General features: G+C 59.3%; 4 protein-coding genes across 19 annotated transcripts in view; 1 reads left to right on the top strand and 3 right to left on the bottom strand.

Annotated features, from left to right (window-relative positions):
* Positions 1-2,173, bottom strand: part of LRRC27 (leucine rich repeat containing 27) — an 18,090-nt gene extending 15,917 nt beyond the window's left edge. The window contains exons 1-2 of the mRNA XM_079793279.1: positions 2,101-2,173; positions 1,138-1,383 (exon numbers count right to left, since the gene is read on the bottom strand). Coding sequence (XP_079649405.1) covers positions 1,138-1,329 — 192 coding nt within the window. The 5' untranslated portion in view covers positions 1,330-1,383; positions 2,101-2,173. The remainder of the gene's footprint in view (positions 1-1,137; positions 1,384-2,100) is intronic.
* A 7,007-nt stretch (positions 2,174-9,180) lies between these two features.
* STK32C (serine/threonine kinase 32C) lies at positions 9,181-48,311 on the top strand (the record flags this gene model as incomplete). The annotated part of the gene is made up of 12 exons (XM_079793427.1): positions 9,181-9,442; positions 39,343-39,398; positions 40,609-40,760; positions 41,296-41,469; positions 42,330-42,367; positions 42,465-42,554; positions 42,905-43,008; positions 43,569-43,685; positions 44,956-45,081; positions 45,166-45,297; positions 47,104-47,171; positions 48,182-48,311. 12 exons carry the CDS (start codon positions 9,181-9,183, stop codon positions 48,309-48,311), a joined length of 1,449 nt encoding a protein of 482 aa, XP_079649553.1.
* A 2,942-nt stretch (positions 48,312-51,253) lies between these two features.
* On the bottom strand, positions 51,254-64,788 carry DPYSL4 (dihydropyrimidinase like 4; the record flags this gene model as incomplete). Its single annotated transcript, XM_079793913.1, has 14 exons — positions 51,254-51,392; positions 52,190-52,355; positions 53,065-53,244; positions 53,651-53,821; positions 54,504-54,645; positions 54,927-55,083; positions 55,875-55,995; positions 56,419-56,487; positions 57,328-57,408; positions 57,506-57,567; positions 58,650-58,814; positions 60,974-61,158; positions 61,744-61,832; positions 64,750-64,788. 14 exons carry the CDS (start codon positions 64,786-64,788, stop codon positions 51,301-51,303), a joined length of 1,719 nt encoding a protein of 572 aa, XP_079650039.1. The 3' UTR covers positions 51,254-51,300.
* Positions 64,789-75,620: 10,832 nt separating this feature from the next.
* JAKMIP3 (Janus kinase and microtubule interacting protein 3) lies at positions 75,621-105,776 on the bottom strand (the record flags this gene model as incomplete). Of its 16 annotated transcripts, XM_079794032.1 has the most annotated exons (22): positions 75,621-75,788; positions 76,416-76,457; positions 77,919-77,984; positions 79,325-79,528; positions 81,775-81,852; positions 81,941-82,009; positions 83,049-83,114; positions 85,692-85,751; positions 85,849-85,947; positions 86,873-86,971; positions 87,185-87,247; positions 87,509-87,592; positions 88,626-88,754; positions 89,506-89,634; positions 91,190-91,249; positions 92,046-92,081; positions 92,666-92,797; positions 93,570-93,716; positions 94,214-94,333; positions 95,807-96,022; positions 102,156-102,653; positions 105,642-105,776. In XM_079794032.1, the coding sequence occupies 22 exons, from the start codon at positions 105,774-105,776 to the stop codon at positions 75,621-75,623; spliced, it is 2,700 nt and encodes an 899-aa protein (XP_079650158.1). The 16 variants fall into 16 exon arrangements, with proteins under 16 accessions (XP_079650158.1, XP_079650169.1, XP_079650171.1 ...); XM_079794043.1 differs by lacking the exon at positions 75,621-75,788 and having other exon boundaries at positions 76,438-76,488; positions 85,698-85,751; positions 94,214-94,324; XM_079794045.1 differs by lacking the exon at positions 75,621-75,788 and having other exon boundaries at positions 76,438-76,488; positions 88,632-88,754; positions 94,214-94,327.
* Between the last annotated feature and the right edge of the window lie 24,265 nt (positions 105,777-130,041).

The raw sequence follows: 130,041 nt of genomic DNA on the forward strand, positions 1-130,041 counted from the left end.
CATCACTGCGGGATTCCCAGTGAAATCAAGTCACCATCACAAAGCGCAGAGCACAGGACCTATTAGCTGTGTGCCTTTGAACAAGTTCCCAAACCTCTCTGGGCTCCAGAGTGCTCACCTGTAAAACAGGTCACGTGGCCCACCTCCCAGGGCACACTAGGTGGGCAGTGCTTGGCACACAGCAGTGCCAGGTCAGCCTCGGCCATTGTGACTACGTTGCTGGGCTCCGACGGAACCTTATTCTGGAAGTCACAGGTGATGACACAAGCTAGATCCCAAGCAGGCAGGGACTCACCTGGCGAAGGCACTAGGCCAGTGGTCGGCAAACTCATTAGTCCACAGAGCCAAATATCAACAGGACAACGACTGACATTTCTTTTGAGAGCCAAATTTTTTAAACTTAAACTTCTTCTAACGCCACTTCTTCAAAGTAGACTCGCCCAGGCCGTGGTATTTTGTGGAAGAGCCACACTCAAGGGGCCAAAGAGCCGCGTGTGGCTCGCGGCGAGCCGCGGTTTGCCGGCCACTGCACTAGGCATACGGTAAAATCAGCAAAGCGTGGGTGAGAAAGGTTTTCCCTGTTTCAATGTTGATTGGGTTTTTAGGGCTTCTGTGCTTTAAATGAGAGACTGAGACCCAGCTGGCATGGCTCAGTGGTTGAGCATCGACCCATGAACCAGAAGGTCCCAGTTCGATTCCAGGTCAGGGCACATGCCCAGGTTACGGGCTCAATCCCCAGTGTGGGGCGTGCAGGAGGCAGCTGATCAATGGTTCTCTCTCATCGCTGATGTTTCTATCTCCCTCTCCCTCTCTCTTCCTCTCTCATTAATACAAATATATTAAATTAGGGACCGAAGGTGCTTTCAGTAGCGGTGTCTACCACGAGCTTTTTGGTGCCCAAGACTTTCTTGAGGAGAGAGGACATCAGAATTGGACCCTCTGCGGTATTCCCATTGGCTGGTCCCCATGCCTGAGCTTCTCATTTGTCTTGAACAGCACACGAAGCCCCGCGTTAACCCTCCTCTATCTCATTCTAGAATCTCTCTCCTTCAGGGAAGCCGACAAGTAAAAGCCTGAGGTGAGCTGTTTATGTCTACACCGGTCCGTGCACAATACCCCGAGACACGCCCCACTTACTTTAAGGGTGGGAATTTTAAGGACGTCTCCTAAATGTTGAAGACCACTTTGACTCAAGTCTAGAATTGGTGAGGAAGAAAACATGGCCCCCGGGACACTCTTAGGAATGTCTTTGGAGGGGGCGGCAGGCGGGCTCCCAGCCTGAGCAGCGTCGCTCTCCGGGTCAGCAGTCCCAGGGCCGGTTCCCTCCATCTGTCAGCTGGGAGGAAGCAGTGCTCGGGGCCACCGCTCATCCTCCTGGGTCACCTGGAGCGGGCGGGGACACAACCACGATGAGGAACGGGCCACGTTCCCAGGCGGGACGGGCTAGCGGCCTGGCAGACCCGCGATGATCTCACCTGCTTACAAACACTCGCTTTTAATAAGCAATAGCATCACCTTGACTTTTAAATTTAAAATAAATCCCCGGGGTGCAAGAAGGTTCAGATGAAAACGTTCTGCTCCTCACTCTGAACCACGGAGTTCTGAGATACAACTTTCAACTCCAAAACGCAGAACAGAAATGGCTATTTCAGGGAGGAACGTTCCAACGTCTGTCAACCAATGCATTCCTTCCATAAAACGGGGTGAAGGAACTGCCCACAGGTGCTACCCCCTCCTCCCAAAACCGCCCGCCATCCCTGCCCCTGGGCCTTTCTCTGGTTAGTCCTGTTCTGCGTAGGCCTTCAACCTCCTATAAACCTCCCAACAGGGAAAATGTCTGAAAACCAGAGCGAAACACCAGGACCTAACCATGAGCAGGTGGGCTCCAGGTGCCCAGCGCGCCTGCCTCGGTTTCCCTGTCGGGCCTGAGGGTCCTCGCTTGGGGGCGCAGCCTGTACTGGGCACCGCCTTCCATCAGCTGCCCGCCCACCCTGGGGCCCCAGGAGCTCAGAGCTCCCCTCACTCACACACACCCCTTCTTCCCCTACCTCACCTGGGCACCCCCTTCCCCCTCCCTGCGGCGCCCCCCTCCCGCCTCACCTGTGGCGGTCCCCCCACTAGCAGGCTGGCGCGCCTAGGGCGCAGGGGGGTGCAGCCCAACAATGGAGGCCGCCAGGCACACGCGGTCGCCATGGAGACACGGGCCGCTAGAGGAGGGGCGGGACCCCGCAGGCGCCCAGCCTCGGGGAGGGTGGGTGCGCGTGCGCGTGCGCGCGGGGCAGGGGCCGGCAGCAGCGCTCATTCGGGTCCCCCGCGCTGGCCCGCCGCCCGCGACCTCCTCTGCCAGGCGGTCCGTGACCCCGACACCCAGAGAGAGGTGGTTGGGCCTCCGGACACCGGGCGCCGCACCAAAGCCAGAGGCATGGTGCGCGCAGAGCACCACCGCGAGGTGGCAGCAGCGAGCTGGGCTTGAGGACGTGGCCCCTGAGGACAGCCGCCTAAACGCGCGGGAAAGGCCGCTTTTCAGGCCAACCGCCCTGCGTCCGGAGACCCGGGTCCTCTAGGGTCACAGGGGTCCATCACAGAGGCAGCGGGCACACGACACCTGGCCTGCAGCTCCATCCATGGGTGCAGGGCGTGGTAGGCAGGGGAAGTTGGAGGTAAACTGAGGACGGGTGGCTTGCTGCAAGCTGGACGTCCTGAGCTCTAGCCAGAACCCCACGGTGGATGGGCCACGGGTGTCCTGCAGACGTGGCACCGTTCCCCCTGAACAAGGGGCACCATTCCTCGCCCAGGAGCTGGAGAAGCTGAAAGCTGCTCTCCCGCCCCCACCAATGAGGACAGGGAGCTGCAGCCACAGGTGGGCCCTGGCCCTGACCTTCCTGGTACAAAGACATTGGGGCTGCGACCTCACGGCTGCCCTCCACCCCCCAATCTCACACAAAATGCCTCCTGTGGCGCCATGAGGAGAGCTGGGAAAGGTGTGTCCCCCAATCACAGGCCACCTCACCTTTCAGTAATTTCTGAAAAGCAGAGCGCATTCTCTCATTGAAGAGGAAAGAGATGAAGCAGCCTCTTAAAAAACCTCACCTGCAAAGATGGCAAATATCTGCCACACAAAGGAAAGTCAGATATAGTAAATGCTTAATCTTCAGTGTCAAATGAAAGGCTTTCAGACGCAAACTCTTGCTCAAACAGATCATTATTTTCAGGACAATGTCCGATGGATTTTCATCATCTTGAAATTCACATGTAACAGGGTAAAAAAACCACATATCTTAACACTAGTGTACCTGTTTCCAATTGCTGTTGCAACAAGTCACCAAAAACTTCTCACATGCACCTAACTGGTTTGGTTCCGTGGGCTGAGCACCAGCCCTCGGACTGAAGGGTCCTGGGTTTGATTCCGGTCAAGGGCACATACCTTGGTTGTAGGCTCCATCCCAGCCCTGGTTGGTGTGTGTGCTGAAGGCAACCAACTGATGTGTCTCTCGCACATCGATGTTTTTCTCCCTTTCACTCTCTCTAAGAATCAAAGGGGAACATATCCTCGGGTGAGAATGAACAACAACAACAACAAACTTCCCGCTGGCAACGAACACATTTCTCATCTCGCCATTGGGGAGGCCAGACGGCATCCTGACCTGGTCTCCCTGAGCCAGGTGAAGGTGTGGAGATGCGCCAGGGCACACGGTCACAGACGTCCACAGCAGCCTCTCTCTCTTCAGCAAGAACTGGGCCGCATGTCAGAGGCCAGGACAAGAGAAAGCCCTGAGATGGACAGACAGTAGCTGCTCACAACCACAAGGATGAGTCTTAGAAAGCGGAAGTCTCGGGACACCTCACACAGCACGAACGTTTCTCATAGGAACAAAATTGAGCGCTAAGTTGTAAGTGTGAATGAGAAAAATCAAGGGATGGCTTGGCCCATAACCCAGGCTGCGGGCAGGTAGGAGACAAGGGAGCATGTGGTAAGTGTTGTGGGCTAAACGTGTCCCCCCAGATTCATACGTTGAAGTCTTAACCCCCTCAGAATGTGACCCTATCTGGAGATAGGGTCTTTACATGAGGTCACACGGGTGGCCCTGATTCAATAGGACTGGTATTCGATCAGAAGAGGACGCTAGGACACAGACACACACAGAGGGACACACACCATGTGAGGACACGGAGAGGGACAGTCATCGGCACGTCAAGGAGAGAGGCCGCAGGAGAAACCACCTGGCCAGCACCTTGACCTCAACCGTCTGGCCTCCCGAACTGAGAGAAATAAACGCCTGTTGTTCAAGCACCCCGTGGGTGGTATTTGTTACAGCAGCCTCAGGGAACTAACAGTGGGTCGGAGGACAGGTGGTCCCTCAGTCCAGCCTGGGGGAGGCAGGTGCAGGTGCACAGGTAGGGTCAGAGGGTGGGTGCTGGTGAGGTGGGCGGCTGCTTAGCGGTGTTACATTTGCCCACTCAGAACATTTACATTTTACATCTGTCACTTGGTGTGCGTCAATGGTTACAAGGCAAAGGAGGAGTGGGTCTAGTGAGGGGCTGCACCAGGCATGAGTTGCCCATCTACTGGGGGTAGGAGGCTCCTAACACGTGCTCCGGTCCATCCTGGGTCTGGCTGAGTTGTTTATGGGCGTCCACAGTGTCATTCCCAAGCTTATGGCAGTGCGCTCAGCGGTGACCTGCCTCACCGGCCGGCTTCACGCCTCTGTGACACGGGGTGCCGTGAGGAGGATGTTGTCACACGGCTGCGAGCTCTGAGTAATGCCGGGAGACGCAGAGCACCGCGCCAGGCAGACCAGCAACGTCCATGGCTCATCTCTATAAAGCCAGGGGGTGGGGTCATCACCCCGATTTCACAGGGGAGCTAGAGGAGCAGGGAGGTCACAGCGGCCTCAGACAGCCTCTGGATCTATGGAGGGTCCCCAGGGTGGCTCCGAGTCTCCGGCCACCTGCCTCCTTCCATGCACATCTGACGGGAGCACAAGAACCTGGGGATCCTCCCCCCCCCCCCCCGAAAACAAGACTCTAAAGTAGAGAAACCAGTTCGTCCACGGGGATCTTTGTGGAGAACCAGCAGGTTCACAATCTGATGAGAACGGACCCCTGGCCTGGGCCCCACCTGCATGGAGAGGAGGCCTCCCCTCTGCCAGAGAGGCTGCACGAGGTCACCTCGTCCCCATCCCTGCCAGGCCCACGGAGCCAGCCTATGGACTCCAGGCCCAGCACCGTTCCCCTGGTGTCAGCTGCCTGTGGAGTGCGGGGCAAGTCCATCTGAGGCCCAGGGCTGGCTGGTTCCTGCGGAGACCCACACCCCTGACCTTGCAAGCGTGGCCGTGCCACCTCTCCTGGGGAGGGGATGGCGGCAAGGGTGTGGCAGAGTTGCCTTAGCTTCATAGCGTCACAGAGAAATCAGGGAGATAGGAAGAGGATAAGCCTATTTTTAAAAGAGGATTGAGGACAGCTACAGAAAGCAAGAAGAGGCAGGAAATTGGCTTGGCCCTGCTTCTGGAGAATTTGTATAGAAATGCTTCAGAAGTCAGGGCCGGGGAAAGGACCCCTCCCTCCCCCAATCTCTCCTGCCCACATGGCCCTTGTCCTTGACCAGCCCCTGGGCAGATTTCAAGGTTGAAGTTTAACGAGAGGCAGCACTGGGTGCTTCTGAGAAGGTAGAGACCGGGGAGGATGGGCTTCTCTGTGTCCCAGAAACTGGGTGGGGGCAGAGATGGGCCTGGCCCTCTGAGGTCTGGCTGGCAGAGGTGGCTGGCCCCAGACTTGGAGGGAAGTGTGGGCTGGTGATGGCCACCTCGCCTGCCTGCTCCAGAGCGACATTCTCCCTGGTAAAATTACCCTATATAATAAAAGGCTAATATGCAAATTGACTGAACAGTGGGATGACTGGTCGCTATGATGTGCACTGACCACCAGGGGGCCGATGCTCAACGCAGGAGCTGCCCCCTGGTGGTCAGTGCACTCCCACAGGGGGAGCGCTGCTCAGCCAGAAGCTGGGCTCACGGCTGGTGAGCGCAGTGGCGGTGGCGGGAGCCTCTCCCACTTCTGTGGCAACGCTAAGGATGTACGACTGATAGCTTAGGCCCGCTCCCCATGGGTCGGAGGACGGGAGGAGCAGACCTAAGCCATCAGTCGGACATCCCCCAAGGGCTTCCAGACTGCAAGAGGGCACAGGCCAGGCTGAGGGACCCCCCAAGTGCACAAATTTCGTGCACTGGGCCTCTAGTGAAATATAAAGATCTACAAGTCCCATGATCCTGCCTGTGTGGGTACTGACTCATTGCTGGTCTCCTGTCATTGAAACAAGACAGATAAGGTTCCTGATCAGTGTGGGCACCCAGGGGCACTCAGGGACACTGTTGGCCTCAAAGGCCCCTCTCCATTCACAGTTGGCCCCCATCCACCCCTAGAACGTCACAGTTGCTTCCAGGGGTGCAGACTTGGTCTGCTCTCAGCTGGGCCGCTCCTAACCTTTTCTCTGTCCCCTGCCCACATGTTGCACCCTGTTTCACACTGTCCTGGCTCCCACCATCCAATCCTTAAGCAACCCTGGACCTGCCCTGGGCCAGCTATAGTCAGAGTTGTGCCCTTTGCCCGCAGGCCGGCTCTCAGGCCCATCGGCTCTGCTGGTTCCTCTTCTTTCCTACTGGAGCCTGCGAAGGGACCCCAGATCTTAGGGCCCAGGGTTTGGGGAGCTGCTCGGTTTCTTTAGAGGAGATTCTATTTCCTGACTGGGGGCAGGTGCCTGGTTTGGCTTTTGGGGCTCTCAGTCAGGGTGCAGATGTCCCCATCAGTCCCTGCAGGTCCCTTCGCTCGGTCTTGTGTTGGGCCTGGTGTCCCTGAGTCAGAAGCCCATGGTCCTTCTATCCAGAGAAGAACTGTCCAGCCCCAACTGCCCTGGGTGTGTGTGGGGGGGAGGGGGGGCACCCTGGGGTTCTACTGCTCTGTTCAGCTTTCCCAGCACCCCCTCCCTGTGTTTAGGCCCTGTTTCCCTTGTAGACCTGCTACGTCCAAGGCCCTGGTCTCTCCAATAGTCACAGTAACTTTTCCGCCCAAACTCTTAATGCAGTAACATATTTTCCCACCAATGTCCCTTCTCTTGTTCCCTAAGGGGCAAGGTTATACTTTTTTATACCTTTTCTGCCCCGTTAGGGGGTCTTGGAGGGAGAGGAGACAGATGGGTGTGGCAGTCTGCCCTGGGGAATCCGAGGCTGCTGTGGGTTCGTGGGATTCTGATGCCCACCTCCCTGCCTGTGTTCCTCCTTCAGAGCATCCCTGCCCGGACCGAGTGGGCGGGGTGAAGTCCTGCAATGGCTCCTCTGTGCAGGCGGGGCTGAGTGCCCCCCGGAAGTGGCAGTTACAGGAGGGAGCCAAGGACAGAGGCGGTGGGAGCTCAGAAGGCTGCGTCCAATCTGGGGGGCTGGGAACTTGTCTCCATGCTCCTGAAATTTAACCAGGGACCCAGGCCAGCACCTCGGCCAGGCCAGGGGACCCGCAGTAGGGGGGGGGGGGGGGGGCTTCCCTAGGTGGCTCACACGCGATTTCTCCCTGTCTTTCATGTCCTCACTGGTGGGCAGGTGGTCCCTCAGTCATGTATGGCCGGTCAGCACTGGCCCCAAAGTGTGGCCCAGAAATGACATGGGTCGCGTCGCCTCTGCTCACATTTCTCTGGTCAAGCAGCGAAACTTCAAAGGCGGGGCGGGGACGAATGTAACGTTCCATACATGCACAAGGAACCCAAGGAACCCTAGTGCCGCAACCAGGGCTGAGGGCCGAGCCAGGTGAGGGGCAGCTAGGGCCGGGCAGCGCCCAGAGTGGCTGAAGGATGTGCCTGGAGGGAGAGACCTGCAGGGCCTGGTGACCATGCATCCGCGAGTGGGGCGTAGGCTCTCACGGGGGGGGGGGGGGGGGGGGGCGTGGCAGAGGGCCCTCCGTCACGGGTAGGAAGGAATGGCCGCTCTATGGCCTGGCTGGAAGGCAGAACTTTAGGAGACAAAGGCTTCCTAAAGTCAAAGTCAAGCAGCCCACAACAAAACCCGGATCTTCGGGGACAAAGTATTAGGCCAGGGCGACAGGGGATCTCACCTTGCTGTGTGATGAGCGCGGAGGCACACAGCGTCAAACCGCGCCCCTTGCCCCTCGCCTTCCCCCCCTCCCCCAATACGCGGCAAAGGCTGTGCAAAGACCGGCGCTCAGGCCCCTGTCCCACATGGGTAGGGCCAGGGGATCCTGGCGACTCAGGCGCACGATCCCCCGGGGGGTCCTGGGGCGCGAACCTGCGCCAAGAGCTCTGGTGCAGCACTGAGGCCCTGGCACCTGCGTTGGGAAGCGGACCGGAGACCCAGCCAAGGGGACCCCGAGAGCGCGGGTGCACGTGCTTCGTGCCGAAGCCACCCCCGGGCACGCACGAATGCGTGTTCGAGCCTGTCGCCTGGGGAGGGGCTCCTGCACCAGCCCGGCCGCCGCCCCTCCCCCGTCCAGCTCCCCATCCCTCCCGGGGCGCAGTCTCGCGAGCCACCTGCAACCCCGGGGTGGGATCCGCATCCGGTGCAGCACCGCCGGGCTGCCAATCCCGAACGCGACCCGGCCTCGGTTCCAACGTAGCCGTTTCCCAGCGCCCCATCCCGGGCCCGGCGCGTCCTTGAGAAGCGCAGAGCCGCAGGCTGGCGCGTGAGGTCCCCCAGTTGGAGTGGCGGCAATCCTGAGCCGGCTTTGTTCACGGAGGCAGCGGGGGTGGGGAGGCCCCGCGGGACCTCAGCGGGCGGAGCTGTCCCCGCCCACGACTCCCTCCTTTGGAGGCCTCCAGGCTCCTCCGAGGGGGACGCGGCCTTTCCTCCCTCGCCATTGTCCCGGCCGTCCAGTCGGGGCCGCGGCACGCACTCCCGGCCCCCCGAAGTGATGGGCGGGTGCAAGGCTCCGTGAGCCGTTCCGGCCCCAGTCCCGCCCCGGCCCCGCCCCTGCGCTCGGCTTCACCCGGGCTCCTTCCCGCCGGCCCCGCCCCGGCCCCGCCCCCGCGCGCTCTCAGTCCGCGGAGCCGCACGGCCTCCGGGACCCGCCAGTGCCCAGGCTGGGGCGCGCTGTGGCTGCTGCCGGCCGCTCCCGCTCCCGCTCCCAGCCCGGCGGGCGGGCCATGCCCCGGGCTCCAGCCGCGTCGCGCACCCAGGTCCGGCGATGAGGAGCGGCGCCGAGCGCAGGGGCAGCTCCGCCTCAGCGCCCCCCGGCTCGCCACCCCCGGGCCGCGCGCGCCCCGCCGGCCCCGACGCGCCCCTGGCCCTGCAGCCGCCCGCCGCTGGCCAGCCTCGAGCGCGGGACGCGGGCGATGCCCGCGCTCAGCCGCGCCCCCTGTTTGCGTGGAGCAAGTGGAAGAAGAGGATGAGCTCGTCCATGTCGGGGGCCCCGGCGCGGAGGCCCGTGTTTGACGACAAGGAGGACGGTGAGTTCGGCCTCACAGCGGAGCCTCAGGCAGCTCTGGGGGCAGCGTGGGGACCCCACACGCCCTCGCAGGAGGGCCGTGGCAGTAGGGTTTCCTCCCGTCCAGACACTGCGGCCACGGGATGGGAAGGCGTCCCAGGGCTGCTTGGTTTCCGAGGACACTGGCGGGCTGTGCCTGCGGTGCCCACGCGTGTCCAGGGCCCCGCCTGCGTCCTCCATGTCCAGTGGCGATCGGGCGGCTCCGGGCTTAGGTACGACACCGCCCGTTGTACCAAGAGCTGGACGTTTCGTTTTCCCGTTAGGGGCTGTGTGCGGCTTGGTTCATTACTCTCACCTGTGCGGTGCCCAGGGTGCAAGGGAGATGCGTCCCCCACAGGTGGCTGGGGTCCCCTGGCCCTCACTCTCCCTCTCCAGGGTACATGCCTCCCGCCCCCCCCCCCCCCGCCCCAGGGTACATGCCTCCCGCCCCCCCCCCCCCCCCCCCCCGCGCCTGCATGCCCAGCCTTTGCACACAGATGTGCGGTGGAGAGGCCTAGCCTTCCTGCACAGACCTCCTTTGGGAAACTGGTTTTCTCTCCGGTCCTCCTGCAGGTAAAGCTGCCCACCCAGAATGCAGGTGTCTCTTGAGTGGCCATAGGGAGATTGGTGCTGGTGGAAGGCAGGTGACAGGCATCAGGCCATCCAGGCACACTTCCTGGGGTCCTGCTGGGCACCTGCAGGGCAGGTGGCTGTGTGGTGTCCGCCTTTGGGCCACTGTGGCAATGCACATGCAATCACACAGCCCTTTTCTACAGATGTCACACGTTTAAATGCTACAGTGATGACACATATGATGTTTTCTGACATTTTCCTAAAATAGTTGAAATCTGCATTTTTTTTTTCATTTGTAGGCAGCCTGCAGAGTATGATGGGTCTTTTATAATTTTAGAGCACAGCTCAGCGTGACAGCCCAAGCTATTTATTTCTGATAAATAATTTAAGTATGATAGGAAATTACAAGAGTCCGACCGCAGGCCAGCGTTGGCGAGTGTGCAGGCCTGTGCTGACCGTGGTCAGCGGAGCGATGGGAAGCCTGCTCTTGCGCAGGGGTGGGGGCCGGGGCTGGTCAGGCCAGCAGGCGAGGGTCATGGTTGCCTACATGCCCAGGACGGGCATCCAGGACCAGCCACACCGGCACAGAGTGTGATCTGGGACTGGCTTTCCTGTGTGCTGAACTTGGGGACAGCAGAACACACTGCTGTGGATGTTTCACGTTCTATGTTTTTGTTTTTAGCATAAATATTCAAAATAAAGAAAGCCCCGGTGAACTAGGAACTAATCGGGAAGCAGATTTACGCCTGGCTTCCTCCTGCAGGCAGAGAACACGTCTGAGAAATGCATCTGTTTTCAGCATTTGCTGGTGCCAGCCAAGCGCTGGCCACTCTCGTGCCTTCCTTCGCACCCGTGCTCTCTGAGGCACAGGTAGAGAGGTTGATGCGGCAGAAAGCACGGCGCTGCCTTCCGCTTGTGAAGGTAGAATTTTTTTCCACGTGCTGAGTGTGTTAAGTTTCAGAATTCACGGATCATTAAAAAGCAAAAAAGAGCACAGCATCTCCTCAGGATGCGCGCCATCTGATTGGGGAACTATTTAACACGTCCCCCCACCTCCGTATTTTGCCCGTGAAAGGATGGCATAGGCGCCAGCCCTCTGGGCTTGTGGGAGGTAACTGATGTTGGCTACAGATGCTTGCTTTTTCGGACACGTGACCATCGATCACCTGCTCATCACTGGGCATGGTGGCCACATCCCCAAACCGAACACACGAGATCGGGAGGCCAAACCTGTCCCTGGGCAGACATCTGGGTGGGCGGCCACTCTGTTCCACTTGTATTCCACGATCGCGTGTCACTCTCAGGGCTTCTGCGGCTCAGGAGTCACAGCTGTGTCTGCAGGGAGAACACGCAGATCTTAGCATGAAGGCTGTGCCGTGGGTTTATTAGGATGGAAAGACTAGGGTTTGGAAAGGAGAAAGGACTGTCTTTCAGGAGGGGAGTTGTGCCCCCTGAATCCACCTCTTCTCCAGGTGAGGGTGTGAAGTTACCCATCCCCTCCAGGTAGCTCCCCTGGGGAGCGGACTTAAAGAGGCGACAGGGTGGTGCTGGTGACTCGCATTTACTGGGACTGCATGGTTGCTACGGCAACGTGAAACCTTCTGGTGACTTTTTTTGATTAAAACACCCAATTAGTATATCAAATTTAGTATGCAGAGAAAAAGAAAAAGGAAAATAAGAGGGCAATTTAACAAAGTGCCAGGTAAATTCCAACTAATAGACGTAGTTGTGATGTGAAAAATCTTCCATGTCCTCCACCCCCGCCAGTCCCGTGGCGTCTAGCGCCACTGTCCTTACCTGGCAGGGGTTGGGGCATGTCCAGGATTCTCTGAGCCCCTCTTCCTCACCCCGGAACCAAGGGCCAACTTTTTCTCTCCCCTCAGCCCCCCTCCTCCCATTCTGCCCCTCCCTGACTTCCGGGCATCCCCTGGGCTAGAGGGGGTCACAGCACCTCCTGCTGAGCAGCTGGGGAGCCTGGGGGGCACCCGCCCTTCTCAGCCATTGTGGCTTGTCTCACACCTAAGTGGCATGATTGCTGGGAGGGAGTGACTGACCACTGAGAAGGTTTTCCTTCACCCAGAGAGACGGGAGTGAGAGAACCCTCGCAGGCGTGCGGGCAGGCGGGAGGGCTATCTGGTTCTCAAGCCACCTTCCGAAAAATTAAAAACAGGACTTTGTGGGTTGTTGTTTTTCTAATTAGAGAAGTATTACAATGTGTAAATGTGTAAGGATTTCACACTTTTCTGTTTTCCCCAAAATGGTCCTAAGTAGGAAAACCAAGACATCTGTAAGCCAGCTCCGAGAGAAGGTGTCAGCGTACATCTCCCAGCCTTTTTCCAGGAATGTCCTCACACACCCAGCTGTCCAGAAACACACAGTTTTTCCTTGGTACAGAAATGGGAGCGTGCTCCATATACGGCTTTGTCATCACCTGCTTTGTACTTAGCAATACGTTGCGAACGTCGTATAGATCTGCAGCATCACTTGTTGGCTACATTTACAACAGCAGTTCTCAGTCCTGGCTGTGACCTGGACTCCATGGGCCCCGCTCCCCAAAACTTGGGCTGAATTTGTTGGGTTGGGTGAGGGGGGAGTTCAGACATCAGCACATCTTTGAGCCGCTCCCCCTGGTGATTTTGATGGGCAGTCAGGGCTGGTAATCACTGCTTTGTAGCTTTCCTCTCTGTAGACATAATGCTGTTTACTTAATTCCCTATTGTAGGGCATTTCCATCTTACAAATACCATAAACAATTTAACAGTGAACATGTTTGTATATTTGTCTTTGCACATTTGGCCTTATTTCCTTAGCATAAATGCCTAGGAATGACATTGCCACGTCAGAGGACCGTCCATGTCAAATAGTTTGATACACCTGTCCAGCTCCCTCCATGAGCCAGTCGCTGTCCTGGGTGCTAGTTATACAGCAGTGACCAAATAGGTGTGGCTGCTGCAAGTGCGGGGTACCTGGACAGAGGGGAAGCCAGGAGAGCGACAGTAGACAGAAAACATGAATAAATTACTGCCTGGAAGGAGGGCCTGGAGCAGAGAGAAGGGTGAGGGGGTGGAGGGCAGGAAGGGAGACCAGTGTTTGCTCCTCGCTGCTCCCACGAAAACACTTTCCCCAAGTCCTCACCAACTGTGGATGCTGGTGGTGTTTTCATTTTTCGACAATCTAAAAGGTAGATGTTGCATTAATTCTTTGAGTTTCTTTGATTACCAATGAGATTGATCACCTTTGCCTTTTGTGTTTGGGGGTGTTCGTATTCTTTTCTGAGTTGCTGGCACCCACCCTGACCAGCACTTCCCGGTCACACTGGGATGTTTGCTGCCCTGCTTCTTCTCACTGTTGCAAATACACAGGTGCTTCCCCGAACATTTTATCATTTACTCGGTAAGATTGCTAGTTCTTGTTTTTGTGGTTTTTTTTTTTTTTTTTTTTTGGTATGGATGTGTTTAATGTTCGTGTGGTCAGATCCATCAGCATCTTCGGTTCCGGCAGTTTCCTGCCCTGGTGTCGTGTTTCTGAAGCCGGTTCCCAGGCACAGGTGGACATCATTCCATTTGGAGATCTCCACCTGCATTTTCTTCGCGTACATCTGTGGTTTTACTTTTTCCATCGCAGATTTCAGTTCAGACAAACATTCAACATAGAAGGAGGATGTTTTTGTCCTGCGAGTCCTGCACGTTCCTAAGTTGAGCGCCTTTGGGCTGTTTCTAGATTTAAAATGAATTCCTCTTGTGTGTTGGTTGCTTGTTTTTGTTGACCTGTGAGTGGGATCCTTCCACCCATCACGTTGCACGCTGGGTAGTGCTGGATGGAGCAACCCGTTCCTTGAACAATACTCGCCCTGGGTATGGCCACTGTAACATAGTTCCTGAGTGGTTTTCTTGGGCTTTGTGGGTGGTCAGTCATGTCACCTGCAGAGAATGACTCGCTGGCTACTTCCTGGTGCTTCCTTGTTCCTTGTTGTGCTGCCCAGAGCCCACGTGTGGCTGACCCCAGGGTGCTCATGGGGCCGTAGTTCCCAGTGTCGGGCTAGCCCCAGTTCACTAAGTCTTTTTCCAGTGGGGGGTGAGTTTTAACAGGTGCCTTTTCCTTCCCTCCTGACCCTGAAGAGAGGGGCGGGAGGGAGGTGGCTCTCCTTGTGTGCCAGGCTGTGGGTCTGTGGCAGTTCACCCTCCCCCACAACACAAGGGCCCCGGTGGCCAGAAGCCTGGTGGCTGCAGAGCCTGGGCTCCTATCAATGGGAGAAACAGTGCAGGGCCCCTGGTGTGGGGGTGGGGTTCGGGTTCCAGTTGGGTAGGAGGGCACGTAGTTCAGCCCACCTTGCAGATTCACTCCTGGCTCCCCGTGAAGTGCAGGGTGAGCGGGGGAACCTTTGGGGAGCCGTAGAGTCTGGTGCATTTCTCTCCCCGTGGCTGACGAGGCTGGTCGAGAGTGGACTTGGGACCTACCGTCATACTTCTTTATGTAACAAATGTCAGCTCTGCATGTCCGTCCATCTGCTTCTACATTTTAAAATGCTAAAAATATGCCAGTTTTCTTTAAAAACTGTAACCACCCAGCCTCCAGTGGAGAAGAGCTGCAAGAATGCCCTGGAGGTCATTTCTGTTCAGGCTTCTCTCTGAGGATGGAGCTCTGAGGTGGTCCGGGGAGGCAGAGCCACGGAGCAGCCTTGCTCCTACGGAGCCAGGCCGGCTAGGAGCAGCTCCCCCAACCGCAGTGGGTCCCAGGGGTCGGGTCCGGACACTGCCTTCCCCAGCAGTCCCCAGTGTCTCTGGCCCGTGGGCACACTCCCGGAGGGAGGGCTGAGCAGGTATGCAGCAGGTGGAGTTGCTGAGTGAGGGCTGAAGCCCACCGGGCCAGGTCCCCCTGTCACCGGCCCTGATGCATGACGGGCGCTGGTAGATTTTAAACTGTCTGCCAGTTGTCAGGTTGGACCACAACATGGTGGCAGCGTGGTGTAACTCTTTCCGTTTAGTTTTTATTTCGTTTTGCTCCTGGCTGTCTTTTCTCGGGCACAGCCTGTTACCTGTGTAACCAACATGTAACTAGCATGTTGTCTCCTGCATCTTCACCGAAGGCTGCACCCCGAACCTCTTCCTTTATTGTAAGCTGAGACTGGGCATCTTTCCTGGTCCCCCCCCCCCCCCCCAGGCAGGTTGCGGAAGGCTGTGTGGGCCATCCCCCTTGTGGCTCCCTATGGCTTTGTCCCAGAGCTGGTCTTCCCACCGCCTGCACAGAGACATGGAAGCTCCTGGGCTTGCTGTGGGGTCCTGATGGGGTGCTCTCTGCTGCACCAGGCGGGGCCCTCCTGGGGAGGCCCCAGGCCAGCTCTTTGGACCTCTCTTGAGCCCGTTGGTGTTGATATTACAGGCCTGCGCCCTGTGGCTGTGGTCCCGGTTCCCTCGTTGGTAGGAAGCTCAGAGCCAGGTGCCCCCTTCCCGCCCAGGGAGTGGGTACACGCAGGCCAGGTGCCCTGAAGGACATGCTGGGCTCCTCTCTGCTCCCCAAAAACACCCGTTGGTCCAGCGCGCTGAATGACTTTAATGATCGAAATTAGAGACAATTCGGGAGAAGCTGTAATTAATGAAATGATTGTTATTTTTAAAAACTGGGATGCCTGCTTCCTCAAAAATGTTTTTCTCATTGTCCTAAAATTTATTTTAAAAATGAAGGCATCTGACTGAAGTCAGCGTGGCTGAGGACAGAGAGCAGACCAGGGGCTCGCCGTGGCCTGGTTCCGTCCAGCCGTGAGACGGGTCACTGCTCGTCCTCCATTCCCCTGAACGTGACACGGGCGCCCATAGCTGGTCTCCGTGTGCTGCCAGCCCGCGTTGATCGTGTGAAAACCCTGCTTGATGTTATTTAAGTTCCGAAGGCGAGGAGATGGTGTGGGTGGGATTCAGTGTTGCCTCCAATTTATTAAAAATAGGAGCTGAGCACACAGTTTCTCACAGAAACTTAAAAGCTGGCTTGAGAAAGGTCTCTTTGCCTTCAGGATTCACATCACGACTCTTCATGCTGTGTGCACAAGGCGGGACTTGTTACAAAAGCAAGAAATGGCCGGCATGGCGGGCGCTGGGGCCGGTGAAGCAGGACTTGAGCTCTTTGTTGCTCATCCCCGGGTGGGTGGGGAGGTCTGCTGTGGCATTCGGTGCCTGTTCTCTGGGCTCTCTGCCTCTCCGCGTGTCCCGCTGCCTGTATCTTCCCGTCAGCTTTCCACGTGTGACTCCAAGCCCATTCCCTCAGCACTGGGATCCTGGTGGCACTGGGATCCTGGTGGCACGGGGCAGGGGCGTGGCACCACCTTTTCAAACCTAGGGCTCGGTGGTAGTTACTTATTGCTGGTAATAAACTACCCCACAAGTTAGTGGCTTCACAGTCATTTTCATTATTCTCATGATTCTCTGGGCCGGGAACTGGGACAGGGCCCAATGGGAACAGGTCTCTCTGCTCCAGGTGACATCTGCAGAGCCAGAACATCCGTGGCGGCTTCCTCAGTCACCCACCTGGTGCCTTACTCAAAGCTGGAGTGGCCCTGAGGCCTGGAGGGTGGGAAGGACCCACCAGGGAGCACATGGGTGTTCCCGAAGAGGCAGTTCCCGCTGTTGGCTGGTCCCTTAGCTACCTACCCTGCTTCACAAATTACCTCAGAACGTAGCGGCTTAAAACAGCCAACATCACCCCTTGGTTTCTGTGTGTCGGTCACTGGGCGGGTCTGGCACAGGTCCCCCATGAGGTTGCCAGTCTGGATGTTGGCCGGGCTGCCGTCATCCGAAGGTCCGACTGGGGCTGGACGACCCGCTCCCAAGCCAGGTCCCTCACTTGGCTCGCTGCTAGGCCTCAGTTCCTCACCATGGAGCTTCTCTGAGGGCTGCTTGTGTGACCTCCCAATGTGGCAGTGGCCTCCCCATGATCCCATGAGTGTCCAGACCCAGCCTCTCAGTCACACACTGTAACTGCCAGCTTATTCTGGGTCAGAAACAAGTCACTATGTCCAGCCCACACGCAAAGGTAGGGAATTAGGCTCCACCCTTGGGTGGGGATGTCGAAGAACCTGTGGACATCGTTTAAGTGACCACGATGGTCCTCCATAGTCACAGGGCTGCTGCCTGTCCACAGGTCTCTGCTGCGGGAGAGCAGGACTCCTGCGGTGGCATCCATCTGCCTGGGGCTGCCCTGGGGTCATGTCTGCATGGGTTCTCCCTAAGTCTTTTCTTTTTGTTCTTTGTCTTCTAAGTATCAAAGTCAACATGAGTTTCTGAAACCAAATTTTAGTTCCTCAGGCAGAAAGGATAATTTGCACAGTTGCCACATGACAGGGGGGCGGATGCGGGGGGGGGGGGCGGTGGCAGATCAAACAGAAGGAAGGGAGATGCAAGGAAAGGGGGAGGGAAACCCCATGCTGAAGAAAGGGCCTGCCCAGGCCCCTCTGGTGACCAGCTCCTGTCCGACTGCTGTGGCTGGTAAGCTGCCGTTGGCAGTTGGAACCAGGGTGGGCCCCCCTGTCAGGTCTACAAGGTGCTGGGGCAGCAGGAGCCAAGACAGGAAGTGGGTGGGGCAGCGGTGGGCTGGCACCTGCAGGGCCACAGGTGCTGAGAAGGGACACCCCGGGGCACGCTTCTCCGCGGTGGCTCTTGCAGAGGGTGCATGTGACACTCAGAATTGGTCAGTGAATACATACAAAACGTATGTTACTTTACCGCCATCATTTGGATCCCTCTGCCCTTTCCCCCGGAGCCTCGGCAATTAGAATGCGCATAAGCACAGGCTTGATGATGAAGAGCATCCCCCTCCCCCTGAAGCTGGGCACGTGCAGACCCTGTGCTGGGCACCTGGGGTAGAAGGAGAGAGAGAATTTGGGAGGGACACTATCTCCGACCATTTTCTCTACGACAGGGTGACACCCACTCTCCTGTCCCAGGCTCCTCCTGGCCCCCACCTCCCTACCTTAGCCTTCTGGGTGGCCCTGCGGCTCCTTCCTAGGGTCACCGATGCTTATGGGAACCAGAGCGGGAGACAGCTAGCAAGTCCTGCATCTGTGTGGCCGCTGGCCATCGCGCCCAGGCCCAGGAAGAGGTCCCTTCAGCAGCCCGAGGACTGGGACAGCTGTCTGAGGTACCGGCTCCGCGTGGGAGCACAGCCGGCCAGCAGGCCCAGGTTCTGGCCTCCGGGGCTCAGTTGTCCACCAGCTCCCGATGGTGGGCGGGAGGGAGCCGGGCATTTGTGTCCCGTGGGGTTTGGGGGGACATCGTGCAGGCATTCGGAAGCTTTTGACGGAGGGCACGCAGTGAATAAACAACACGTTTTATTTACCTGAGAAAGTCCTGCTTGACGCATGGCCCTGTTCCTCTCTCCCCGTGTGCAGCCAAACGCCTCGAAAGCACTTTCTCCTGCTGTTTCCGGTCCTTCCTTACGGGGGTCAGGATTTGTTCCCGTGGACCCAAAGCTCTTGGGAGGTTGCTAAGTCTAATGCCCGGTTCTCAGCCCTCCTCCTCCTTGACCCGTGCAGACTGGCCACTCCGGGCCCCCTCCTCGGTCCCCTATCTCCCGTGGCCTCCAGGGCGTCCACTGCCCCCTGGCCTCCTCTCCCAACTGACGCTGGAGCCCCTCGGGCCCCTTCCCGCCGCTTTCTCTCCTCACCACTCACGCACGGGCGAGCTCAGGCTTCAAATATCATCCATATGCCAGCGGCTCCCTAATTTGAATCTCCAGCCAGAGCCTGCCTCCCACATTCCAGACTTTTCTGTCCAGTCTCAGATTTGACACCGCCCCTCGTGTGTCTCAGAGATGTTTCAGATCCAGCACATTCAACAGCAAGTTCTGATTCCAACCCCCACCCCGGCTGCTCTGGCTGAGAGAGACCCAGGCCATCTGCCCCACAGCTGTTGGCCCGAACAGTCACACACACACCCCCTCCTCTGTCCCAGAGGCCAGAGGGGCCACCTGCCAAGCAATGGGCAACCTGGTGGTGCAGTGGTTAGGTGAAAGCACTGAGGACCACGTGTCCTTCAAGCCTACTTTAACATTGTGCCTCCCGCCCGGCCAGAGCGGCTCAGGTAATTGAGCATCATCCTGTGCAATGAAAGGTCGCAGGTTCAATTCCGACTCAGGGGACATACTGGGTGTGGGTTTGATCCCCAGTTAGGGTGCATATGGGAGGCAACCGATCAAGGTTTCTCACATCCATGTTTCTCTCTCTTAGCATATCCTCCGGAGAACATTAATAATAATAATAATAATAATAATAATAATAAATAAATAAATAAAATTGCACCCCCCCACCCTGGCCCCCACTCCCCAGCCCAGCCTGCTATGCTTTTCCCAGTGAGGGCTCTGTTTTCAGGCAGTGGGACCTTGTCAGTGTGAGGTGGGAAGAGGTGCGGTTTGGGGGGCTCTCTCACAGAAGGGCCAGCTTGGGGGAGACCAGTCAGCCAGACCTCAGAAAGAGGGACCTCCCGGAGTCCTAACTCCCTTTCAAAAGAATCGGGGCCTTCAGGGCACAGTGCGCGTCTCGCCCCTTCAGCAGTGCTTTCTGTGGGGAGGCAAAGGCCTTGGCACTGGGGGACCAGGAACAGGGCCACCCCACCCCTATGGGCAGCAGGAGCCTGTGGCCATTTGGACGGTCAGACCCTGGCTTCCGTCTGTCCTTGCCGATTGTCCCACCTTCTCTGGTGGGCGAGCTGTCTGTTCTGGGCTGTGAGAGCGGGGAGCACGGACTGGATACTCGGAGGGATAGGCCCAGAGAGCTGGGCTTGAGGACAGTCAGGAGCAGCAGGGGGGTGGGAGGTGAGGGGAGCAGCAGGTGGGGGGATGGGGGGTAGTTGGGGAGGGGGCACTGCCCAGGCAGTGGGAAGGAGACTCAGAGGCTGACTGTGTCTTCCTTTAGGCCAAATGTGATGGATGAGTCTCGGCAGCAGCAGGCGCCACCGTCCGGAAAGCCTTTCCCTGAATTAGGTTGGAAACTTGGTATGTGGGCTGGTTATGAAACACATGTCTGCCGGAGCCCAGGAGCTGGCTGATGAGCAGAGGGGTGCCTCGTGTCCAGGGCGGGTGCTGCCTAGGGCAGCCACTGTGCGTGAGGCGGCTCTGGGGCCTCAGCTGGGTGTGGCTCTGTCTGCAGGACCCCCTGCCCCTCCACAGACTGAGCTGGGAGCGGGGCTGGAGAATGGGGCGGGGCCACCTCGGACCCAGGCTGGCTCAGCATGCTGACAGCTGGCCGGCCGTTCGGTGCGGTGGGCTGGCTGTGCCCTGTCGAGTGTTAGCAGCATCCCTGGCCTCTACCCACAGATGCCAGGGCACACTTCTGTCTGTGACAGTCATGCCTCGGACATTGCCACACGGCCCCCACTGCTCTAACCGGCGAGAACAGCCACAGCAGGGAAGTGCCATCGGGGTGTGGCCGACGGACCGGGGGATTCGGTGTTGATTCTGATCGTCTTCAGGAGTCGCCACCTCTGGGGACGTCCCAGAGACAGATGGTCCAGTCGTGGCCTCAGCTTGCAGACAAGACCCAAGAGGCTCAGAGAGGCAATGCCTCAGAGCCAGGCCAGGACCGGGGCTCCCCGGGGCGGGCGGAGGCCTGTGACCTGCACAGCCTGGCCCCACTTGCCCGCTTTACCAGACCAGGGCACTTGGGGGGCTCCACGGCTGACACCCTAAGGCTACTGAGCTGTCCTGGGGATGTGTGGGTCAACCTGAGTGTGCGTGTGAGCACAAGCTTGCGTGCAAATGTGTGTGCGAGTACAAGTATGTGCAAACGTGTGTGAGTGTGGGCACAAGTGTGTGTGAAGATGTGTGCATGTGAGCACAGCATGTGCATGAATGTGTGCATATATGAGTGAATGCTTATGTGCATAGGTTGTAGGTGTACTTATGCACATGTATGAATGTGCGAGGGTGAGATTGTGCATGGATGTGTTTATGAGTGCATGTGTGAGTGTGAGTATGGGCGTGTATGTATTTGTGAGGGTACAAGATTGTGTTTGTGTGTAGTTGTGTGTGCACTCACTCACACACAAGTACAAACAAACAGCAGCCGAGACCTGGTCCTCAGTCCAGTGAGGGCCCCTGCTTGCGCAGGAGTGCGTGCCCTGGGGCGTGCACACCACACCAGACTCCCACGGTGCTGCCGGGCCGTCCGCTCCGCATGGACTGCTTTGCCCGTGGACGTGCAAAGAGCCGGGTGGCGCCGACTGCTGCCCCTGATGTCGCTGCTCGCGTCTTTAAGGAGGAGCTGGAATCGTTGGGGCCCCTGCAAGGGAAGCCTTGGGTCTTGAGAGAGGCCTGGTGTTTGAGGGGAGGCCAAGCCAAGCATGGACCCCGTATGTGAGCTCTGCCTCCGGCCCCCTTCTCTGTTGGGAGGACAGGGGGGTGGACTGCCCACTTCCTATTGCCAGCACCCGGCTCATTGGGGCGGGGGGTTGGGAACTGCCACCCTGTGCTCACGGGCGGACACGGAGCCAGGCGGCCCTGTCCACCTGTCTGCAGGCAGAGTCTCCAGTGCCTGGTGGCAGGCGTGGTCAGAGCTGCGTGTCGGGGCTGGGGGTGAGATTTGTGCAGCTTGCCTTGTCACGCTCGTCACTTCCACTCCCAAGGGCAAGGGCCAGGGTGAGGGCGATGGGGGAGGCATCCTGTTCCCAGGGTTCCTGGCCTTGGAGAGCTGAGCCCTGCCCTCTCGCTGGGTGACAGATCTTCAGGGCACGAGTGCGGTCCTGGAGTGAGAGCATCACGGGCTGAGAAAGTGGGGGGACAGTTGTCACCCAGACCCAGGCAGTCCTGGCTTTGGACCCAGTGGCCTCTCAAGAAACTTTTACACGAACTCCAGTTCCTTTTAATTAACGAAAACTGCAATGCCCCAGAGAAGACACGTTCGCTCATCTTCCGACTGAGTTAATTGAAAGGTTCAGAAAGTCTCTGTTAATTACCACTTACTCTCTGGCGATTTCCCCGGCTCCAAGTGCAGGACTCTCTTGATTTCAGACCTTCGTGTTCCCGCGGCGGAGGGAATCCTCCTCAGAAGGACGCAGAGACACGAGGGCAAGGCCATGTTCTGTTCACCTTTGACTCCACACGGCCTTGCCCACACTGCGCACTCGATAAATGTTTGCTGAATCCAACGGAAGTGAATAGAAAGAGAGAGTGGACGAGCTGCTGTGTGAGAGAGTGGGGCTAAAGGCCAGGAATAGAAATGGTCAATTTTGAAAATCCGTTTTATTGAAGCTTAATTTAGATAAAAATAAAACCCTTTCAATTTAAGGACGTGATTCAGTGAGTTTTGATAGTCTGTGGACTATCGCTATCCCCCTAGGAAGTCCCCTGCGCCCATTGTGGTCAGTCCAGCTGTGCGCTGGAGCCGGCCGTGGCCGGGGGAGCCAGGTCTGCATGGCCCTCATTCCCTCTCAGTTCTTACTGCTGATTTTGGAAAAGGAGTTTTAAATGTTGATGAAGTCCAGTTTTCACTGGTTTCTTCCTTACGGTTCATTCTTTTGGGGTCCTCTCTAGGAAATGTTTGCCCAGGTCATGGTCACAAAGATTTTCTCCTCGGTTTTCTTCTAGAATTTTTGTGGTCTTAGCTGTTACTTTTTGTTTATGTTCCATTTCAAGTTGATTTTTGTGTTGATATGAAGTAAGGGTCCAGGTTCTCCTTTCTCTCATTCTCTCTCTTTCTCTCTGTCTTTCTCCCTGTCCCCTTCCTCCTTCCTACCTCCTCCTCCTCCTCCTCCTCCTCCTCCTCCTCCTCCTGTGCGTGGGCATCAGTGTGACCCAGCCCCGCATCCTGAAATAACTGTCCTTCCCCATTGAAGTTCCTCGGCACCTTTCTTGAAAGGCCATAACCATGGGCCTTTTTCTGGCCTCCATCCTGTTTCATTGATCTGTATGTCTGTCTTTACACCAACCGCGCACTGTATTGAAGACCACAGCTCTATAGAAAGTCTTGAAAGCAGATGTGTTGGCCTCCACCGTGGTTTTCCTTTCCAGGCTGTCTTGACTGTTCCAGGTGTGTTGCCTTTCCTGGTGTCCGTTAGCATCCGTCCGTCAGCTCCTAAGAGAAGCTGGCTGATCCTGATTGGGGCGGCCCTGAGACTCCTGATCAATTCAGAGAGAACCGACCTCTGACGGTTGGAGTTCCCAGCCCACGAACATTCCGTGTCACGACATGTATTCTGTCGTGGCATGAAGTCTGCCCTCGTTTCTGTCGGCACGCGGTACGGTTGCCACTGTATAGGCGTTGCACATTTTCATCTCTCCCTACATATTTCATGTTTCTTAAATTAATTGTTACATATTGACTCTATCCTAAAACCTTGCTGAACTCGCCTATTCCAGTATCTTATTTGTAGACTTCCCAGGGTTTTCTGTGTCACAGTCATGTCAGTGCTGAGGGAAGACATTTTTAGTTCTTACTTTTTGCACATTCACTGCGCTGTCTAGCGTCTCCCGCACACTGGTGAACAGAGGCGGGGAAAGCAGACATCCTCGCCTTTCTCCTGGGCTCAGAGAGAGCGTTCAGGATTTCACCGGGAAGTGTAATGCCTCCTCTTCCTCGTGTGCCGAGTTCCTTGTTTGTAAATCACTAATGGTTGTTGAAGTTTGTCGAATGCGTTTCCTGCGTCTGTGGGGGTGGTCACATGCTTTTCCTCCTTTTCTCAGCCGATGTGGTCAATCGCATCGATTGACTTCTGAACAGTGTGCCAGCCTCGCATTGCTGAGTTCGGCTTCCTCCTACCTCACCCACGGTCACACCTGCACTCGTTAGGGACACGGCTGTAGGTTTTCTGGTCTCGTAACCTCCGGGTCTGGTGTCGGTGTGGGGTCTATGCTGGCCGCACAGCAGGGCCGGAGGGGGCTGCTCCCCCTCTGTTTTCTGAGAAAGCCGGGGTGAGGCGGGGGTTCTTTCTCCGTGACGTGCTTGCTGGGGTTCCCGAGTGAGGGCATGGGAGCCTGGAGTTTTTGTGGAAGGTTTGAACACACATTCGGTTTCCTTCATAGATCTGGGGGCTTCGGGGTTTCCAGTATTCTCGTGTTACTGTTGGTTATTTGTCTTTACGGAATGGAATCTGTCCATTTCATGGAAGTTGATGAGTTGGTTGATATAACTGGGTATTTTCCTGGTAACATTTGTAGGGATGCCTCCCTTGTAGAGCAATATTTTGTGTTTTCTCTCTTTTTCTTGTCTATGATGACAAGGAGAGGATGGTGCAGCGCTCTGGGTTAGTCTGTCTCTTCCTTTCCTTCTGTCTCGCTGCGCCTCCCACACCTCGCCTGCTCCCGGCTGCGCTCACGTTGAGTAGTGAGGTCTTTTCATCCTTTTATCACAATGAAACGTCCCTCTTTATTGCGGGGAATACTCCTTGCCTTAAACTCCACTTGATATTCATTTGGCCACTTACCTTTCTTTCAGTTCGTATCTGCGGGATATATTTGTTTTCACCCCATCTATATCTTTAAATGGGAAGGAGGTCTTTCGTAAGTAGCATATAGTTGAGTGTTGCTTTTTAAAGTCCAGTCTGAAAATGTCTGCTTTTTAATTGGATGGTTAACCCGTGTACTTGAATGTACATATTGATGTGTTTGAGTCCGCAATCTTGCTATTTTTTTTTATTTCCCATCTGTTGTTTGTTTGTTTTTAGTTATTTTATTTATTGATTTGGGAGAGAGTAAAGAGAGACAGATACGGAGATATTTGTTGTTCCACTTATTTATGCATTCATTGGGTTGATTCTTATATGCGTCCTGTCCGGGGATGGAACCCGCAACCTTGGCATATCAGGATGATGCTCTAACCCAGTGGTCGGCAAACTGCGGCTCTTTGGCTCCTTGAGTGTGGCTCTTCCACAAAATACCACACGCGGGCGCGCACGTACGGTGCAATTGAAACTGCGCGGCCCATGCGCAGACGTCGGTTTTCGGCTCTCCAAAGAAATGTCAATCGTTGTACTGTTGATATTTGGCTCTGTGGACTAATGAGTTTGCCGACCACTGCTCTAACCAACTGAGCTACCCGGCCAGGGCGCCGTCTGTTAATTGTTTATCGTTAATCTCCCCATGTTCGAATGCGAGGGCTTGAGGGGCTAACTGTTCACCCAGCGCTGCAGGCCTGTGCTGCACACTGGACGCACCCCGCCTCTGGGACAGGTGGCCCGGCTGCAGCCCTCCCGCTGCTCCCCTGCATGGGGATGGCTCTGCAGCCCCGGGCTGCCCTTCCCGTGTTCTCAGGTGAGCTGCTGCCTCCTGACCCGCTCCAGCCTGTTTTCTGGCAGCACCTGCCGGGGCGCTGCAGATCCTGCGGGATAGCAGGTGTGTGTGTGTGAGGGGGGGAGTGTCCTCAAGCCTGTCTGGTGGAAGTCTCTTTACCGCCGTGTCCCAGTGTCGGCGAGATGCCTCCCTTCGGCTGGCCCTTGGAGGCTGAGCTGTGGACACCCTCAGGGCCTCAGCAGCAAGTCCCGGATTTCGGAGAATCTGTGACAGGGAGACCACATTCTGCAGCCACATGGGCAGGGGTGCTGCTCTATCTCGGCTCCTCTGTCACCTCTGAGCCCCCTTGTCCTCCGGCTGTGGTGGGGAAGGTGTGGGGCGGGGCGGGGCCTGGCAGACACAGGAGCAGTCTGGGAGTGGGCTCCCGCAGAGCGTGGGGAGAGTGGGAGCCATCTGGGGCCGTGGGGAGGGGAGGTGGGCGGCGACAGCTGATGGTTTCACAGTCACCCCGCAGCAGAGCCAGGCAGCCCCCTCAGCCTCATCCGTTCACTTCCTCACGCAGCGCCTCCACGAGAGCCCCACGGCTCCCCCTCTGCCCTCCAGTGGCCTCGGCTCTGCCGCAGGCACCGGCCCGCCCGGCTCCTCCAGCGCCTGGGAACAACTGCCTGCTCCCATTCCCGCCCACCCTGCCCCCGATCTGGGAACGCTGCGCCCTTGCCTGCCTCCTCTGCACCCACGGAGCACGGCGGCCCTTCTGGAGGCCAGGTCCTTCCCCACGGCCCGGAGCCAGCCCGCCGGCCCGCCCAGCAGAGCCCGTGCCCTGGGTGAATTCGTGTCCAGGACGCTGCCTGCAGTTGGTCACAGAGGGAGCCCTCCCCCCACCCCCACCCCAGACGCCAGCGCCTGCTCAGTCTCTGCTGTGGAGTCTCAGTGACAGCCTGTTTTCTGGCAGCACCTGCCGTCCGGTCTGCTCTGTCCCTTCGAGTGTCCCCTCTGGCTTACCTTTGTCCCTGAGGCCGCTGGCGCGCGGGTCACCCCGCCTGGGGGAAGGGAAGGCCTTCCCGGGGCTGCCTCCGCGGCTAGGCAATGAACACGGAGCCCTCGGCGGAGAGGACCAGGTGCCGCCTATCCCAGAGGCCTGTCCCGCCCCGCCCCGCCCTGTGGCGCCCACCTGTGCTGCCCAGGCCTCATCCTTCCTCTCTGGTGGGGTGTCCGTGTTGGCAGTGGTCCCCTGTGGGGGAGCAGAGGATGTGGGGTCCCTGGGCCCAGCGAACCCAGTGCAGGGCCGGCCTCTTCAGACCTCAGCCCCAAGAGGAGGCACAGGGGCTGGAGACGACTCGCCCTCCACTGACGGGACCAGTGGTGGTCACGTTGCCCATCCTGGGCCTTGTCCCAGGAGCACCACTCCTTCCCTGCCCTCTGGTGACAAATAGGACCCTGGGGAAGCACTCCGCGGGCTCCGTGCCCAGAAGAGTGGCGGCTGGGGGCGGGACATGAACGGATGGCCCCTGGTCCCCTCGGGGGAGCGGTGATCAGGATGCTCTGTGCTGCCTTTGCCTGACAGTCGCTGACTTTGCTTCCTTTCGTGGGGACTTGACGGCGAAGCCTGTGGCCCTCAGTTCAGTGAGCAGCACAGGCCGGCCGGCAGGTGCAGGCTGGGTAGCTGCCCCTCCTGGGAGGAAACTTCCAGGAAGCTGCTCAGAGAGGGGGGGACCGTGGGCTCTGTTTGGAGGCTGCGGGTCCTGGCGCCTGGGGAAGGTGACACGGGAGCCTTTCTGTCCGGGCTGGTGGCCTGGCTCTGCCTGGGGACACGTGGCCAGGGAGGGGACGGCGTGCGTCTGCCTTTTTCTGGGGCTCCCGGGTGGGTGGTTCTACGAAACCCAGAGGGAGCAGTGAACGTGGCGCCTCCAAGTGGTGCTCCGGGTATTCTGAGCGCAGCCCCAGCTCCTCCTGAGCCCTGCGGGCGCAGAGCTGCATGGTTAGCGCCTCCCCACCGCCCACGTTGGCGGCCCTGTGGGTGTGTGGACGGTGGCTGAGCCTCAGCCGGGCAGGGAAGGAGAGCATGGGCCCAGAGCACGGATCTCCCGTTCAGGGTTGGGGGAGGGGGTGCGGGTGGAGGCGGGAACAACCTTCTCCTGGAAACTGGATTCCTCTAGGGCGGGGAGGAGGCTCCATCCTCCAGCCCCTGCTCAGAGCTCAGAGCTCAGAGCTCAGACCATCTCCTGCCTCCCGGGGGCTGAAATACTCGTGTGGGAGGAGCCCCGACATCTCAGTGTCTCCCTCGAGGTCTGGGGGTGTCTCTGCTCCCTGAGCCAGTTCCGAAGGGCTTCCAACAGCCGACAAAAACCATCTCACCGGCTGCAAAGTGGGAACTTCCCGTCTGCAGCCGTCATCTTCCTGGAGCCACGTTCTCAAAGTGACACTTCTGTTTCCTAGACAGTGTTTTCAGGCCTTTCCAGGCCGAGCTCCAGCACCACGTCCTTGGGGGCGACATGAGGATATACATAGTTTTAAAGCCATTCACGCCCGGCCGGTGTGGCTCAGTGGTTGAGCGCCGACCTATGAACCAGGAGGTCACGGTTTGATTCCCAGTCAGGGCACATGCCTGGGTTGCGGTATCGATCCGCAACAGCTGATCAATGATTCTCTCTTGTCATTGATGTTTCTGTCTTTCTCTCCCTCTTCCTTCCTCTCTGAAATCAATAAAAATATATTTAAAAAAAATAAAAAAGCCATTCATGTTAAGCTGGAGAAACATTGGTCCAGGCCCATTAAGACAAGAGTTGGAAATGGGTTTCTTTTACCCAGAGGAGGAGGTCTGGCAACGTAAGTGAGGAGCCACGGGCTGTCTGTGTGTATACCTCATTGAACAGGCTTTTTTAAACAGAGAAGAATAGAAAGTAGACAGAAGCTGGCCCTTCATCTCACGCCCGGGTAATCCCTGTTGGCATAAAAAAGGAACCGTGACAAGATTCCAACGTTAGAACAGTCGGAGCAGCGGGCAGTGGAACATGAGGGCCCATCACACGTGTGTGTGCCGTGTCTACACATGTGTTTCCCATGTAGTCTCCCGTCTACACAGCAGGGATCTCCATACACAAGTTATTCCTACTCTTACAAGAGCCTCTTTGGGGCATTTTCCTGTTGGCACACAAATCTCTCTGGCATTTAATGTCCACACAATATTCCATCTTACAGCAGGAAAGGGGCGATGCGACCAGCCCCTCGTCCCGCTCACCTGGGGTGTCTTGGGGCTGTTTTGATTTTGAATTATAGGTCGTGAGCGTCGCCTCACGTTGATCTTGATGAATTGTGTGTGTGTGTCGATGGTGGAGCTTCCCAGCAGCGGCACCGGCGCCCTCCAGAGCAGTGCACCTGACCGCCGACAGCTGGCGCTGGCCCTCGCAGCAGGCCCGGCCCCCACCTGCCCAGCGCCTCCAGCACGGCGTGGAACAAGCCTTTTTCTTTGCAGAGTCACGCTGGTGTCTCCTTGTCACGGTGACTGACAGCTGCACGTTGGGAGGGAGGTGGCACGGTGTCACGTCTGATTTACTGACTCGTGGGATCCGCCCCTGCCTTTTCTGTGGGATTGGCTTGCTCGCTAACTTGTGTAGGTTTCTTGTAATTAAAGGAAGTGCACCCTCACTTGTTATGTTTATTGCAAATACCTCTTCCCAGTTTGTAGTATTTTGATTTTTTTAAATTATTTTTTCTCTGTGCGAACGTTTCATGCTTTTTATAGGGTGACATCCACCCTCTGACAGGCCTTCCTTGGGGGCTTCTGGGGTTTGTTTCCTACTTGGAAAGGCCCCCCCTTGTTCCAGAATTACAAATAAATTCACCGTCATCCGTTTTTTAAGAACTCGCGTGGATTCATTGTATGTGTGAGAGGCCCAGGAGTCCCCAGGCCAGCAGGCCACCCAGTTCTCGGTGACCCCACTTTGCCGCCCGGCGGAGGCCGCGGGCTGGAAGCTGGGCTGGGTCTTCAGGCTCCGAGGCCTCCTCCTCCGAAGAAACCTGCCCAGGTCGCAGGAGAGGTCAGACCCCAACGTCCCCCAAGGCCCAGAGCCTGCCGGTGGCCCCAGCGAGCCCCCAGCCTGGCCTCCTCCCTGCACGGGGCCTGGCGGGGCTGGCCTTGAGGTTTGTGACTGCTGCTGTCTGTGCTCAATTCTCTGGACGCGGGGTCAGCCCGGCTCCCTCCCCGGCGGCTTCGGGGAGAGCGGGCAGGCCTGGCCACCCTGTCCCATCATCCCGTGGTTTTGTAGCCTGGCCAAGGCGCTCCTCCTGGAAACCACAAACCTGTGCTCCCGCGGGAATGCGGACTTCTGGGCTGCTCAGGCCGCCTGACTTCTATTTTTAGGAACACGAAAGAGAACAGAAGTCTTAGGCTCCGCCTCCAGAGAAGGCCTTTCCTCACTTCTATTCATTTTGGCCTCAAAGAGACCCACCGTTTTCCAGGAGGAGAGGTCAGCCCGCAGAGCTGCAGGAGGGAGCCGGCACCTCCGCTGTTACCCTGGAGACGGGCACGTTGGCTCTGCACTGTGGGGATGGGGCCCTGTCTGGGTCGCCCAGGAAACCAAGCCAAGAGTAGGAACACGGCACGCTTTGTGTGCGGCATTCTCAGAGAGCACGCAGGGCCCCGTCGAACCAGCTCAGGCTGGAGGTCCCCGTCCCGTGCTGGGCGACACCCAGAGGGCTGAGTGCAGGCTGGTGGGTGCCAACACAGGCCAAGCCCAAAAGCCTCAGCTTCTTGGCACCTCCTGGCTCTCCTTAAAACTCTCCTTTTTAATCCTTCCCTGAACACTTTCCCTGCTGTCTCTGTGCTGCTTCCCAGCGGTGCATCTGCCGCCCAGTCTTCTGTGAACTGGAAAAATCAGTGACCAGAACATGATCCATCAGAGAAACTGTTCAGCCCCGAGCGAAGGTCTGAGCGAGGCCTCGGGAGCCGGCCCGAGCTGCAGGGCGGTGTCCTGGCTCCGGCCTGCTCCCAGGTCCCTCCCGGCCTGCTTCCCACCCGAGAGGGAGGCTGCAGCCCCAGGGAGGCTGGGGGGCGAGTGTTCCAGAGGCTGGGCATCCCTGCAAATGCTCTTTCCCCGCAGAAGGTAGAACGGCGTTGGCTTCTTCCTCACTCGGTGCTGGCGAGGAGGGGAGACTGTGGTTGGGAGCTGGCGTGTCTCTCATGGACGGGCTCGTTGGAGGGACTTCGGGGGGAAGGGACTGGACTGATGGAGCCCGAGAGGAGAGGCTGCAGGGAGGAGGTGACCCAGAGCCCAGCCATCCAGGGGGAGGGCCGGAGCTCGCAACTGCGGGGCGCTGGCCGCTGGCCTCACCGTCGGTCGGTCGTTGGGTGATGCCATGGTATCTGACTGTGGAAGGAGATGTGTCTGAGGAATGGGGGGTGGAAACAGAGGAGGGACGTGAGCATCTGCTGTGATGTTGGGGGGAAATCATGGCTGTCATGAGCTCTCATGGCTGTCATGGGCTCTCATCCACGGTCCCATCCTTATCATTTGTTCATGGCACCAAGTCCAGACTCTGCGAAGCCAGGACAGGCCACGGCTCCCTCAGAGGGCAGGGAGCGAACCCCCCGTGTCCCTGGCCCCTTTCACACGAGCCCAGTTCACCTCCTCCTTCCGCTGGGCACCCGGTTTTTCCTGTGGGCGCAGCATCCCACCCCCACCCCCAGGACTGTGTGAACGGATGCGGGCGCCCCATGGAGGCCGGCATCGCCCAGCAGGCCTGCGGGTGGTGGACCTGCCCTGATGGCTGTCAGGCTGTTTGGTGACAACAGCTCTTAGGAGGGGAGGGGGCGGCTGTGAGGTGTCGGACTGGGCCCTGTTGTGTTAGGGGCTGGGCCCTCTGGGGTTGGGGGTCGTGGGCTGGTTTCCTAGGGTCCCCGTCATGGCTGCCGCCTCTGATTTCCTTCCTCTGAGGTGCAGCTGCCCCCTCCCCAAAGCTCGTGTCCGCAGAGACTCAGGGCTGGCCAGCGCTCCTGGAGGGGGTGGCAGCTGGGGGCAGGTCCCGGCCTGCGGTGGCCCGGAGGGGACTGGGATGTCTCAGGGCCCTCCCTGCCCCAGTTGGCTTTTCCCCAAGTTTACTGGGCAGACAGGACAGTGCCTGAGCGATGAGGACTGGGCGAGGCTCCGTGCAGCTGCGGGCAGGGACAGGCCGCTCTGTCGCCAGGCGCCATCCGGTTCCCAGGCCTCGGGCAGATGTCAGCGGAGGTGCGGCCTCCACAGCCGGGGAAGGGCTTGTCAGCATGCACTTCCTGCAAAGCCAGCAGCTGGGCGCGATGTATTGATCTTTAAATATCGACTTTCCATTAAAAAATATATGCAGATCTTTTCCAAGAAAAGGTCTGAAATGAAACCACGCGCTCGCGGTGAGGTAGCATTTAAAGGAGTGAGTTTTCCTAACCGCCCCGCCTGGCTTCTCTTTACCCAAATGCAGGACGGGACCCGGGCAGCTGCCGTGTGTGACACAGACTGCATCGGCTGTCAGCCGGTCCCCAGGCAGGCAGAGCCCCCACCACGGGCCGTCCCTCTGCCTGGGGCGCTGGGACCACAGGAGTCGTCCCCTCCCCCGAGTCCCAGCCTGGCAGCATCAGAGAACCCAGGGGTGGGCAGGCTCCGTGCGGCTGGGCAGGCTCCTCTGGGCTGGGGTCGGAGGATGGTGGAGAGGTGGGCAGTGCCGTGTTATGGGGTCTCAGCCCACCATGTTTCCCACCTCTGCTGTCCTCTGGCCTGTCGTGCCTGATGACCCCTCGGGCTTGGAGATCGATGCCACTCTCTGCATGGACCCTGGTTCCAGCCTGAACATGCTCCTCATCTTGCAAACGTTCGGACTCATTCCACGTTCTCAGCATCTCATAGTCTCTGCAGCTCAGTAACTGAGGCCCCGCGCCCGGTCAGGAATCTGCTGGGGGGGGGGGGGAAGCCCAGTCGGCCAGGGGCTGGGTGGCGCAGGGGTGGGGCGGTGCGGCTTTCGATCTGCCCTTTACTCTTCACTCATTCGCTCCTCACTCGCTCGCAAGCCTGCACTGGGTGTGGGGAGGGGGAGAGAGCTCGGGCTGCAGGGGCACTTTGCTGCCCCCCCAGACATCACCGCAGTCACCCCAACATGGATCTGCCAGGGACTCTCTCCGAGCCTGACCCTCAGAGCACCTTTCAGGACAAGCAGCGACTCTCCGGGTGGAGGCTGCGCTGCGGGGGAGGCCGTGGTGGGCACAGGAAGCGTCCCGTTGATTTGTCTGGAAGCCTTGGGGGGCGGAGCAGGCAGGAGCTGATCTTGGTGAGGCTTCTGTGGGTACATAGGACGTCCGTGATGGTGAACGCTCAGTGTGTGGGCCGGCAGCCCCACCTCCGCATGGGGAGACGAGGGGCGCTCCCAGGTAGAGGGGTGCTCCCTGGTAGAGGGGCGCGGTGCCAGCTGGGGTCTGGTGCTCTTGATTGGTGAGCTGACACATGGGAGAGACACTGCACTCTCCTTAGCTCAGGAGCGGCCTTCATGCCTTTGGGGATAAATCAGTCCGTCAGCCAGAGGCCCAGCAGCCAGCATATGCATGGAGGAGGTGGCGCTTAGCAGGGCAGTGGGGGTGATAAATGGTTGTGAGGCCCCATGCTCGCAGCCTCCACACATTTTTCCCAAACACCCTCCCTGCCCCCGCAGCAGCTTGCAGGACTGCCTGAGTCTCTCTCTCTCTCTCTCTCTCTCTCTCTCACACACACACACACACACACACACACACACACACACACACACGGCTCAGTCAGCAGCATCCAAAGGCCACATTTCTTCCCACAACTCAGAAATTGCCGGGATCTCAGCGAAGTGTAAAGGCTCCAGGTGGGATGCGTCTGCCAGACCTGTGGCTGGGCAGTCAGTGCACCCACTCAGACAGACCCTGTGCAGGACCTCCGTGCCCCACCACTGTGCATGCACCATGCACACAGATACAAGGACACATGCACACAGGCAGAGAGCTGCATCCACGGGTACACACAGGTGCAGGCACATGCATGCACAGAGAGCCGCACCCTCACGCACACACAGGCGCAGGCACACATGCACACACATAGGCAGAGAGCTTCACCCACCTGTACACACAGGCACGGGCACACACAGTGTGATCTGAGGTGTACCATTGGGCTCCAGAATAAAAGTGAGTTCTGTGCTGTGTAAATTCTCCCATCCTGGTCAGGTTTTAAGGGACCTAAAAGGAGACCAGGGCCTGCACTCGGCACCCTGCTTCTGAAGGGGGTGCACGGCCCCCTTGCGTGGCTGATATGCTCTGCACACTGAGCCCGCGGTGCATTCATATATACCAGAGAAGCCACGCGGGGGAGAGGGGCCAGGGAAGGCTGGGGTGGGCTGGACGGCCCGGACATGTGACGTTCGGTGGGCACCGCTGCTGGCACAGTGAGCCGAGATCAGCGATTCTGCATTGGCCCGGGCTGGGCCCCAGGCTGCGCACGGGCCGTGCAGGGTGGCTCCGGTCACTGTTGACGGAGCAGTCTCCGAATCAGCCCGCTCCCACGTGTGCTCCGCCGCTGGCTGGCCTCCCTGTGGCTGCTCCGAGCGGCAGGAAGGGGGAGGGCCTTGGCGCTGCTGCCTTCACCTCACCCGGCCTCGCTGCCCACTCGCTGCACAGTGACGAGTGGCAGAGACTCGGCTGTGGCTCCTCTCGCCTGTCCCCACAGCTCCCCGCCCCCCCGGCCTCACCCCAGGCCCAGGCTGGCTGAAAGGCCTTGTTCCGAGTCTGGGGCTCCCCTCCCCCCCACCCTGCTCATAGGGTGTGATGCTCACGTGACACTCACTTGGAGCCTTTCCAACCGGCTGAGCCCACTCGAACCCCTGTGCCCAGAAGCATGGCTGACCAATGTGCGGGAGCCCACAGGGCTGTGCCCAGGAGCCTGAATTCAGGGGCCGGGGGCGCTCTGCTCCCACCGGCAGCCCAGCTCTCTGGAGGCGCTGGGGTTGCTGACGCAGCCACCCCCCACCCCCCACCCCCCACCCCCCACCCCCGGGAGCTGCCAGTTCTCCGGAGCCCACTCCCTCTCTCGCTTCCTGGCAGTCCATACCCTCGGGTGAATCTTGCCCTGTTGGATCCATGGCTGGGCTCCCCACATCGACCATGAGCGCCCGGGAGGCACACGCACCCCAAAAGTGGGGCTCACAGGAGCAGGGCTCCAGGCAGCGCTAAGGAGGGAAGGAGGGGCTCAGAAGGCAGAGTGAGGTTGGGTCAGGGCGGCTGAGAACAGCCTGGCGGGGGGGTGGGGAGGGAGGTGTGAGCAGGAACAAGGTGGGTGGCACCCAGCAGTGGGGTCTGCAGAGGGAGGGCTGCCCACCTGCATGAAGACACAGAGACCTCCCAGAGACACAGCCTGCCCGTCGTCCAGGGTGTTCTTCCCTGACCAGTCCCCTCGCTGCAACCCCACTTCGGAGTTTAGGGCTCAGCTGCTCCACAGGCCTGTTTCTCCCCCTCTTTCTCCCTGGCCCCCTGCCCGTCAAGGCGGCCCCCTCCACCCAGCTCCCGATCCTCGCTGCTCTCCAGTCCATCTGTGCGCCGGGGGCTGGGTCCAGGGCTGAGGCAGGGGCGAAGCGGCTCTGTGGTCCTTGAGGTCTGTCCCTGTGGGAGGTGCTGGGGGGAGGCAGCCAGCGGGGGGCCTTGGACAGCAGGACCCCTCTGCCATCCTGCGCCGGTGACACCCCGCCAGACCAGGAGGAGCTGGGCCTCAGGCGGCTGGAGATGCTGCGCTGACCTGGGCTGGTGCCTTCATCACTAATTTATGAACGTTCCTGGTGCCGCCTGTGGCGGTCATTGTGAAACACCGGGACACAATTCCAGGCTGTTTTAGACCAGGCAGGATCCGGGATGAACAGTGGTCGTCTGGGAAGTTGCTGCTAAATGTGTTTTACGGGCCGAAGCTTTACTGTAAGCAGACATGGGGGGAGGGGTGTCTCCCCGAGTCCCACGGAGTCCAGCCTGGGACAGGAGGCACCCACGCCTGCTGGCCCGGTGCATTCCTGGCGCCAGAAGACAGGATTGCTCTGGAACCCAAACCCCAGAGGCCTCGGCTCTGCCTCTTGCCCGGTACAGGTCTGGGCTGTGTCTGTTTCTCAGAAATGACAGGTGCTGGCCTTGCTCCTGCCCTCGGCCGGGCTGTGCTGGAAGGGGCCGTGGTGCTGAGGGCCGGCCTCAGGGCTGCCTGGGGCCCATGGTTGGGGACACAGGTGAGCAAGCAGACACGGGTGGGGTGGTGAGCGCTCTGCGGTGGGGTGGTGAGCGCTCTGCGGTGGGGTGGTGAGCGCTCTGCGGGCACAGGGTGCCAGGAGGGGAGTGGGTGCAGAAGCGTCCCGGATGGAGGGAACAGCGGGGTCCTGCAGGGCAGGGTGCTGGCCGGGCTGCGATGCCAGCTGAGGACAGAGCCCCCTCCCGGCTCCTTCCAGCTCAGGTGGCTGCTTGGACCGCCAAGAGGCGGTCCTTGACCTCACGAGGCTGAGCCAGGGCCCCGGGGCCCCGGGAGGATGCGGGCACAGATGCCTGTCCATGCGGGCTGCTGCCCGCCCTGACTGGGTGGCGGGTACCTGGCTGGGTCCTCCCGGACCAGTGGGCAGCACACGTCATGCTCAGCCAGGCTCCCTTGGAGGCTGAGGAGTCTAAGGTCAGAGGCCAGAGCCAACACCCTCTTCCCCACTTTGACATTTGACCTTCCTGCCTCAGGGGGGAGGAGAGGAGTCTCAAGCCATCCTCAGGGGCCAAGGAACCCCTGGGTCAAGGTCCCTGTGAGGGGGTTGAAGTTCAGGAGAACTCCACCCTCTCTTCTGCCTCGAGGGTCCCGAAGTCCTTTACCGAGCCTGTGCCGGACTCTCAGCTCAGTTTTCTCATCTGTAAAGTGGGCGCGTTCACCCCTCACTGCACTGCTCTGAGAAGGAAACGCGATAAGGACATGAGAACTCCTCCGAGGACAGGTGGTGAGCAGGTCAGGGCCCTGGCGTGTCTTTGAGGTGACCATCTGGTGACCTCCCCTCTGCGCACAGGTGTCCTGTGGACACAGGTGGGCTGGCCTGTGCGCCCCGAGGAGGTGGAGTGGGCCCCGTGCTGCCTGTGAGGAGCCCGGGCAGGACTGACCACAAGCTCTGCAGAGGGCAGGCCAGGGCCAGGCGCTGACTCTCTTCCAGAGTTTTCTGGGTCATCAGATGTGACTTGCCACATGTGATTTATTACAGCTTTCTCCCGGGGGACAGAGGGGCTGGGTCTCCGGGGATGCTCTGGGGGCTGGGCCTCTCCTAGGTGATGGGGTGGGGGTGGGGGAGAGGCAGGCTGGGAGGGAAAGGTCTGGCGGGTTCGGTCCGGCCGTGCCCAGGACTTGCCCCGTGGCGGTGGGCAGCTCACCTTCCACAGGCTCCTGCAGACTGTCTGGGGCCCCCACGTCCCCGGCTCTGAAGGCATTAAGACCTGGGGAGGGGGGTCAGCAGCAGGTGGCCCTCTAGGCCTGGCGGGGGGGGGAGCCCTCATTGTGTCACGGGTAACAGCAGCAGTGACTCACCACTCCGCAGCGGCTCTATTTTTACCCTCCCCGGCCCGTCTTCCCTCTTGCTTTCCTCGTTGGGGGCAGCTTTTTGTCTGTTTTGAGAAAGGCCTGGCTTGTGAGGGGACCGCTCTCCGCCGCACCTCCCAGGCCTCCAGCTGCCCCGAGTGCTGGGCGCTGAACTTCAAGTGGGACGCAGGGCCGAGGCGGGCACCGAGGAAGGGCAAGGCGTCGCTCTGTATTTCGGGAAAAAGTGCTCAGACATTACCCACATTTCCCCCTGGGTTTTGTGGTACCTGCAACAGCAGCGTTAAGTTCCTGGGCCGACCTTGACCCAGGGGGCCCGTAACACCCTGCTTCGACCCCTCCCTTCGCCCTCCAGCCACCTTTACCCTGAGCCTGAGATTGTGTGACCACGTAGAGCGCCCTGTGGCAGGGCCAGGGCTCTGGGATCACAACAGGGCCGTCCGCGGCACGGCCTCCAGGAACGGTCTGTGTGTCTCCCCGGGCCCGCGTCCGTGGGAGCCTTGGCCCCACTCTGGAAAGAGCTCCCCGGCTTCTCCTGGGGGCTGGCTCTTGAGCTGGGGTGACACACTCCAGAACACCGTTAGATGTCCCCTGGAGGGCTGTGTCTGGGCTTTGGACTGAGCGCTCAGACAAGTGGTGAGGAGGTGGCTCCAGGATCAGGGGGCTCAGTTCAGGGACCCAGAACTGGACAGCAGCCCGCAGAAGGACGTGGCCGGGGTCTGCAGGGCCGGGCAGTGTGTCAGCCCCGGGGAGAGAGAAGTAAAACACACCACTCGGCCGCCTCCACACGACCTACTTTCATGGCAATGCTGTGCTCCCAGCGCTGCGAGATGAAAGCCTTCCCGGAAGAGGAAACGTCCCTGAACGGCTGGGTTTACGTGTTCGTCTGGCCCCGGAGGAGCTGCGCCGTGCCCACGAGGCCGTGCAGCAGAGGGTCCGTGGAGGCCGAGCGCCGGCTGTGCCATTTCCCTGCAGGCAGGACACCCGGACACACAGGCAGGCTTCCTGCTGCTCCGGCTCCTGGCAGAGACCCAGGAGTGTGTGTGTCGGGGGGAGACTGTTGGGTTGAATCGCCGCTTCCTTTCACCCACCCTGCAATTTTGGAGGCGCACCTCCAGCATCACACAGCAGCAGGCGTCGCACGTAAGAATTCGGCAACCGATCATGTCAACCGCAGTGCAGGGACTCTGTCTCACAGCCTCATCTCTTTGCCCGAATGTCAGCTTCCCAAATGACTCCCTGAGACCCTGTAAAAAGTAGCAACCCCCTCCCGGCCCCGGAGGCGGGAGCCGTGTGCTGGCTTAGCGTCTGTGCCCACACTCGCGTGTCCCCTCCAGGAGTCCCCACCCAGGGTCGGTGACAGGCCTCGCCTGTGGTTCCTGCAGCCTCCGACCTTGGCTCGCTCGCGCGCTGGGGCCCAGCCTCCCAAACAGACCTGTGGCCAGAGCCCTCTGTCAAACAGCCAAGGTCAGCCCCCAACGGCCCAGAGGAGCGGCCCCTTCCCTGACAGGTTTGGGTGCTGGAGGACCTCAGGGCTCAGGGGGCTCCTGGTGCCCCCTGCAGGACAGCAGGGCCCAGTGAGGCCGTGGGCCTGTCCCGGATGGTGGAGGGTCAGAGGGCGAGAGGACAGAGGCCCCCAGGACACGGGGCGTGGGGACTAAAGGGTTTGCTTGTGGGGCTTGGGGCTTGGACCCGAGGCTTTGCATCCACGGGAATGCTCACAGTCTGAGGGTGTGGGGGGTAGAGACCTGGGTGGGAAGAGACCCGCAGGGTGGAGACCTGGGGGCACAGCCAGGCTGGCCTGGGCCCTGGGAGGAGCCGGCTCCCTGTCTGGGGGGCTGCCAGGTACCGAAGGGCAGAAGCCTGTGCCGTTGAGGAACCCCGTCTCCTGTGTAAGGAGCAGGTGTCTGGTTCTGAACAGAACTGGGAGCGCTGAGAGCACGTTTCAACCCCTGTCCACGCCGCGGGGAAACCTCGTGGGCGTCTTGCTGTGATTTCCACGGACCCCCTTCTCCAGGAGGGCCCACTGCCCAGGAAGTCGGCAGAAATAAGAACTCCGGTGGGTTCTCATGGGCCTTGTGGGCCGCCCCTCCGACAGGCCGTGTCCCAGTGATTAATCCTGGGGCGGGGCAGGCTCCCCTCCAGCGCACCCAGCGACCCCTCGGGGCAGACGCCCCCAGGAGACTCAGCAGGAGGGTTAGGCGTCCTGCCTCGGAGGCTCCGGGCTGCCCTGAGAGTCCCAGGACCTCCTATTTGTGGGTCTTTTTTGGTTGGGAGCAGCCTTCATGGGGGGCCACTGGGCACAGAGGTTCCTGCCATTCTGTCTGTAGGTGGGGCAGCCCAGCCTCGCCCCACCACGAGCTCTGGAAGAGGGGGCTCTACGCTCCCCCTGGGGCCCACCCCTCTGCCTTGGTTTGAGCCCTCCCCACTTTGCACAGGAGCCACGATGACGCCCACGACTGAGCGGCGGGGGCCGTCCGGCGGCTTGTGGTAGCACAGGGCCTTCTTGCCATGCCCCTCACCTGGCACCCCTCTGTTTTCCCCACAGTGACCTTCGACCACTTCCAGATCCTGCGGGCCATTGGGAAGGGCAGCTTCGGCAAGGTAAGGCGGGGCCTGCGGGGCCAGGGTGTTGGATGCGGAGGTTGTTGGAAAGTCTTGCTATAAATAACACGGTGATGAACATCTTCGGAAGAAAGCCTCTTCGTTTCCCAGGGTGCTCTCCTGGGCCAGGGAGGGGGGCTTCACCAAAGGGCTGGATCCAGCAGGTTTGGCAGGAGACACTGGTGCCCGTTGAGACATCCGGTCAGTTCCAGACCACCTGCCTTTGCGTGAGGCACCTGGGACCTCCAGTTCCAGAATCTTCCACTTCCCTTGGCTCCTGCTCCTTGAAGATCCGGAGACCGAAGGCTGTGGGGACCCTTAGAAATGGCTCTGGGCTATCTCTCCTTGCGAGGTCTCCCAATGACTCGAATGGGGGGCACAGCGCTGGCTGTGCAGCCCGTGACTTTGTGCATCAATCCTACTTCCGTTGGAGGCCTTTGTCTGATCTGATTGAATTTCCTCGGCCACAAGGGAGCCCAGCCCAGTGGTCGGCAAACGGCGGCTCGCGAGCCACATGCGGCTCTTTGGCCGCTTGAGTGTGGCTCTTCCACAAAATACCACGGCCTGGGCAAGTCTATTTTGAAGAAGTGGTGTTTGAAGAAGTTTAAGTTTAAAATATTTGGCTCTCAAAAGAAATTTCAATCGTTGTACTGCTGATATTTGGCTCTGTTGACTAATGAGTTTGCCGACGACTGGCCCAGCCCATTTCTCACAGTCCTCACCTCACCCTGATCCTCTCTACCAACCAATCGTGTGAGCAGTGCCAGGGTTGCTGATTGGCATTGCAGGCCAGTGCTCCAGGGGACCCAAGAGCTGGGTGGGGACTTGCCACCCTGGAAGGGTGAGGATTTGAGAACAGCTCCTCGTGCACTGGGGCTTCCTTGGTGCAGGGCTCTGGCTAAGGGGTCCCCCTTCGTTCCCCAACAACTTTCCAAGCCTTCTGCTGCTCTGAGCCCTGGGAAGGTGGCGCTGGGGTTGAGGACAGTGAGACCCCCTGCCCGGGTCATGGCTGGTGTGGGATGCAGGCATCCGCACAGGCCTGTAGGCCCCCTCCCTGCCGTGCTCTGGGCTGGGTCCCGCCTGCTCTCAGAAGGCGTCTGTGCCCAGCACACGTGTCCCTCCAGAGACTTACATCCAGTCACTTCAAAGTGGAGCCTGCAGGGGCCGGGATGGGAATCGGGCAGCGTGCTGACGCGCCCTGTGCCTCCAGGTGTGCATCGTGCAGAAGCGGGACACGGAGAAGATGTACGCCATGAAGTACATGAGCAAGCAGCAGTGCATCGAGCGGGACGAGGTCCGTAATGTGTTCCGGGAGCTGGAGATCCTGCAGGAGATCGAGCACGTCTTCCTGGTGAACCTCTGGTGAGCCCGCCCCGCACCTCGGAGGAGACACCGCTGCTCCCCGCTCTCCTGACCCTGGGACCCCTGGCACCCCAGCCCCTCCTTCCTCTCCCCAGCCACTCACGGTCCCCGGCCCCAGGTGCCCACCGCACCTGCGTTCCTGAGGGTCTCCCCCGCCTGCAGAAGCCTGGGCTTTCCCACAGAGGAGGCCTGTGGCCCACAGAGTTTCTGGAAAAATGCCAGTGGGGGAGATTTGGGGGCCTGAGTTTCCTTCACAAAATGCGCCCCAAGACCAGCCCTAGGAGGTGGGGACCTGCAGTCCACAGCAGGTCACCCTCCTTCCTCCCTGGGAGTGCTCCTGAATCCTCCAATCACCTTCTTCTGGGGGGGGGGGGTGCCCTCTAATTCGTTCATAGGTGGGGTGTGGTTCCCCAGGGCCCTGGGCATCTGGGTGCTCACAGGGCTGAAGAGGCGGGACGCTGCTCCTGTGGAATGTGGGGGTTGGAGGGGTGACCCCCAGCCATGCATGTGCCAGGGCCTCCCCTGTTGCCCACAGGTACTCCTTCCAGGACGAGGAGGACATGTTCATGGTGGTGGACCTGCTGCTGGGCGGGGACCTGCGCTACCACCTGCAGCAGAACGTCCAGTTCTCCGAGGACACCGTGAGGCTGTACATCTGCGAGATGGCGCTGGCCCTCGACTACCTGCGCAGTCAGCACATCATCCACAGGTGCGCGCACACCTGCCGGGGCTGGGCAGGCTTGGCCGCAGGGACACGCCGCCGGCAGGGTGCCACCTCCCGGCAGAACCCGACAGCTCCTTCGTGCTCTGCCCCAAACTTGCCCGCAGACCTGCCCCCCAGGTGTGGCTCCGAGCCAGCCTCACAGCTGCATCTCTGATGTCCACCTGGGGGCAGATCCTACCCCAGCAGCCCCAGCTGGGCCAGGCACACAGAGCCCTTGGATCCCGGGGACCCCGGGGTCTGGCCACGTTGGGGCAGCCTTCACCTGGTGAGTTTAACTGCAGGATCCCATTTGGCCATCTGCCATGTCCCTGGGGAATTCAAACGAATGTTAACAGTCGCTTAAAGCAGATGCAGTTAGGGAGATAAAGCTGCCGTCACAGGACAAGAAAGGAAAAACTCACTGTGTGGTTTATTACAGAGTCAAATGGCTGTGATTTTAGCATGTCTGCCCGGGGATCTCTGTTATCTGGTCACCTTTGGGCCTGCAAAGGCCCCAGTCCACAGTCTGTGCAGCTCGGGGCTCTGGGAGAGGGTGAGCCTGGGCAGTCGGGGCCCCCGGGGCCTGCCTCTGTCCTCTAGGGACTTCGGCTCCCTCTGTGTCCACTGCTGTCTGGTCCAGAAGGTGGGGCTGGAGGCAGCCCCCCGGAACCAGAGGGCTGGTCTGCCCAGCTCCATCCGAGTGTCACCAGGTGGGGAGGGGGCCTTAGGCCCTCAGTCTTCCAGGGCCCATCTCAGGCCTCTTGGGCCTCTGCTGGCTGGACGCCCCTCGGGGGAGCCCCAAGCCCTGCCAGGGTTACCGGGCAGGAGCAGGAAGGATGTCGCCCCGCTTTCTGCTCTTTCTGCAGAGACGTCAAGCCCGACAACATTCTGCTGGACGAGCAAGGTGAGCGGGGGCGCGAGGCCAGCGAGGGGTGAGTGCCCCTGCCCCCAGGGCGCATCTCCGGTCCTTTGGACCGCGGTGCTGTCCTCTCTCCTCGCAGGACACGCGCACCTGACCGACTTCAACATCGCCACCATCATCAAGGACGGGGAGAGGGCGACCGCACTTGCTGGGACCAAGCCGTACATGGGTGAGCGAGGCCCCCGCACCCACCTGCCAGCCGCCGACTCCCATGTAGCTTGTGGCTGGTGGGCAGCTCACTTCCCTACAGGCACAGAGCAGCCATGTACAGCACAGCGTGTCTGATCCGTGCAGAAGACTGAGTGACGCACGAGAGGGTCATGGGTGTGACAGTGAGCTAACCTGGCGCGCACGCAGGCTGTGGGACCTGGACTTGAACCAGGTGGTCTGTGGGGAAGGATGACAGCAGAGGGCGCTTCCCGGTCAGCTCCGGCGGCAGCCTGGTTTCAGGCCCCATCTTGGGGGGCCAGCCCTGGTGCCGGGTCAGGGTGCTCAGCCTCTTGTTCCCTTTCTGGAAAGCTCCGGAGATCTTCCAGTCTTTCGTCAACGGTGGGACCGGCTACTCCTTCGAGGTGGACTGGTGGTCGGTGGGGGTGATGGCCTACGAGCTGCTGCGTGGATGGGTATGGAGCTCCTCGGCCCCGGGCTCAGCCCCAGACCCCAAGCCGGCTGTGACCCCCAGGGGTGGCCCCGGTGCCCTGGGGAGGGAAGCATCTGCCCCACCCCAGGTGTTCAGGACATCTGTGCTCCCTTTCCGTCAGCGTCCGTGAGGCCACGCACGCTGGGTGGGCGCACAATGCCTGAGGGAGTGCTGGACGGGGGTGGCTGGGGTTTCCCGGGCAGATGGTAGGGCCTGTGCACTGGCCGCTGGGCATTGGGCCTGGAACTGTCCTTCCCCATCCCCTGGTGGGGGTTCCGAGGGACCCCACCCCGAGGAAGGCAGCTCCGCCTGGCCCTCCGGGACCCACCCATCTGGCCCTGGGAAGGACATGCTTCCATCAGGCCTGGTCAGCGCCTCTCTGGCCAGTCCCTCGGTGGAGGTGCGGCCCGGCCCAGGCACCTGCTTCTCCTCCTGGCTGTTCCCTGGAGCGGCCATGCTCAGGCTATGCCTGCACGGGGGTGGGTACTGCCGGGCGCTCTGGGTCACGGTGAGGCACCGGCACAGCGCTGCCTCCTCCCCCAGAGGCCCTACGACATCCACTCCAGCGATGCCATGGAGTCCCTGGTGCAGCTGTTCAGCACCGTGAGTGTCCAGTACGTCCCCTCCTGGTCCAAGGAGATGGTGGCCCTGCTGCGGAAGGTGAGCCGCTCCCGGAGCACAGGCCCGCCAGGCGCACAGGGGTGTGTGGCATGGAGCTCTGGTTCGACGGGCATCTGGTTCCGGCATGTCTGTCCGGCGGGCTCTCTGGCCGTCAGACTCTGTCCTGTAGTAGCCTGGCTGTGACTAATGTAATCCTCCCCAGCTGGTCCCAGGACACTGGTCGTCAGCCTGTCTCACAGATGCCCAAACTGAGACGCAGGTGGAGAAGTTAGCCAGTGCAGGTCACGTGTTGTGCATGCTGGAGGGAGAGGGTGTGGGACTGGGTGCCTGCCCAGCTGCACTCTGGCCTCCTCTGCCCCTGCGCCTCCTCTTGGAGGCACAGCCAGTGCCTGCTGCCAGTGGCCTGGCCACCCCAGGAGCAAGCACAGAAGACCCCGGGAGCCCCTGCACCTCCAAGGCCTGAGCGTGTCTGTAGCAGCCCAGGGCCCTCAGCCTGCAGGGACGTGGGGGGCCATGGTGTTGCCACCAGTGTGCATCCCTCGGGGCAGGGGCTGGGCTGTGGGGCCCCACCGTGCCTCCTCGGAGAGCCTCACTTTAAAGACCCTGGTGCATTGGGGCTCGGGGTGGGAGCACGTGCGGGACTTGTGAGGCCCCGAGTCCTGGCCTACAGGGTCGTCCTGGGCAGGCCCTGGCTCCTGCCCAGAGAGAGACCTTTGACCCTGGAGTGGTAGCCAGGCAGCTAGAGGCCTCTCTGAGTCCCTAATGGAGCCTCTTAACCTAGATTTCGCCCCGCAGAACTCTGCCCATACCTGCCCAGGTGGTTCACAGTGGGACCTTGGCCCCAGAAGCTCTAGTAGGGAGTGGCGATGGTCCTTGCACCAAGCCCCAGGGCTGGTGAAGCCGCCATGGCCACACACACACACACACACACACACACACACACACACACCTACCTTAGGGCCGCATGGGGCTGTGATGGCGGTAGTTACTGTCCTCTGCAGTTAGCCAGGCCGAGGCTGCCACCTGCTGGTGAATCTCAGCAGAACCTCCTGCAGACCCCACGTGCCTTCTGCCCCCTTGGGCTCTAGGCGCTGAGCCAGACCCGCAGACTGAATTGTCCCCTTGGCCGCATTACTGTGCTGACCAGGATGCTTGCCTGACCCTTGAGACCCCGAGTTTCCCAACCTCAGGCCTTCTGGCGAGACCTGCACGGGTGCCCTGGCCTGGGCAGGCCGCTCCCCCAGGGAGTGCTGGGCCTGGTCCCGCCGGGCTTCGGGCCGGGCACCATCTGATGTGGGCCTTGTTCCAGCTCCTCACTGTGAACCCCAGGCACCGTGTCTCCAGCCTCCAGGACATGAAGGAGGCCCCATCGCTGGCCAACGTGCTGTGGGACGACCTGAGCAAGAAGAAGGTGGAGCCGGGCTTTGTGCCCAACGTAAGCCTGCATGACAGTCCAGACAGAGGTTCCAGGGTGGCTGGCGGCACCCGTGGGTGAGCTCGGCGCCCTGTCCCTCCACAGAAAGGCCGCCTGCACTGCGACCCCACCTTCGAGCTGGAGGAGATGATCCTGGAGTCCAGGCCCCTGCACAAGAAGAAGAAGCGGCTGGCCAAGAACAGGTCCCGGGACAGCAGCAGGGACAGCCCCCAGTCCGTGAGTGCGGGGCCAGGGATGGGGTCCTCTCCATCATGTTACAGCATCCCCACAGACCCTGCAAGGATGCACCCCCTGCAAAGTCCCGAGACCTTCCTCCCGCCTTTTCCAGCCCAGCCCCATCTTCTGCGCCCGAGTCTGCAGCTTCTCTGAGCCCCTGGCTTCCCTCTGAGCCTCTGGCTTCCCCTCTGAGCCCCTCACTTCCTCTCTGAGCCCCTCACTTCTCTCCCTGAGCCCCTCACTTCCCTCCCTGAGCCCCTCACTTCCCTCCCTGAGCCCCTCACTTCCCTCTCTGAGCCCCTCTCTTCCCCTCTGAGCCTCTGGCTTCCCCTCTGAGCCCCTCTCTTCCTCCCTGAGCCTCTGGCTTCCCCTCTGAGCCCCTCACTTTCCTCCCTGAGCCCCTCACTTCCCTCCCTGAGCCCCTCACTTCCCTCCCTGAGCCCCTCACTTCCCTCCCTGAGCCCCTCACTTCCCCTCTGAGCCCCTCACTTCCCTCCCTGAGCTCCTCACTTCCCTCCCTGAGCCCCTCACTTCTCTCCCTGAGCCCCTCACTTCCCTCTCTGAGCCCCTCTCTTCCCCTCTGAGCCTCTGGCTTCCCCTCTGAGCCCCTCTCTTCCTCCCTGAGCCTCTGGCTTCCCCTCTGAGCCCCTCACTTCCCTCCCTGAGCCCCTCACTTTCCTCCCCGAGCCCCTCACTTCCTTCCTTGAGTGGAATGAGAACCCACTCCAGGGGCTCTTGCCAGGGAACTAGCTCCAAAGTCTTGGGGGGATGCCCTCACGGCAAGACGCCCCTGTACCAGCATATGGCCCGTGCCTCACCCCGTCCACAGCCTCCCACCCACGCCCAGCACCTCTCAGCGCGGCAGGCCCAGCACCTGCCCCCTCGGGCCATGCTGCCGGAGACTGGTAGTTCTGAGGCTCAGAGGGGAGGCAGAGGCACAGGCACATCCTGAGGGGCGAACACTGTCTTTCAAGGCCTCTGTGTGTCTGCAGGCACGTTGGGGGGGGGGGATCTTCTCCAGCAGGGGAGGGCCCCTTGGGCAGGTGCAGCAGGGCGCCCACGTGCACCCACTGAGCCGGCCCCGCCCAGGTGTATCCACTGAGCGCAGAGCCTTCCCTATCAGGGCCTCGGCTTTGGTGCAGGAACTTCCGAAGCCTGGTGGTCCAGCCTTCTCTGAAATCCCGCTGCTCTCACAGTGACCCGAGCCTGTCGCTTGCACGTGCATCCCCAGTGCCCAGCAATGGCCAAGCAGGCCCATGTCCATGCGACTACTCCCTCCCCACCTGTCCCCAACGCCAGAGCTGCTCGCACCCTCCCAACTCACACTCCACGCGGCACCAGCCATGGCTCCTCATTGATCGGGCCAGTGCGGGACCCAACTCAAGGCCTGTCCCCAGACTGCTTCTCAGGGTGCCCTGTGGTGACCGCCTCAGGGCAGGTCCTCTCACAGCGGACCCTGAGGTGGGATTTTGTGCACCAGTGAGAAGTGGCCTGGAGGAAGTGGGGGAGGGGAGGGAGCCAAGCCAGGTGTAGTTTCCCACCCAGTCGGGTCACACGGACACTGCCTTCCCTGTCAGCGTCCACCTGAGGCAGGAGCTGGGATTCTGCACAGGAAATCCTTCGGTTACTGGCTAAGAGTCGCCTGCGAGGTGGGGATAGAGGTGCTCTGCTGCTGGGGGGGATCGGTCAGGCTTTGGACGAAAGCCAGAGGGGCAGCCACGGGAGGACAGGCGGGCCGGGTGGAAGAGTTCCCACCTGAGGGGCTGTGAGAGCCTGATGACATCCCGCACTCGTTCTGACTAACAGGAGAACGACTACCTTCAGGACTGCCTTGATGCGATCCAGCAAGACTTTGTGATTTTTAATAGAGAAAAGTGAGTGTGTGTGGAGGGGAGGGAGGGGGTGATGGGGCAAAGAGGAGTTTGGGGAAATGGGACAAGGCTTTCTTGGACACCCAGGTCTTGAACCCAGGAAACCTGGCCCCATCGTCCTGGGGGGTCTGAGCATTGGCCCTGGGAGGAAGGGGTGGGGGGGGGACCACGTTCAGGCTCATACGGAAGGGGCTCCTCCAGAACTTTTAGTCCTAAACTGGAGCCAATGGCAGAATCTCCTGGGGAGACAGACACTCAGTGGACTTCCCAGACAAGGGCTGGTGGCTCCTGCCTGTATGGCTCCTGCACATCCACTGCCTCCCCTCAGTCAGTCACACACTCACTGAGCTAACACTGTGTGTCAGGGACTGTGGGACAGAGAGGTCATGGCTGGCTGGTAGGGAGATACAACAGGCCACGAATAGCTGTGACACCTCCACCGTCGGGGGATAAAGCCCAGTGCTCTGGGCCCAGGGGAAGGAGTGGCAGGGCGAGGCACGGAGGGCTTCCTGGAGGAGGTGGCCCTGAGCTCCGGCCAGGAAGGGGAGCAGGATGGGTCGGTGCTCTGTCCTGCTTCAGTGACCAGGATGACAGCTGGGCACTGGTTTAGGACACTGACCACCATTCTGGAGGCCAGAGCCAGGGTAAGATGGGGACTTGTCCAAGCTCTTTGAAAAGCCTGCTCCAAAATTCCTGACCCCAGAACTTGCACTTAAACGGGGCCTCCTTTCAGCTTCTGGCTGGACGTGAACCGAGACTCCCCACCCCCGCTGCTCCCAGCCCCAGGGCCCATAGTCAGAGGTGCTGCTGGGCCGAGTGCCCGCAACCCACCAGGCCTCTGACCCGCACACAGTGCCATCAGCTCCCTGCTGGGCCAGCCTGTCCAGGACATGCCGGACACCTGGTGCTCGCCGGGGCCCCTGAGCCAGGGACACGTTCTGGAGGGCTCAGGCCAGCTGTCCCTGGGCTGCTGGCGAGGCTGCACAAAGCCCCTCCCTGTGCTCCCCCACCAGGCTGAGGAGGAGCCAGGACCCCACGAGGGAGGCTGGGGATGTGGACGGCGAGGCCTTGGCGGATGGTGAGGACGCGAGCCCTGCCCTGCCCACGTGCGGCTCCGTCTGCCCCTCGGCGGGGAGCAGCTAGGAGCCCGCGGGCCCTGGGAGGTCACTCAGGCCGCCCTGGGGACTCGGTGCACCGGAGGGACCGGCCAAGCTCAACGTTCCCACTGAGCAGCCCGCTGGTCCGAGCACAGACCCAGGCTGGTGGCTCTGCCGTGTCCTGGTCGGTTTGTTTCCACGGGAACAGCCTGACCGCTGAGCTGCCACCGGCTCTCGGAGGGACCTGGTGACTAGTGGCTGTCGGTGCGGTCGAATGGTGGACAAGGAGTGCGCTGCCACCCGGAGGCTGATCACGTGATGGTGGTCCTGGTGGCCTCCGACCCCTCGCTGGCAGGTCACGGGCTGGGCCGCGTGGTGGACAGGCGCTCTGGTCTCTCACCACCTCTCGACTGTACATAGGCCTGGAGGCCTGGCCTGCCATCGGCTGCCCCACCTGAGCTTGCTTCCCAGAGCGTGGGAGGGGCCCAGGGCCCAGGGTTCTTGTACATCAAGGGGAAGAGGGGGCTGTGGGTGGGAAGGTGAGGATGTTTTATAAATACAAACGGTTCCAGCACGTTCTGCGTGTTTCTGCATATTTTCACCTCTGGGAATTACAGACCTATTCGGTGTTTCCCACGTCCTGTGCCTGCCGAGTGGTCGTGCTGTTCAGGGACATTTGTCCAGGAGTTGGGCGGCTCCTGCTGGGCAGAGCCCTCGGCACCCCAGTCCCACTGCTCTGGGGTGGGCGCCCTCCACCCGGGAGCCGTAGAGCTGTGGCAGGGGTGGCGCCTGCGGGGCAGTGGGCCGGGCTGTGGAAGGACAAGGACCACGACCATCCAAAGGCCAGAATTGCAGAGCGCCCCCCACCACCACCACCGAGGGTCCCTGACGCTCCCCAGATGGCAGGTGCTCCTGTCACTGAGGCCTCGGATGCACAGGACAGCCAGGCCAGCGTTTACAGCAGGCAGGGGCCTGGAGGTCAAGGCCCACCCTCTGGGAAGGCTGAGGAGCCGGCTGAGCCAGGTGGAGGTGGGCAGGGCAGAGTGGTCCTGCCACCCCACTCGCTGGGGTATGGGGGTTGCTGTCAGCACAGCTGATGCGCCCAGGCGAGGCTCGGGCCCAGTCAGCCCTGGGGAAGCCAGGGTCCAGAGGTGGGCGGCACTGCAGGCTGCCCTGTGGGTGGGACAGACCCCAGAGAAAGTTCTGGGTGGAGGCCTATGATGTCAGAGGCAAGAAGGCGGGGGAGGTCTGGGGTTTTGTATAAACATGGAAGTCTATGTGAGCTTCTGAGATTCCAGGGGACAGCAAGCCTGTCCCCCTTGTAGACGGCAGGGAGGCGTGTGTCTGGCTCCATGTCACCCAGCCTCTCCCGGGGGAGGGGGTGTGGTGCAGTGGACGGCCTCTCCCGGGGGAGGGGGTGTGGTGCAGTGGACGGCCTCTCCCGGGGGAGGGGGCGCAGTGCAGTGGACGCCAGCCTCGGTGGAGCCCCAGGGAGCAGCTGGGAGCTGCCTGGCCAAACTCTGCCAGAGAAAGCCCCGGAACTCGGTGGGACCAGGACAGACAGGGGCTGCCCCAGGCCAGCCTGACCTCCCGACTTGTCTTCCCCATGACCATGACCATGACCATGAGCATCCTGCTGGGGGGCGGGGGCAATGAGGGGGGAGGAAGACACCCCTTCTGGGAGCATTCCTCACCTGGGGCACAGAGCGAGAACCGTTTTTATGAGAAAGGCTGAGGTGAGGAGACCGGCCCAACCTTCTGGAAGGTTCTGGGCAGCCTAGCCTCAGGTTTGGATTGGAACCCTGGGCTGCTTTGCCTTGAGGGGGGTGGGGCCCAGGCTGAGTGTCTGTGGGTAGGGGCATCACACTTAGGCCTGGCGGCTTGCTGGAGGCATCAGCTCACAGCCATGCAGCCCCCAACCTTCTGCTTGTGGCGTGGGCCCATCTGGTCAGAATGGGGGTGGAGGTCCTCCCAGTCTGCCCCTGACCCTCTGGCTGTCCCTGACCCACAGGCCAGGGCTCAGGAGCAGGATCCCAGGCCCCCTTTCCTGAGGGAATCCATCCCCACCCACCACTCAGACCCAGCCCTGCCCCTTCCCAGCGTAGGCTGAGCAGAGTGTCCCTGTGGGTGGTGCTGAGGCCCAGCCTCACAGCTGGCACAATGCCAGGCTAGGGGCCAGCAGGAGGGTCCGGGATGGGGGGGACAAGGGGGGCGGCGCATAACCCACTCACGCGGGGATGGTGCAGGGGCCAGAGAAGTCAGGGCAGCTTCCAACCCAGACGCCTTTAATGGAGCCAGTGCCCATCAGACTGGTGGCAGTGCTGCGGCCGGGCGGGGCGGCATGCAGAGTCCTGGCTACAGTGTCCTCACCGCACTAAGCTGCTGCTCTACCGCGCTACCGGACGCACCGTCAGCAACAAGACGGGGCATCCTAGCTAAAGTCCTAACTTCCCCTGGAGATGGGCGACTACGAAGGCGGAGGTTTGGTCCTTGGAAGAGTGTACAACGCGGCTGGGAAGCCACTCGGCTGGGAAACCACGCCGCGCTCAGCTCCCAGCGGGTCCCTGAAGTCACAGCAGCCCCGGTGGGGCTCAGCTCACGGGCGCTGCTCCTGTGCTGTGACAGGCTAGGCCGGGGACCCGGGACCGGGGACCGGAGGCTGGGGCACAGGCAGCAGCTCCGCAGGGAGGCCGACGGCAGAGCCGCAGTGATGCACACGGGGAGCAGGGGGCAAACCCCAAACCCTTGGCCTGTGTGTGTTGTGAGGCCCCGGGGGTTCCCACAGCCCTGCCTTCATGAGGCACCTAGCACCCAGCCCAGGCAACCTGAACTGTCCCTGGCAGTGGCACCTCCCCAGATTCGGCCCTCATAACAGGGCCTGGGACCCCCAAAAGGAGAGTTTCTGGGGAGGGGAAGGGAAGACCAAGCACCTTTCAAAGTCAGTTCAACAAAGGGAAAGCTAACAGGGAGAGGGAGCCCCACGCCGCCTGTCTGGGACAGCACCCGCTGCTCACACCCTGAGCACTGAGTGCGGTCTAGGACAGCGAGGTGATGTTGGAACGTCCACCAGGGGGCGCCATGATCTTCTGGGCTGTGCGTCTGGCAATGTGGTCATCTGCCTGAGATCCTGCAGAAAGGGCGGGGCGCGGGCGTGGGGAGAGGTCGCAGACACGGCCACATGCAAAGGCCAGGATTGCAGGACCCCTCCCCCCCCCCCCCCCCCCCGCCCAGGGTCCCTGACGCTCCCCAGATGGCAGGTGCTCCTGTCACTGAGGCCTCGGATGCACAGGACAGCCAGGACAGCGTTTACAGCAGGCAGGGGCCTGGAGGTCAAGGCCCACCCTCTGGGAAGGCTGCCTGGAGCAGAAGCCAATCCTACCTCATCCCTCCAGCGGGCCTCAGGCTGCCCTGCACACAGTCCCTGAGATGGGAGAGGCCTGTCCCCAGCTTTTAAGATGATACAGACTTCAAGGGGGACATTCCCCTGCCCTATGCCCCCAGGAGGTGAGCAGGGATTGCCATCACCTTCCCAAGAGGGAGCACGAGACCAGTCATCAAGGGGCAGGTGAGCCCCACCCAAGGGTGGAAAGGGAGGGGTCTGGCTCTGGCTTGCAGGGAGAACCTGGGCCCAATGCTTCTGGAAGGCTCTGTCACACAGCATGCTGGGAGGTCCCTGACCAGAGCCATGTCCCTGAAGACCCCTCCTCGTGTGCCTCACACACCACGGCAGGTGGCGGGGCTGCTTGGGCTGGACTCCACATGGCACTTGGGTCCCGCAGAGGCTGGGCATCCCACGCTCGCCCTGGGCTCAGAGTGACAGCCCCAGGGCAGGTCCTGGAGCCGGAAGGGGCTTCCAGGTGGGCCTCACACCCCCAGCCCCTCGCAAGGCCATGGTCTTCACCCACAGACTCAGGCTCAACTCACCAGACAAGCTGAACCCCGACTGGTGCAAGTTCCGCACGGGGGGCACCGAGATCTTCCCCGGGCAGGACGCGCGGGCCTGGGAGCCACCCCCGGGCTTGGCGGGCACCATCACCTCGTGGACCGGCCCATCGTAGAGGCCTCGGGGCACGCCGTGAATCTCTGCCAGCTGCGGGTCAAGGGAGCCAGGCGTGAGGGGGCTGAGGCACCCCACAGCTGGAGGGCAGGGGCTCTTGCTGAGAGCCTGGCCACGCTACTCTGTTCCGACGTCAGGGTCAGGCTCAGGGAGCAGCTTCCGGGCCCCGAAAGCCTGAGTCAGAGCAGACACCACACCCCTCCCCAGGGGACGGCCCCCAGGCAGCTCACTCTCAGCTCAGACATCCTTTGAGTGTGCCTGTGTGTTCATGTGTGAGCACGTGTGTGCATGCAGCAATCACCTAGGCATGCAGCGTGGAACCCAGGCCGATACCTGGTGCAACCATCAGACGCGCAGGGTTACGGGAAGAGAAGGTAAAGACAAGGAAAAGTGCTCATGACGTCCAAGTTCACAAGAGCCGCTGTGGAAAGCTCACGCCCTACTTTGGTCAGCGTGCACCTCTGCTCACGGAGAAGCCCTGGAGGCCCTGCTTCTGTGTCCACAGCAGTTTACTTGGGGAGGTGCCCCGCATGACTATTTCCCTCTCTCTGCGCTTTGCACAGATGTGCGTCACTTGGGAAATAAACGCTCACAGGGCCACCACTGGAAACCCCCCCCCCCCCCCCCCGGAGCAGGCCTGCTCTGCTGGGCAGAGCGGGGTCAGGGCTGACCCGGAGCAGAAACCGCCCGGGTGCGTGGAAGGTCCGAGAACTCTCGCCTGGCACGCTGGCCCAGGCCTTACCCGGTTGCGCGCCTTGATCCTCTTGTAGACGAAGTCGGGGAACGTCTTCCGAGGAATGAAGCGGCCGGCCCCCGGAGTGACAAACAGGTGCCCGTCCTCCAGGACCACCCTGCCCTGACTGATGACCACCGAGGGGGCTCCTCGGCACTCCACGCCTTCAAAAATGTTGTACTCCACGTTCTGGGGAGACAGGGCGAGAGTCCAGCTCCACCCTCAGGACACCCCTCGGGCTGCCAGCCTCGGGGAGGGCGAGGGGGGAGGGGCGGGGGTGGGTGGGTCCGTGTGCCCGTGCTTGACCTCTGATGGGAGGCAGCCAACTCGGCGGGGCCAGAACCAGCAGGAACTGGCCGCACCTCCTGGGCTCGTCTCCGAGTCCCATTTCTTAGAAGGACAAAGAGCACATGGGTGAGCTCGCCCTAGGGAACGCGCCCTCAAGGTGGGCAGGCACGTGACGCTCTGCAGCCATCTCGAGACAGGCGTCCCAGCTGTGGTGGCAGAGCTGCCCCCGATGGCCATCTGGAGCCCCCGGGAAGGCTGCCAGGCCCCGACCCCACCCTGACCCTGACTTGGGGACCCGGCTTCTCACCAGGTTGTGGCTCTTGGCAGAGATGATTTTCGTGGCCTTGGGGTTCCATATCACCAGGTCAGCGTCGGAGCCCACAGCCACTCGCCCCTTCCTTGGGTAAAAATTGAAGATTTTGGCTGCATTTGTACTGGTCACAGCAACGAACTCGTTCTCGTCCATTTTCCCTGAGGCCTGGGAAGCAAGAAGAGGAGCTGGGAGGCCTGGGGCTTCATGGGCCCGAGGCCCCGCCCCCCAGGGCAGCGAGCACCACCCGGCTCACACTCCCAGGGCGCGTGAATCGGACCATCTCAGCCAGCCAGGGCTCTCCCCCTTCCTGTGCCCAAAGCCTGGTCCCTGGGCTCACTTTGTGGTGGGTAAGTGGAGAAGGCTCCATGTCTGTGTGCCCTGAGGGACACGACTATTTCCCCGTGTGGCCAGGAGGCCTGGGGAAGCAGGGCGGTGAGAGGAGCCGGGGTCTGGGCCTCAGTCCAGGGAAGGGCCGGGGTCGGGGGGCGAAGGGGACAGAGGATGCCTGGCAGAGCTTTCCGAGTGAGGCGGGCGTCTGGGATCGCAGGGATGCTGGGGAGACCACCAGCACCACAGAGAATAGCACCACTGGGAAGGGGTCCCACCCGCTCTCAGCTGCCTGCAGATGTGACATGAGAATCGGAGGGGAGGGCCCTCCGGGGGACCAGAACCGATGTCTGAGGAGCCCTGGGTGAGGGCGGGAGCAAGGACACGCTGGGGCCCACACACTCGGCGCTCATTCCTCGCAGTGTGTTTCCTGGTTAAGTGCTTCCCACTCTGATGAGCCAGCAGATCCCAAGGCAGCCGGCTCCGGTCGGGTGCATGGCGCCCAGGCCCCGGGACTCACCACGCACTTCTCCCAGACCACCGACATGCGCTCCTCCACACCGTTGGTGCCCTCGGGGATGAGGGTGAAGTTGTCTTTGCCGACGGCCTTCTGGGCAGTGGTGAAGGTGCAGTGGGCACTGCCCGTCACCTGGAGGTCCCCGCTGAGAACAAGCGAGTCAGGGAGCCCAGAGGGGCCTGGCCCTCCTGAGCCAGCGCAGGCCGCTCGGCTTCACCCCCACGTGGCCCAGCACACCCACAGGGCCAGAGGTTGTCTGTGAGGCGGCGCTGGGCGGAGCTGCGCCTCAGTGTGGGGGTGGGTCCGGGGCAGAGCAGGGTGGGTGCTCTGGTGCGGCCCAGGGTTTGTGTGGGAGAAGCCTGGAGCCGCCAGCAGGCCGAGTCGTGCACACAGGCCCCCCTGGGGCCACCCCGAGCATCTCCTTACCTGGCCAGCAGGGAGGTGAGGTGGTCTGCGGTGGTGGGGTCCGGGTTGATGGGGGGGGAGGTGACGAAGGCCGCAGCCTTTGCCCAGTTCTTGCTCCAGTAATGCGAGCCGTCAGTGCCCAGGCTGGCGGTGAGGGGCTCCCCAAACACGACCACCCCTGCAGTGAGGCCCGTGAGAGGCACCCCTGGCCTGCATGCCCCCAGGACCCAAGCAGGGTGGAGGCCTGGGCACTGCACTGCCCCTCAGTTTCCTGACCCTGCACAGCTTGTCCCTCTCCTCTGGGGCACCTGGCACCCGGCAGGCAGGGGGTCAGGCCTGCCAGGCACTCCACTGGGCCACAGGCTGGAGTAGGACCCCATCAGCTCGCTGCTCGCCCCCTACTGGTCTGCACGGACAGATACACGTTTTTCTTATTTACCCCCTGCCTCCAGCTGTGTGGGTGCTCTGTGGGCAGAGAGCACCCCAGCTTTCAGGATGTGCACCCCAGCTCCTGGATGCACGGAGGTGCCAGCGAACAGTAATGTGGGGCTCCGGGTGGGGTCAGCTGGACAAGGTGCCATTGCCCTAAAACCAGGCTCCCTCTCACCCTCACGGCACGTTTCCCTGGGGAACCCTGACCATCCTGGAGCCCCTGGGAAGGGACCAGCCCAAGGTCACAGGGCATGTCCACCATCACACACAGATCCTGTGACTCCACAGGCCCCTCTGTTGGCTTTAAGGCCCCTGGTGAGCAGCTGCTGCTCCGCCCCAGGCCACACGGCCCACCCCTGCAGTCCCTGGCATGAGGCCCCTTGATGGGGAGGCCAGGCTGGGCGGCAGGCTGCTTCTCAGTCGTACCTGCCCTACTCTGAGCCTCTGTGAAGCCAGCTAAGTTCCCGGGAGGTGGAGAAGATGACCCCTGACCCCCCCAGACCCTCACCGGCCTGGGGGTCCAGGCCCAGGACTCACCCCTGCGCTTGGCTCGGGCCACCACGTCAGCCGCAGCCTTGCTCATCACCTTGGTGACGTACAGGGGGCAGTTGGCCTGCTTGGCGATGGTGACGGCACGGTACACGGCCTCGGCCTCCACCTGGGGACAGGGATGCTCAGGCCACTCGAGGGCCTGGGGAATCCTGACCACGCTGACCCCCAGGGCCATCCTGGAGCACCTGGGAAGGGACTCGCTCAAGGTCACAGGGCATGTCCACTGTCACACACAGATCCTGGGCCCAGAGAGGGCACCCTTGGGTGGGTGAGGACCCCAGCTTGGGGCTCGGAGCCCAGGATCGGGGTGACCCACATAGTCCCCAGGCCCTGGCCATGCCGCCTCTCAGCCTCGAGTACCGGGCTTGGGGTGACCAGTGGTCATAGGGGACGTGTGCCTGGTCGGGGAACAGGTGAGGACAGCGTGGCCACGGCCCTGCCCGGGCCATGGACCCAGACCCACCCCCAGGGGAAGGCGGCATCTGGGCGCAGTCAGTGCCAAGGTGCACGGGGCGGGCACAGTGCCTACCTCATCGGGGTGGCTGAGCACGTGGCCCTCGGGGCCGGTGATGCCGAGCTCCAGCAGCCGCTTCTGCTCCTACAGAAACCAACCGGGTGCCACGTTCCCGCCCAGGCGCGCCAGGGCCCTGCGCTGCAGCCAGGGCGTGCGGGCCACCTCCCAGGGGCAACCACTGGCTAAGGCTGAGTCTGGGCCCCCAGCATCACCAGCCAGGGAGAACTCAGAGCAGGCGAGGAGTGGCTGCCACTCCCTGCACTACAGACGGGGGAACAGGGCTTGGAGAGGGCAAGGGACTCGCCCAAGGTCACAGGGCTCCTGGCGTCGGGGCCGAGACGATCCCACAGGCTTGCCTGCCAAGCTGGGTGTGCACTGGGAGCTCTGTACAGGTGGGGTGGGCAGACCACCCCCCAGACCCCAGAGGAGCCCCCTGAACCTCCCAGGTGCCCCAATACACCTGCACCTGCACTGGAGGGGCCACCAAAGGCGTGAGGAGAAAAACATCAAGTGCAGGGCACAGAGGTCATGGGCGCCCACCTCACAGCCCCTGGGCCGAGGGGAAGGCGGATGGGCTGGACCCCACCTGGGCGCCCACTGGTCAGAAGGAAAACTAAGCCAGCTCCCTGAGGGACCTCCATCCCTGGGGCTGGGAGGCATGAGCCCCCAGTCTCAGCACCCCCGACAAAGCAACATTTTGGTTTGGAAGAACTTTTGATAAGTGTGATGACCATGGAAAAACCTATTGCAGCAAAAAGTTCCCCTAACTCCCTGCTTGCTTGACCTCTGACCTGGGCAAACTACTTACTGAATATGTTCAATATTCCCTCCCTTGGGGTTGGTGGGATTAAGTGCTCACATCCTGGTATCCAGGAGTCACCCTCGCCCTCACCCCTCGCCTCGCCCAGGCAGCCCAGCCCGCACCTCCTCCACGATGTCTCCGTTCTCCGCGTGCACTTGGGCCAGGGCTCCCAGGTCCCGGATGATGCTGAAGATCTCGTACATCTGGGAGCAGAGGTGCACGAGCCATAAGGGGCCGCGTCTCTCCCAGCAGCAGCCCGAGAGACACCCGCTTGCCCCTCCTCTGGGCACCGGCCCCTACCTGGCCGTCGGTGCACTGGCATCTGTCCTTGTATGCCATGAAGACCAGGAAGGAGTTCACACCTGGAGGAGAGGCAGGAAGGGGTGAGACGCTCAGCTGTCGGGGTAATGCCTGGGAGCCTCCCCGCCTCCCCCATCCCCAGAGGCGCCAGGTGGGATGGTCCCTCTCCATGGCCGTCTCCCCAGCTGGCATGGCAGCCCTTGGGCACCAGGCCCACACACACTTACCAACAAGTGGTGATGAAGGACAGAGCTGCCAGCACCCCTTACCTGCCTCTCCGGCCCTGGGATCAGGGACCAATGGCTCCCCGGTAGCAAACACAGATGAAATCCCTCACAAATGCCCCTCTGGGCCCCATCACCCCTCTCTAACTCCGTCTAATTTTTGTCAAATCCACTATGAAACCTTGATATGCTTTTAGCTTCAAGACTTTCAATAAAAAAGCTTAACCCTTGCTCTGGCTGGTATGGCTCAGTTGGTTGGACATCATCCTTTGCACCAAAAGGTGGAAGGTTCGATTCCCTGTCAGGGCACACGCCCAGGTTGCGGGTTCATCCCTGGTTGGGGGATCTGCAGGAGGCAGCTGATCGATGTTCTGCTTTCACATCGATGCGTATCTCTCTCTCTCCCTTTCCCTTCCCCTCTCTCTAAAAAAAAATAAATAAATCAGTAAACCAAAAAATGTAATAAAAAAATTAAAAAAACAAACACACTTAACCCTTGATGATGGACTGGCCCATCAGCAGCAGGGCAGCACAGAGCACTGAGGGTTAACACCTCCTCCTTCTAACCGGGTCTTAACTTGCCAGGAAAATGAATAGCACGTTTCCTCCACCCATGGCCACGAGACCAGGGAGCTGCGGTGACAGCTGGGACCGCCGTAACGAGGACAGTTACAAGGTATGTCCCTCAGACCCGGGAGGCGGAGGACCCCTAGCTGGATCCTCTGGGAGTAGAACAGACCCTCGAGTGACTCTTGTCCAACTTCCTCCAACTCCTGGCCACCTGCCCTGGGGTCAGACAGATGTAGAGCCCAGCACGGAGGGGCCGGCCCGGGGAGGGGGCCTCCCACCGCGACCAGGGAAGCCCAGGCACCTGTCTGCCCGCCTGCCAGCCAGCCACCCTCAGCCCTGCGGGCACTCACCCTTGTCCTTGACCAGGGCCTCCAGCTCCTCCCTGATGCTCTCGTGCCAGCGGGGGATGTCCACGTGCAGGGAGTAGTCGCAGCAGGCCCCAGCGTCCGCCCGCTCCCGCCACTGCTCGTAGGCCGCCAGCAGGCTCACACCCGCGTCGGGGAACACGTGGTCCACTGTGGGGGCAGTGCAGTCAGCCGAGCCCCCAGCACGGGAACGGGCATGACCTCGACCTCCAAGGAGGTCATGTTAACAAGAGATCAGGAACAACACAGAAGATGCCACGGGTACTTTAACAGGGGCTGTCCCTGCTGTAAACCTGCCCATCAGGTCTGTCCAGAGGGGCATCGACCCATCGCCTCAGCCTCCCTCTGAGCTGAGAGACAACCCACCTCCCCCCCCCCCCCCCCCGCCCCCGACGCACACCTCACAGCTCAAGAGCCTGAGTGGCAGCTAAGGAAGGGCCTTACCCTCCAGCACAGGCGCACCTAGAGGTGGGGAAGGGAGGGTGCCGCTGTCCTCGGTGCTGGACCTGGACGCCTGCCCAGAACAGCGGCGTAGGGCTGGCTTGCATGAGCCTTCCGGACGGCACACATCGTCATCAGTGCCACCCATCCCCCCCCATACCCTGGGGAGGCTGGGAGTGCACACACTGTACTGTCACCTGCCAACCTCACATCCAAGGTCCAAACCCTGCTCACAGCCTCCCCTGGGTGAGGGAAGAGCTGGGAGTGCGGTGGCCAACAGGAAGGCACCGCCCCAGGGGTCCTGGCAGGTGCTGTGCCTCCCTCCAGCACAGCCCTTATGGGGGCTCTATGCTCCCACAGCTCAGATGGAGAAGCCAGGACCTGCGGGAGTGGCTGCCCGTCCCACCCGGAGGGCCGTGCACAGCTCCAGGCTGGGGCTGGCAGGTGGAGGAGGCAGATGGCTCAACAGCGCCAGCCCCGCGCCTGCAGCATCTCTCCATCCTCTCAGCCACGCCTCACAGCCTTGGCATTGGCGTGGGCAGGTGATGTCAACCACGGAGGTGTCCTGGCCAGCCGGGCCCACCAGTGACCGGCATGAGCAATGGCCTGAAACGACCCGTCTTCTGAGTCCACCTAAAAGATGGATGGACCATCGCGGGGTTTTCCACTTCTTGGTGGAGTAAACCAAACCGAGCCACGATGCTGACAGTGGCTGTCAGTTGTGAAGCAGCCCACAGTCCTCAGCGCGGCCTTCCCTGGCAGCAGTCACAGAGCGTTCCCCGTGCACCAGGCGCCACAAAGCACCTATGTGCGCGAGCTCGCTTCCTCCTCCTCCTGCCTGACAGATTGGGCAAGTGTGACCTGTAAAAGCCGCTGTTATCTGAGGCCACACAGCTAGAACATGGTGGAGCCAGGGGCCAACCTGGTCGTGAGACCGGGCATGGCAGGCACAGCTGCACTCGGCATTCAAGGCTGCGAGAGGAGGGGCTGGGCCTGCTGTCTCGTCCAGGCTCCTGAGCTTGCCGAGAGCGGGAACACCACACCAGCTGGCACATGGGCTCCGGGGGTTTTGTGAGGACAGCATATGAGCTGCAGCCCGCCAGGACAGTGCTCGTGCCTGGCACAGAGCCAGCTTAGAGAAACGGTACTTCTGGTGGTCGCTAAGAGAGTAACAGTGCCCTAGCTGGTTTGGCTCAGTGGATAGAGCATCGGCCTGAGGACTGAAGGGTCCCAGGTTCGATTCCAGCCAAGGGCACATGCCTGGTTGCAGGCTCCATCCCCAGTAGGGGGCATGCAGGAGGCAGCCGATCAATGATTCTCTCTCATCATTGATGTTTCTATCTACCTCTCCCTCTCCCTTCCTCTCTAAAATCAATAAAAATGTTTTTTTTTTAAAAGAGAGAATAAGTTTTTGTCGTCCTTTTTTCTAAAGTCACAGCACCTGTTTTTAATTCTTCTTGACACAAGCAGGAGCTTGCTGCAACTCAGGCCTCAGCAGGGTGAGGTTGATGCACAAACCCATCTGACATTTCAGGTGACACAACCCCTCGCTTGTCCAAAGCATCTGAGTTTTCCAAACCTGGTCCTCGGCCAGCCGCTGGCTTCCCAGGAAATAATGAATAACTGGGCACTCATCCATGTGCTCCCACGGACTCCCAGGAGCACCCAGAGCTGGCCAGGCAGGATGACCAGCATGAGAAACAGACATGACGAGGGAAGGCGCTCCAGGGCTTTGCAGATCAGGATACGACAGAGGACAAATGGGACTGAGAAAAAAGCCAGCACGCAAAACGCTTCCTGCAACACACGCACACCCGGCCAGAGCACCGAGGTGGGGCCCGGGCGCTGCCCGACCTGGGGACACTCACATATCATGGTGGTCCCTCCCGCGAGGGCTGCCTTGGTGCCCTGGCAGAAGTCGTCAGCCGGGGTCATGCCCAGGGCAGGCATCTGCAGCCTCGTGTGGATGTCGACACCTCCCGGAAGGACCATCAGGCCGTGGGCATCGATGGTGCGGATGCCCCCAGGGACGATGAGGTTTTCTCCAATTTGTCTGAAAGCAGCAAAGAGAGATGCCGCTGGTTAGAAAGAGCCCAGGTCAGAACATGCTTGGGCTCCCTGGCAAGGCGGTGGAGCTGGGACACGTGAGCTTGGGCTCCTGTCCTGAGGAAGCGGGCCACATGGCCGAGGCTCCACTGGACTCCGGAGACTGTCAGCACAGGGAAGTGGCTCAACACAGCTGGCGTGGAGATCTAGCCCCGTGGGCACATCACGGCCCTTGTGGTGTCCACTGAGGCGTCCACTTGCCCTTCGCTGACTAGTGGCTGGAGATGCTTGACACAGAAGCAGAGAAGCCAATAGGCGTGGTCAGTACGTATTTATTAAGCACCCACTGCGAGCCCCGAATCGTACCGAGGCTGTGATGGTGCAAGAAACGTGGATGCCATAGTCCTGTTTTCCGAGACCTTACGACTAGACCTGACGGTGAGATTAGTCACTCAAGGCCTGGGCGAGGGCTGCTTGCAGGGGAAGAGGTTTCGGAAAAGAAAACACACAGACGTGGATTTCACAAGACTGCGCGTCCTGGATCATGCGCAATCAGTGCACTCTATGGCCTGTAATTTTGGCAGAAACTTACTTTATCAAACCATCTTCCACATACAAATCAGCGTAAAAGGACTGGTCATCGTTCACCACCTTCCCACCTTTGATCAGAAGGCGATCACTCTATTGCAAACAAACAAACAAACAAACAAACAAACAAAATGGATACATTTTCTCCAAACCGAGTTACCCACCATGGTTAGTACAACCTCCCCCTCTGGATTTACGACTGAAACATTCGCGCACAATCTGTACGCGTAAAACCCAACAGAAAAGCCAGCAGCATCTACCATCCGAAAGAACATGGCAGAGGCAGCTGCAGTCGGAGGCACCGCCACCCATTCCTTAGGGCCCTGCACCCACCTAACCCCCTCCTACTCTGCAGAGCCCCCCCCCACACACACACACACACACAGGCCCTCACTTAGCCTCCCCCTCTGCACCCCACTGGTCGACAGTCTGCTCTCCTCCCAAAGGCAACAGGATGAACAGGGGAACTGGCTGCTCACTTTGTCAACAAAAAGCCCACATTAGTGAGAGAGAGTGTCGCGATGAAATGGGTTATATTTACATCTTCAAGTTTACCATCTAACTCAATACCCAGCTGGGGACAGAGGTGAGCAAAGTCCCACTATGTCCGCGCCGGCCCGGAAGGTCTGCCCCCCTCTTTCCGTCCCTTCCCCTCCCCCCATGGCCTCGGTGAAATCACATGCAAGGCCATCAGACTGTGACAAACACAAGGAGACAAAGAGGAGGACATGATGGATGATGGGGGAGGAGACGGGCTGCTTCGGGAGGAGAGGGCCTGTCTGAGGGGCTGAAGCGGGAGGCCAGCCCATGCAAAGGCCCTGCAGCTGGAAAGAGCTTGAGTTAATATAAAACCCAAGAGGAAGCTGGGGGCTGGAGACTTCTGAGGGAGGGAGAGGCGGGGTGGCGCTGGGATCCACGGAGGGCCCTCAGCAGGATTTAAGCATGGGAAGGGATGTTTGCAAGAGGTCACGTTGGCTCTGCACATAACGTAGAACCTGGCGTTTAATGATGGAAATAGGACCGTCGCTTGGGTGGTTTTGAGGTTGTCCAGGTGAGAGGAGGGGCCTTGGACCAGGATGAGAAATGGACCCCGGAAGGGCTGCTGATGGAGAAGCCACGGGGGTGAAGGGCCAGGAAGGCATCGGGGTGACCAGAGGTGCTGGTGCTGCCTGGAGGCATCCCGCGTGGGTGAACAGAGCGTCAGGGAGCAAGGCCGGCTCTCCGTGGGCCCGCCCCACAGCACAGAGCTGGCACACGGGCAGGGGCTGATCCAATGCTCCGCAGCCACAAGCCCTTCTAAGCATCCCCCCGAATGTCGGGAGAAAGTGTGGTGTGGTGGCCGCCTGGGGTGATGGTCTGACCTCAGGGAGAATAATGGAGAGCGGGGTGTAGACCAATGCAGATGAGGGTCCAAGTCTGCAGCACTTTCCTCAAGGCGCCCTATGCCTCGGCCCCATGGGAAAGCCTGCACTTCACGGGAGGCCTGACCGGGTGCCCACCTGGAGGCCTGGCCAGGGCTCCAGCCAGGGCCTCTGCCCCTTACACACCATCAGCCTGATGCCAAGAGGACCAGCCATGGGTGTGGTCGGTGGGAACGCCGGGAGCCTACCACTAAATAACGCGTTACTTAAGAGCCGTATTACTTACTCTCTCTTTTACTGACACCTACGCGCTTGTACCTAACGGATTAAGGTAAAACCAGCAGCCTAGTCTACAAAAGGGCTGACAAAGTGCCCCGGCCAGAAGCAGAGCCCTCCTTATACAGCCCAGAGCTAGGAGTGATCTTACATTTTAACGGGCTGAAACATACTTTTTAAAAGTCCATGCTTTGGGAAAGTGGTATGAAATCCACACGTCACCCTCCCCCAGTGAGGAAGAGACTTGTGCTCTGGGTCCCCACACCCCACACACGGTTTTCAGGTATTTGGACCTGGACTCTGGGAAATGACGGGGTTTGGAACCAAGCAGATGAGATGGGCGGCAGTGCTCAGGATGGGGGCGGAAGGGAGGGGTCCTCCTGCCCCTCCCCCTCCATCCCTCCCCACTCCCCTCCTCCTTCTCCCCAGCTAACCAGCCACAGGCAGGAACCTTCCCGCTGGTGCTGGTTCGGGAGGCGAGGGCTCCTTCCCCCTAGAGTATCTCAGGAAATGAGACCCCGCCACCCTCCCACTGAGGCCAAGTCCAGAGTTGGGTCAGAAACTCTGAAACTCCTCGAGCCCTAGGGCCCTCGGACTGCCACCGTCCAGCTGGGGCCCAGGCGCCTGCCACCCTCCCTCCCTCCCCTCTCTCCCCTCCCTCCCCTCTTCCTCCCTCCCTCCCCTCCCTCCCTCCTCGGGCTCCTGGCGCCTGGAGCCGTGGCTTTGTCTCCGGGCAGCCAGGGGTGGAGGTCTGACCTCCCGCACGGTAGCGTGTGGTGTCTGGGGGTCTCTTCTCCCCGAGGGCTGGGGTGCCGCTCGGCAGCTAATGAGCTCGCCTTCCCCGGTGTCTCCGAACCCCGGAACCTTGAGGGGCTCGGGCCGCCAGGGGCTCTGGGCCGAGCGGGGCTGAGTTGCTTTGTCTCGGAACCAGAGCTCGGGAGCAGCGAGGGTCTGGAGGCGGCTGGCCTAGGTGCGCAGGGCGCATCCCCGCGCCCCAGGCCGGGCCGGCGGCGCCAACAAAGGGCCGCGTCCACCCGCCAACTCCGAAGCCGAATCCGCCGCCCGGCCGCCGGGCCGGGCCTTCACGGGGACAGAGGCGCGTCTGCGCTTCGGAAAGCGGCCCGGCCCCTCGTCCCCGGGCGCAGAGGAGGTCCCGGGAAGCGGCAGGGCCTGGGCCTGGGCGCCCGGCTCTTGGAGTCCTCGGCCCCCGGCGGCGGCGCGTAAAGGGTCACAGCCCGGACAGGGGGTCGGCCCGGTGCGGGGGCTGGGCCCTGAGGGCAAGGGGCCTGGCCCGGGCGGGAAGGTCCACCCCGGGCCAGGAGGCCAAGCCCTGCCAGGCGGTGGGCAGAGGGCGCGGGGCGGAGCGGGCTCACCGTGATCCGGGGGATGCTCTTCTTGCCTTGGAAGGACATTCTCCTCCTAGAGCGGGTCCGGCTGGGGGTCCCAGGCAGGGGCCGCTCGCGCCGGGCGGGGGAGGTGCGGAGCCCGGAGTGGGGTGGGGGCGCCGGGTGTCGGAGTCGGAGCCAGCCTGGCCGCGCAGCTCCTGTTCCCGGCCCCGCCCACGACCAGGCCCCGCCCCGCGGCTCATCAAGCCCCGCCCCTGCCGGGCTCAGGTCCCTCCCTCGTGCCCCCCAACTGCCCGGCCCCGGGCCCCAGCACTGACCACAGGACCAGCCCGCGCAGGCGCGGACCCGCGGGCGCGCTGGGTGCAGAGGGGACAGGATTGCAACAGATGCGGGTCCGTGTACGTTTGAAGTCTGCCTCACCCCCCCCCACCCCCCCACCCCTCGCCCAAGGAGGTGGCAGAGATCAGTCAATGTCTTGCCAGGACAGCCCAGGGCCGGCCGCCAGCTCCCTGGTGACCTGAGGCACCCAAGGCCGCAGGGATGGAACCCAATCTCCAGTGCAGGCCCAGGCGCTCCGGGAGCGCTCCGTCCAGGAAGTGTCTCTGGCCAAAGCCAAGCTCCTTCGAGGATAACCCGGCCCCGGTCGGAGCGCTGGGCTGTACACGGGCCCAGGACCGGGCGGGCGGTGGAGACACCTCCCAGCGAGGCTGCTGCAGGGCCAGCGCACGAAGTTTGGGGGCAGGGGGGAGGGGCCATGTTGGAGAGACACACGGACACAGAAAGACGGAAAGAGACAGCGAGACTGAGAGACACGCAGAGAAAGAGACAGCTACCCAGAGCCCAGGACCCACCAGAGTGCGAGAGGCCGAGACCCGGAGGGGCTGGGGTGGAGAGGGAGGGAGGGAAACGCAAACCAGAGAAGGCCATTCAGGTAGAGAGAGGCCCCGCCTCCAGCCCGCAAGTCCCCTCGGAGGAGCTGAAGGTGATGGGAAGAGGATGCGCTCTGGGCCCACGCCCGGCGGCCTCCCAACGTGGGTGTGCGGCCCTGGGAGTCCGGGCCCACATCCCCTCGCTCTGGCCCCGCCGCCCGCGGCCTCTGCCTGCCTCTGGACCATCTCCTCCCGGCTCTCCGGGTCCCTCCTAGGCGTCACCGTCACCGTGTGGCCTCTGTAGGGCTCTCTGGCCCCAGGGCTCGGCGGCCGCCACCCAGCGCTTCCAGCTGCAGCGTCTCGTTCTCAAAGGCGTCCTCCACGCAGCGGAAGACCCGGCCGAATTTGGGGACCGAGGGCTGCCTGCGCCCAGGCTCCGGAGCAGAGGCTCCGTGAGTTCCCGTAGCCGGATTGTGGCCCCGGCGGGAGCGGGGAAGGGACGGTGGTCCCAGAGCCTCCTGATGAGGGTGGGCGCTGCGTGTGGACTGGGTGGACCTGGGCCTAGTGCTCACCCCGCCTCCCACCCCATCCCACCCCCATCCCACCCCACCCCCTAACCCACCCCACCCCCTAACCCGCCCCACCCGCGGAGCTGGCGCTGTCCATACTTGAAGTGCTGAACGCGGCCCGGGGCCCAGTGGAGCTTGACTGTTTGCCCAGGGCGCACGTGGGTTCCCACCTCCTGCTCCACCCACTGACCACAGTCTATCAGAACCCCAGCTGTGTTTCCGGCCCCCATGGCGGGGGGGATCCTATGCCAGGCAGGGAGGCTCTGATTCCAAACGTTTCCAAGGGGAGGGCGGGGGGATGGGCCCATGGGCTCTGCTCCTGGCCGCTCTCAAAGCCAAGTTCAAGGTGTTGAGGAGCAGGTACTCTCAGCTCGCCCAGGGTCACAGGGCGATGCTGCCACTCTGTGGAGCCCTGCAGATTGACTTTTAAGTGCAGCCAGCATTTGAAAGCATATGCTCGCACATGAGAGTCACTGCAGGACGCCGGAGGGCTTGACTGAGTACCTGCAGGGAACAACGTGGGCAGAGCTAAGTCAGCTCTCTCCCATCCTCTCACCCCTCCTGGTTCCCACTCCCCAAAGTGACCAATAAAGGGCCCTCTCCTCACCTGTGTGTTCTTATTCATTCACAGAAATTCTTCCACTTCTCCACATCGTCTGAGCTTTCTCTCCTGGTTCTCATTTGGTAAATGGCCTCCCGAGTGTGTGGCTGACCTCAGCAGGTGCTCCCAGGTGCCTCTGGCTCCAGAGCCTGTCTTCCAGGGGATGTTCCATGGCTTCAGATGAGCCTGCAGACGAGATGCCTGCGGCCCCTCCCCAGTGGGCAGGAGGCCCCAGTTCCCTTCTTGGTGTGGAAAGAGATACTGTCACTCAGAATGGACACAGAACACAGGAGTGGCTAACATAGCCAGACTTTAATACCTTCTGAGGAGGAGAACATTGCTATTCTAAGATTTATAACAATTTTTATTAAAACTGTACAATAAATTACAAATGAGTAAAAATTTCTCTGATATACATCGTAGGAATCACCATACAAAAATATGTGCAAAAGGTTGTGGTTGATCGCCGTACAAACCTACGTCAGGCCTGGGAATACCGGTTAGCACTGAACAGATCACATGTGTAGAATGTGTTATTGAGGAGTTTTTCAGGGGACGTAAATACTGGCTGGCATATTGCCGGGAGGAAACAGGTGCTAAATTCGTTTTTTTGCATAAATGTACAGTCAAGCTTTTAAAAAATATACAGTAAACAAATATATGATTTGATACATATATTTACAACTTGATTTCCTGAGCCTAAACGTTAAGTCCATTACTGTGTTAAAACACACAGCCCACCTTAAGGTTTTGACGATGGCAAAAGCAGGTGAAAGTGACAGTGCCTCAAACCCACTCCCACACACCCTCCTTCCTGACCTCCAGGGCCGTGTAAGGCACGCAGGGTGTCCTGAAGCTTGGGGTTCCACGTGGGCAGAGCACCACGGTCCTTCAGCAGCCGGCACCCCAGACCGAGGTGCACACACATCCGTGTCAGCAAGGAAGCTGCGGTTCACGTGGGTCTCTGGTCTAGACCGGCGAAGCAGTGCACTGTTCTGGGAGGTGCACACAGTGCTACGTGAGACCTGTTACGCTGCATACATGTGTTGACGTCTTGGTTACACAGTCAGCATTTCTGGCAACGTTTCAGGGTCCCCCCTCTTGGTCCACTGCGGAGTGATGCATTTCCACACAGACTTCCCCTTTGGAAGAGCCCACTGGTCTTGAATAAAAGGTATACTCTAGGATTTAGAAAATGCACCTTCTTTAAAATACTTGAATTCTTCAGATGCTTGCTGGACCAGCAGGAATCAGTGGCAAATGCTCGTATTTTGCCGTGTGGGCAAAAGCCCAGTCCTGAAATGCTGGCTTTTGTAATGAGATGAAAGCGGGTGCCTCTGACACAGACCTGAAAGCAGTGCTATCGAAAGAGAAAAACGGACGTCGCGTGTGCTTTCAGAAGACGGCAGGGAAGCTAATGTGCTCTGGTGCTTGGAATGTTATTTGAAACATTCATTGAGCCGTTTCCCCTCTCCTATGTACACACATTTTACACGTAACAACTTCGTATGCATCAGTGCATACGTACATGCTTCTCTCTCCTGAATAGTGTGCCCTTTTTAAAAGTATAAGCTGTGATTGTGGGTGGGTTGGCGCATGAAGAACTCCAGACGTATGGACAACATGCAAAGCCATAACAGTCCAAGGAGACAGGGATGTGACTTTGGGTTTCAAATACGTATCTTTAGATCCTGAATGGCCGCCCACATGACTGCTGCTCCTGTGCAGGTATGCACTGGGGGGACCCCACAAGAGGAGTGTGTGGACTTCTGGGGTGTCCCTGGATGCCTGGGTCACTAACTCCCTCACCCTTCGATCTGTTCATCCATAAATCCTTGGGCCTTTTACTAATGCCAGGCTATTGTTGCCATTCGGTTCTGAGCACAACAAATGTGCAAGGCTGGTACAGTCATTATGAACTGGCCCAGGTCTTGTCCCAGTGAATACTAAGTAAGCATGGCCTTAATGACAGCAAAGGATGCGTCCTTCTCACAGAAGTGCTGAATGGTGCGCTGCCCAGCGGAACCCTGCCCTCCCCCGGGAAGCACATCTGTCTGACCCTGTCAGCGTCTCCCCATTTCAGCCTAGGGAATGGCTGCCGCTGTCGTCCCCACCAGAGCTGAGCATTTGTTCCGACACAAATGCAAACTGAACCTAACACTTCCAGACAACGCCGTCACCCTCCCTCCTGCCTCTCAGAGATGCGGTTTGTGTTCCTTTATGCAACATTGTGAGCTCTGTTCTCACCTGGCTGCACGGCTAACTGCCCGGTGTGTCCACTTCTAAGTGCCCCGAGAGCTAAATTCCTGTGCATGGTGTTCTGGTGGAGCAAGTGTGTGCACGCGCACACAAACACACATGCACACATACGCAAACACACACACACAAACACACACGCGCGCATGCACACACACACACCCCTTGCAACTTCTTCAGCACGGAAAGCGACAACCTTAGTCCATCCAGGGGCGAGGCCCACAGAAGAAGAGCTGGATGTCGGGCTGCATCCCAGTGCTGGGCGGCGTCCCTGGGCTGCGGACCGAGCCCTCGGCGGGAAGGGAAATCACACTAACCCTGGCTTCCACGTGTGCCGTTTCCTCTGAAAAAGAGCGAAGACAAAAGCTTTATTTTAGCGTGAGCCATCCGAGGCACTCGTGGGGCCACACCACGGTGGGGAAGGCCTGGGAAAGCGCCAGGGGCCACGGTGCCACATTTAAGCCTCTGCCCAGGAGATGCAAACCAGCGTTCCTGAGGTCATGGGGCCACAAAGGTGGGTCCGTGTGTCCCACGCACGAAGCCATGTGCAGAAGTGGCCTCAACCTTCCCGCGATGCCTGGGGCAGCTGCCCATGTTCCTACCCCATCTTCATTTCTTCTCATTACTACTTAGAAAGGGGCTATATGCCGAGACCGGTTTGGCTCAGTGGATAGAGTGTTGGCCTGCGGGCTGAAAGGTCCCAGGTTCGATTCCGGTCAAGGGCATGTACCTTGGTTGCGGGCACATCCCCAGTAGGAGGTGTGCAGGAGGCAGCTGATCAATGTTTTTCTCTCATCGATGTTTCTAACTCTCTATCCCTCTCCCTTCCTCTCTGTAAAAAATCAATAAAATACATTTTTTTAAAAAAGAAAGATTAAAAAAAAGGAAAGAAAGAAAGGGGCTGTGTTAAGTAGCAATCCCTCCTTCTCGCCTTTTACATTTGTGATGTCTGGAACAAGCTAGGAAAGGCCTTCTAACAAGGAGGCTGGGCCAGGATCGGCCCCTGGGGCGGCAGGAGTAAGAGCAGGATGAGGGGTCAGAGGCAAAACCCCAGGATCTCAGATTTTAGAAACTCTACAGGTTTCAAATCCAGGAGAGAACGAGAGGGTTTGTGGGGTTTTTGTTTGGGTTTCTTAGCCTAACTTCTAAGTCAGCCGACAGTCCCCCAAGTAGAGCGCCCTGGACAGGCAACTGCCCGGTGATGGGGGCGTGTCCTGGTAGGGACGGCCGCCACAACCGAAGCCGCGCTACGTTTAGGAGAGCGCGGTTATGGCGTCCTGTCTACATTGGCCTGCACCGAGGACAGGTGACGAAGCACAGGAATAGGCAGATAACCAAAGCCAGGAACCGGCTCCCTGCCACGGCACCAGAATGAGCAGAGGAGGGACCAGGGGGTGCTGGCAGCCTGGTGTTTTGAAGTGGGCCCCCGGCCCAGCCGGCACGAACACGCCAGAACCTCATGAAGAGCTGCGGAAGCAGAACGGCCGTCGGTACCACGTGCAAACGGACCCATGCATACGGATCAGGAAACAACATTCTGATTTCGGTCAAAACAGAGCCCGAGGAGCAGGCCTGCGCCTGTGTTTGTGCTGGGAGTTCCCACTGAGATCAACGGGGGGGAACAGCACCTTCAGGGTCGGAGGAGGCGCCCGGAGCAGAGGCCCGTGCGGACGGCGAGCACCACGGGAGGCCCGGCCCTCAGCCTCTCCGGGGTTCCAGACACCCACAGAGGACAAGTAAGCCCGGGTCCCCACAGGGTGGGCCGGCCGACGACCAAGTGGGCCAGGCACTTACTTGGCCGGGTGAGACCCTTTAGCCTGGACCTTTGCTCTCGGCCCCCAAGCACCACCCCTACTTCCTGTGTCCCAGACGCCCCAAAATAACCCACACAGATAGGTGTCATCGGCTCCTGGCACAATGCAGAATGGGCTGCAGCAGGCTGCCCACATTAGCTGAGAAACTGAAGCCAAACCTTTCCGAACCAAATGGAAACAAATGAGAACCCAAGCCCTGTGGGGCCAGGGTCTCTTATCCCCAAAGCTCTGATTGGGGGGTGGGGGGGAATGTCAAAAATGAACACCCGCTCCCAGACCCAGCTTAGCTTCCTCCCTCACAGCATTCCATGGGGCCTTTCATCCATCGGCAGGTAACCCCTCCCGCCCTGCACCGTGTGTGATGTCCCCTCCCCCCAGCGCCCACGGAGGAGAGCCCGGTGGGGCTCATGCACACACTGGGTTGGGCCCCCCCATTCCAGGGGGAGCCATGCTCACGCTGTGCCCCGCCCAGGGCTCCTCCTCCTGTTCTGGCAGCAGCTGCCTCGTCAACACGTAATAAAAGCAGCAGCTGCCTTTATGGAGCAGGCCGCAGGTGAGGGCCTGCCCAGGCTCTTGAATGCAGAGTTAGTGGGTTTTATGTGACAACCTGACGGGGCAGGGGCTGCCCAGACATTTGCCAAACAGGATTCTGGGTGTCGGTGAGGTGTGTCTGGACTAGACTGACATCTGAGTCAGCCGACTACGTAAGCAGATTGTCCTCCCGACGGGGCGGCCCTCACCCAATCAGCTGAGCCTCCGGGTGACTCAGGTTCACTCCCGTGTGGGAGCCATTTCTCTGAAATTGTGTTCCTGGGGCTGCAAAAACTTCTTCCATTGACAGTCACTTTACAGATAGTGACTACATGGGCATCATGGCCTTCTTCCTGGCTTTTTCTCCCAGTTTCCTGGGAATCAGAGACCCACGGCTTAACCTCAGTCATGGCTGGTGATTCCAGGGCCACAGTGTGCCCCCTCGGTGCTGCCCACCTCTCCCGTGGGGCCTGGGGACACCGGATAGTGGTGTCCTCCAGCCTTGACCGCTCCTCCGCCCAGCACCCCCACCTCCCCGGGCATCAGGGTGCCTGTCCTCCATTCCCATGGCCCCGCACAAGCCCCCAGCCCTGGTTTTCAGGAGGACCATTGCCGTGAGGGGCCGCCAGGGGGTCAGGGTGGGCGCGGTCATCTACAGGGTGGGTATGGGGTGGGTGCTCATGATGCAGGGGCTGAGGCTGGTGCTGAATGTGTTCCCCGCCTTCCAACCATCTGAGCACATAGGATCCCACCGAGTCCACATCAGCCCAGGGCTTACCAGGTCAGGGCCACGCCCTCCAGGTAATGGCCAGAAGGGTGCGTAGAAGCCAGGTCAGCCGTGTCCCTCCTGCAGAGAAGGCGGCTGATCTCACCTGTGTACCGTGCATATACGTGGACTGCACAGTCCCCCGCTGGTGTGGGCGCAGAATCCAGCTGCCCAGGCTGCCAGGCCTCTGCCTGACCACACACACACACACACACACACACACACACACACTCGTCACACAGGCGCACTTTGCCTGCTCCCCACCAGTGCCTGTCCCGTTTCCTGTCTGGGTTGCAGGCAGCAGCTCTCACAGCCCCACAAGGGGGTGTCCAGCTGTCTTTTCTGACACTGACCTCTCTGATAATGGCCCCATGGTGGTGCCACTAAAAAGACCCATTATTGCTCCAATCAAGATGGCTGCATTTCCCATCACCAGGCAGCTGAGCTGCGGCCGAGAGACTGGGCTAGACAACAGAGCAGTGAGGGGGAGGGGAAGCCTCCATTTCCGCCTGCGACTCTGCACATCTCCCAGGGACATTAGAAGAAAGCCTTTGCCGTTCCTAAAGCCGAAGGATTCTAAACAAAGAGCGACAGTAAACCGCCTCCAGCGCAACATGAACAGGGAGAGCCTTCGTTCTCAGTATCTGGGAGGCTGAGCATCGAGTCCGGTTTTGACTCCCAGGTGGACACAGGCCCAGAAGAAGCCCCTGCCCCTCACACTCACAGACTTTACAAGAATGTTCTAGAAGCACTGTTCACAAGAGCAAACCCGAGTGTCCGTCAGAGGGAGGAAAGCCCACGACACGCAGACACAATACGGTGAGTCTGGGCGCAGTGACATCAAGCGCAGGAAGCACGGCCGGAAGACACGCACCGCGCCTTTCCTCTCTTCGTCAAGACTGGAAAGAACACAGCTACACCTTTAGGAACACTCGTGTCTGCAACAAAGCTCGACGGGGCGCTGCCCCGGGCCGGGGACGGCAGTGACCTCTCAGGGGAGGGCAGCGATGGCCCAGGGTCCTGTGGTTGGACGTCACTGCGTCCACAGATGTTAGAAAGAACAAACCGCCGAGGGGCCACTCCCAACCCGTGGCGGCCTGAGCCAGGGTCAGGACTAGGGCAGTTCTGTGCACCCACATGGCAAAGGTGGAGGAAACGCGGTGACAAGGACTGGCGAGGGGGAGGCACAGGAGCTGGAGCGGCCTCTCAGGCCAGCAGGGACCCCTCAAGCCAGCTAATTCTGAAAAGCAAGCGCATGTCTCCCCCGTGGCCCCTCACGCAGTGGGACGTCACACAGCCCGCCACCTGCCATCAGACAAGCACGCGTCGGACCTCAGCTCTGAAGGCCTCATTTCCACGCGGGCTGGCGCCCTGCTAGTGGTTCTCAACCTGTGGGTCACTGCTGTAGAGCCTAAGACCACCGGAAAACACAGATATTTACATTACGATTCATAACAGTAGCAAAATTACAGTTATGAAGTAGCAACGAAAATAATTTTATGGTTGGGGGTCACCACAGCATGAGGAACTGTATTAAAGGGTCGCAGCATTAGGAAGGTCGAGAACCACTGTTCTAGAGGGACCTTGCTAGCCCGAGGCTGTGCTGAGCACCCCGGGGGACCAGATATTGCCGGGGCTGGGGGCCCCCATCGGGCTCACCGCCTGCCTCTTTAGGGAACATACACGTGTGCTGAGACATGAAGAAGACGTCCCGGACCCTTTCCGAATAAGCAGGTGGCAGGCTCAGATCCTCCTCCTCCCAGGTTGGCTCTGCCTCTGCTTCGGCTCGGTGCTTGCTCCCTTTTCTACGGGGACAACGACGGTGCCCACTGTGTGGCACAGGGGCTCTTTGACGGTCACTGTTGACACCCTATGGACTCGGAAGCCAGCCCTGGCTCGCCCTGCACCAGAGCCTTACCTCTCCCCACCTCACTCCTCTCCTGTCCTCCTCCGTCCCGGGGCTCCACCTTATACTGCCTCCTGGCCTGGGGCAGGGAGAAGAGGTGACATGGGCCAGGTGGCTGGGATGCATCTGGGGACACACAGGAAGCCCGCTGAGCTGGGAGTCGGGGTTAGAGAGAAGGATCGCTCCACAAGATAATGTAGGAAGCTTTCTCTTATTTAAGATTCTGGGGGCAACAAGATGGGGGGGGGGAGCAGGGCAAGCTAAGATCCAGTGGGGGCTGGAGAAGATGTGGGGGGGGGGCTTTCACAAGCAGAGCAGAGGTGAGGCCATACTCATAGCTCAGGGACAGTCCCTGGCACGTTCATAGGGGGCTCAGGGAGGCCTTGGCTGGCCTGAGGGGTGTCCTGGGCCTGGGCTGAGGAGGCCCACATGGGGTCAGCTCATGGAGGAGACAGTGAGGAGCCCCCACATGGACACCCTCTGGGGATCAGACCTGGTCCAGGGGTGGTAATGGGGAGTGAGCCACCCCCACCCGGCCCCACCCACCCATATAGACACAGAGGAGTGTCCCAGCAAACTGACCATATTTAAAAGAGGCTGCACTGGACTGAGCAGGATCAGATAAGGTGGAATCCTGTGGCCAAACAGAGGTCAGTCCCCCCTACCCCCCCCCCCCCCCACCAAGAGCCCCAAGCAGGCGGAAGGGAAGCGCTGTCCCCATGGACATGTGGCAGTACCTTACCTGCTCGCCACCCCGGCGTCCGGCTCCCTCCTCACCTTCCCAGGTGCCCTGCCGTCCTTCGCCGGGCACCAGCCCTGGAGTGTGAAGGGCAGAGTTCTGGACAGGGCAGCATCAACCCCACTCGGCTCCCTGTGGCCTGCGGGCCTTGGGCGGGTGGCGACCAGCACCCAGGCCTCCATGGGGTCTGGGCTGCGCTGCCGGAGGTGGCCGTCAGGATCTCTGAGGCGGTCAGAGCCCTGTCCAGGGGGCCCGCTGTGTCGTCCACCTGCCGTCATCATGCTCAGTCCCACCAGGCTCCTGGCCGAGGCTCAGGGCAGCCTCAGCCTTCACGTCTCCGGTGGTCAGGAGGCCGCGGTGATGGCACGGAGCAGCGTGGCAGCCGCGGCCCCATCTGTGCCCACGGGGCATCAGCCTCAAACAAGGGAGGGCACCGTGACATGCCCATCAGTCAGTGCTCGGGACCCCAGAGAGCTAGTCACAGCGTCCGCGCAGCCCAGCTGTGGTGGCCCGGGGAGACCGCCCTCGGGACGTCCGGAACGCAGGTCCCCATCGCGGCACAGCCTGCACTCTGTCCTTTTGTGGGGCAGCTGCGTTTTTCTGAGAATCCTCCTCGGAGACCATATAACAGCTACTGCAGGAACCAGGAGGGGTGGGGTGCAGGCTCGGGGACATGCCCTCGGCACCTGTACAGCAGGGGATTCATGTCCCCGGAATGGGGCCTGGGGGGGTGGGCTGCGCCCCAAGGAGGGACCCCAGGGTCCAGCAGCCAAGACCAAGCTCTTCCATGGAGCCCAGTTGGGAAACTAGTTCTCACTCCAGCTCGTCAGGGCGGACAGCCGCCCGCTCAGAGCAGCTCGAGCCCCCCGCTCGGCCGCTGCCTCCACAGGAGGGCGTCCGCACAGACCAGAGCCTCCGGGGTGCGCAGGGATGGCGCAGGCGGTCTCAATTTGCCACCCAGGCACCCGCTGCCGTCTAGTCCAGCCGGAGGGACAGGGTCCGGCTCCTCTGGGGGCTGGAACAACAGAGACGAGGACACGTCAGGACGGCAGCTCAGCGACGGGCAGCGGCTGCAGGATGGGGCCCGGGGGCAAGGGCCACCCCCCTCCCGGGGAAGGTCCTCGCGGGCACCCTGTGAAGGGCGGGGCCTCGGACACACACAGACGTGTCCTCTCCTCCTGTCTCGGGAGGAGGCGGTGGTCGGCCTCCACGTGTGGCCTGGTGTGAAAGCTGTGGATGGCCCACAGCTTAGCGTGATCGGGGCGTGAACGAGCCAGCGCGTCAGGGGGGCTGGCCTCTCTGGCCGGGTCTCCAGCGGGACCCACGCTCGTACCCGATACCACGGGGAAAGGACAAAAGACCGTAACAGTGCTCTGTCAGTGCTCGTGCCCCAGACACAGGAAACAGAGTCGCAAGGCATTTGGGGTGCGCACAGCCCTCTGCTGTGTTGGGGGGGGGAGGGGGTCCTTGCCCTCCTCCTTTGTCAAGAAAGGCAAGCGCCCTGTGCCCTCTGACGATCGCAGGCCCCTCTGAATCCTGGCCCCGGCCGGGGCTGAGGGTCCTGGGCTGCCCGGCACCGCCTGGGCGGGCAGGGGGCAGAGTGGGACCCTTGCCCGGAAACTCTAGGCAATGACATACTCACCACGTCAGGGTGCCCGGGTGAGCTATGACCACAAAATGAAAGCTAAGGAGAAAAATAAGAACAAAAATAGAAACTGAAAAGGAAGGGGAGGGCAGAGACATGGAGGGAAAGAGAGAGAGAAGAGAGAGGTTGTAGTACTTCTGACAGGAAACACTGTGGTCGCAGACAGAACAAGACGAGGGTCGGCGGGGTCAGGAGCAATCCTGCCGGCCGGTGTCCAGCGGTTTAGGGGTCACGCCTCGGGGGCGGGGGGCGGGGGGGGGAGAGACACCCTGGGTCTGAGTGACGGTGCGGCCACCACACAGACACGCTCTGGGGGACCTCGCACTGGCCAGAGGCAGGGCTGTGGAGGACAGTCAGGAGGCACGTGCCTGGTGCGTCCCTGCCTCTCAGGGGCACAGGTTGGGGTGCTGAAGAGGGGGAGCAGGTTAGAGGGCGTGGGATAGGAGCTCTAGGGGCCAGCCTTGGGCGCAGTGGGTTTGCACACTTACTGGGACGAAACTGCTCAGCAGATGGCAGTGAAGTGCCCAGGATTTGTCACTGGCGGGAGGGGGGGGTGCAGTGTGGAGTGAGCAGGGGGGGAAGGGGGGGCTGTAGGAGGACTGCTGTAGGGAGGGGACCCTCTCCCTGGGAGCACAGAGCCTCTGCTGACTCTCCGAGGAGGATGCGCAGCCATGGGTGAGGGAGTCCCATCCAAACACCAGCCTCCTGCTCTCTGGAAGGGACCAGCCGGGGGCAGATCCGACTGGCCTCTGCACTCGGCACTCAGTGGGGAGCCGACCATTCTATGAGGCCTGCCCCCCAGGCAGGACTGACCACAAGAACCCATCACTTGTGATCACTGGCGATCACTGAAACGTCCCTAAATTACGGGCAAAGAACTGCCCTAAACTAAGCCAAGCTCCACGGGAAGAGTCAGGTCCTCCCGGGCCTGCTCCGAGCAGCTCTGTCTGGGGAGCGCCAAGTCGCCCTAATACCGGAAGTGGACGGGGCACCGTGACCCACACCTAACAGGCCGGGGTCCAGGAAAAGAACCGGACTGTCCGCCCCAGGCCTCAAACTAAACCCATGCCAGCACGCGAGTCTCCTAAACCTAGAAGCAATTGTGTTAGGGACCAGAAACAAGACTCGTCCTGGCCGGCCGGCCGGCCTGTCTTCGAGAGGGACATCGCCCTGCAGAAGCTCGGTTTATAGACCAGCGTGCCGGGGAACTTGGACAAATCAGATGCCTCAGCCAGCTGTCAGGGAGCCTGGGTCTGGCACACCCTGCCACAGCTGGGGAAACTGAGGCCACAGAGACGCGAGAGGTCGCACAGCTGGGCCATGGCAGAGCCCCCCGGGCCCTGGGCTCCTGGTCCAGAGCCGGTGTGGCCCTGAAACCTCTTTCTGTCTCCTGTGCCCCGACCCAGCCAGCTTCCAGTGACGCCCGGGAGAGTTAGTGGTCCTTCTCTCTTTCAGACGCTCCGGTAACAAAACAGGCCCCAACATGTGCATTTCTTTTACCTTTTCCTCCAGTTCCTTTATTTGTCTCTTCTGCGCCTCTATCCTTTCTTCTAACTCCTTAATTCTCTGCAACGGCAAAAGGACGGAAGGCTTCCGTTACCAGGCTGCCTGGGAAACCACGTGGGAAGACGCCTTTCAAGGTTTCGTTCAGGGACCTGGCGCCCAAGCAGCCACCGAGCCACGGCCATGCTGGACGTGGGCCCCGCGGTGGTGCTGACGAGGCCCAGGTTTGTGCCGTGAGGGGCCTGGAGCCTCAGCCTGTCCTCCCTGGGGTGTCCAGGACAGGGGGGGTCTGCTGGCCCTGACCCCACAACAGACAACAGCCCGTCCCAGCTCGTGGCTTTGCTACGCTCTACAAGTGGACGGCCCTCCCTCAGCCACGCTCCCCTCCCACCTCCTGCCCGTCAGACTATAAACCATGATGCTAGAAGCCCAAGGAAACGGTAAGGAATCGAGTCACAGTCCTTCCCAAACGTGGTTACAGTGGCGTGAAGGGTGACGTACGATCTGAAGCCCTTTAATATGCAGTGCCAAGTACACCGAGTGGCCAGATTATTATGACCTCTGAACGCATAATAATCTGGCCACTCAGTGTATATCCTATATAATAAAAGGCTAATATGCAAATTGTCTCCTCGACCAGGAGTTCGACCAGCAGGCAGGCTGGCCAACCGCCCATGTCCCCTCCCCCTGGCCAGTCTGGCCGGACCCCACCCATGCACGAATTCATGCACCGGGCCTCTAATATATATATATACTGAGTGGCCAGATTATTATGCGTTCAGAGATCATAATAATCTAGCCACTCAGTATAGATGCGTGTTTGCGCATGCACACGGTACCGGGGCCCTGAGGCAGCAGTGCTCTGACCATGGCCGCCTGGTGGGGGTGGGGGCCGTAGGCGATGGTCCCACACTGACCACCCTGGGTCCGGGGTGAGGGTCCTGGCAGCTGGCTAATCCTCTGCTCAGACGTTAGCCCCTGGCAGTCACTGGCAGCCTCCCTGACTAGCTCCCCCGCTTCTGCAAGTGCAGGCGTTGCATTTGGGGTGCTCTGAGCAGGGTACACGTCCATGTCCCTTCCAGGTCTTGCAGGACGCAGAGGGGAGAGTGTGGGGGGGGGAGGCATGTCTTGCACACCAGGCTGTCTAGAAATGGACTGGCCAGAGGAGACCAGGGGCTACGCCCTGGCCCACAAGCTGCTGCTCCCTGGATGGCACCTTCACCACGCCCTCACCCAGCAGTCAGGGGTCCCAGGAGAGGGGATGTGGCCCCAGAGGCCGGTCTGGAGGGGCAGATGGCCTGGCAGGAGGGTCTGTATAGGTGTGGCTGATAGGGCGTGGTCATGGGTGTGGCTACTGGAGGGCATGTTCGTGGCACCATCTCCCCCCGCCCCGCCCCGCGCACCTGCTGTGCCAGCTGCAGGAGCTCCATGCGCTCCCGCAGGATCTGGGCGTCCCGCTCGCGCAGCTCGCTCATGACCTGGCGCTTCCACTGCTCCACGGCCACCCTGAGCTTCTCCCGCTCCTCCTCCGACAGCAGCTCGGCCACCTTGGCCCCCGCCTCCTGCTGCAGGGCGTCGAACAGCATGGCCTCCAGCTCCAGGATGTGCTGGGCGGGAGGGGAAAGGTTAGTCCTCGCCCGGTGGGGGCCAGGCACCCCGCCCCTCGGTGTTACAGCTCCGGGCCACTGCACTGAGGGCACTGGCCTGGCTGCAATGATGCCCTGCCACCGGGCCCAGGAGCGCGGCCCTCGGCACGATTTATAACGTCGGAAAACGTGGCTGGCAGATCCGTGAGCCCAGCGTGGGGTGACAGCCCAGGGTGTGGGGGGTGGGCAGGTGTCCCCGAGGAAAGAACAGGGGAGGGAAGGCTTCTTCCTGGGCTCACAACCTTCGTCAGACCTGGGCTGTGGGTCCCGAGGCAGGAGGAAGGGCAGTGCCCACAGGGCTGCTGTGACTAAGGACAGAGGGGCGAGTCCTTGACTTCCCGCCTGTCCCTGCTGAGGCGGGGCATCTGAGTCGTCCCCAGTGCCGCCTGTGGTGGGGTGAGTTGTGTTCCCAAAAAAATTCAATCCAGTCCCTCTTCACAAGTGGGAGGGCCACTGAGTGCCACCCCAGCACTCGGGCGCAGACACACACGGGGCACACCCTGTTCCCCAGGGGTCACAGCCTCCTTGAGGAGGCAGGACTGGGCCTCAGGGTCTCCCAGGCCCACCAACTCGCCACGTTGGCATAGCACCACCCAATACTCCGGAGCCCTCGCCAGCCCTGCACCAGCCACCCCATGGACCAGGGTGGAGGGTGACTATTAGGGGTCACGGTCGTCACCACGGATCTCAGGGGAGGGCCTGGAGCCCCACAGACCCCTCGTCCCCTTGAAGGAATGGGATAAGCGGAGAAGCTGACCAGGCGGAGGGGCAGCCGGCCCCCGGGCCCCAGGTCGGGGCTGATGGGTGAGACTCGGGGCGGGGAAGGACTGAGCTGAGACCGCGTGGGCTACGGTGGGGACACGGGGACCCCGAGCAGGGTAAGTACCTCAGCCCTCTGCTGCCTTCCAGAAAGCCTGTCATGACCGAGAAGCCACCAGGGACATGCCAAGTGACTCCTGCTCTGACTCCGCCCCAGCGCTCACCCCGATACACACTCCCAAGGGCTCAGCCATCAGATCTGAGGACTGGGAGAGCTTTTTTTCCTCTGGGAGTTGAGAGATACAATCTTTGAAAGAACCACATTCTCAAACTACAGAAGCCCATCTTCCCATCAAAAACGTACCCCTTCAGACACGAATGTCTCCTTTTCTTCAGGCAAAACGATTATGAAAATGCCTTTGGGCTGAGTAGACATTTTGAGAAATGAAAATAAAGCACCCACTTTTGGACCTCACATTTTATCGTTCTTGACAGCCCCAGATAAGCTGTCCCAGCCAGCGCACACGCCACATCCCCACCCTTCTCAGAGCAGGAGCTTGGCGAGTGTGTGTGAGGGGGGCTCCAGGTTCTCAGATAAACACAGGTGCGTGTGGGCCTAGAATTAACACACAGGGACCTGGGAGGGGGACGCGCGTCCCCTCCCTACACACATGAGCAGGAGCCCGGGCCACCTGGGGGCGTCTCTGACCCCCTGACAACTCCGGGAAGGAGAATTAAGCCCCTTTTACCATAAGGGGCCAAGGGGCCTCGGCCTCCCCGCTGGTGGAGGGTAGTCCCAGACCCCACGCCTGCTTTTAGCCCATCCTCGGGCACCTGGCTCAGGCCGCCTTGCCGGGGCCCCTGGACCAGTGCAGGACACGCTCTGCCTTTATGGATTCGCACTCCAGGGGGAGACAAAGGCACACGGACTAGGACGGTCCTGCAGGGAGACATTCATTCCATTCACGGGGTAACTAATGGCCAGAAAGCGGTGCGGGCTTCGCTCCTGCAGGAAACTTTGGGTTCCTTCGTGGGGACGCTGTTTCCCACCGGCAGACAGACGTGTGGGTCAGGGAGTGGGGGGCGAACACAGCAGGAATCCCAGTAGTGAGGTGTTACTTAATTCAACTGTGTTCAGTTAATTCGCAAATGAATCATATTTCAATGACTTCAGTGCTGTCACCTCATTTCAAATGTCCCTTTGATTCTGCTCCTGTGCCCTGGTTCCTGGGGCGAAGCGTTTGATGACAGGCCTGGGCATCGTCAGAGCTCGCCGGGCAAGGGGGTGTCAGAGGGACACAGGCAGGCAGTGACCCACCGGTCACACTGGCCCAGGCTCTCCGGGCAGGCTGAGGCCTGGCCCACACAGGCCCCCGAGCCACGGCACTGGCGAGGGAGAACTTCCCCCATTTCCACGTCCCCCGGGGTCAGCAGCACACGTCTCTTACCTTGTGAGCCTGGTCCAAGGCCTGCTTCCTGTAGTCCAGCTCCTCGTCCAGGTAGCCCTTCTGTTTACTGAACAGCTCCTGAAACACGAGAGGACCTGTGTCTCGGCCTCGGGGGTCCAGCCTGGTGACGCCGGGGTGCGGGCCACATGGCGGGACACCCACCCACCTTCTCACTCTCCAGGTCCACCATCTTCCGCTGCAGGGCTGACTCCATCTCTTCCATCTGCTGGAGCCACTGGACACAAACAGAGCAGGTAGCTGTGACCCTGGGGTGCCATCCCCTCCCCCCCGCCATGCAAATAGCCTGCAGAAGGAGGGAGGCAGGTCTGGCCCCGGTGTCCCCCCTACTCTTCCTCCTGGAGGGGAGAGCTTGCCCTCATCGGGAGTCGGGGCTGGGCTGGGCTGGCACCGTGATCTCCCTGAGTTCCATGTGCCCAGGGTACAGGCCAGTGCAGGCTCCAGCCCACAGCCTGCTGGTCTCCAGGGAGTCTGCCCCCAGCCCCTCCCCGGGGACAGGAGGGATATTAGCTGAGGGCAGAGGGAGAATGTGCCCCTGTGAGCTCTGCAAGGAGATGCAGGAGGGGGTTTCTCCCCAGTCCCGGCCCCTGAACCCCTATTCACTGGAGCACTCCTTTCCTTTCCCATTGGAGGCCTGTAGGAGGGTGCAGTGGGTGGCTGGGGCTGTGGGTGGGACCAGGAGCAGGCTGCTGGCCCTGGGAGTGGGGGAGCTAATGTGGGAGTCCAAGTTGGCTGGGTGGTCCCCAAAGGAGAGTCTTGGCAGGTCAAACAGAATGCTGATGGTTTTACAGACCCACCACATCTGCAGCCTTTGTGGGGAAACTGAGGCAGAGCTGGCATTGGGGCAAGGTCTGGCTGAATCTGTTATTTGCAAACATGCATGATGGGTGCTTTTTTTTTTATTGATTTCAGAGAGGAAGGGAGAGGGAGAGAGAGATAGAAATATCAATGATGAAAGAGAATCATTGATCGGCTGCCTCCTGCACACCCCCGACCAGGAATCAAGTCCGCAACCCCAGCATGTGCCCTTGACCGGGAATTGAACCTGGGACCCTTCAGTCCGCAGGCCGATGCTCTATCCAATGAGCCAAACCAGCCAGGGCATGGTGGGTGCTTTTTGACCTCTGTGTGTGCCAGGCCTTCCAAGGCCAACAGGATTAGCAACCCCCCTACCCTTCCTCCTCCCAGGAGGAGCATTTTCTCTGAGCTGAGCACGGAGAGGGAGACCTGCTGGGAGCACCCACACAATCACTTACCTTTTCAGCCAAGGTCAGGACTGTCCTGGCTTGTATGACAACCACTTGCTCTTCATTGGTCAGATTCTGCGTCAAAGCAGAATAGACATATAGTCAGGGGCAGGGCCATCGGGGTAGCTGGGATGAATGACAGGTGCATGGTGAGACTGATTGATGGGTGCTCAGTGGGAATGAATAACGGGTGCATGGTGGGGCTGAATGAGGGGTACATGGTGGGACTAAATGAGGGATACATGGAGGGACTAAATGAGGGGTATATGGTGGGGCTGAATGAGGGGTACATGGTGGGGCTGAGTGAGGGGTACATAGTGGGACTAAATGAGGGGTACATGGTGGGACTAAATGAGGGGTACATGGTGGGGCTGAATGAGGGGGGCATGGTGGAACTAAATGAGGGGTGCGTGGTGGGGCTGAATGAGGGGTGCATGGTGGGACTAAATGAGGGGTACATGGTGGGGCTGAATGAGGGGTACATAGTGGGACTAAATGAGGGGTGCATGGTGGGGCTGAATGAGGGGTGCATGGTGGGACTAAATGAGGGGTACATGGTGGGGCTGAATGAGGGGGGCATGGTGGAACTAAATGAGGGGTGCATGGTGGGGCTGAATGGTGGGTGCATAATTGGGCTGAATGGTGGCTGCAAGGTGGGGCAGAATGGTGGGTGTTTAGTGGGGCTGATTGAACAGATGCAGGGTGGGGGCAGGGGCCACAGGCAAGGCTGCTTTTACTAAAACGCCCTCCCAGGAGTCTGTTACCCTGTTTGTGACCCTGTTCGCTCTGGGTGCATTCTCCTTTCTGTCCGCTCTGGTCCTCTCACTGCTGGTGGCCATGATGGTCTAATTAGCCCACTGAGGCAGAATGGGATAGGTGGGCAGCGTATCAAGCAGGCAGGCAGCAATAAATGTGTCCCCACCTGTCTATGCCCCCATCTTTGTGTAAAGTCAGCTTTTTGCATATGCAGCCCTGAATTATTAAAACATCGCTGACAAATGTGGAGCAAAGATCACACACTCGTAACTGTGAAATGGTCCCCATCCCTGGTGCTTTGCCTTTCTTCTGCATGTTTTATTCCTATCTTGTTCCAAGGAGCCTGCCTGGGTGGTCCCTCCAGGTGGGGAGAGTTTGGTTTTGAGACCAATGAGCATCCTCAGAGGATGTGGGCACATGATGTGGTGAGAGCTGGGCTGTCCCTGACTCCCTCTGCAGTGGGGGCTCCCTAAGGGAAGGGGTCTCTTGCCATCCGATACCTGTGCAGGGAGCATGGGGGGTGAGGGGTAGTGACCAAATGCTATAGGCACAGAGGCAGGCTCTGTCCATGGGACACACTGCACCCCTGACTCAGGCGTGGTACTGGGACCAGTGCCCCACATCCTTCCTGCATCCAGGAAATAAATTGGCCAGGCTGCATGAATGTCTGGGTTTTGGTATGTGCTTGTGAGTGAGCAAGTGTGTGTGTGTGTGTGTGTGTGTGTGTGTGTGTGTGTTTCTTTTTCTTCCGTGTACTGTGAGAAGTGCACTAGTTTGTCTAAGTGTTCTTTCTTGAGAGCAGCGACCAGGATGGGAAGCCCAAGGACTTTAGGACAGCTGTGGGCCATGTGTTTGTTAGTACACCTTGAGTGTGGGGGGAAGTTCTGGGGTATGAAGTGGGGCTGCCACCTAGTGCAGTTGATCCACCCCTTGGGCAGAGGACTCAACAAGTGTAAGATGGTGGATGGAGGGTGGATGAACAAAGGATGAAGGATGGGGAGTAGATGAATGGAGAATAGAGGATTAAGGGTGGATAGATGGAGGATAGACGATGGAGGATAATGGAGGGTGAAGGATGGATGGATGGATGGATGGATGGATGGATGGATGGATGGAGATGAAGGACAATGGAGGATAGAGGAGGAGCTTTGTGGATGGAGGATAGAGGATGAATGGATGGATGGAAGATAGATGGACGGAGGATGAAGGATGGATAAATGGAGGCTGGCTTGCTAGAGGATGAATGGTTGAGGGATAAATGAATGGAGGATGGATGGAGGCTGCATAATTGGGCTGGATGGATGGAGGATGAATGGATGGATGGATGGATGGATGGATGGATGGATGGATGGATGAAGATAGATGGATGGACAGAGGATGGAGGCTGGGATGTAGGTATAGTTACTTCGTCCCTTCACTAATTAGGATTCCTTCTGGGTGTTTGTTGTAGAAATTGAAAATCTGGGCTAAATGAGACTTGGGATTATTAATGGGCTCTGCCCACCCTCCCAACCAAGAAAGTGAGACTCCCAAGTCTGGGGTGTCTACGGCACCCATCCCAGCCAGGGTTTGGAAGAGTTAAAGACTGAGAGGGATTCAGAAACTGAGGACATGTGGCTAGAAGTATCTCTGCTGAGGAATTGGGTGTGGGCTTCCCACCCTCGCAGAGCGGAGGCCCCAAACCCCCGTTTGGGTGCTGGTCGCCACCCACACGGGCACAGGAACAACATGAGAAAGGAACAGAATTTCTCCCAAATGCCTGGCGCCCCTCTCAAGCAGCCCTGGCCACAAGGAAGGTGTGGCTGGGCAGGGCAGCCCGAGGCAGGACCACAGAGGGCTCCCAGGGGTCCCGGACCACGGATGAGGAGGCATGCACAAGTCAGGAGAGCAACATACACTTACGGCGTTGTCCCCCAAGATGTCCAGCTTCTTCATCAGCTCTGTGACCTGGATGTCCTGGAGGCAAAGGCACGAGGGACACGTGGGAGGTGAGCGCCAGCCGGGTGGGGCGGGCGTGGGCACAGTTGGGGCACAGTTGGGGCGGGGGGGTTACCGTCACGCCTTCCGCCTCACAGTACGCTTGCAGGGGGCTCTTGCCGTCCACGAAGGGGATGTGGTGGAAGTTGATGGCGGGTGACTTCCTCTCCCTCTCCTAGACAGAGAGCAAGGCTGGGCACGGGCCGCTGGTCCCTCCTGGCTCCTCCCACCATGGAGGCTGTGCTGGGGCAGCCCAGGGAACACAGTAAAGCCACAGAGGCCACCAAACGTGGTCAACACGACATTTGTGTAAATGAAGCTCCGGCTGTAGCAGTGGCTGAAAGCTCAGTGGACTTGCCCAGGCGGGCCCTCGGGACTTGCTCATGCACCGTGAACCCCAACGGACTGCCGGGACACTTGGGGAGCAGTATTCCCACCGGCCTGACCAGAGCAGTTCCCAAGGACAGCGGCTGGTGCTGCTGTGTCCTCATCCAGGACCAAATGCGAGAGCCCCGGAGGCCAAGGGGACCGTCACACACAGAGGGAGCCGCACAGCCTTCCTGCCACCCCAGGGAGGTAGAGGGGGCCACCCTGAGGGACAACTCCATCTGGACTCAACCTGCTTCCTCAGTGGGCAAGTGGGGACCCTTCGCCCCACACCTCAGGTGTGCAGAGATGCCAGGAAACAGACCGTGGAAATGAGGGTTCAGAGAAACAAAGCAAAGATGGGTCTCAGTGTCATACAAGACGGTGGTCGTCCTGCCAGCTAGGGTCATGACCTCCTCGTCGCCAGGTGTCCTAAAGGTGGCCAGGACCCAAAAGGGGCTCTGGAGCTGTGTGCAGGTGCCAGCAGGACGGATGCCCACCCGGGTCACTGCCTCAGACGTGGACCTCATGTCCCAGCTGCCCTGGCAGGGCGGGCATCTGGTCACTGCCTGGCACCCTCATACAAAGAGATGCACCCTTTCCAACCCAGCCTTTTGGGGTTGTGCATCAGGAAGGCCGAGAGAGGGGCCGGCTCAGCCCTCCATCCCACCAGCCCCGCAGGCGACCCCACTCGGGCATCTCTGCTCATGCCCAGCACCCCACCCACAGCGCACCTCCAGTTCCAGGATCCGGAATTCCAGCAGCTCGTTCTGGTCTTTCACATCCTGGACGTCGTGTTTTAAACGAGCCTCTTGCGTCTCCATCTGTTTAATCTGTAAAAATAAAAGGTGGGCGAGACACTGGAGGTCATGTGAGGTCAACTCCCTGCCTTCCCCGACAGCTTCTGGCTGTCGCTGGGGATGGTGACTGGCCTGGGTGCCTGGCCCAGCGCCCAGCCTGCAGGGACCCGCACGCTTCCGTGAGCACAGAGAGAAATCGCGCTTTTCCTAGGGGACCGGCCAGGCTCCAGGGCAGGTCAGGCGCACCTTTTCGACAAGCTCTTGGTTTCTCCGATACAGGGCTTGCTTCTCTTCAATCCACTTCATGTCCTTGAAAATGAAATGGACATGGAGAAATAAATACACTGCAGGATAAAACCATAAATCCAACATTTCAATCACGATTCAGCGGAGCAGAGGGTTTGACAGACGGGCGCAGCACCCAGCTCCTGAAGCAGCCGCCTCACGACAATTGTCACCCTGCTAACGACAACCCATGACAGCACCCACTTTCTTGGGGGTCCTGGATAGAGACAGGAGGGGACAGCCCTGCTTCGGTCAGACCCAGGGGCCTCCCATGGACGCACTCACCTGCCCCTCCTCGGCCAGGGCCTTCTCCAGGTCCTCTATCTGTGTCTGCGCTCTCTGCACTTCTGCTTGCAGCTGCTCACGGGTCTGTGGGACAGGAGGAGAGACATCAAATTTTCCCTGAGAGCCAGGACATGCCCGCACGACGGAGGTTCAGAGGCGACCCGCGGGTTCAGCTAGCGGGGAAGTGGCCGTTAGCGCTTTGCAAGGATGCTCCATCAGGAAGGACTTCACGCTTACTTGAAGCGAGGCCCTCGCTCGATACAGGGGTGATCTGTGATTCGTTTTGAGGGATTGTTAGGGGAAATCCTCCAGTGCAGGGTGAAACGGCCAAGGAGGACTGGGCCTGCTGGGCGCGGGCCAGGGCTGGTCCAGTCCCTGATGACAGCGCGGCCACATTCTGAGGGGCTTGCAAAGCAATCGCCAGCCCAGACCCAGACAGAGCCTTCCCTTCAACGTGGCGCCCTCTGCCGGCCCTGGGTTCCCTCCTTTTCTGAGCCTACCCCTTGTTTACAAAACCAGCCGCCTAAGTGCCACCTGGGCTTCCTGGGGCCCAGCCACCCTCCTGTGAGTTAATTCCCTCTGATGCCTAAACCACAGGGCACTCCTGCTCCCCTGGGAACAATTTCCAGGGCAAATGGATGAAAGCATTTGGGGCCAGCTGGGCACGGGGCCTCCTCTCCCCTAAGGGGCAGCAGGTGGGCACAGCATCTGAGCCCAGCATGTGATGGATGAATGAATAATCTCAGCAAATTTCAAAACCTGAGCTCAAATGCTGGCCGTCCCTCACCCCTGTGCCTCCGCTGCCAGGTGTGCAAGGAAGGTGACCTCACCTTCAAGGAGCTGCAGGCCCTGTGACCTCCACCCTGCCCCGGAGCAAGGCCGACGTGCTCTCTGGAGGTTCCCCGGCACCACTGCGCCCAGCACGGCTCTGCCAGGCCCCAGCCCAGCCGAGCCAGCGCCAGCTCCCCTCCCCAAACACTGGTTCCTAGTGTTCTGGGCACAGGCCACCCTGACGGGGGCAGTGAAGGGCCCAGGCGGGAAAGTGGGGTGATGCCTATGTCCCTGCCGCGGCCGGGGTGGAGTGGGGTGGTCCCACTGGAGTGGAAGTCAGTTAGACCTTAACTTCTCGCTCTGCGTCCAGCGTCCCTCCGACCTGCTCCTGCAGCAAGGCGTACGCACGCTGCAGGGCCTGGTACTCCATGGTCAGCTGCCGGAACCGCAGCTCCGTCTCCTCCTTGGCCATGCCCTGGAGAGGCGCACAGACACAGCATTAGCGCCTGGCCTCGACCTGGGGGCCCGGGAGGTGAGTCTGAGACCCTGGGGTGTGGGTGGATCGCTTTTCAGAAAACAGGCCAGAGATCTGCGTGGGAGGGCAGCCATGTCTGGAGCAACCAGGCCCAGGAACCCTAACCTGGCCCAGCTCCCCCAGCCCCATCCTGTTCCCTGAGGCTGACAGTGGCCAGTGCGCTGCTGTGTGAGAGCTCTAAGCAGCTCCCTGGCCATGGGCATCCGCCAGACCTACCAGGGCGGCCCCACCATGGCCTCATGCCCCCTGGGCCTGGTCAGGGCAGTGGACCACCGGCCACTCCTTGTCCCCTGGCCCCCGGGCAGGACCAGTCAGGCTCAGATGGCTGCCTGGATCTGAGGTTGGCATCCTTCCAGAAGAAGGGACTGTCGGGTGGGACACCCTGGCCGTGTTTTTATCAGAGCTTCTGCTGCCCATACACATCCTGGCGTGTGCCCTTGGCAATGGTGCCGACCCCGGGCTGGGGTTCAGACCTCCCCACATGCAGCCCCTTGAGAGGGTGGGAGCTCTCTTCTCTGCACCTCTGCAGAGGGGGCACTAGACAGGGTGACGCAGACGGAGCGTGTGCTCAGAGAAAGGGGCGGCCAGCAGCTGGGCAGCAGCAACAGGGGTGTTTCTCATGGTGCCAAACTGTGGACGGTGGCACCTGTGCAGGGAGCAGCGCCCACCCCCGCCCTGCCCGCCCCGTTACCTCCTCCAGGTCATCGTCTGGGGTGCACGGGGTTTGGTCCGTCCTGTCGGTTTGGTAGGATATGGAAGAGCCGTCCGATTCCAGGGAAGCCTCTTCATCGTACCCGAAGAAGGTCTCCACGACCACCGGCTTTGGTCAAAGGGACAGTGTTAGTTCACGCCCGGCCGGGCCGAGCCGCCAGCCCCAGGGGCCTCGGCGCCGCTCCCCCCCGGCTCCTCTGCTGCCCGGCTGTGGGCCAACTCAGGGCCACACCCCAGCGCACGCCAGGCTCCATCGCGGCTGCCCAACCTCAGGGCAAGGGGTTGCCATGTGGTCCTTCTGGAAGTGGGGCTGGCGAAGGGCCGAGGGGCCGGAGGTCTGTGGAGAGGCGGGCCACCTTCATGGTTGGGACGTGGGGACCAGCTCTGCGGGGCCCAGGGCAGCGGCACTCGGATGCCACCATGCAGGTGACGTGACTCAGGACTAACAGTGAGCACTAGCCTGGCGTTCAGCACGTGGCCCCGTGTCTAGTGACACATGTTCACTGTGTTTTCAAAGCACCGTCCTCGGCAGATTAGAATAAAAGTAAAAACAAGCTCCTTCCCCAGCTCGTGGGAGAGCCCTGCCTGAGGGACACCCCACAGCTCACCTCTGACGTTGGCAACCCAGGCTCCCCTCCCCGCCGGACCTTGCATGTGCCAGCTCATGGCCGGTCCCCTGGCCATCAAGGCTGGAGTGTGTGGTGGCAACCAATGCCCTGTCCTCGGCCCCCAAGCCTGTCCTGCCCACTGATGGCTCCTGACTCACCCGACTGTCCCTCCTCTCATCTCACGGAGCACCTGGCCCAGGGGAGAGCGTGAACCTCCCCCAGCCCGTCCTCAGAGAGCCCCTAAATACCCGCAAATGACCCTACACCTCTCACGCCTCCTGTGGGCCTCTCCCATAGCTCACATGAAGGACACGGCTGATTGTTCAAAACCAAACAAAAAACACACACGCTCTGCAAAAAGCAGGACATGAGCCAGGTCCTTAGGAAATGTCTCCCAGGTTCCCTCTAATAAAAATCACAGGTTTATCACAAAGGATTGTGCAGCAGAGAAATTACTCAGGTCTTCGAGGGAGGGGGCCTGCGTGGGGCCTGCGGATGGGGGTGGGGTGCGGGCTGCAGCCTACAGGTGGTCAGGGCCTCAGGGTCCCAGGCAGGCTCCTCCCCCTCCTTATTATTATCATGAGTTCATATCTTCTCTTGGAAATGTTAAAGAAATAAGGCTGGCCCTAGCCGGTTTGGCTCAGTGGATAGAGCATCGGCCTGCAGACCAAAGGGTCCTGGGTTCGATTCTGGTCAAGGGCACGTTCCTCGGTTGCAGGCTCCTCCCCAGCCTGGGGTGCGTGCAGGAGGCAACCAATCAATGTGTCTCTCTCACATCAATATTTCTCTCTGTCTTTCCCTCTCTTTTCCACTCTCTAAAAAATCAATATCCTTGGGTGAGGATTAAAAAAAGAAAAAGAAATAAGGCTGGATTTTTAAATTTGAAAGTATGAACCAAATTATTTCCTTTGGGTCCTGCTTTGGTTCTATCACAGTAACAAATTTTAGAAATAATAAAATCATTTTCTTTTCACGTCCAAAGGAAGAGATTCGTTCCTTGTAGGTGGCTTTTAAAGCACGTTTTATGTGCACGTACGCCGACACCCTCTCACTGACCTTGGGCAGCTTGGCCATCTTCTTCCTCTGCTTCCGAAATCTCAAAAGCTTGTCACGCTCCTGCAGAAACCCGTTGAAGAGATGCTTTTGAGTAATTGCACAGCTCTATCAGTTTCAAATACACCGTCAAGGTTCCGTGTTAGCATGGGTGGGTGTAGACAGGCTGGCATACCGGCCACACTGACATAAACACGCTGAGCCCACGGCCTGCTCGGGGAGCCTGCAGGTGTGGGCAGCTCGTCCCCACTCCTCGGGCTGGAGGAGTGCCTGGCCTGTTTGGGTGGCTCAGCTCACCACACTCATCGGCCCCCCAGCTTCTTTTACGGTGGTGCTTGGCTGGGGGGCCCACGTGGGGGGCAGGGGATTTGAGTGGCAGGAACAGAAATGGGACCCGAGGGGACGGATGAGCCCCTGCGTCCTCTGAGCAGATGCCTGCACACGTGGAGCCCACAGATGTGAGCATGGACCCCCTGAATGTGTAAGGAGGCCAGTGACCTGCTGCTCTTGGGGAGCGAGGCTGCATCTTTGTGACCGTGACTGAACCAACCAGCCCCAGCCCGTGGGTGCATGCTGGCAGGGCTGGGGAGCCACGGTGGGGGGAAGGGCCCAGAGAGGAGGGTCCTCCGACCTCTGCTTGAATAAGTGACTCAGTACTGAGCAGAGCTGGTGGCCCCCGGACAGGTGGGCGTTCTCGGTCACCACGGCAAAGCCTCGGGGCAGGTAGCGCTGTGGCCACAAAATCCACCTGGGAGCTGGCACGGCCACGTGTCTGGCCTGGAAGGAGCCATGGGCACAGGGGTCCCGGGAACAGGGCACCAGAAAGAGCGTGAGGACCGGCAGTGCCGAGTGTACTTACTAGCACGCTCTTCACGTAGCCGGCCGTTTCCAGGGTCTGGAAGAGAGGACATTCGCCTGGAGACTCAGAGAGCAGACCCCAGAGTCCTGCACCCCCAAACCTCTGCCGCTTCCTGACCACAGCATGGCCTGGCGCCCCCCCCACCTGCCCTGGGAGGGGCGGCCTCACTCGGCCCCGATGGGCCTTCCTCCCGCCCTCAGCTGACCCCCAGCCCCGTGGCCTGCGGAAGCACCCAGGGCCCTCAATGCAGGGCGAACTGGCCTTTTGAAACGTGTGTGATTTTTCCCTTTCCTGTTCCCCCATAAGTTCTTATAACGTTGATTTGGGGTCCTGGCCTCCAGAACTGGGAGGGAATCAGTGGCTGTGGTTTTGAGCCCCGGGTTGTGGTCACCATGGCCCTAGCACTGGTGTTGTGGCTCCTGACACCCCTGGTCCGGAGGGGCCACCTCCAGTGTGACCGGTGCAGGGACCCAGCCAAGATGAACCCAGGGAGGGGCCAGGAGGACAGACAACCCCACCTCCTGTGGGGCTCCTCTGGGCAGACCCCCAGGGGCAAGGGGCTCAGGGTGGACCCTCCAGGGGGCAGCGCAGAGAAGGGAGAGAAAGGAGCTGGACGGCACCTTGGACAGCTCGTCTATGAGGTTCTGCTGCTCCACAATTTGGAGTTTCAAGAAGTCAATTTCTCTCTCATCTTGACTCTGATCCAGGTCGTTTAAGGAACTGGGTCTCCTTATGATCCCGGCTCTTTGTCTCTGAAAAGCCAATCAGACCACGTTACTCACAAGGGAGGAGCAGGGCAGTCGGACTAGGCGATGGGCAGTCAGGGTCCTCCCGCTCTCTGCTCAGGCCTTGGGGCAGCCCGGCTGCAGAGCCTGGGAAATCGAGGCTGCGTCTTAGCACCTGAAACGGGGAGGGCTGTGCAGCCTGGCTCAGAGCCCCTGGGGAAACATGTGAGCTGTCCGTGCCAGTTCGCACCCGACGGCCGTTCCCAAAGTCAGAGTGTGAAAAGAGGGGGTTCTGCACAGGGGCGTGTGGAGGGCACTCCTCCCACCTCGCCCCTTTCTCACATCCCCTGGTTAAACTCTCACTCGGGGCCTCTGGGGCCCTCAGGGGCAGAAGAAACACTCCCGACACCAGCTAATCACCCCCGCCTGCTTGGTGGTGGTGGCCGTAGTGGAGCAGCCCTGGCCCCCTGGTCGGTGCCCCCTGCCCGGTCGGTTTGTTCCTTTCTCTCACAGCCAGTCCTGAGCTCCCACCACCTCTGCCCCAGGTACTCCGAGTTGGAAGGTGGCCTGGGGGTGGGGGATGTGACTGCTCAGAATCTTACTCCCTGTCACTCCCCAGGCAGCGACACCCTGCCCTCAAGAGCCCAGACCCTCATCTGAGGCCCTGGTAGTTCTTATCCCCCCAGGAGACCAGAGGCTGGAGCGAGAGCCGGAGGGCCGCCGGGAACGTGTCAAACCGTGTGGTGAGGTTGCCATGGTTACCCTCCTGCTGGCTGATGGACAGGTCAGGGCCCCTTACCATTTCTATGTTCTCCTGAGTGACAAACTTTAACTTGTTTTCCATTCGACGCAGCGTGTGAGACAGACTCTCATTTTTCCGCGTGAGGCGCTTGTTTTTATCCAGCAGAGGCTTATACTGGCTTTCAGCTTCTCTCAAACGCTTTAGCTGAAAGACACAATTAGTTACAGGGGCGATTTTTTTTAGGCGTGACAGAGAACCAGCCGGTCACCCTATGGAACAGGCAAGCTGAGCAGAACAAGCTTGGCGACAGCGAAGGCTTGGAGTCGAGTCCAGTAAGAGCCGTGGAACCAGGACCCCCGGGGAGCCCTGAGCAGCTCTCATCCGGGGACAAGCCACTCAGAAACCCCAGTGGCTGCAAGGACTGACGGTGATGGCGCCACTGAAGGCTGAGGTCCTCGGATAACGCGAAGAACGGAGGATACTTTTGCCCAATAATACAGAGCAGGGATCAGCCAACCAGCATCTGAGGCCCATGTCTGGCCCTCGACCTGGTTTGGTTAACAAAGTTTTATTGGAAACAGCCAAGAGGCCTGGACACAAGCCCGCCCTTGTCACCATCGCTCCTTTCCGCGAGGAATTTTGGAAGTGGACTGCAGCCCTAAGCCCGCGGGATCCAGCCTGCCCCGCCCCGCCGCGCTCACCAGCTCATTCCTCTCTTCCGACAGCAAGGCGTTCCGGTCCTCGAGTTTCCGAATGATGGCGCTTAGCTCTGCGATTTTAAGTTGGAAACGCCGGGCATCCTTTTCATCCAACTGCTGTTCCTAAAACAGAAATCAACTGCAAATAACTGTTCGTAGATGCAGACGGAGAAACCTCTGCAAATCCCAACACAGCGTGGAGACCAGAGCACTTTCACGTCACGGTGGCCGGAGACTCCGGGTGGGCGGTGGGCGAGGGACCCTCCTAGGGGCTGGAGCGCCGTGGTGGCAAGCCGTGAGATGGGACAGAATGCAGGAGCAGAAATGTCCAGAAAATGCAAATGTGGAAGGTGAGGGCATGCAAATGCAGGCATCCCGACCACAGCGAGCCCAGAAAGCATCGGAACCAGCCCACGCACGCCTCAGTCTCTGCTGTCTGCCCCCCAGGCGAGGTCTGCCCCCCAGGCGGGGTCTGCCCCCCAGGCGGGGTCCGCACCGCAGGCGGGAAGTCACCTCCCTGGCATTCTAAAGTGAGCGCAGGTAACGACCTTGGACTTACAACTCTCAAAAGCTGCTTCCCCAAGATTACGTTTCTGAAAGGTCACTTTGGAACTTCAGGCAAAAATCCGTGACAACGTTTTAATGCGGTTTGAGAGCCTCTGGGGCTCGCGCAACCTAGCGGGGGTCAGGCCAGGGCAGGCGCTGTCTAATTCAGCTCCGCCATGTATAATAGGGTGATCGAATGTCACTTTCTATCCTGAAACGTCACCGGCCTAGGGCTGGCTCAGCTCACACACGGTTTTGTCCTAAAGCAAACGGGTGCCCAAAAGGACGGAGGAATGATTCCTCATGCAGCAGGTGCAGGAGAGGCTATGGGCAGACGCAGACGGACCTCCTGGAGGGTCCGTGGAATTCAGACCCTCCCCCCCCTACCGCCCCCGACTTCCCAGGACCACCCAAGAGGGCTCTGAATGAGGAGCGGCAATGAGATGAGTGGCGTCCTGGCCGGGCAGCTGTTGGCCCTGTGCCATCCTGGCGGGCCAGGGAGGAGCAGGCGGGTGTCCGGGTTACATGGAAAGCGGGTGGGCGGGTGATGGGTGATGCGAATGGCGGAAATCACTGCACGGGGGTCAAATTCAGGAGGAGGGGAGCAGGGAGCGGTGCACGGGGGTCAAATTCAGGAGGAGGGGAGCAGGGAGCCGGCCCTCCGGGCAGAAGGCAGAGCCTGTGTGTGGACAGAGAACAGCTCAGCCTCGTGTCCCACCAGCCCGGGGCCGGAGCCAGAGCCAGGGACCCTCATCAACCTGGGCACCCGGTGGCTCAGATGGGCTCCTGCGGGGAGCCCAAAGTCTTGGGGGTCCACGGCAGGGGGGCCGTGTGAAGGCAGAGCTACACGCTACGTTAACAGGAAGGACAAAGGCTGCCCGCCCTCTCGGCCACGCCGGAGAGCCGAGGGGCCCGGGGCCTGGCTGGCGGGCTGCTGGCTGGCACGGTTGGTGTTCCAAGGGTGGGAGGGCTCTGGCTCTGGACACGGGCCGGGGGGGCTTCCTCGCAGGGACACGCAGCCGCACGTGTGCGAGACGGGGAGGTGCTTACAGGGCTTCCCGAGTGGTCTGAGGCGTCTCCTGCACCGCTGGCATAAGGAAGTTCCCGTCTGGGGCTGCCCAGGTGCCGATCAGCCTCTCTGACCTGGGACAGCTGCTCATCTAGAGCCTCTTTTTGGAGCCGCAGTCTCTGAGCATGCCCGGCTTGAATCCCTAACTCTCTCTCCAGCACGAAGACTGCTCTGTCCTTAAATTTTATCTCCTCCATCTACAAGGAGAACAGAACACAATCACACAGGCAGGCAGGATGCAGATCTGTTACCATAGCAACAGGCAGAATGCACAAGCATCAGGAGGGGTCCCCCCACACACACACGGCAGCCCTCCCCACTCTCCCTGTGCTCAACCTCCTAACAGCTGTGAGGAGCCACCTGCCTCCCAGCCCTCCTCCTGGCGCCATAGGTGCGTCTGAGGCCAAAGGTGGGCTGCCCCCAGAGGGGAGGACAGAACCCGCCCCACCACTGCCCACTCCTCAGACACGCAGGCGCGGGTGGCGTGGGCATCGTTACAAACGACGCCAGATTTGCAAGAAGACTCGGTTTAAAAACGTATTTCAAACAACAGGGCGGGAGAGGATGTCTCGTTGCTTTGCGTGCTGTTTAAGGTTACAGTAAGCTAATAAATCAGCCATCTGCTGAAGTCAGCTCGGAAACAAAGAGATGAGATGTCTAATTAGCCCAGATCGCAGAATTCACGGGGAAGCGGTGAACTGAATAGAAAGGAAAAAAAAGAAATCCTTAATTGCTAAATTCCCATTTACTGGAACTCACAGAAATGCAGAGGCAACACAGTCAATTATGGAAACAGAGAGGCCAGTGGGGAGAAAACCAGATTAACACGCAGCTATATCCTGTGGCCTGACGTTTCCCCTCTTGCGGAGACACTCAGCAAACATCCTTTTTCTTCCACCAGAAAACCAGTCTCTGTTCACACATCCCACTTCAATCCGCTGCTTCAGAGGATGGGATGGGCCAGGAGCCACCTCCCTGAGTAACGTAGGTGGTCCAGTTAGATGGCGGCCCAGCGGGGGCTTCGTGATCCTCCCACAAAGGGAAGGGCGGGGTTTGACTTTTTAACGACGGGAAACGCACTTTAAGATCAGAGTGTCTCCCGGGGTCCTCCTAAGGCCCCGGGACTCTCGCATGCAGTGTCTCCACTGAAAATTCTCAGCCAGGGCACGTTCCTACATCTCCTACTCCTGTCATAGTCACCTGCCGCTTACCCACAGGGACACATTCTGAGAAATGCCTGGTTAGGTGACCTTACTGTCCTGTGAACATCACAGAGGCACATAAAATCCAGACGGTATAGCCTACCGCTCACCTGGGCTACATGGAACAGCCTACCGCTCACCTGGGTTACATGGTACAGCCTACTGCTCACCTGGGCTGCATGGTACAGCCTACTGCTCACCTGGGCTGCATGGTACTGCCTACCGCTCACCTGGGCTACATGGTACAGCCTACCGCTCACCTGGGCTGCATGGTACAGCCTACTGTTCACCTGGGCTACATGGTACAGCCTACCGCTCACCTGGGCTGCATGGTACAGCCTACCGCTCACCTGGGCTGCATGGTACAGCCTACTGCTCACCTGGGCTGTATGGTACAGCCTACCGCTCACCTGGGCTGCATGGTACAGTCTACCGCTCACCTGGGCTGCATGGTACAGCCTACCGCTCACCTGGGCTGTATGGTACAGCCTACCGCTCACCTGGGCTGCATGGTACAGTCTATCGCTCACCTGGGCTGCATGGTACAGCCTACTGCTCACCTGGGCTGTATGGTACAGTCTACCACTCACCTGGGCTGCATGGTACAGCCTACCGCTCACCTGGGCTACATGGTATAACCTACTGCACACCTGGGCTGCATGGTATAACCTACCGCACACCTGGGTTACATGGTACAGCCTACCACACACCTGGGCTACATGGTATAGCCTACCGCTCACCTGGGTTATATGGTATAACCTACTACTCCCCTGGGCTGTATGGTACAGCCTACCGCTCACCTGGGCTACATGGTACAGCCTACCGCTCATCTGAGCTACATGGTATAGCTTTCTTCCAGATGCCATTCATACCCTCCTTGGTGATACCACCCAAGCTCAAGCAATGCAGTCACAGACGTTGTGATCCTTCCAGAATTACACCAGTATCTTCTCAGCGTCTTCCTCCATTGCAGCAATCGCTTGGGTACAGGTCCTCCTCAGGTAATAGGCCTGAAAAGCTGCTATAACTCCTCAATCCACTGTTTGATCAAAGAGGGGGTGTTTGGAGGGAGAAGCACCACGTTGATATTGGATGAAGATCACCAAGGAAAGGAGGATGTCCAGGAGTGTTATCAACCATAAGCAAATCTTGAAAGGTATGTTATTCTCCAAACAGTACTTCTGCTGGCGTAGCAATTCAGGAAGGCATCTTGGAGGAGGAGCCGGGTCCTCCTTAACTTCTCATTGCTCCCATAGGAGACCTGCAGTAAAATGCTTGAAGACCCTGGGTTCTCACTGTGCCCAATCACAAAGGGTTTTGATCTGTAGCTCATAGCATTACCTCCAAACAAGGCTGCTATCCTGTCCTTAAAGACCTTGAACCCTGGCACCAACCTGGCCTCCTTGTGGGTGTAAGGCCTTTCAGACATCCGTTTCCAGAATCGGGAGGTCTCATCATATTGACTGTTTGCTCAGGGAAGTAATTTTATTCCTCCTCAATCAGGTTACCTAGAGTTTCCAACAATTCCTCAGCTGCCTTCACACCAGCATGCGCAGACTCGCCACTCACTCTCACGTTAGGGAATAAGGAACAATTCTTGAATCGTTTAAACCACCCAGAACTAGCAGTAAATTCAACACCGTAGTTGGATCCAGCCTGTTCTTTCAACATCGCAAACCAACTCTTTGCTTTGGCCGCAGTCATCATGGTGCTGAGAGGGATGCACATTTGCATCTGGTCTTCAACTCAGGTCATTAGAAGTTTCTCCATGTCTGATATGGGCCCTTCTAGAATCTTTGTTCATCTCATTGCTTTGATTAAACAGATCCTCCTTCAATTGCTTCCATCACTTTGTTCTTGTTCATGATTGTAGCTGTGGTGGAATGGGACACGCCTGACTGGGGAGCAATAACCATCCTGATTTCCCACTTTCGTGTCCTTAATCCCTTTCATTTTCTTTCCAGGGCCCCACCTCACCTCACCACCAGGAGCTCCCCTGCCTCACCCCCTCACTCCCAGCTATAGGACGAATATAGAAATGGTAGGGCCCGGCTGGCATGGCTCAGCGGTTGAGCACAACCTACGAACTAGGAGGTAAATCACAGTTTGATTCCCAGTTGAGGCGTAGGCCCAGGTTGCAGGCTTGATCCCCAGTGTGGGGTGTGCAGGAGGTAGCCAATCAATGATTCTCTCTCATCACTGATGTTTCTATCTCTCTCTCCCTCTCCCTTCCTCTCTGAAATCAATAAAAATGTATTTTTAAAAATATATTTTATTGATTTTTACAGAGACAGAAATCTTCTATTTCTTTTCTTGCTTATTTCAAACTTCCACAGTCTTTCCCTGTAGACTCCACAGTCAATTTGGGGACTCTCCTTCATTTATCATTTTGATGTTCTTTCCCCCGCACCGTCCCCGGAATCCACCCTGGAGATGCTGGGTCCCCAGGGCCATTTCTGGCCAAATTTTCACTTGAAGCGGAAGGGAAGGAACGGACTTGATCCATGCCTGCCTGGCTCTGATGTTTTCTGAGAGCTCAGCCAGGTCCCCCTCCCCAGCCGAGGTTGTATGGAAGAGTCACGGGCCAAGAAAGGTCCAGTTACTGTTGAAGAACAAAGCCGGAGGACGCTCCTCCAGAAATCAAGACTTATTATAAAGCGAGAATAATTTAAAAATGAGCCCGAAGAAGGGCTGTGATAGAACAAACTAGAAAGCCCGCTCATATAATGAGGTGGCCCTGTGGATTGGGGGAAAGGTGGTCTTTTCCATAAGCGCTGCTGGGACAGTTGTGTATCCACGTGGGAAACATATAACTGGGCCCCCACCTTACAGCGCACATGCACACACACACGTGCACACACACACACGTGTGCGCACACACACATGCACACATACAACCCAGGCACGGCCAACACCTACGCATGAAAGATAATGTTCTAAAAAGATAACACTTCATGGCTCCAGAATAAAAGAATTTCCTAAACAAGACACAATAAGCACCAGCCATACAGAAGAAGATCAACGAATTAGGCCACTTTAGAATGTAAAGTTTTAGATCACAAAACGCCACCACCAAGAACAGAGAAAACTAACCCAGTGTCAGGAAGGGGCCTGCATTTCCATATACATTTTAGAATCAGCTTCAGGAAAGCCTGCTGGGATCGACAGGCTTTGTTTTCTCCTTAGATTAATCTGGGGAGAAATGCCATCTAACAATGCTGAGCTTCCAACCCATGAACGTGGAATGTCTATTTGTTTGTTCAGTTCACCAGTCCATGAACATGGAATCTCTATCTTTGTTTGTTCAGCTCACCAATCCACGAACATGGAATGCCTATTTGTGTATTCAGCTCACCAATCCATGAGCATGGAATACTTATTTGTTTATTCAGCTCACTTTTAGTTTCTCTCAGTCGAGTATTGTAGTTTTCAGAGTTCTGGTCTTGCACATCTTTTGTTAAACTTCTAAATATTTTATTCTTTTTTATGCCATCATGGGTGGAATTTTTAAATATTTAATTTGAATTGTTTGTTGCTACTACATAAAAATACAACTGATGGTTGCATATTGATCTTGTGTCCCGAAACCTTGCTGAATTCATTTAAAAGTTCTTTTGGGGCCCGGCTGGTGTGGCTCAGTGGTTGAGCGTCGACCTATGAACCAAGAGGTTTAGGAACCAAGTTCCATTCCTGGTCAGGGCACATGCCCTGGTTGCAGGCTTGATCCTCAGTGGGGGGCATGCAGGAGGCAGACAATCCATGATTCTCTCTCATCTTTGATGTTTCTATTTCTCTCTTCCTCTCCCTTCCTCTCTGAAATCAATGTGTGGGGGGGGGGGCAGAAGAGGGGCTGAGATGGAGGGATCAGGAAGTGAAAGCTTAAGCACGTTTTTGAGAATTTGGAACAAGTACCAGGAGAATCTGCTAGAGCTGCCTCTGGGGAGTCTGTGTCAGGGGTGAGGAACCAAGGGACCTGCTGGCTCTGTGCCAGCCTTCAGTTAAGGAGACGAGGCCACCTGTCTCCTACGAACACTGAAGCCAGTCGATGGATTAAAGGGTGGTGTGGGCTGGACAGCGGTGCGAACGTGGCACCAACAGGGCTAGGGGAGGAGCCGTGGGGGGAGCATGGAAGGAGACACTCTGGGAAAGGCAAGGTGGAGAACGTTGGGGCCCCTGTGCACACACTGTGGGGGGGGGGGAGGGTCATGTCGGCCTCACAGCGCTCAGTTTCCCCTCCAGACCATGGGTCCAGAGGGCTGCTGCCCTTCTGGGAAGTTCAAGGTGACAGCACCGTTTGGAAAACAGAGCCCCAGGGAAGTAGGGGCGGGTGGCCTGGGTGCAGGGCCATGCCGTGCCCCATGGACGGGCATTCAGGGTCCTGGGTGTCACCAGCAGAGCCAGCCGGGTCCTGATGAATCGCACACTGGGACATGGGGCACGCCTCTAACACTGACCCCCATTTCCCCAAATGACCAAGGAGGTCCCGGCTCCAAGGAAGGGGTGAGGAGAACCGGCACAATCCCTCAGGATTCCTGAATATTCTCCAACTCCCCAGCCCGGGGGCTCTGAGAACACTGAGTCCATGTGGCCTGCCAGGGGACACGGTCTCTGACCACGGGATGCACAGGTGCCCATGCCTGACCTGCAAGATGGTAACTTCCCGCCATCCAGCCTCAGAGCATGCACAGGGCACAGGGACATCAGGACGGCCTCGGGGACATGCCACCCCACCCTGTCCTCGTGGTCTCATCTCCCTGGACCCAGTGAGCTGGACAGACTGCAGAGCCCGCCCAGTGATGGGAGAAGTGACTGTGCCAGCAGAGAACTATCCCTGCGTGGCTGGCAGCCTAACCTGCACTCTAAGGAGGGAGGCTTTCATGGCCATTGCAGGCATCCTGTTCTGGCCCAAACGAGACACAGGATGTAAAGCTGGTAGGAGAGGGGCAGAGAGAGGACCTCTGCTGACAGCGGGCCCTTCTGACCTTTCCTCGCATCCTCATGTCCCCAGGACCAATAGTGATGGTGTGGGTGCCTGTGCCCCGAAGCAGGGTCACCCCTGGCCGCCACCCCTCCCCAGTCCCCCTGCCTTCGCCGCCCCTCCCCTCCCCACCACCGGCAGCCCACGTACCAGCCTGCGGATCTCCCGCTCACACTCCTTCTTGATGCGGGAGATCTCCTCCTGGTGCAGGTGGTACACGCTCCGGATCTCCGCGGCCTTGATCTTGTCGGCCTGCATGACCATGGTCAGCGCCTCCTCCACCTGCCGCTTGGCCCCCTTGAGCTCCAAGATCTCCTGCTGCATTTTTACCTTCTCCACCTCGAACCCCTTCTTGGCCTCCTCCTTGGCCTCGGACAGCAGCCCGGTCTTGACCTTCTCGGGGCCGCCGTCGCGCAGGGCGTGCAGCAGCGCCTGCAGCCGCTGGTTCTCGTTGTCCTTGATCTTGATGACGCGCAGCAGCTCGGCCTCGTGCTGGCGCAGCAGCGTCTCGCGCACGGCCTGCAGCTCCTTCATCTTCTCCTCGTGCAGCTTGCTCTTCAGCTCCGTGAGCAGGACCGCATTCTTGTGCTGCTCGTGCTCACGCACCTGCTTCAGCTCCTGGTTCTTCTCTCTCTCCACCCGGCTGACCTGCAAGACAAGAGCGAGGCTGAGTCGTCCCTGAGCAGCCCCTGCACTGGCCAAAGTCTGGACACTGATTTTACAAAGTTTTGCTTGCAAACTGGGTTGCTGCTTCCATTCGAGAATGTCTCCTTAAAATGCAACTGAGACCTCGCTGGTTTGGCTCAGTGGATAGAGCGTCAGCCTGTGGAGTGAAGGGTCCCGGGTTCGATTCTGGTCAAGGGCACATGCCCTGCTTTCGGGCTCGATCCCCAGTAGGGGGCGTGCAGGAGGCAACAGTTTAATGATTCTCTCTCTTCATTGATGTTTCTATCTCTCTCTCCCTCTTCCTTCCTCTCTGAAATCAATTAAAAGATCCTATATAATAAAAGCCTAATATGCTAAGTGTCTGGTTGTCCAGTCGTTCATTCAATCAATCAAAGGGTAATATGCTAATGATATGCTAAGGCCGCTCAACTGCTCACTATGACGTACACTGACCATCAGGGGGCAGAAGCTCTGACTGGTAGGTTAGCTTGCTGCTAGGGTCTGGCCAATCGGGACTGAGTGAGAGGGCTGGACACGCCCTGGAGCCCTCCTGTGGTTGGGCTGGCCAACCTCCTATGTCCCTCCCCGGCCCCAATCGTGTACAGGTGGGGTCCCTCAGCCTGGCCTGCATCCTCTCGCAATCTAGGACCCTTCAGGGAATGTCAGAGAGCCAGGTTCAGCCTGATCCCACAGGCCAGGCTGAGGGACCCCCACCGGTGCATGAATTCGTGCACCAGGCCTCTAGTATTAAATAAATAAATAAATGAAATGCCACTGACACAGGACCGAGTGTCATAGGTGGAAGTGTCTCTGCACCCACAGGTGTCACAAGAGAACCTGGGCTGGAAGGTCAGGTCCATGGCATCTGCTCTGCGGCTCCGCAGGGACAGGCCGGTGAGGAGGGGAAACTGTCACCTCTTAAAGGAACCTGTGTGGAGGGTGGGCAGGACCTCCTGGGCACAGCATGTGGGGGCAGGGGCACGCCTGCCCTTTGCCCAAATAATAGGTGCTGCACTTACCTCCAATGACATTCCTGGCAAATGGGGACACCGAGCTGTCTAGATGACGTCTGATATACAGGCCTTTGGAAAACTCGGATTTTTTACTGAACGTTTATTTTCGTCTAGAAGCTGTGGCTGTGGCTAAATGACCCCAGCTCCCCTGCCCCCTGGCACTAACTCGGTGCGCAGACTCCACATGGCATGAAGGGCGGGTGGAATCCAGGCCTGCCTGGGTCCATGTGGGCCAGACGATGAGAGAAGCCCACCACCCAAGACACAGCCCTCGCCGCCTTCTCCAGCTCACAGAGGTGCCGCCTGCTTCCTGTAGGACCCTGAAAGGCAGACAGGTACCTGACAGACACCCCTCCCTGCCCCCCCAAATTGCAGTGCCATCCGTGGGTCTGGAGCCCAGCTCGCCTTCCCTCCTAGCAGACGACATAAGGTGCTCCTTCATGAAAACTTCGTGGACGGGACTGAGCAGAGAAGGAAAACGAAGTGATGTGTATCGGGGTTATGGGTGGAGGGTGGAGGAGAAAAAAATGCAAAAGAGTTCAAGGTTAGAAGGGGCTTAACCGTGACGCTGATCCAGGCTGTTGGGAGTGGCAATGAGGCCACACTGAGGTTACCCTGCCGTCCAGTGCCCTGGACTCTGTCACAGGAAAGGTCCCTGCCGGCGTCAGTGTCAGACACACATGACAGGCCTGGTGAAAAAATGACACGGCACCAAGCACCTCCCTCCCCGCCCGTCCAGGCAGCACCCACAACGGCCACCGTGTGGGCCCTCTGCATGTGGGGACAACTCCGCATGCCAGGCCGCCTCATATCTGTGCCTCCACCCCTGTTCCAGCCAGGCAGCCGCCTGGGCCTCCTGGGGACTCTGTGACCTGCTGGCCCAGGGCAGGTGCTGACACGACTTCCCTGACTCCCGAGCGGCCTTGAGGTCACTCTGACAGCTGCCCCTGGAGCGTGTCCTCCCCAGCACCAATGGCAGCAGGTCCTTTAACTGCCCCCTTTTTTGCAGAGCAGGGAACCTGAGGTTGGTGGGTAAGGGTCCAATAGTAAGGATGCCAGGCTTCGTGGCCCAGGGGGTCCCTGCTCAGCTCCGCCACAGACAGCATGAACATTGAAATCTGAATTCAAATGCGCCTCACGTGCCACAAAGTATCACTCTGCCTGGGACTGAACCAGGAACTCAGAGAAGCAACGGGCCCCAAATAACCTGGTTCCCTCCATGGCCAGGCCTCCTAGGAGAGACGTTGCGGGGGGACTTACAGTCTCCAGTCCACAGCCGAGGGCCTTTCAAACCCTCCAGGAGAGAACCCCACCCCAGGGCCTCCCTCTCCCCTGCCCCACCCCTGTCCTCTCCCTTCGCAGCCCCCTCCCACAGGCCCATGAGCGCTTCCTAGTACCTCCTGGGATTGGGGGAGGAGGGGCAGAGTCACGGAGAGAGGAGGGCAGTGTGGGCAGTGGGACGGTGCTGAGTGGGGCACCACCTCTGGCCAGTCTCTCATCCTCCCCACCCAGGTCCCCCAGGTCCCTCGTCAGCCTTCCCTAAGGCTGCAAGGACCCCCAAGGGCTGGGTTTCTGCGTTTGGTCCCCACACCTGGCCGCTAGAAGCCCAGGCCTGGCTGTTGCCTTCAACTAGCTGAGGGCCACACTAGACCCGGTATAGTTGGGTTCAATGCCACTCTGAACACTCCAGAGGGAAAGGACATTGTCCTGGGATGGTTCCACTTGCCGAGGTCCTGGGCTGGTCCTGGCAGTCAGGGCTGTTCCCACGGGGCCGGGGCTGGGGCCTGTGTTCTGCTGCCCCGTCCCCAGAGCTGCCTGGAGAGGCTCTGGGGAGCAGGACCAACTGGGTAGCACTTCTGCAGAGACCTGGCTACACCCCATACCCGCCTCTGGGCTGACCCAGGGGAAGGGGGAGAGGGCGGGCGGGGGGCGGGGGAGCTGGGTGTGGGGAGCCCACCTTGCTCTTCTCCTGCTGCAGCTCAATCTGGATGTCCGTGAGCTTGGCCCGCAGCTCCTCGTTGGCGGCCTGCAGCGCGGCAAGGGCCTCGGCCTTGTCCCCCTTGGCTCGGCTGCCCATGCCCTTCTTGGACATGGTGAGGGGAGCCCGAGGGGCGCTGGGGGCGGGCCGCCGGGCTGGGCTGGGCTGTCCACGCCAAGCTGGGGCAGGTGTTGCCGCGCTGCCCCTCTGCTACATTTTCTCACTCACCTGCAGGGAAAGCACACCTGGGTGAGCAGCCAGCCTCAGGCCTGAGCTCGGGGCCAGTGGAGGCAGGTGGGGGCCAGGCCAGCCTCTCACCTGCCCTGAGGGCGCTGGCCTGACTGCAGGCCGGTCCCAGTTGGCAGAGGCCGGGGGCCCTCCATCAGCACCCCTGACAGGGACCCACAGGCGAGAGCCTTTACTCTCCGCCCCTTCGGTTACCTGGCTCCCTGGGGAACTAAGGGAGCATTTCACTGCTGAGCGGTTCAAAGCCTTAGGTTTACTGAGAATATTCTCAGATCTATGACCCTGATCTTCGTTTTGAAGAAGAAAATCCTCGTGTGTTGGTCCTCGTTGTCTCACACTTGGGATCAACGGCAGAGCCAGAGGCCAGAGCGGGCACTCTCGTCTTCACCCCACCGACACGTTTTCTTAGCTCATCTCATTCATATCTCAGTCAGCAGCAGGATTATTTACTAATCGCCACGGTACCCATGTATCCTTTCCACAACCCTGCCAGCTCCATTTTCTCTGAACGCCTGGGGAAACTGAGGCACAATGTAATAACAACTGCTTCTTCAAAAAAAAAAAGTGTTGGGAACCAGTTTATAGGATGCTATTTCCCTAAAACACAGGAGTTCCTTGTGTAGAGTGATGTCAATGGACACATTATGATTCTTTTTAAAATATATATATTTTATTGATTTCAGAGAGGAAGGAAGAGGGAGAGAGAGATAGGAACATCAATGATGAGAGAGAATCACTGATTGGCTGCCTCCTGCATGCCCCACACTGGGGATCGAGCCCACAACCCAGGCATGTGCCCTTGACTGGGAATCGCACCTTGACCTCCTGGTTCATAGGTCGATGCTCAACCACTGAGCCACACCGGCTGGGCCACATTGTGATTCTTGATTAAGTTGTAAAGAGAAGGCAGCATCCACCCACAGGGCGGGTGGGTGATGAGGACTCGAGCCTTAAACAGGCCTGGTTCTCAAGATGAAGCAAGGCCCTGGCAGTCTCTCCCTCTCCCCAACCCACCAGGAACCGGGAGCCAGCGGGGCCTCCCACGGGGCCGTGGTCGGGTGTCCACCACACCCAGCACTAAGTGCAGTCCCAGCTGAGCCCCCACCCCCACCCCCACCCCCAAGGCTGCCAGACAAACGCCTGCTTGGCATATGCCACCAAAGAAACACTCCGTTCAGAATGAGCAATGCTGCCCAGAAGGGAGCGGGACAGCGCCCCTCACAGGCAGGAGCTGGGACACAGAGGCACGGAGCATCTCCCTGGGAGCGTCTGCACATGCTCCCCCACCGCCAACTCCCGCCCCGGCCGGTATGAATGCATCTAAATATAGCAGCGAGTTCAGCAGGAATAAACCTGTGCAGAACGACCTCAGTGCTCCCCGAAAACAGCAACGCCCCTGAGCATTCACCAAAGCAGCACACGCAGCGTCCACCCCTGGCGGCCTGTGCTCTCCTCACCGTTTTCCTGGTGACCCGGGAAGCGCAGCTGGTCCAAGGCCGGCGCAGCTGTGCGGTCGGCTCCGAGGGCTCTGTGACTCAGCAAACCCAGCCTTCGCTTTTCAGATGGGATTCACCACGCTGCCACTGCATCCAGGGGAGGGCCGGCCGCCGCTCCGGCTCCGAGCAGATGCTTGTGGCAGGATCGCCAGCTCCCCGGTGCATGAAAACGCCACACCCAGACGGGCGTCTCAGGAACGCCCAGCTCCTGTCCACTGGGAGGCTGCCTGGATGGCTGCTGGGTGCGGAAGGGAGCCGTCCGCTCAGCCCTCGGGTAAAGGCAGCGCCCTAGATGGGGTCCTGGGAGCTGCCCTCCTCTGTGTGCCCCCGAGGGGAAGCCTGACTCGGGCGGGTGGCCACACGCCCAGGAGAAAGGACAGGTGAGGACCGCGCAGCGCTGACTCCCTGCCCACGCGCTTGCCCGGCGTCCGGCCGCTCCAGAGGACCACTCAGGCAGGTCCTCTCCTCCTTAGAGAATCCCCTTGGGGTTTGTGCAGCCATGAGGTCAACAGTATGAACGAACTCTGCTTCAATGTAAATGGCGGGTGACAGAAGAAACTGGTGCCCCTTGAACTCCGAAGAGTGAAAAGATACAAACGCATCAGACAAATGGAGGCCAGAGCCTCTGGTGCGATTGGTGAGCCCAGGCGCTCGCCCCGCGGACACCCAGCTGAATTCCATGATAAACCCCGCGATGCACAGGGCAACGTGATCAGGGCCTGGGGCGTCCCGGGTCTGTAGGGTTTCCAGCTGAAGGGCATGGAGCATCCAGCCGGCCCGATTCAATCAGGGAAACAAGACCGCGGGGCAGAGGGCCTGGCCCAGCACAGAAACTGGGCTGCATTTGAGTCAGAACAACTGGGGTCTCCCCATGTGGAGAACCCGTGTGAGCGCTGAGTGAGGAGCCGGCGGCCGCTGGTCCAATGACCGCTTGGCCGCCCCCCTCCCATTTCTAGGGCACGCGAAGCCGTCTGCCCACTGTGCCGGTCTCTCCTTCATCCTGCCCCCATATCACGCTGTTGGCGGTGCCAGGTCGGAAGGCTTCGTATCTGGTAAGGCTCGTCTCTTCCTCCTTGTTCTTCAAGTTTGGCTTTTGCTGACCATTTATGCTTCTACGTCAGCTTGTCCCAGGCCCTGAAAACTCTGTTTGGACTCTGACTAGAACCGTCATCGGTTCACGGGAGAAGACTGACATGTCTTGGGTGTTGGGCCCTCTTGCTTCGTTCCCCCTCTGCTCAGGGCTTCCTCGTGTCTCTCAGTGAAGTACCACTTTCTCCCGAAGGTTTTACACAACTTTTGACATATTTACTCGGGTGCCTGATCTGTGTGCTCCCATCACGAATGGTATTTTTGTGTGTCCTTGTTGCCTTCTCCTCACCATAACTAGGCGAAAGCTGGGATGGAGGAAAGCTATTGATGTCTCCACGTTTACCTGTGCCAGCCACCTGCTGACACCTCCCGGTTCATGTCCACCCCCTCTGGAGAAGGCAGTTTTGTTTCGCCTTCCCAGTCTTTATACCTCCTATCTTTTCCCCACGCTGCTGTGCTGGGTGGGGCCTCCAGCACCCCGTTAAGTAGAAGCAATGGTAATTAGCATCTTTCTCTCATTACTTTCTGGAAGAGAAATCGTATAGCGGGTTCCCCATCAGGGACCAGTGTGCTGCAGGATTCTCATCGATTCCTTTGATCACGAGAGCATGTATCTGTATCCAAATTTGCTAAGCGCACATTTTTTAAAAGTTTGTGAATGGATGTTGTCATTTATCAAACGCTTTTTCTGGGACTGATAGAAGAACTGTATTGTTCTCTCCTGGTCCCTCCAGAGCCAGCCTGTGCCTGCCCCCAATCCCACCCCGACCCCAACCCCAGGGCCACCTGCAACCTGACCTTCGACCTGCTCACCAGTCCTCCTGGTTTGGAGGTTCTGATCACCTCATTTCAAGCCTCCGGCTTGGGAGCCATGCAGAGGTGGCTCCTCACAGGGTCCCTAAAGCGTTTCCCCTCCCAGGTGGGCAGAAGCGGACGGGAGCCCCAGCGTGATGCCAGGTCTTAGTGGAGGCTCCTGCACCTTCAGCAGGTTTTGTCTCCTCCTCCCACCCTGAGGGGCACGAAAGTGCAGGGATTCTGGGCTCCACACACACCCCAAAGGGGTTCACAGCTCACACACACTCAGAGGGGTTCACAACTCACACACACTCAGAGGGTTCACAGCTCACACACATTCAGAGGGGTTCACAGTTCACACACACTCAGAGGGTTCACAGCTCACACACACCCCAGAGGGTTCACAGCTCACACACACTCAGAGGGGTTCACAGCTCACACACACTCAGAGGGTTCACAGCTCACACACACCCCAGAGGGTTCACAGCTCACACACGCCCAGAGGGGTTCACAGCTCACACACACTCAGAGGGTTCACAGCTCACACACACCCCAGAGGGTTCACAGCTCACACACACTCAGAGGGGTTCACAGCTCACACACACTCAGAGGGTTCACAGCTCACACACACCCCAGAGGGTTCACAGCTCACACACGCCCAGAGGGGTTCACAGCTCACACACACCCATGGGTTCACAGCTCACACACGCTCAGAGGGGTTCACAGCTCACACACACTCAGAGGGGTTCACAGCTCACACACACCCATGGGTTCACAGCTCACACACACTCAGAGGGGTTCACAGCTCACACACACTCAGAGGGTTCACAGCTCACACACACCCCAGAGGGTTCACAGCTCACACACGCCCAGAGGGGTTCACAGCTCACACACACTCAGAGGGTTCACAGCTCACACACACCCCAGAGGGTTCACAGCTCACACACACTCAGAGGGGTTCACAGCTCACACACACTCAGAGGGTTCACAGCTCACACACCCCCCAGAGGGTTCACAGCTCACACACGCCCAGAGGGGTTCACAGCTCACACACACCCATGGGTTCACAGCTCACACACGCTCAGAGGGGTTCACAGCTCACACACACCCATGGGTTCACAGCTCACACACGCCCAGAGGGGTTCACAGCTCACACACACCCATGGGTTCACAGCTCACACACACTCAGAGGGGTTCACAGCTCACACACGCCCAGAGGGGTTCACAGCTCACACACACCCATGGGTTCACAGCTCACACACGCTCAGAGGGGTTCACAGCTCACACACACCCATGGGTTCACAGCTCACACACGCCCAGAGGGGTTCACAGCTCACACACACCCATGGGTTCACAGCTCACACACACTCAGAGGGGTTCACAGCTCACACACACCCAGAGGGGTTCACAGCTCACACACACCCCAGAGGGTTCACAGTTCACACACACTCAGAGGGGTTCACAGCTCACACACGCTCACAGGGGTTCACAGCTCACACACACCCTAGAGGGGTTCACAGCTCACACACGCCCAGAGGGGTTCACAGCTCACACACGCCCAGAGGGGTTCACAGCTCACACACGCCCAGAGGGGTTCACAGCTCACACACACTCAGAGGGGTTCACAGCTCACACACGCTCAGAGGGGTTCACAGCTCACACACGCTCAGAAGGGTTCACAGCTCACACACCCAGAGGGGTTCACAGCTCACACACACCCAGAGGGGTTCACAGCTCACACACAGCCCAGAGGGTTCACAGCTCACACACAGTCAGAGGGTTCACAGCTCACACACGCTCAGAAGGGTTCACAGCTCACACACACTCAGAGGGGTTCACAGCTCACACACAGCCCAGAGGGGTTCACAGCTCACACACGCCCAGAGGGGTTCACAGCTCACACACACCCCAGAGGGGTTCACAGCTCACACACGCCCAGAGGGGTTCACAGCTCACACACACCCATGGGTTCACAGCTCACACACACCCATGGGTTCACAGCTCACACACACTCAGAGGGGTTCACAGCTCACACACACCCAGAGGGGTTCACAGCTCACACACACCCCAGAGGGTTCACAGTTCACACACACTCAGAGGGGTTCACAGCTCACACACGCTCACAGGGGTTCACAGCTCACACACACCCTAGAGGGGTTCACAGCTCACACACGCCCAGAGGGGTTCACAGCTCACACACGCCCAGAGGGGTTCACAGCTCACACACACTCAGAGGGGTTCACAGCTCACACACACTCAGAGGGGTTCACAGCTCACACACGCTCAGAAGGGTTCACAGCTCACACACCCAGAGGGGTTCACAGCTCACACACACCCAGAGGGGTTCACAGCTCACACACAGCCCAGAGGGTTCACAGCTCACACACAGTCAGAGGGTTCACAGCTCACACACGCTCAGAAGGGTTCACAGCTCACACACACTCAGAGGGGTTCACAGCTCACACACAGCCCAGAGGGGTTCACAGCTCACACACGCCCAGAGGGGTTCACAGCTCACACACACCCCAGAGGGGTTCACAGCTCACACACGCCCAGAGGGGTTCACAGCTCACACACGCTCAGAGGGGTTCACAGCTCACACACGCTCAGAGGGGTTCACAGCTCACACACACCCCAGAGGTGTTCACAACTCCGGGTTCCTGCTTCCTTTTCTCACACCCTGACTGCCCCCCTCCTCCCCCCTCCCCTGTAGGTGGAGCTGGAGAGGGCCTAGCGCGGTGCATCCAGCACTCAGGGCTGTGGAGAGGGCCCAGCGCGGTGCACCCAGCTCTCAGGGCTGTGGAGAGGGCCCAGCGCGGTGCACCCAGCTCTCAGGGCTGTGGAGAGGGCCCAGCGCGGTGCACCCAGCTCTCAGGGCTGTGGAGAGGGCCCAGCGCGGTGCACCCAGCTCTCAGGGCTGTGGAGAGGGCCCAGCGCGGTGCACCCAGCTCTCAGGGCTGTGGAGAGGGCCCAGCGCGGTGCACCCAGCACTCAGGGCTGTGGAGAGGGCCCAGCGCGGTGCACCCAGCTCTCAGGGCTGTGGAGAGGGCCCAGCGCGGTGCACCCAGCTCTCAGGGCTGTGGAGAGGGCCCAGCGCGGTGCACCCAGCTCTCAGGGCTGTGGAGAGGGCCCAGCGCGGTGCACCCAGCACTCAGGGCTGTGGAGAAGGTGCCAGCGCGGTGCACCCAGCTCTCAGGGCTGTGGAGAGGGTGCCAGCGCAGTGCACCCAGCTCTCAGGGCTGTGGAGAGGGTGCCAGCGCGGTGCACCCAGCTCTCAGGGCTGTGGAGAGGGCCCAGCGCGGTGCACCCAGCACTCAGGGCTGTGGAGAGGGTGCCAGCGCGGTGCACCCAGCACTCAGGGCTGTGGAGAGGGTGCCAGCGCGGTGCACCCAGCTCTCAGGGCTCTGGAGAGGGCCCAGCGCGGTGCACCCAGCACTCAGGCCGCGTGAAGGAGAAAGCTGCCGGATAACCTTGGTTGGCCAGCTTGCCAGCAATTCCACTGAACTGTTGAAGCAGCAGCTCTACCCTGACACAAAAAAAGCTAAAAAAAAAAGTCAGCTTCCCACTCCCCGCTGCTTCTCCGAGGTGCAGTCCGCTTTCTCCTTGAGCTCTGGACTCCTGTGGGTCAGCAGGGCCAGGACCTGGGGTGGCGGCCGAGGTGCCTTGGAACAGTCTGCAGGGCCCCTGCTCTGAGCTGCAGTCCGACCGCCCCCCTGCCTCCATCCTGAAGCAGACTCAAGGCTTCCACATCCGTCCAGAGGCCATTGTTGCAGCCGAGGACCAGCCACCTCCGTGCAGTCCTTGAGGGGAGACATCTGGGGTGTCCTCCCGGCCTGATGAGGCGGCCAGCAGAGCCACCGGAGGCGGCAGGAGCAGCAGGGCCGGAACCCGCGGGCCTCCCTCCCCGAAGGACCCCTTGATGGTCCCGTGTAGCCATAGTTGCCTCGTAAAAGCCATCTTTCCTTAGATACACACGGACATGGGTGTTTCCAAGGTCCCTCCTGACTTGGGCAGGTCCATCACTGCACCTTCATCCTCAATGAAATGGCCTCCCTCCAGAAGGGTAAGATTTGGGGGCAAATCTCAGCTCATAAGGGAGACTTCAAATGCACACTCCTACGTGTGGGGACAATGTCTCCTGGCAGGCAGGGCAGACACCGGTGACGATGCTACATGGTGAAGATGGGAGACCTCCCCGCTCTGCTTCATGGGACCCGGGAGGTGCCGGGACCCTGCGGAGGAAAGCTCACCTGGAAGCTCAGGGGTTTGAACTCAGCATCCCGCAGGCTCCCCCCGGCCCGGAAGAGCCCTGGTCGAGGTCCTCTCCTTGGACGCCACTCGAGGTCCTGGCACCGTGCGCCCCAGTGCACAGTGTGAACACGGCACCATTGTGCCCAGCGCTCATTAGCGCATTTAACCCAGAGCCCCTGCAGAGAATACGCCGCATTCATGCTGGGCAGAGCGAGGTGGGCAGTTGTCCCAGGCTAGAACGGAGATAACGTCCCTTTCATGGGGGTAAAGACATAAAACACAGCTGCCTTGTCCCAGCCCAGGGGCCCCACAGGCCTGCTGTTCAGAGAGAGGAAGAGACAAGTGCCTGTGAGGGGACAGAAGGCTCGACAGGCTCAGGCTGGGTAGCTCAGTTGGTTAGAGCGTCATCCTGATTGCAGGTTTGATCTCTGATCAGGGCACATACAAGAATCAACCAATGAATGCATGTACAAGTGAAACAACAAAACGATGTTTCTCTCTCCCTCTCTCAAATCAATTTTTTAATTGATTTTTTTTTGAGAGGGGGGGGGGAAGGGAGAGGGATAGAAACATCAACAATAGAGAAACATCATTGATCGGCTGCCTCCTACGCGCCCCCTACTGGGGATTGTGCCCACAACCCAGGCATGTGGCCTGACTGGGAATCACACTAGCGACCTCTTGGTTCCTGGGTCGATGCTCAACCACTGAGCCACACTGGCTGGGCGCAAATCAATTTTTTTAAAAATGTACTCCACAGAACACACGCAGCAGTCGTCAGGGTGAGTAATTGCCACCTTGCTGTGCCGGCGGCCGGGCACCCGTCGGAATGCCCTGTGCCTGGTCTCACTCGGACCTGACACATCCAGCGAGGCGGTGTCCGTCAGGAGGGCAGTGGACACACCGTCAGACACGCAGAGGATGGGTGGTGGGCCCCCCACTGCCCCAGTTCCCCTCGAGGGTCCTGGAAAGGCCAGCCGGGTCAGCAAGCAGGGTCCTGAGCACTACCCCCTTCGCTGGGCAGCACTGGCCCTGCTGAGCTGGGCGAGGTCTGTCCCTGAACATCCTGCAAAGCCTGGGGTCCTGGGTGCACTGCTTCTGGGACAGCACCGGGCTCCCTTCACCCCAACAGCCAGGAGGGGGCGGTCGCTTTCCCACAGGAAGGGCACCAGCGGGCCTGCACCACCTGCCCACGCCTCCGCTCACCCTCCGCTCTCTGTCCCCGTGCAGGCCGCAGCCTTCAGACCAGCACTGCCCGCTCCCCGGAAGGCAGCACGCCGAGTGGGCCCGTGGCAAATGCTCCGAACGCCCCAGCCACACGCACCTGTGCCAGGTGGGGCAGACCTGCCAACACGCAAGCTCTGGCCAACGGCGGTGCCAAGCACAGCCCGGATGCCATTTGCATAAAGGCTTTCGCTTCTTGCTACAAAGTACACAGTGCTGTATCCCGGATCCACGAGAGCCCGCTGCGGAAGAGGGGCAGCCACCTGCATTTACCTGACATCGGGAGGCCCCGAGGAGACCGGAAACAGGCCACAACTTCGGAAGCAGGGGTCAGAGCTACCCGCGGAAGGTTCTCTCACAGGTGTCCTCCACTAGGTCACCAGACAGTGGGCCTGCCTGGGCCACACCCCCTCCACCGGCCCTCCCTCCGCTCCTTCCGGCTCAGCAAGGTCTCTCCTCCCACGAGGAAGCCTCCCGGAGCCCGGAACCTGTACCCAGCCCCTCCATGATGTCCTTGTGGCCTCAGGCTGCGGAGCCCACCTGCCCAGCGAGGCCACAGGCTCCCGGGACGAGGCCCAGGCCAGGCACAGGTGGCATCAGGTAAGCACAGACTCTCCCCAAGTCAGAGTTTTCAGCCACTGCAAAGCCCTGGAGTGGGCTGGTCCAGGGCAGCTGTCCAAAACATCTGCTCTCGAGCTGCATCGGTGGTGACCAGCCTCGGGCACTGGCATGGCCTCTAATGCCAGCCACGCCGCGACCCCAGTTGAGTCGGCTGAGAGCCACGCCCACAGAGAGAAGCACGCCCGGCCAGGAGGAACGCAGTCAGCGGAACCTCCTTCGGGGCCTTGTCTCTGCTTTTGAAGAACAGGCCTCTGTCCTCTCCCGGCTTTTTGTCCCCTCACCTCTCTGTCATCCCGGGGACAGAGAGCGCCAGCAGGCTCGACCCGGTCAGCACGCGGGAGCAGAGCCTGGGAGGTGTGCTAGGATCCACCCGAGCTCCGTGGAGGCGCCGGGTCAGGGAGAACGCGCGTCCCCAGCTCCTCCCAAAGTGCCACCAGCCCCTTTCCGGCATGAGGACTATCTGGGGACTGTCCTGGGGATGGTCGGGGCAGCAGACATTGCATTTTTCTGTGCACAAAACAGGGGAGGAGGCAATGGCCCCAGTCGTGATGAAACGAGTAAGAGGTGGACAAAGACAAGCGTCAGGGATGTTAGAAACCACCTGCGGGGGTCGCCTCCCGCGCAGGCCCCGCCTCCTGTTAGACACGCTCCGCTAGGGTCGCCTCCGACTGCCGGCAGCCTCGTCTTCCCCAGGAGAAACCTGGGCTCAGAGGGGACACGAGCAGCCCAGGCCCCATGGTCCAGCAGGACAAGGCCACACTGGACTCCGACGTCCCAGCTCTCAAGCCAGACTTCTGGGAAGACAGGCACTAGCTGACCACGAGCCAGCGATGCTGGCCAACGACCTACAGGCAAGGGCATCGCCGGTCCCCAGTCACGGCACTGACCTGCGAACTCGGGCTCGAATTCTGTGCGTGCGTGCGCTGTGGACAGTGAAAGGGACAGAGGTGGCGGCAATTCCACCCGCAGGTATTTGAACAAGACTTGAGGGGAGAAAGGGTGGGAGGGCTGGGATGCCCAAGGGGAGAAGGGCCATGATGGGGTCCCTCCCACAGGGGTCTGATGAGTCAGCCGGACCACAGAAGGCTGCAGATGCTGTGGGGACAGAGGATGAGGGAGCAGCTCATTAGCCTCCCACTAACCAAGTTCCCAAGTTCCCACAGAATTTTAAAATGGAAAAAAAAAAAAAGGTGAGATCAGGCTTTAATTAAAACTTTGGCTCATGGCAAATCACATGGCGCCAGGGAGGGCTGGTGGCACCCGCTCTGGCCCCACCGTGGGCCAGCTTTCGGATGACCAGTGCTCTCCTTGGTCCTCACCTATTCTGATTTCATCGCCGCCCACAGGCTTTTGGGCAAAGCCAGCTTTGATTTAATTTCTTCCCAAATGTTGACTGAAAAAAGACATTGAATTTAAATCGATTCATACCATTTCTCAAACCAATTGTTTTGAGGGTTATTATCAGGACAAGCTCCCTGGCCTGTGTGGCTCAGTGTTGAGCATTGACCTATGAACCAGGAAGTCATAGATTGATTCCTGGTCAGGGCACATGTCCAGGTTTTGGGCTCCATCCCTAGTAGGGGATGTGCAGGAGGCAGCTGATCAATGATTCTTTCTCATCATTGATGTTTTTATCTCCCTCTCTCTCTCTCTCTCTCTCTCTCTCTCTCTCTCTCTCTCTCTCTCTCTCTCTCTCCCTCCCTCTCCCTTTCTCTCTGAAATCCATTAAAAAAAAAAAAAAAAAGACAGGCTCCCATAAGCCACCTGGTGTCTAAGAGGAACATGGTGTCACTCCTTACGACATCATAGGGGACATTTTTGTCACTAATGAACCACGCTCATTGGAGGAAGAATTTTCTTTCAACCTCCCAGTTAAGAGTCCAGCTTTTAGAATCACTGCTCTGGCTCCTGGAGAAATAAAACCAACATAGTAGACACAGGAGTCCTCAGAAATCTGCCCTAATGAGCCCCCAAAGCAGCCAGCAGCATCCCCCACACCCAGAGGAGCCAGCTTCTTTCCTTGGGCACATGGGGGAGCCCAGCACCCTCCCCCGCCCAACGCCAGGAGAAGCCCCTGTAGTGAAGAGCAGTCACCCCCATTCCTGCTGAACTGCCTTTGGGTGCTGTCCATGGTGCTGCCCCCATATTGATTCCATTCCTGTTTTCAGATCCCAGACCACGCCTTCCACTGGAACCAGGTGGTGACCCCGCCTTAATCTACACTGCCAGCCAGCCCTGCTCTCCCTGACTCATGACCTAGCTTAGGGCACCAGCCGTGCAGGGACTGGCCCATCTGTTGGGCTGTCTGGTGGTGGCTCTGGTCTAGACTCCTGCAGACCCCACCTGCCGCAGCCCCACCGGCCAACACCTCACCCCCTCCCGTATCTGCCAACCAGCCCCTAACCTCCGACAGGTCCTGCCATGTTGGTCTGCACCCCTGCAGGTGAGTGGGACAAGGGAAAAAACTGGGAGCTGGGTTTAAAGGGTCCCCGGCTAGGTGCCCCAGCTGTCACGCAGGAGCAAACGTGACTCTCTCTGGAAAAGGCCTTATTCATCGAGGTCCCCGAGGAACCCCACCAACGTTCAAGGCCTGTGACTGACATGCTCCTCCTCACAGCTGGCACGCAAGCCCCAGACCTGTGCCTGTGGGCGCTCCTGAGAGAAGTGCTGGGGGCAGCCCAGCCGAGCCCTGTTCTCCTGCTATGATCTGGATTGCCTGCGACTTTTGCACAAGGGACCCCAACCTAGAAAACCTCTGCTTAGAAACTGCAAGCTGGCAGAATCCCTGTTCAGGACACAAAAGATGCCACACAAAGGCTTTGTACAATATAGCGCAGACGCGGGAGAGAAAACCACACACCTGGGGCCCCCTGAGCAGCAGAAAGGCCAAGCGAGCGCCACACTCAGAGAGAAGTGATCTCCAAGCTTGTCGGTGAGAAAGGCTGTTTGCAAGACGAGCTGAATGAAGCCAGTGTGAGTGGCTCTTCAAGTCCTGATTTGGTTCACCATTTCTAATATCATAATGTCCAACATGAGGAACCATCAAACCAGAGAGAAGAAGGCAGACAGACAGCTGGTCATCTTGGCTGGATGCCGCCCAGCACCAGGAGGGGTGGGAGTCCCCTCCCTGTGGTGCACAGACATGATGCTGACCTAAGAGCCCTCCTCCAGGCAGCCGGTGAGTGTGGAGGGGTGGCCTGGGCCACCCTGCTGGGGGAGGGGGTTCAGAGCTGAGGACACAGGCCTAGTGTGAGACCCAGGCCCAGAGGAGGCCCCTTGGGACCCTGGATGACAACTGAGAGACACGGGTCCTACAACGACTTTTCAACTTGGACAAGGCCCTTCCCCTCTCTAGCCAGTTCTGCCCTCAGGCTGCTACCGACGTCCTTAACACAGGTGGGGAAATCAGAGCAGTGCCTGGCATAGAGCAGGTGCCATGAAATGGGTGACTTTTTGCCCGCCTGGTGTGGCTCAGAGGCTGAGCCAGGAGGCCATGGTTCAAATCCCGGTCAGGGCACATGCCTGGTTGTGGGCTCCATCCCCAGTAGTGGGCATGCAGGAGGCAGCCAATCAATGATTCTCTCTTATCATTGATGTTTCTACCCCTCTCTCCATCCCTCTCCCTTCCTCTCTCTGAAATCAATAAAAACATATTTTAAAAAAGAATGGTGACTTTTTATCACCACTCTCCTCTTTCTCCTCTTTTCTTTTTTTTGTAATAACTGTTTATTGTTATGCACTGTTCACAATGTCCTAGATCTTGCAAATATCCTGAAAGCAAACTTGTACTGAGCAGGGCCCTGGAACTTGTTGACCATGATGCCACCAACTGCCACCAGGGACGGCAGCCCCTGTGTGTGGCTCCCGGGGGCGCCAGGCCTGGGAGAGGATGGCTGCAGGGTCGCGCTGTGGCTCTGGGCACCTGAACTGCACCAACCACCGACCATCTGTCGGCTGCCTCTCTCCCCTTCTGTGCCTGGTTCCCAGCAGGTGGCATCAGTATGGATGATAAATGCCAGTCATGTCTCAACACAAAGTCCTGAAACAATCACCGTGTGCAGGATGCAGCAGTTTGCCTGGAAATCTGATTTTAAACAGAAATTAAGGCCCTGGCCGAGGAGCTAAATTGGTTAGCACACTGGCCTGATACACCAAGTTGGCGAGTTCGATCCCCAGTCAGGGCGCACACAGGAATCGACAAATAAATGCATAAACAAGTGGAACAACAAATCGATGCTTCTCTCTCTCTCTCTAAAATCAATCAACAAACATTTATTTTAAATGAAATCATAGCTTTACCAGCCCCCAACTGAAACGCACTAGTACAAAAATTCCTTTTTTCCAACCATCTGAATTTTGGGAGAAAGTGGACCAGTCCAGGCCAGGAGTGAGATGCAGGCTGTTGACTCTCTTCCCAGTTAGCGGCCAGGACCCCAGGCAGGTGCCGTGTCCATACAGACACGGAGCGGCCCCCACCCCGGACCGCCGGCGGGCGGGCGGGCTCTTCCTCCTGAAAGCCATCACCTGCCTCCTGCGTTCGGTAGACAAATCCTGGAAACACGCTGGGAGGGAAGTTCCGTTCCTCACCGTGAAGCGCACGGGGAGGTTGGCAGGGCTCTGCGTCCTCAGGCTCTGCGTCCTCGCCGCTAATGCGGGGAGGAAACACTGCAGGCCCTTGCCAAAGCGAGTCTTAATTCATGGGCACAACTCAGCGTTCAGAAAAACGGCCAAAGGGCTGGCGGGGGGGGGGTCCCGTGCTCCCACTCTGCTCCCCCCTTCCCCAGGCCGCCCCAGTGGGACCTCCCAGGGCTGAGCAGCAGCTGCCCCTCGGTGCGGCCTAGGCCAAGGGGCATTTCCTCAAGTCAGAGCCTGGACGTGCCCTCACCACCCACCACCGGGGTCCTGGGACTGCAGACGGCATGCAACAGCGGGAACCTTTCCGGCTTCCCGCACAGCAGGAAGGGAGGGTAGATCAGAAGCCCACCGGCAGAGCCAGAAGGAATTGCTAAAATCCCCGGCCCCGCCCCAGAGGCACGGGCTAAGGCACAGCGGGCAGGTTTCCGCTGGGAAAGCTGACCCCAATCGAACCCTCTCCTTCGGTAGCTTCCAGCGGGTGTCAGCATCCGACAGCCACCCTGCCACCCCGGAAACCGGAAACCCTGAGATTGCAAAACTGGACACCAAAATACAAAAATAAAATCCCCGCAGGGGCCGCGCCTTCCTGAGCGCGGCTCAGCCGGCGACACACAAACGCCCGAGTTTGCGGCCTCCAGGGCGAGGCGCGAGCACCTGCGCCACCTGGGCCGCGTCCCCACGGCCGCACAGGGGTTCCCGGGAAAGGGCGTGGGAGAGACGGGGCCCAGGGGGCCTGGAGAGGCTGAGACACCCCCGGCCCCAGACGCCCCGGCAGGCAAGACGCACCCTGCCGCCTCCGGGCCACCCCGGACCACCCCCAGGCCACCCCGCAGCGCAGAGCTCCGGAGCCCCTGGGCGCATGGTGCCAGGCGTGGGAAGCGCAGAGGCCCGCCCAGATTGCGGCGGCGCGCGAGACCGGGGACCGGGGACCGGGGTGGCTGGTGGCTGCTCACCGAGGCTCCCCGCGGGCGGGCGGCGGCGTCTGAAGGTCCCGCTCGGCCATTGCAGTGGCGCTGCAGCGGGCGGGGGGCGCGCGTCACGGCGGGCGGGCGCCCCAAACCTAGGCCCTCCCCCGACACTCCCTGCCGCCCGGCCGCGCGGCTCCGCGACACCCCAACCCCACCTCTTCCTTTGCTGCTCATCGTATTCTCTAAGGCGCAGGTCTGCAGTCGGTTGGAATCGGAGAACGCCGCGGCTGAAAATAACCTGGCTGCTGCGCAGAGCGCGGAGGGCGGGGAGAGCCGGGCACCCGGGCAATGCCCACACCGGATGGCACCCGCAGCCGCCGGGTGCGGGTTTGCCAGGGACGAACTCTCGCTCCTGGTAGGAATTACTCACCCACGTTTCACGCTGGATGTCGGCGGCTCTGAAGCAGCCCCTGAGCTGCACGTGTGTTTCAACCATTAACTCTTGGCTTCCTGTCTCCAAACGCTGCCTCCCTCCGCCCTGGGAGAGAGATGCTTCGGCGGGCGGGCGGGCGGGCGGGCGTGGAGCAAATCACAGGGCTGCTCCGGAACCAGATCCGGGAATCTGCCTTTGAGCCCTGGCCTCTGGCGGGGACCCCAGCCCACCACTGCTGGGTGCTCCCCCGACCCCCGAGAGCTGTGGGAGGAGTTAAATGAGTTAATTTAGTAAATGTGGCACGCAGGAAGGGTCCCTGTGGTTTCATGGGAACCTGTAGACAGGGTAAAATGTCCCCTCGTGGAATGCATTATTCCCTGGAAACCAAGACTTATGACCCAGCCGATCCCGAAGTTCTGGGCACAAGAGTAAATAGTCCTGCAAGCAGACCCTGCAGGGTGACAGCGAGGGGCGCCTCCTCCACTGTTATCCCCGTTCCTGGACCAGGGCCTTCTGGGCGCAGGAAAGCCAGTACCATTTATTGATTGCTGGCTAAGAAGGTATCCGATCGCACAGAAACGGCCTCAACTGGCAGCCTGGCACCTATTTTTAAAAATTGATTTCAGAGAAGAAGGGAGAGGGAGAGAGAGATAGAAACATCAATGATGAGAGAGAATCATTCATTGATTGGCTGCCTCCTGCATGTCCCCAACTGGGGATCAAGCCCACAACCCGGGCACGTGCCCTTGACTGGAATCGAACCCAGGACCTTTCAGTCCACAGGCTGATGCTCTATCCACTGAGCCAAACCGGCTAGGGCACCCTGGGCACCTTTAAATAGGCCACCCGGCTTTCCCTGCCCTCGAGAATGGACGCGGGGTAGAGTTTGTAAATCCCACGGCGTCTGTGGTTCCTCGGTCAGAGGCGGCCGTGGTGGGTTAATGTCAAGTGAAGACGCTCAGTGAGTCTCCGATGGGGCCGCTGGTGGCAGCCAGTGGGCAGGGAAGGAAACCCGCAGCGAGGAAGAGCGTCTACTCCAATGACGTCTGGTGGGATCCATTTGCTACCGCCTGGCCGGCTGGTCCCCAGGGTGCAGCACCACAGTGCAGTCCCACGCTGGTCTCAGCTGCGGAGAGACTCGGCAGCGGCAGTAGCCAGGCCGGCCTTGGTCGGGAGATCAGTGCCGTTAGAGATGACACGCAGTCTCCACCCGCTTTCCACGCTGCCAGCCGCCACTTTCGTGAGCTTTCCGTGCAAAGGCCCGAATGACTGGAGAAGGCGGCTGGCGGCCCCTGCAGCCTGGGCACCTCCTGCCCAGACGGTCAAGGCCTCCTCAGGGGGCGCACTTTGCGAGTGTGCACCCAGAACAAACATTTTCAAACCTGGGCCCATTCCCGAAGGTCTGTCCACTCCACCTTCTTCCCCTAGACCTCCTACCCCCAAACCCGTGCCTTGGAAGTCCTATCATCAATATAGACAAAGATCGTCAGCCCGTAGACTGAAGGGTCCCGGGTTCGATTCCAGTCTAGAGCACGTACCTCTGTTGCAGGCTCAATCCCGGCCCTGGTCCGGTGCATGCGGGAGGCAATCAATGAATGTGTCTCTCTCATATTGATGTTTCTCTCTGTTTGTCTCTCCCCTTCCCATCCACTCTCTCTAAAAATCAATGGAAAGCCCTAACCGGTTTGGCTCAGTGGATAGAGTGTCGGCCTGCGGACTGAAAGGTCCCAGGTTCGATTCTGGTCAAGGGCATGTACATTGGTTGCGGGCACATTCCCAGTAGGGGGTGTGCAGGAGGCAGCTGATCGATGTTTCTCTCTCATCGATGTTTCTAACTCTCTATCCCTCTCCCTTCCTCTCTGTAAAAGAATCAATAGAATATATTTAAAAATAAAAATCAATGGAAAAATATCCTCCGATGAGAATTTACAACAACAACAAAATACCAAAGTAAGTTGCAGACAGTACATGTCACCCTTGAGCACTGCACATGCACATTATCCCCGGAGCTCAATACTTTTTCTAGCTTCATTCTTGGGGGCGAGGAGATCAAGGTAGAGTCAAGGAAGGCTCAGATCTTAGTGTACCAAACAGTGGGCTTTGCCACTGGGGTTCTCTCATGTAGCCCAAACCCCCATCAAGACACAGAACACGACCACATCCCCAGAGCACCCCAATGCCCTTTCTGAGTCAATTGCGTGCCCTACTCCCAGGCCAACCATTCCTTATGGTATTTCCCAGCACAGACTCATTCAGCCCGGAAGCTCATTTAATGGAGTCAGTGTGCTGGTTGGGGCGAGCCTTCCACACCTTCTCGTGTATCAGTAGTTTGCTTTGATTTACTGCTGGGTATTATTGCATTATGTAAACTTTCCACGGCTGTTTCTCCATTCTCCCATTGAGGGCTATCCAGCCTTTTTCCAATTTGGGTCTATCATGGCCATCAACATTCTTGCACACAGCTTTCTATTTGGGCCACTTTCCGGTTTCTGCATCTGGGACAGCAGGGGGCAGTGGCGAGCTAGTCACCGGAGCCCTGATCTGGGCGAGAGGAAGTGTCCCTGTATCACCCGCAGACCTGAGGACAGCCCTTGAACCACATATGAATGAATGGGACAGAAGGGCGATGAGTGGATCATCACTCATGCCCCACACGTGGCCGGTTCCTCAACAGCCCAAGAGGCCACGCAGGAGGCCTGGGGACGGGAAGAGGCAGAGAAGAGACGGTCAAAGGTGCTCTCAGAACTCAGCCTCCCCTGCGCTGCCAAGAGTCTGCAGGGGACATCTCCCTTCGGCTCCGACAGGGAGGTCACCTGCGTGTTGTCACGCCTCGGCCCTACGACATGGCTGTTGCTGATGTGCTCTGTGAGCCACCAGCACTGCTACTTTGTGCTCCTGTGACCTCTGCACGTCTCACATGCCCCCTAGTGACATCGTGTCCTGCTGTGCCCTCGTCACTCCCTAGTGACCTGTCACATGCGAGGAGACCTTTGGGGATCCCTTCACCAAGAAAAGCAGAGTTAATCCGAGGGAGTGAGACACAGAGAGACGGATTATGACGCAAAATCACGGGGCGGCTTCCAGAATCTCTGGGAACTGTGTTTAAAACGCAGAGTCCTGCCCTGGCCGGTGTGGCTCAGTTAGTTGAGTGTCCTCCTGGGCACTGAAGGGTCACCAGTGCATATGAAAGGAAGCCAACTGACGTCTCTCTCTCACACATTGATGCTTTTCTCTCTCTCTCTCTCTAATCAATAAAAACATATTTTAAAAAATTAAAACATCCCCGTCCCGCAGAACCCACGGTCTGGGGTGGGACCTTGGATGTACCACTGGTTTGGAAACTGCTGGTGGAAAGGAAGCTCTCAGATTAAAACACAAAGGAAGCCCTGGCTGGTTTGGTTCAGTGGTTAGAGTGTTGGCCCAGGGACCAAAGGGTCACAGGTTCAATTCCCAGTGAAGGGGACGTACCTCGGTTGTGCTCTCACACCGATGTTTCTCTCTCTCCCCCTCCTCCCTCCTTTTCATCTCTCCCTACCTTCTTCCTTCCACTCTCTCTAGGAACCAATAGAAAAAATATCCTCGGGTGAGGATTAAAACACAAAAGAAGCTGCCTAAGAAGGACCTTGTGTTTACTAATTACCTTATCATCATTTACTCTTCTTTTTTAAAAAAAATGTATCTCTATTGTGGAAAGTATTACAGGTGTCCCCCTTTTTTCCTCCATTGACACCTCCCCCCCCCAAAACCATTTAATGTTAAATGTCCTTGGTTAGGGAAGATAGGGTTTTGCAGCTGACTAGATGGCTGTAAACTGCTAGGCTGTTTAATATCTGCCTCAGTTTCCCCATTCCACTTGTCCTGGCTTACTACCACCCGCACCTGCTACCTGCAGTTCCTTCCCTCCTCCCCCCACCCCCCGCCCCTGCCGGAGCCTGCCTGGCTGCAGGAGGCCAGGGCCTGGGAGCCATCCGAGCGAGCTCAGGGCATTGGAGAACCAGCTCAGCCCTTTCCAGGCCTCCCCAGCCCCCACCGTCTCTCCCAAGGGCCCCAGTAACGCCTGGGCACGGGAGCCCGGCCGCTCTCGGAGCCACCGAGCGGCTGGTCCAGACCCGCTTCCCCGCTCCCCGCCCTCTCCCGCAGCCTCCGGCCCGGCCACCACGTGACCGGTCGCATGACGGTGTTTGCTCAGCGTGTGTTCCCATTCCCCGGGCCGCTTAGAACACACAGGCCGTTCTCCTCCAAGAGCAGCTGAGCTGTTGCTTCACAGGGAAGGACAAACAAACGTGGCCCCCGGGCGCCCCGGCTGCCGGGACGGGCGGCTCCCGGAGCCGCTTCCCGCGGCGGACCCCGCAGGCGCGCGCGGGGCCGGCGGCCGGACGCCCTTTCCCCCGGAGAGGACCCTGCGCCTTCGCCAGCGGGGCGCGCACCCGACAAGCCGGAGGCCGTGCAAGCCCTTTGTTGACCATTGGAGCTGTTTCATCATGCGACTAAAAATAGCCCGGCCCGGTACAGACACGGCTGGGAATTCGTGGAAAAGTCCCCGTGTGTCTGGAAGAGAAAGGGAAACAGAACGGCACGACCGGTCTGCAGGGGGCCCGGCCCCCAGGCCGGCGCGGGGCCGGGACGGAGCGTCCCTGGGAAGGTGGAAAAACAATCCCTCCGCGTGCTGCCCTCACGCAGCGGTTGGACAGTCTCCAGGGGCGTCGTGGTCATTGGAATAACGTCCCCACCCACTCACACAGCCAGGCAGGTCGCCAGGGAGACCAAACAGCCGGATTATTCCTCTCCCCAGGGCCATGGGGGGAGGGGGAGGCGGCGGAAGCCACGCAGACTTTTCTAGCCACTTCTAGATCAGAGATGTCCTCCTTTTGCGCACAGGTCTCTGTGATGATTGTGCCCTGGCCAGTGGAACCATCCACCCTACTCCAACTCGCCCCGAAAAGCTGCCTGTGACGGAGGGGCTGGCTGCCTGGCTCCCCTGCATGGCTCCCCTGACCAGACACAGCCCTGACCTCCAGGGGCCTTTCAGGGGAAGGTCTTAGCTGCCCTTGCACCCCTGGGTGGGAGGTGATCCACGGGGACTGTCCCCTGGGGCTGCCTCTGCCCGCCCTTGGAGGCTCTGAAAATGCTGGGCCTCGCCCACCTGCGGTCCCGGCTGGCACTGTGACTGCGGCCGCTGCTGCCCACTCAGACCAGTACCTCCCACCTGCCGCTCGCTTTCCCAGTTGTCTCCAGGCAGACCCTAACAACCCCAGGGCACCCCCTGTCCCCCAGCTAAGCATCTTTTCATACGGTCACAGGCCATTTGAGTTTTGTGTTTGTTCTCTGTCCACTTAGTACTGGGCTGTTTGCGGTTCACTGAGTCCTGTTGGACTTTCACACCTTCGCCTGCTAAGCCTTGGCCTGTCCCGCGGATGGCAGGTAACTCCTTCCAGTCTGAGTCACGCCATGCACTTTGCTTCAGTCAAAGGTACCCTCTGCTTGTAAAAAAAAGACCAGTAGTCCAGCCTACCTGTCCGGTGGCTGTGAGGCTGAGATGGGAGCATACGTGCCAGGGCTCAGAACTTTGTGGCGCACGACAAGGTAACAGGTCTGGCTCTCCTGAGGCTCACCTTTCCCCTTTACATGTCAAAACACAAATTCAACCGAGTACATTTGGAGATGGAATTGGCTTTACAATCCACCCATAACCCAGGCAGCAACCCGTCCCACACTAGAAGGCACTCCCAGGGGTTGCACAAAAAGGAAGGTTTTTATTTATTTATTTTTAAATTTTTATCTATTGATTTGAGAGAAAGCGAGAGAGAGAAACTTTGATTTGTTGTTCTACTTATTTACATTGACTACACTAGCCAGGTTCAGTGGTTTCTCTTTAAGAGTAAACATGTATGTGTGTGTGTGGGGGGGGAGGGCTTGTAGAGAGTTCTACCTGGGGAGGGAAAACCAGGTTGTGAAAGGAATATTTTCACTTAAGCACTTCTGGGTAATGGCCTGTGAGAGACTCAGAGGGCTTATAAAATTTACACATTTCGATGAGCTTAGCAGGTTGCAGGGTGAGACAACACACAAAAACCAATTATGTTTCTAAATACCAGCAATAAACAACCCAATGAAATATAACAAGGATGGCAATTACAGTAACATTGAAATATGAATATTTAGGGATACGTCTGACCAAAATGTGCAAGCCCTCTACCCTGAACTACAGACACGGCTGAGAGAGCTGAGAGAGCACCCAGCTAACGGAGAAGCCCTGTGTCTGGGCAGCTCCCCCAGCAGAGGAGCCTCAGAGGGCTGTGGAGGGCGGGGAGCGGTGTGGCGTGGCCACTTTCTGTGGGTGCCACCTGTGTCTGCGGGCAGCTGCTCCCTGTGTTTCCTGCTGCACCACCCGACACTGCCAGGACAAGGGTGGCGTCTCACTGAATCAATGACAATGAAAATTGAGGGCCCCACGGAAGGGAAGGCCAGCGCCTCCAGCTCCAGAAAGAGCTGAGTGAGTGCCCCCCTCAGGAGCAGTCGTATCTCCACTGGAAACGGCGGGCCACGTGCTCACCTCACCAACGCAGGGAGGCCTGCCTGGCAGCCTTGCCAACTCAGGAGACCTCAAGTAACCACAAAGGACGGTCTGCAATGAAAACCTTCAATGACAAAGCAGGCTATGGCGGGTAGTCACGTCCCAGGACGGTATCTTCCCTGGCAAAGATCCACTTCGATCTTTACTGAGCCTATTGTCTTTTTGTCTAAGATAACATACCTGTGGTATGTCAGGGTAACTTGTAACTTCCCTTTTTTTCTGGACCCCCTCAGGGCAAAACCGCAAGTTCCCTCGTTGTTATTGTTAGAGTGTTTTGAGTTGTGGACTCTTAACTAACCTGCACCCACGTATGTAAAAGAAGCACGTGTCTATCATTTCTCTTTTTATCCAATCCCAGAGGTTTCCTGGCTTTGCTTTCTCCCACCTCCCTCATCTATCACCAATGGATTTCCTGTAACCTTCTGATAGGAATTTGTAAAACTAAGTGAAAAGCCGCCATTCTTCGGAGCCATGTCTCAATGCGTTGAAATTCTGCTTCCCAGCAATTGTCAACAGTTCGGCTCAAGTAAACTCACAAACACTCTTTTCAGGTTTGAATGTTTCTTAAATTAACAAATTGAAGACTTCAGATGAGGACAGCAGAGGCTGCGTCATCAGAGCTGCAGTAACGGGGGTCCAACTGTGGCTGGGTCCAGCAGAGATCCAAAAGCAGGCAGGGGAGTGGGAGACTTCATGGTAGAAAGGGGGGCTCCAGTGCGCCCTGATGGAGGCTGGGGTCCCGCAGAGCCTGGAGCAGGGAACCCCGATTGGTCAGGGAGCATTCTGGCTTTCTCTGGTGGGTCCTGAGCTGGCCGCTGAGACAGAAATGGGGAGGTCCATTGGGGTTGATTGTTACAAAGGTTGTTGTGGGGTTTCCAGTTGCTAGGAGACACGTGTCAACATAAGAAACTTTCACACCTAAGAGAGTTTTTGTGAGTTTATTTGAGCCAAACTGTCAACAACTGCAGGGAAGCAAAATTAACGAATTGGCATAAAAGTCCAGAGAATGGCAGTTTTGCACCTTATTTATACATTACAAATGAAGGGAAAAGACATATGTGGGTGACATGAAATCCACTGGGGATAGATTAGGGAGATGGCAGAAAGCAAAGCAGGTGGGTAATCTCTGGGAATGGTAAGTAAGAGGATAGGCGCATCCATCTTTCACATCGGTGGGTGCAGGATACTGAACAGTAAAATGGTAGTGCAACCCGACAAGCAAGGGGGTCCGGGCTGCCTGCCACTACTTGAGCCAATTAAGCAGCGACGGGGTTGAGTCACAGGTGAGCGTTTATTCCAATACTGCCGGCAGTGTGGGAGAGCAGCAGGTAGAAGGACAAAGATTACCTGGGAAAGGAGGAATTCCAGGCATGGGAAAGCAGGCAAGGTATAATCATTACAGATTACAAATTATGCGGGCGGGGGTGCGGGCGGGGGTGGCCGAGGGGGGTGCCTTGGGGACCAGATTGCAGGCAGTGGGGGCTGGGGGTTGTAAAGAGCAGGTGCCTCCAGGGTTAGATTGTTTCTGTCAAGAGGCGGTAAATCTTTCCATAATGACCGGCAGTTTTCGGGACAGGAGGGTGGAATGCACCCTGACGTCCCAGGGCGTCAGCTCCCAGCCAGGTTAGAATGTGCTTTCTTTAATCAGAACAAAACAATAATGGTTAACAGAGCATGAATAATATTTCTTATTTTATTTCTTATAATTGTGGACGAAAGGGGCCACATGCTAACCTGACAAGCTCAGGGGAGGCCTGCATGGCAGTCTTGCAAACTCAGAGACCTAAAGTTAACCAAAAAGGATGGTCTGAAATTAAACTTTAACTAAAAGCAGTGATGGTGGGTAGTTATCTCCTAGGCCGGTATCTTCACTGACAAGGTCAACCTTTACCTTAACTGAGCCTATCTGTCTTTTTGCATCTATGATAACATACCCTTTGAAATGTCTGGGTAACTTGTAACTTCCCTTTTTCTGGACCCCTTGGGGCACAACCTACTGTGCTGGGCGCAAGGACAGATACTACAAATTCCTTCATTATCATGCTAATTGTTCCTGCACCCACCTAAGTACGTGCCTATCATTTTAGTTTTTATCCAATCCCAGGGA

The sequence above is a fragment of the Cnephaeus nilssonii genome, assembly GCF_951640355.1.
Source record: "Cnephaeus nilssonii genome assembly, chromosome: 16".
NCBI lineage: Eukaryota > Metazoa > Chordata > Mammalia > Chiroptera > Vespertilionidae > Cnephaeus > Cnephaeus nilssonii.